Genomic DNA, 144,179 nt, shown 5'->3' with positions numbered 1-144,179 from the left:
GAAGAAGCAATGATCAAATGCTATTGAGATGTTTAAATACCAGCGAAGCCAGAAGCATCATTGAAGAAGTACACAGTGGAATATGTGAAATGCCATAAATGCCAGATATATGCAGATAAGATTCATGTACCCCCATCTCCTTTACATGTAATGACAACACCCTGGCCATTTTCTATGTGGGGAATAGACGTCATTGGGGAAATCACACCAAAAGCATCGAATGGACATTGTTTCATCCTTGTGGCAATTGATTATTTTACCAAGTGGGTTGAAGCTACTTCGTATGCCAATATTAAGAGGTCCACAGTCTGAAAATTCATAAAGAAAGAAATAATTTACCGGTATGGCCTACCAGAAAGGATCATTACAGATAATGCTCTAAACCTGAACAACAAGATGATGACTGAACTTTGTGCACAATTTAAGATCAAACATGCAAACTCAGTGGCATATCGTCCAAAGATGAATGGGGCAGTTGAAGCAGCAAATAAGAACATCAAGAGAATCATTACAAAGACCACTGAAACTTACAAAGATTGGCACAAGAAGTTACCTTTTGCTTTATATGCATACCGAACTATTGTTCGAACATCTACTGGGGCAACCCCTTTTTCTTTAGTCTACGGGAAGGAAGCAGTCTTACCAATTGAAGTTGAGATTCCATCGCTTCGAATTTTGAGAGAAACAAAATTGAATGAATCTGAATGGATCCAAGCTAGATTTGATCAATTGAACCTTATTGAGGAGAAAAGATTGAAAGCTATTTGCCATGGACAGATGTATCAGAAACGGATGATGAAGTCTCATGACAAGAAAGTACATCCAAGAGAATTCCAAGAGGGTGATCTAGTACTAAAAAAGATCTTGCCTATACGTAAAGATTTCCGTGGGAAATGGATGCCTAATTGGGAAGGGCCATACGTTGTAAAAAAGGCCTTTTCCGGAGGAGCGTTGATCTTGGCAGAAATGGATGGAAAATTCTGAGAAATCCAATAAACTCGGATTCTGTCAAGAAATATTATGCTTGAAAAAAAATTAAAAAAAAAAGGAAAAAAAAAGAAAAAAAAGAGAAGAAGAAGAAGAAAAAAGAAAAAAGAAAAAAAAGAAAAAAGGGGGGTCAAGATGAAAACCCACAAAAGGGCATCATGTAACCAAAGGAAGGATTTGAGTTGAAAACCTGAAAGGGCGGCTCAAATGCATGTTGATATTAGGCATCTGGCAATTGAACCCTCTTAAGATTTTGATAGTTTGGGAGGAACTTCACATCTACAAGCATTCTGACAACGTTTGAGATCTTTCAGACAAAAGCTTACATTAGTACTCTAAATTATATAAATTTGATTAATTTAGAAATACTTATGCTAATAATTTGTTGAGTCATTTGAATTTTTATCATTCCTATGCTTGCCATAACTTTGAATACAATTCTATCTATTTATTAATAATTTCTAAGTTTATTTTCTCTAAATTCAATTTATTTGAGATTCAATTTATTTTCGAAAATTCAACTTATTCTTTTATTTGGTAAATGGATTAACATAATAAGTTAAAGATTTATGAATATCACTTTATGTTAATACTTTTAAAGGCATGGAATACAAAGTAAGTCTTATCAACGTTTGCAATCATTGTTAAAAAGAAAACAAATTATTACCATCATAGAGTTATTTGGAAGCGGAACAAGAAGAAATCTGTTCTCAATTGGTAGATTATGAATATAGCCCCTTTTCAGTGTAGCAGCATGAAAATGCTTCGAATCTACAAATTATGGCTCTACATCGAATAAGTACTGTGATATTCCAGTCCAAACATTAACTGGAGCAAGTGCCACGTTATCATACTAGAAATAAGAAGACCTAATAGCATCTTCTGGAAGTGTTCTTTGAGTTATCTGATCTGGTTCGGTAGGAACCCCAGAACCAATCATTAGAATTGAAAGATGAATTGCATGATCGTCTTCATTAAGAAGCTTCTTTTCAAGCTTCCTCTGCTTCTTCTTTTTTAAGAAAATCATAGCCCAAGTTTCACCTTTTCTTGTAATTGGGATCATTGTATGGCTTCCTATCTTTTACCAGAAGAAGTGTGTCAGCAGCCTTAGCCATTTGAGAAGCACATATAAAATCTGTCAACTCTGTAATTGATTAATCAGGATTATATCTCTATGACTATTAAAGACATAGCATTTGAGTATCCCATTTTTGTCAAGTTAACAGTTTACTCTCCTCATCAGAATCAGAATTCAGGATTTTCTCGGTATCAAAAGAACTATCAATATCTGTGAAATCATATTGAGAGATCACTTCATAATTAGATGAGTAGTTATCAAAATCAACATGTTACATGAGTGCAAACTTTTCAAGAGCCTGTGCCATTGAGTTTTGTTCTCAAGGGGTTTTGTGACATTATATCTACATCTACATTTTTCAAAGATGATAGATTCTCCGATTTGAAGAAGAAAGATTTATTGGATTTCTACACAACTGAAAAAAAATACTAAGTTCACCAATTTGAAATCAAATAAAAATAAACATAACATTCATGCATCATATTTAGGCATTTGCAAAAATAGGTGCATTTTCATTTATTTTATCCATGTTGAATTTTGACAGGAATTTCAAAGATTTTAGCAAAGATTGAAATCCATCACTCAATGGATCAACAGTGCCAGTTAGAGTTCATAATGAGAAGAACACATCTGAAGAAGGAAGAAGAAGTTCATAATGAGAAGAACTTGTTCAACTTTTTGTTTGAATTCATCATTCGATGGATCATCATTTCAAAAGAAAGTTCATAATGAGAAGAACTTATCTGAAGAAGGAAGAAGAAGTTCATAATGAGAAGAGCTTGTTCAACCTTTTGTTTCAATTCATCATTTGATGGATCAACATTGCCAGGTAGAGTTCATAATGAGAAGAACTCGTCATATGAAGAAGAAGAAATTCATAATGAGAAGAATTTGTTCAACCTTTTGCTCAAATCCATCACTTGATGGGTCAGCTTTTCCAGAGAAAGTTCATAATGAGAAGAACTCATCTGAAGAAGGAAGAAGAAGTTCATAATGAGAAGAATTTGTTCAACCTTTTGTTTGAATTCATCATTTGATGGATCATCATTGCCAGGTAGAGTTCATAATGAGAAGAACTCGTCTGAAGAAGGAAGAAGAAATTCATAATGAGAAGAATTTGTTCAACTTTTTGTTTGAATTCATCATTCGATGGATCAACTTTTCCAGAAAGTTCATAATGAGAAGAACTTATCTGAAGAGGAAGAAGAAGTTCATAATGAGAAAATTTTGTTCAACCTTTTTCATGACTCTATCATAGAAGGAGATAGATCAGCATCAACTTTTCCAGAGAAAGTTCATAATGAGAAGAACTCATCTGAAGAAAGAAGAAGAAGTTCATAATGAGAAGAGCTTGTTCGACCTTTTGCATGACTCTATCACAGAAGGAGATATATCATCGTCAGCATTTCAGAAGGAGTTCACAATGAGAAGAACTCATCTGAAGAAGAAGAAGTTCACAATGAGAAGAGCTTGTTCAACCTTTACTAGATTACATCACAGAAGGAGATAAATTGTCATCCCCAGTGGAAAAGTTCATAATTAGAAGAACTAATCCCAAAGAAGAAATTATTCAACATTGCCATCATAATCAAGTGAAGTCAAATGGATAAAAAAAAATTTATTATCTTTTCGTCTTTGCCATATTCTTGTTAACACAAGAATGAGTAAAGAGGGGCAGCTGAAGATACTATTTTTTTTTACCCATTTTTTTTATTTTTTAATGTTATTATTATTTTTTATTTATTTATTTATTTATTTATTATTATTATTATTATTATTATTATTATTACAAACAGGCTAAAATCGGGGCCCAATTACAGTTCCAAGCCCAACTCGGATACATCAGGCCCAACATTGACCCAAACATGGTGGCCCAGATCCAGATGGCCTAGCTAAACCCTAAAACCATATTAGGGTTTCCATCTCAGTACCCTAGCCGCCTCAGCTCAGATCCAACGGCCCACACGCATTCAGCACAAACCCTAGGGTGATGATACCCTAGGGACCACGCGGCGTCGTTTCTACTTCCAGTCGCTCCGCCGCTGCCATGATGCCCCGTCAAAGTTTCCAGAAGATCCATTACAGCCGCACACGTCGCTTGTTTTTATGAGTCACCACCATAGGTTTGGTGACTCACTGGCCTTCACTATTGTGATCGGTCCGAGGCACATCTCGTCGAGGCTATAAAAGCCTCGACCCACCTACAAAGGAAGAGACATAGAGGAAGCAACAAAAGAAACTAAAAAAAAGAGAGAAGAAAGGAAACTTACCCTTGGAGCCTCGATCATCACCGGAAGCCAAACATTGCCGAAGAATAGAAAATACCAAAGGTATTTTCTTAGATTTACTCCGATTAGGAGTTTTTTAGGGTAAACTAAAGCCAGATTTGGCCTTAGGAAGAGAAGGCCTTTATTTTCATGTAAAACGAAACTTTCCGGCCACCAGAGACGGTGGCCGGCGGCGGGGATGGCGGTGGTATACGGCTGCCTGCTGATGACCGGCTTCCCTCCGGTGAGGGAAGCTAGAGAGAAGCCAGAGAGAATTTTTCTCTCTCGGCTTTTAGAGAGAAAGAAGGAAAGAAGAAATGAAAAAATGGCCTTAAGGCCGTGTAATATTGGGGCTTAAATACCCCTACCCGAACGACGCCGTTTTGGGGAGGGGTCTGTCTGTAATTAATTAAAAGTTAAACCCCGTACGCAGTCCAGTATCTTTGTAATTTTTCATTATAGTCACTGAAATCAAATTATGAACTTTTTAATTTGATCTCTTAATGTTATTTCTTTATAATTTAGTCACTGACATAAATATTTTAGACAAATAACGATTTAGTCCTTTAATTCTAATTAAAGTTATTTTAATCCCGAGCATGTTTTAATTTATTTTAATTTGACATTCGAATTTAATATAATTTTATTTTAGTCCATAAATAAATAAATGAGTAAAATAACATGTTTAATCCCTGTAATTTTAAATAATTAATTATGAATTAGGTATTTAATGCTATTAGTTTATAATTTAATCACTAATTTAATTTTTTTTACAAGTTATATATATAGTTTTAATTTTATTGTTAGTTATATGTTAATGTTTACTTTTAATTATTATTACTATTATTATTATTATCATTTAACCATAAATATATATTTATATAATAAATAATATGTATTTTATTTATTTAAAATCTTAGTTAATTATTTTTAACTTATTTTAATCCTATTTTAATATTTATTTATTTTCCAATATTAAGAAAGGGCAGTCTTAAAATAACTGGATGTCCATTTTCTGATATTAAAAAAATAAATAAATATCTTATTTTATAAATTATATATTAATTATTTTAATTATTTATTTATTTTTTTAATATCAAAGAAAAGAGCTGTCTTAAGGCACCTAGAAGTCATTTTCTGATATTTTTAAATAAATAAATATTTTATTTATAAAATATATATAAATTAATATATATTTTTCATAATTATAATTTTAAAATAATAGGATTATAAATTAAATATATTTTGAATTTTTAATTTCTAATAATAGAGACAATTTATAATTAAAAAGTACCAATTTTGGGCGTTGTAGGGGTGCTAATCCTTCCCTAAACGTAACCGACCACGAATCCCTTTTTATTATTAAAAAGAACAAATTTTTGGTTAAAACGCAGGTCAGTTTATCTTTTAATCGATGTTTTCTTAAAAACTCTTTTAAAGGATGATTTTTAGGTATTCGACCTACCTGACCCAAAAGGTCGATGGCGACTCCCAAATTATTTAAAAAAAAATATTTATTCACATCATTTTTCCCGCCAAATAAATATTTCGTGCCCGAACGAAAACCGGTTACGACAGTTTTGTTTTGTTTTCTTTGTGTTCGAATCCTCCCCTCCTCCTTTTGAATCCTTGGTTGCATGTTTATATCTATGATTTTTTTGTCTTTGGTGATGATTTAATTTGGTTGTGGTGTGATGGTTACCATTTTTTTTATCTGTTCTCTTGTCAGTGGGCTGAAACGGCAGCGTCATTGAGTGTCAAAAGGTGGTGGCGGTAGCTGATAGGGACTAGGGTTAACTAGGTTAGATTAGGTTATGAGTTTTTGAGCTGTTTGTTTTTTGTTTGAGCCCGCTAAAATAATAATAATAATAATAATAAAATAAACCAAACAAAAACAATAAAAATATATACACGCTAGATATTGACGTTACACCTTAGGATACTTATGGCAATAGAGAACATTTTAGGGATGTTTAAGTACAACATTTTGACAATCTAGTAGAATGATCTTTTTTTTTTTTTAATTTTAACAAGTATTTTTACATTATGAAAATTATTATATATATATATATATATTTCAAAATATATTTTAAAAAATATAATGTTATCTTACATATTTTATAATATTTATTGTCAACAAATTGTTTTTATACTCAAAATTCTAATAATATTTTTTCTAAGACATTTATTCAAATAAAATAATTATAAATCATTTAAAAATACTAACATTTTAAAATCTTTAAAATTTGTCGTCTACATGCACCCTTATACCATGCTATTGTATTTCAAGCAATGTGAATAAGATAAATGATGCTTACTTGGACATTACTAGTGGATTACTTTTCATTTGTCTTTGAAAGTTCGTGGATTATAATTCAAAAAAGAAGAAAAAAAGTTTATGGATTATAAAACTATGAAAATAATCTTTTTAATAAAATGATTTGTTGTTATTGGTGTTTCAAGAAGGGCCCTCAGGGATCATTTACATATTATTGGTAATGTTATTGGTTCTTCTTCTTGGCTGGTTGGGGGAGATTTCAACATTATTTCCAAAGTTGAGGAGAGCTCTGATTTTGAAGTCATGGGAGTCAATTGCACTCCTGATATGAAGGAGTTCCAGGATTGTTTAGAGGGGCTTGACCTTATAGACCATCTTTTTCTTGGGCCTTTATTCACTTGGTCTAACAAACAAGAGGATGCCTTCTTAGCCCGTAAATTGGATAGGATTTTGGTTAATGATCAATAGCTTTTGGATTTTCCAGAATCTTTTATGGAATTCAAGGCCCAGAGTGTTTCTGATCATTGCCTTGGACTTCTGTGGACTCACAAGGGAACCTTAGCCAAGAAACCACGTCCTTTCAAGTTTTTTAATTGCTGGATTGGGCATGATCAATTTTTAAATACGGTCAGGGCTTATTGGCAGAATCATTGTAATGGATCTGCCATGAGTTGTTTGTTCAACAAGATGAGAAGACTCAAGCCTCTTCTCAAGGAGTTCAATCTGAAATATTTCTCTGATATTTCTGGTAGGGTCAGGACCAAGAGGGTTGAATTGGAGCGTATGCAAATTCATAACCTGGCCCATACGAACCAGAGAAGCTTTGAAGAAGAAAGAAGAATTCATGTTGATTTAGTTGACTTGGAGATTGTTGAATCTTATTTTTTTCAGACAGAAAGCCAAAGTACATTGGCTGAAGGAAGGTGATTTGAACACTAAGTTCTTTCACCAAAGGGTTTAATTTAACAAGAAAAGGAATACGATCAGAATTATTAAAGACGAGGCTGGGCAGAGCTATGACTCCTTCGAAGGAATGGCCACTGAATTAGTGGATTATTTCACTAATCTCATAGGCACTCCTGATCCATTAGTTAAAGGTTGTTATGTTGATAACTTGAAAAATCTGTTGAACTATTCTCTCCCTGTGGATGCTGCTACTTATTAAGGAGGTGAGTGATGATGAGATCAAAGAGGCCTTGTTTAGACAAGGGAAAGACAAAAGCCCATGCCCTGATGGGTTCACTTCTGGCTTCTTCAAAGCTGCCTGGGATATTGTAGGCAGTGATTTCATTGCTGCTATAAGGTATTTCTTCCAAACATCTTGTTTGTTGTCTACTTTTAATGTTACTGCCTTAGTTCTGTTCCCCAAGTCCCTAAATGCATGTTTGGCTAAGGAATTTAGACCTATTTCTTTATGTTCATTGGTATACAAAACCATCACTAGAATACTTGTTAATAGGCCCACTCATTATTTTCCTGGTATGATTTCTCATAACCAATCTGCCTTTGTCAAAAGAAGGAATATTATTGATAATACCCTTTTAGCTCAAGAGGTAGTGAAATGATACTCTAGGAATAGCCTTTCTCCTAGATATGCAATCAAGATTGACTTGCAGAAGGCTTTCGACTCTGTTATTTGGTCTTTCTTGCTTTCTGTTCTTGAGGCCATGGGGCTACCCTCTGTGTTCTATAATTGGATCAAAGTTTGTATTACTACCCTTATGTTCTCAGTTTGTTTGAATGGTAGCTTGGTGGGTTTTTTAAGGGGGCAAGGGGTATTAGACAAGGGGACCCTTTATCCCCTTATATTTTTGTCATTGTGATGAACGTTATTTCCTCTCTTTTGAATGCTGCTGCCAAACAAAGAATCTTCAGATTTCATCCAAAATGTAAGAGACTCTCACTTAGCCATCTTTGCTTTGCGGATGACTTACTAGTGTTTTTTCATGGCTCCCTTGAATCTGTTTTGGGTGTTCTGAGCACCTTGGAGAAATTTTATGATTTATCTGGTCTTAAGTTGAATGCAATGAAGACCGAGCTTTATGCTTATGGCTTAAATGATAGCACTCTTAATCAGATTCACTTAATTACTGGATTTAGGGTGGCATATCTTTCAGTTAGATATCTCAGGGTTCCCTTGGTCACTCGTAAGCTCACTAGCAAGGATTGCGCTGCTCTTTTGGAGAGAATCAAAGGGAAGCTTAGTCAATGGTCCTCTAAGATGCTTAGTTTTGGTGGAAGATTACAACTCGTTAAGTATGTCCTCTTTAGTATCTTTAACTATTTGGAGCAGGCAACTCGTTCTTCCTAAGGGGATCATTAAGGACATAGAGAGAATCTGCATGTGTTTTTTCTGGAAAGGCTGTGACTCCCCTGCTAGAAGAGCATGTGTGGGGTGGAGTCAGATTTGTTCACTGAAATCAGAAGGGGGTTTAGGACTAAGGGACCTAACCATTTGGAATAAAACCTGGTGCTTACTGCTTATTAAAAATATTCTGGCTAACAATGGCTCTCTTTGGATTGCATGGTTGTGTGAGTACTGTTTTAAAAATGTGAATTTCTAGGATGTTAACTGTAAAAGCCACTTCAGTTGGATTGTGAAGAAGCTGCTGGGGCTAAGAGAAGAGACAATGAGGTTGTTTTCTCCTGGTACTCCCTGGTGCCACATTACAGGCAGCTGAATTTGGGACAACATCAGAGTCTGCAGGGAGAAGGTTAATTGGAACATAATTGTTTGGTTCCATGGTCATATCCCCAAGTTATCCCTTATCTCGTGGATGGTACTTCTCAACAGGCTACCTACTAAGGTTAGGTTGGCCAGATTTGGTTTGATTGCGGATACTGATTGTGTTTTATGTGGATCGGATCTAGAATCTCGTGACCATCTATTCACAGGTTGTTTCTTTGCTAAGGAAGTCTAGAGGACTATCTTAGCTTCATGTGGGGTTCGTCATGACGTGCAAAGTTGGGATGACTACCTTAGTTGGTTGGTTGTTAACCTGAAAGGTAAATCCCTCAGAGTGCAAATTCTCAAGCTGGCTTGGATTGGTTTCTTATACTACATTTGGGAGGAGCGTAACCATAGGTGTTTTAGAGGACATGCTCGTTCAGTTGACATAGTTGTATATAGGATTAAAGAGGCTGTAAAAATCAAGCTGTATAGGAATTGTATACATAGGATTGATGAGGCCAATAGGTTTTTGTTTACTAATTGGGGGCTGATCTAGTATGTTGATTGTTCTTTGTAGCAGCTATGCTGCTTTTCTTTTGGATGAATATAAATTACTTATAAAAAAAATGAATCGTTGTTAAATTTAATAATGAGAAGAAATACGTGTGAATAAAAATTTATTATCAAATAGTTTAAAGTTTTTCAATAAATATAACATTATATCTATCGGACTAAGAAAGAAAACTAAACAAAAAAAAAGTACGGAAGGCAGGAAAAAAAAGAAAATTAATTTAAAAATGGGTACAAAAATGTAGAAAAAAAAAGGAAAGAAAATAATAACTTAATGTACATTTGCAGTAGATTGACATTTTCTGATTCTGGAAAATGCTGATGAACTTCATGGCGAAAATACTGGGATTTTACAACCTCGCAACTCACAGCACAACAGCCAAAATTATAAACATGAGAATAAAAACATCAAATCAATTTTGATTCAGTTTCAGCTTTCAAGTAACAGTAAGGATTTTGGAGATGACCATACTTGTATCATCAATGTTATTTGTTCATCTGAGCGGATGCAAGCAAGCCTTCTTACTTCAATCGACTCTTCGATCTCTTCATGATTTCCTTCGACTGGCTTCGTATCATTGTCCTCCTAAGTTTGTCTTGTTGCAGCTTGTGTTTTGTCTGTCTCCATCGGGTCATTTCCATTGGGTGCATTGCCCTTGGCATCCGGTTCTCTTCGTAGACTGAAGAATTTATCTTCAAGCAAGTCAGGGTGTTGGACAGATCATTGGTCGGAACCGTTTTCTGTGAAGTTTTACCTTCACCGTTATCTTCTAGCTTGTTTGTCATATTGCCTTTTGATAATGGATAGATGGGCGAGAATGGCTTATGAGCCAGTGGCGGATCTACTTCATTAGCATTTGCAGCATTCGATGAGTGCTTTCCAAAGGGAGTGTCGGCAGTTTCCAGGCATCTGTTAACTGCAAATAGAGAAAGTGTAAGGCTTTCATACCTTTTTGCTCGCCCAGCAAGGATCAAAGGTGCTTTAGTAGTTGGTGCACATATACAAACATATCAATATATATATATATATATATATATATAACACAAGTTATTAATGTTATAATTTTTCAACACAGTATGCAACTTTCTTGAGCAGCTACAGAGTTAAACTGAGAAATGAATCTATAAATCAGATTTGGGTAGAGAAAATTCTTCTGGTGTCAGGGAAAGCTAAGATTGTGAGTAATCTTAAACACGGATACAACATGAATACATGGATTGACAAGTCTAACCGAGAAGTTCTTGATTGTAACAAGCATGGACAGAGAACTTACAGGCTGGGAAAGCTGGAATAGCATCATCCTGCTGATGATTTAAACGGTCGTCTTGAAACATAAGCTCAACTTTCTTACTAGAACGTATTTGAAGAGTCCTTGGGGAATTAACTGAATCAAGTTTAAGCATTGATCCTCCCAAGGCGGATCTTTTAAAGCTAGACGTCTTGGAATACTTTTTTGCACTATGTGGCTTTGATAGGCTTAGTTTTGAATGACGAAATAACCCTGGCTCCACTATTTTCTGTCCCTGAAGTTTCTTCTGGTCTTGAACAAAAAACGACCATGAAGATGAATTTCAACAAGGAAATTGCCACGTAATTACATACAGCCTAGTTTCATAAATTGGTGAAACAATATTAACATATGCACTGTGATCGGGAAATGAGTTATCTTACCCGCAACTTATTGCGTTGTTTCTCTTTCTCCTCTCGTAAAGTCGCGTAATTTTCGAGCATAGAAAGGAGAGGAACCTGGATATTGTAGAATTGGTCAGTTTGATGGACCTTGCAATTTGAGTATTGTTTTCGTGTCACACTTTCGTTTCATATTTATATAAATTTTGATGTGTAAATAATTTATGTCATATAGATTTTGATATATGTAGTTGAATCGGGCTTATATTTCTTTACTGCCGTCTAATATAGTTAGTTATACAGTTAGATATCAAAAGTGTTGGCAAATATGGAACATGAATATTAAAGGGAGGTTAGTTATTAGAGCACGTACACCATCATACAGAAATTCAGTCTCTCTCTCCTCTTCCCAAGCCATGGTCTTTGTAGTCAATGCCTCAGTCATTCCTGAATTAATTGATATAGAATAGTTTCAGCGCGTGTTAACTAATTCTACTCAAAACAGGTAGAAAAAATAAATTCAATGGAAGAAATCTCAAAATTTGGGCAACTTGATGTGAAATGGTAACTACAAATCTATGTTTAGTTGTGTGACCATGTACCTGGAAGTTTATTAACCAAGACACGAGCTTTCTCAGCACGCTTGAGTGAAATATGAGTTCCTATTCCAAAATTATATCGGTTTTCATCCTGTCAAATAACGTACAATGAAGCAAGGTTGCCATCCTAGAGCCAAAAGAAAAAAAATCTGAAGAGAATAAAAAAATGCTCACCCTGTTATATTCCTCAAGCCAACACTCCTCCTCACATGCCGCCAACCATTTACTGACCCTTTCAAGTATTTCTTTTCTGCTAAAAGCTTCCTCTTTAACCTTAGCAATACAAAGTTCAATTTGTTCTAGATCGGTTGCAGCATCAACAACTCCTGAAGATATAAAGTAAGAATGACACTGACTAGGAAAAGGGGAGATAAAGTTTGGCATAACAAATGGCCTGCTGAAAATGATTTATCATCAGCACGTACCAGGCTCTATAGCTTCAATGACATCTTCTAATTCAGTGTCCGGAACCAGGTGTGTCTTCCTACAGAGATCCTTTAGCTCTGATATCTTCTTGAGGACAAGCTCTTTCATTTTGCTCGACTTTAACTCTTCCAACCGAGAAACTTCTGCATCAACCTGGACAATATAGCATATTTATTTCTCTGTTAATCAAGAATAAAGAACTTACCTACCTTTAGAAGTTTATAGAACCAAGAGAAGATCAGCTAAACTGTCCCCTTTAAATATGTACCGCTTACATTGTTGATAAAATCCTCAGAGAGAGTGTTGGTTTTAGTAATTTCATCTTCTGAAGCAGCTATGTTACGTGTAACATTCTGAAATTTCTGTTGCTCCTCAATCGGCGTATCCATCAGATGCCACAACTCCAACATCGTAGTTGCAAGATCTTGCAGCTGTAAAGTATCAAAGAATCACTATTATAATCAGAGAAAAAGGAGAGGCTAATGATTTTGCAGTATGCAAAATACTAAAAAATTCATTTTTACCCTTTCCATCCTCTGTATCTTAACTACCCGCAACCTATTTATTGTTGCACCTAACAACTCAATTGTATTATTGCTAATACTCTTCAATCCTTCAAATTCACCTAAACTAGGATGGACCTCGGTAACTACGAGCTTGAAATCCATACCCATCACTGAGCAGAGGGAGTTCAACATGTTAAGAAGGTCCTTAACTTGCTTCAGACGATTACTCTGCACAATAGAGATGAGTCAGAAAGCAAAAGATAAGTCTTCATGAGGTGGAAACAATAAAGAATTGAAAACTTAAGAAATCTGACCTTCTCTTTCTGAAGTTCATGGAGCTGTCTGTGCAATTCTTCAAGCTTCAACAAGGACAAGTCAGTTTCATCTACAAGTATTTCTGAGGAAATTAATTCCATGGATCCACTTAACTCATTTCTTATCATTTGTATTTGGTCCAGGACGTCTATGAAATGATTTATTCTTTCTATTTTCCTTTTCTTCATCTCCTCCGCCTGCGGAAGAATTTTCCCGAGCTTTTCCTTCAAGTTTCCAGCTTTTAGATCTGACTGAAAATGTTTGGACCATAAGTAAGTAGCTCAATCTAATAGGAATCATTTCATTCAGAATTTATTGTTCTTTCATTCCTGACCTGCCTAACATGCACTGGCCTCTCCCCCATTGCTGAACAGATGGCAGCGAGTTCGGCTTCATTATCAGCAATTGTCTGCCTCATATTAGCTTCAGAGAGCTTTGCGTGATCTACCTTTCTTCTGTATACTTCCACATACTCTCGTTCAAGCTCAAGCAGCATTTCATCTCTGTCAGCATCTGTCTCCCCGATTTCATCCCAGATGATCTAATGTTGTTTTTCAAGGAACCATGAAATTGTAAATATTAGATTAGTGTTAAATTTTTTGAATATAAACAGGGAAGAGGAATATTTGAACTGGGAATTATCTTGCCAACTGCCAAGAGACAAAAATAAAAGATTTAAGGTATCTTCCGTGTGGAATGTTCCACAATACCTGAAGTTCTCCTAGAAGGGTTTTATAAGTTGTTTCTAATTGAGCAAGTGGATCAATTCGCGGAGTAGACATGTTAATTATTCATTAATTCCTGACAAAACCAATATCTTCATATGAGAAACCATCCCAAATTATACACCTAGAGCAGGCTAGGAGAATAAAAGAAAAACTCAAATTTCGGATGGCATAAAATGTGTAAAAGGTGGCCGTTTAGATGAATTTTAGCAGGAAGAATGAGAAGCAAGAACAATGAAATGCAAAAGCAAAAAGTTAAAGACACAAAGTATATTAAGCTTGCATTGGGACATGAAAATGACTAATTATTTTTCTCCCAACTCTAAATTCCTAACATGAGGTAACCTTCTTCTGGAGCATTATAAGCTGCATCCAAATTTGATATAGTGGTTGTCTTAAGACATTTATTTTGTTTACTAATTTTTTTTTGAATAGTTTGGGGGATTACAAGGTAATATATATTCAAAATCTTTCTTAGTCATTGACTACACACCTTGCAGATGCAGCTGCAGTTGCAGTTGCTCGAACTTGAGACCTTTAGAGAGAAAAACACTATTTTTACCATTGACATTAATTTTGCTTACTATCTTATATATAATGCATACAGCATTCTGGATTGCCATAGTTTTCTAACTTAAACTAAAATGAAAGTTAAACCAAGAATTGATTATAGATGATATCATCGGATGAAAATGCAAGGAAAAGAGGAAAAACTGACATTTGATCCATGACCACGAGATAACCTAATTCCAAGCTCTGAAAAACATGATTTCATTCTAATATTTCAAGTTATCCATCACCAAAAATGATTCAAGATTAGCAGTAACAATATAATAACAAAGTTTACAAGAATTAGCCTCAGTTTTCACGAAAAATGAAACAGGGGATATAAACACTAAGGTTTGGTCTTTTTTATTTTCTTCTTTCGTTTTTCAAACTTAGTCGTCAGCCAATATGGTAAGAAATCAATTCCAACCTCCAAAGTGTTAACTTAAATTTTCACATGAAGATTAATGAACCAATTTTAACGACCTTGTTCACCTCTCTATACACTAAATCTTGATTATATGTAAAAATTTAAATTACTGATCACCAATTAATTGGCATGGACAGTTACATAATCATAAGAAAAAATAAGGATTCGCCATTTTCACAAAAATTGAAAAACAGGAGATAAAAGATTTTAAGCTCTCGTCTAGAGTTTTTCTCTACATTTTCTCGTGAGCCAAACATAAAATGAAAATGACGGGAAAAAGTGCAGAGTTGAAGACAAACCTGAAGAAAAAGAGATTGAGAGGAACAGTTTTTCCTCTCAGAAGATTTGTGTTTGTTTCATAGAAAGAGAAAAAAAAATTGACTTAAAGAAGAAAATGAAAGGTTTACCCAAAAAGACGCGCGAATTGAGGTTTGAGGTCAATGAGTGCGTTGGCGTTTATGGGATAAAACCGTTGGATAGCGCTAGTTTGTTACTAAAGTTTTCAGGGTAAACTAATCATTTAGTCACTCAACTATTTTCACGATTTAACTTTAGTCACTTAATTTTTTTCTAAATCATACTTAAACATTACATTTTAATCATCTACCGCAAAAAAAAAAAAATTCTGCAGTAATATTTTATTTTTAATTTTTTTTAATAATGACATAAAATTATCTAATGGCGGCACTTCAATATCAATGTTAAATTTTTTAACGGCATGTGATGTTACTAGAATAGAACCAAAAAATAACGTTAAATATGATTTTGAATAAAAAATAATTTAGTTATCGAAACAGGACTATGGGAACAGAGGTGACTATATACGTAGTTTACCCACATTTATATAACAAACAGGTTCTCGTAATTTCATGGGATGATTAGTAAGTTTAAATAGTTTAAAATTCTTTTTGATTTTTTTTGACAATGTTGGGCGGTATGAAATCCATGAGAAAATTAAAATCATTTAACTCGAACATTTATTTACGAGATAATATTTAGAAAACATATGTCATAAAACAATTCCAAAATTATTGCACTTTGAAAAATAATAAAAAATGAAATTTCCAATTATCTTTTATATATTTAAACCAAAAATATAATATCGATTCTTTCTTCAGGACACACTTGGAACCGTTATGCTAATTGCAATATCACAATGGTAGGCTTCACAACTCTCGTACCAAGTTTTATGAACACTAATTTGGCCATTATGTTCATACTAGCTCCAAGATTACATAGAGTTCTCTCCACATAATTGTCAACTATCGAGCATGGAATAATGAAGCTGCCAGAGTCCTTCAACTTAGGTGGTAAACTGCTCAATACAACCAACCACTCTGTTGTTATGGCAATGATTTTATACTGTGAATTTGATCAATGACCTCTAGAAATGAGACATTGGTGTACAAGTGGTTTAGAATATCTTTTTTTTGAACTGAAGGTCTTGATTCTACTTTTTTAATCTTTGAGGAAATAGTGGTGGGGTCTAGTTTCTTTTTTTTGTTGTGGGTGTATCTTTTGTTGTAGAAATGCATTGCCTACTATCATTAGACTCATTCGTTAAACCCACCTACTTGTTATTCATTGGAGATAAATCCTCTTATAATTCAAAATTTTCAACCACAATCTCAGGGGTGGTATCATTGAGTGTCTTTGCCCCAAACTTGTCTTCTCGATAAATCTGGGTGCCATTTTTTAGAGTGATTGTACTACAATGCTTGCTGTCTTGAGCTTTCATAACTTCAGTATCACTTGGTAAACTCTCTTGAGGTCGAATGTGTAATGCTTGGGCGATTTGTCCTATTTTGGTCTCCAAGGCTCTCAATGAAGAAATATGACTTTGTAACAGTGCTCCTTCGCTCTTAATAGATGAAGCATGGTCTTGAAATAAAGCATTCATTGTCGTCATGAAATCTTGGAATGTATCTTCTAAAGAGTTTGAATTTGATGAAGCTATTAAGCCCTTGTTGTTTTGCCATGGAAAGTTATGTTGAAAACCTAGGGTTCAGTTGGCTCCTTGATTTCCCCATGAAAAATTAAGATTTTGACGTCATCCTAGGTAGTAAGTGTTCAAATATGGATTGTTGTTGCTCCTATTGTAATTTCCCGCGTAGTTGATAAACTCATGATTCTCGAGGCATTCACTCATTTGATGAGTTTCATTACAAAGAATACAACAGGAACTTGTAACATTCAGTTTTTTCACTTCAATGGGACGTCGAATATTCATCAACATCATAGTAATAACTAATAATTGAGCTAAGAAAAAAATCCTTACCGTCAAGCTTAAGTGTCTCATGAGTCTTCCTTTCTGTTTCTAGTCTAGAATAAGGGAATTAATAATCGTTGTTCGGTATCCTATCAAGGATATCAAATCCTTCTCCACGTGACATGTCCAACAATGTACCATTTGCTGAGACATCCAACATCATCATCATTGGAGCATTTACGCTATTGTAGAACATAACAACTTGTGTTTAATCATGAAATTCATGGTTTGTGCACTTGTATAAGAGACCTTTGTATCTATTCCAACACTCATACATCATGTTGGGTGGATTATATAGAAGCAAAAAGCTTTTGCGTAAGTCTATCCATGATTCCATCAAACCAGATGGTAATCCACTTGGCCACGCTCTTGCTCAATCTCGCAAAAAGTATGAAAATATTTTACGCCTCAAAGTATCCTCATGAACATATTGTATTTGAAAAGAGTCGCACACTTCTAAGAATGCATGGATGTGATGCCTAGCATCCTTATGAGGCACACCACCAAACTGTCCAATGGAGTTCAACATGTTGAACATCACCAATTTGAGCTTGAAGTGGGCTGTATGAATCTCTTGAGTTATAATCTTGGGGTTGAGATCCTCTAAGATATGAGCTAAATGATCTATAATGGGTCGTGGTCGCCCTATAACCATATCACTTCCATGACACCTAATTTTTATTCAACTCGAAGCCCAAAATATTTGGATATTACATGAGACCACCGAAGTGGCTAACCCAAAATTTTCTTTAAAAAAATATTAAATTCACATATAAAAACCATTCATAGTAATTGTAAATTTAAAACGTATTAGTAAAATAAAAATAACAGGGGCTCCCAAAATAATTTCTCAAAATATACCAAGTTTATACAAAGAGTTACAAATCAAATTAAATAAAGGGTTTATGAAGTACATGCCCCTAAAATAACCGAGACGTACTTTTCAACTGGTTGATATCTAGATCTCTACGACCTGAAAATAAGCTTCCAAACCGAAACCTACTGACATGCAAACGGAAACAAATTCTGAATGCTAAGCTACGAGCTTAGTTCCACACAAATAACGCTACTACACTACATGCATCAATTTGATGTAAAAGATAACAAGTTCTATCATAAGGCAATGTATTACAACGAGCATGAGGCATAATAGGTATTAAACAACACATGTATGAGTATGCCATCACACACACACACATATATATCATGGTCTTGTCATTAAATAACGGAAGTGCCATAGCACTGATACTAAAGTGCCTCAATACTAACTCGGAAGTGTGGTTGCACTAATACTAAAGTGCCTTATTACTATATGAGAGAACCTAGATATCCCCAACTACATTTACTCGATAAACGTACATGCATTCAGACAGTTTGGGTGTCCTTGGTATTTCTCGAACATCAAACTAGGCTACTAGTGGTTCTCACTTGTATTCTTATTCAAGAGGTCTCAATCATTCTCAGGTTTCCCATTAGGGTACTCGAAACAAACTTGGGTTTTCTACCCAATTTGGGACGATGGTACCGATACATCGATACAACACTGAGTATCGATACCAAAAATAGCTTCGAAGTTCCCAAAAATCATCCTGGAATCGATACTCACTCTAGAGTATCGATACTCACATCCTGGGTATCGATAGTCCCATGAGTATCGATGCCAATCTGGCTACTAGAATCATAATTAAAATCCTAGTATTGTTACCCACCTTGGAGTATCAATACTCCATGCCCAATATCAATACTGCAAGAACGAGTGTCATTACTCGGGACCCAAGCCCATTTTTGTTTAAGCCACCTAAAGAACAATATCATTATTGTTCCTCGAGTACCAATACCTCTACCCAGAAATGCCCTGTTTGAGCACAAAAGTGTTCCCCAAAGTCCCCTTACAAGTCTCTCTAAGACTCCTAAACATTTATTGAGCTTTATGGGAGTTCAAGGTAACATTATAGGTCATTTTAAAGTAAGATAAACATCAAATATTACATTCTCATGAAAATCACCATAACCCATGTTTTGTACCCATAAACAAAACAAGCAAGAAAATCACAACCTAATGATGTATATGCAATATATGTTAGATAGAAATGTGTTACCTAAACACTAGTCGAGGAAAGGGATCACAAAAATCACTCAATCACTAACTTCTCTTTGTCTTACTTTTTGAGCTTTCACCAACTTCTCTCACTAATAAAAAGTAGATAAGAGGATTAATATTGTGTTTAAAGACTCTAATTGAGTAAAAACGTGATTCTAAACATTTAAGGGTGAATTTGGGACATTTTTAATCCTTAAACCAAAACCTCTATAAAACCACCATTTTGGCCACCGTGTCCAAACTATGAGATTTTGAGCTAGAGACGAAGCTCTAAGGAAGGATATTGTAATTCTTACCTTAATAAATTTAAACTAGACTTGTTAAGCAATCACGTTTTCACCTTTCACACCCAAGATGAAGAGAAAAGAGGACAAATGAGAGAAGGTAGAAGACAAAGAGTGGAGAAAATGAGAAAGTAAAGTTTTCAGCTTTTACCCAACATTGACATCACCCAAAACATAATGATTTTCAACCTTTTAAAACTTAAGGGTTTGATTTCCACTTTGATCATTCTTCTTTTGGTTCTAGTTAAAAAAACTATTTTACCAACATTTGGGCTTTATCCAAACCCAAATTCAACTCTCATTTAACCCAAACATTTAAATTAAGCTTATATAAGTATTCTAAGCCCAATTATCATACCCGAAACTACTAACCCAATTTTCAGGGTGTTACAACTCTCCCCTCCTAAAAGAATTTCATCCTCAAAATTTACCTGGTCTGAATAAGTGCGAGTACTGCAATCTCATAGCTTGTTCGGTCTCCCACGTTGCTTCCTCAATGCCATGATTCCTCCATCAAACCTTAATCAATGAAATCCTCTTTTTTTGCAGTTTTTAACCTCCCGAGCCAAGATCCTCAGTTTCTATTCAATATAGGACTTTTCTTGACTTACTTTAATTTGTTCTAGTGGAATAACATGAGACGAACCAGAGCAATATCTTCAGGGCATAGATACATGGAATAAATTGTGTATACATCATTTCTCAAGTGGTAGGCCACATGACGAATTATCTCGAGAATTTCATAGCATCCGATAAAACGCGGGTCAATTTTTCTTTTTGTCTAAAACGAATAACCTTCCTCCAAGGCGACACCTTATGAAACACCTTTTCGCCCATGGTGAAATCTGTCTTTCCTCTTTAAATTAACATAAGACCTCTATCTTTAAAATGTTTCCTTCAATAACCTTGAATAAAATAGACATTTTTTCTCTACTTCACGGATCAAATTCGGTCCAACAAGTTTCCTCTCACTAAGTTTCATCCAACACATGGGAGTCCGGCATTTCCACCCATACAACGCCTCATAGGGAGCCATCTAAATACTAGTCTGTTGATTGTTGTCATAGGAAAATTTGACTAAGGGAAGATGATCCTCCCAATTACCCATGAAATCAATTAAGCAACACCGCAACATATTCTCAAGAATCTGAATCACCCTCTTAGACTGACAATCCACTTATTGATGGAAGATGATATTGAAATGCGATTGAGTCCCCAAAACTTCATGCAACACCCTCCAAAACCTTGAAGTGAACCTTAAATCTCTATTTAAAATGATTAATGAAGGTACCCATTAAGTCTTATAATATCTTTGATGTAAAATTGTGCTAATCTTTCTAAAGTGAAATCCATTCGTACATGCAGAAAATAGGTAGTCTTGGTGCCGATCTACTACCACCCAAACTGCACCATGCCTTTTTTGCGTAATAAGTAACCCGGTCACTTAGTTCACAGACACTCTATCCCATTTCCATTACGATATTTGAATCGACTATAACAAACACGATGATACATGATGTTTTACCTTCACTTGCTGACACACTATACACTTAGATACAAATTCAGAGATCTCACTCTTCATGCCCGGCCACCAATACAACTGTCAAAGCTCTCAGTACATCTTTTCACCTTCTTGATATATGAAGAGTGGGCTATAATGGGCCTCACCAAGTATCCTTACCCTCAAGTCCTCATTATCCAACATACATAATAGGTTTTAAAAGTACAACACACCTCTCTCTCTCAGCTCAAACTCTGGAAACTCGCCTTGGTGTACTCTCTCCATTCTATCATTCATACATTCATAGGTCCCTTTCAACTCTTTCACTTCCATCATTAATTCTGGCTCAACTTGTAATTTCGTTACCAGTCCCCCATCCGAAGTCATACTCATCCTGGAAAACAATGCCTGAAGGTATGTCATCGATGTACGACTCAAAGCATCAACCACCACGTTAGCTTTACACGGGTGATATTCTATGATACAGTCGTAATCCTTTAATAACTCCACCCAACGACGCTGCCTAAGGTTCAACTCCTTCTAGGTTGTCATCACCATTTTTTATAATAAGATAAAAATAATACAAGTTTTGAGAAATGATAGGTTTTGAAATCAATTTGATTTGGAGTCACCATCGACCTTTGGGTTAGGTAGGTCGAATACCTAAAAATTTCTTCTAATTTTTTTAAGAAAAATCATTTTAATACCATAATTAGTCTGCATCAACTAAAGATTCATTTTAAGGGTTTGGGATTCGGCTACGTGTGGGGAAGGATTAACACCCCCACAACCTCTAAAATTGGTACATGATTGCTTATATGTTGTCATAGTGGTGGAACTTGTATATTTGAGTCAAAATTTAAAATATGATCATTTTTATCGAACATTGACCAATTTATTTATTTGTTAAAACCTCGTATAAACATGAATTTAATATAAGAGAAATAAATCAAACAACATAAAAAAATATTGTCATTATTTAAACAAAATAATGATTTCATTTTTATTATTTAATTTTTTTTATCAAAGAACACTCGATTATTTTAAAATTCGTTTTTCATTCGAATGTCATACTAAATCGTGCTACTTCTAACAAGTTGCACTTTTCACGCCCATTCTACAAAAGGTGTTCTTGAAAATTCATACGAGTGCAAAATAAGTTTAGCAATGATTATTATCGTATCTTAATGGTATTCTACCATTTTAAAGAACAATATGTGGTGTTATACTATACATATAATAGTACGAGGGCCAAATAAAATAAAATAAGAAAATGGGGATAATTTCATAAAAGTTAAGAAATCTAAATTAAAGGTCAGATCTACATTGGTGAAAAATTGTGAGGGTTGTCTTGCATTAAAACCATTAATAATCTGGGAGACTTAAAAATGAAAATTAATAAATAACAGAAATTGAAAACATCCAAAGGGGATTAAAATAAAATAATAAAAAGTATAGGGATTAATCATGCCAATAAAGTAAATTGCATGTAATGAAAATGGTATAAACTCATAAACAACATGTAAGAATAAATTAAATAAAACAGAATAAGAAGCTCAATTTAAAAACAAGCAAAAAAGTAAATGCTGAAATTTAAAAGACTAAAATATAAATACTGAAAAATAAAAAGGTAGAATAATAAAAACAAAAATTAAAATAATAGAATGCAAATAACAAGAAAATAAGGTTAAGAAACTAATAATTTAGTTTTTAACCGTAATAAAGCGGGTCAACCCCGGGAGGGTCACCGCAAGGTCGTTCAATTGTTCGAATACGAAAAATAAAAGTTAGTTATTATTTGCATAAAAACACAACAATAAAATAAAATAAAAGTTAGTAGTCAGAGGTTAGTAGTGTCGGAAATAAAAATAAAATAAAAGTCAAGAGTTAGCGGTTAGTAGTGTTAGCATTTTAACCCGGACGGTAATAATTCGGATTGTACCCCGAGGAGGGTTACCACGAGGTTGTACGATGATTCGAGTACAAGAAATTAGAAGTTATTAGTTAGAAGTTAGAAAAGTCAGTAGTTAAAATAATATTAAAAGGGTTGGGATCATAATAATGTGAGTCATATCCCAGATCGGGTCACCACAAGATCGAATCGAACATTAATGAAAATAAATCAAGCATGCAGTAAATGACTAAACCAAAAACTAAGAAAGCATAGCATCAAATTCGAAATATATGAAAAATACGAAAGCAATGACCATTTTATAAAAACATGCCTAAACTTTGAGGACTTATACGTGATTTGACCCTAGTCTTATCCTAAACCTCTAATAAAAACAAAGTGTAAAATAGCAATACTAGGACCTTGACTTCGCAACAAAATGAAATAAGTGCATGGCATGTAACTAATATGGAAATAAAAGGATCAAGATGGATGACTTAAGAGTAATTATCCCAAAATATTTTTATTTAGGTTGGTACTTTGCCCTTCACACCGCTCAACAATACGGAGGCCTATTCTTTTCCTTATTTGTTTATTCTCCCAATCTTCACTCATTCTTCCTCACTCATGCGGCACTGCATGTTACCAAGGCCGAAATAGACTCGGCCACCACACGTTGTGGTGGCCCTCCTCCACTCGTGCCACAATTAAAACCTCACCTAGGCTCGACCGAAACCATCGAAAATCACCACCAAAACTCAAAAAAAGAAGAGACCCTCATGAAGCTTTTAATGTTTCAGGTAAAAACAAATGACTCCCCTTTTTCATTTATTTTTCGAACACATGAAATTGTGAAAGCATAGCTCCAATTTCTTTTTAAAAAGTACCTTCCAATTTTTTTTTATTTTTATTTTTTATTGCTTTCAATGTTTTAGAGTGGGAGAGCTCTATTTACATGTCTTTCATTGAGGGTCTTATAGAACCCTTTTTTTATTAAAGAGAAAGGGAAAAAAATAAAATACAAAAGCTTCATTTACTGCTCTGACATCCTTTATGTTTTGTTGTTTTCTCCACATTGGGCTGACGGGGCGTATGGCCATCTGACGAGGAGAGCTCGAGCGTGCATGGGTCGTATTTAAGGCCCCGAATTTTGTCTCAGCTTGGCCAAAAATGGAGTCCGCTCAAAGACGGTGCTACTGGAAGGCAAAGAAACTTCCCTAGCAGTGGTGCGCAACTTGAGTCTCGGGCTCGGTATAATAGGATTAGAGGAAACCCTAGTCTGATTGTGAATCTGGGCCATAGATCGTATACAGGTCTAATGATGGGATAAGACGGCTAAATGTATTAAGCGGGAAACCCTAATTTGCTTATGGGTTTTCACACGTGGTCCTGACTGTTTTGGGTTATGAATTTGGGTTATGGGCTATGTACATGGACATTACATATAAATGTATTTTACTTGATGATTTCTTTTCATTCAATGATGATGATGATGATGATTAAAAGGGTCGGGTAAAAATATGGTGATTACAACTGTCTCTCTTTTTTTATTGCTGTGAAACGAGAATAGTGCAAAGACATAAAGCACAAATTTTTATTCGACTGGACTGTCAATAAATCTCGAGTTCCAAATTCTTCCTATAAAGGGCAGCTGTTGAGATTGAATAAGCTCTTCTATATGAACTTCTCTTCCCATCTTGGACGAGTTATTCTCAATATGAACTCTTTCATTAGAAATGTTGATATGGTGATCCACCTCCTTTTGTGATGGAATCGAGCAAAATGGTGATGCTGATCAAACTCCTTGTGTGATGGAATCGAACAAAATGGTGATGCAGATCAAACTCCTTGTGTGATGAAATCAAGCAAAATAATGATGTTGATCCAACTCCTTATGTGATAGAATCGAGTAAAATGGTGATGTTGATCCAACTCCCTATGTGATGGAATCCAATAGGCTTATAAACGAACATGAACGAGGGTATATTCATGTTCATTCGTTTAAGTTTAACTGAACCAATGAGCGAACAAGAACATAAACAAACAAAAAATTTCTTGTTTGTGTTCGTTCGTTAAGGAATGTAGCATGTTCGTGTTCGTTCATGTTCGTTTATTTAAATGATGAATGAAAATAGATTTTTTTCTTTCCTAACAATTTTGAATTATATTTTGTTTAATTGTTTTGGAATTTTTTATTTGTATTTAAAATTAATTAAATTTTAAAATATTTATGGGTATCATATTAAAATTTATTGGGATTTAATATTTTAAATGGCTCTAGAGAGATTGGGCTAAACATAAATAAACACACATAAACAAACATAAATGAACGAACATATTACCAAACGTTCATGAACGACCGAGCCCTTTGCTCTTGTTTGTTTATTTAACTAAGCGAACATAAAATCTTGTTCATGTTCGTTCGTTTAATAAATAAACGAACATAAACGAATTTCCCGCTGAATGGTTCACGAATGGTTTGCTGAATGTTCGGTTCGTTTAGAGACCCAAAACCAAGCAAAGGTTGAACAAATTCTTTTCATTATGAACTCTCATTGAAAATATGGAGCCATCTTTTTCTGTGATGGATTTGAACAAAAGGTTGAACAAGTTCTTCTCATTATGAACTCCTTGTTCCTCCTTAGACTAGTTCTTCTCATTACAAACCCTTCTCTTTGGAAATGATGGTCGAACTTCTTCTATGATGGACGAATCAAGGGTGAACAAGTTCTTCTCATCAGGAACTTTTTCTCCCTCATCGGACGAGTTATTCTCATTATGAAACCTTTTATTAGAAATGCTAATCCATCTTCTTTTGTGATGGAATCAAGCAGATTGAACAAGTTCTTCTCATTATGAACATCTTCATTGGAAATGTTAATCCACCTCCTTCTGTGATAGACAAACTAAAGGTGAACAAATTCTTCTCATTATGAACCTCTTCTCTAGGAAATACTAATCCACCTCTTTCTGTGATGAAATCGAGCAAAGATTGAACAAGTTATTCTCATTAGGAAATGTTTCTCTCTCATCGTAGGAGTTCTTCTCATTATGAATTCTTTCATTAGAAATGTTGATCCACATTCTTCTGTGATGGATGAACCAAGGTTGAACAAGTTCTTCTCATTATGAACTTTTTCTCCCTCATTGGACGAGTTCTTATTATTATGAACATTTCTATTGGAAATGTTTGGTTTATCTTCTCTTTGAAGAATTTTAAAATTGTACAATATTATCATATGTCATTGATATGTGTAGACACTCATTTTCACCCGAATTTGAGTTTTTTATTTATTTTTTATTATAGGCATATATACGATAATATAGTATAATTTTTGAAAGTGTTTTTGAAAAATATAACATATAGTTTTCAAAAAACGGTTTCCAAAAATATATATATAATATAGTTTTTTTAAAACGTTTTTGAAAACTTATATACAATATATAAGTTTTAAAACATTTTGAAAATTATATAACATATATTTTTGAAATCATTTTGAAAATATAATGTATAGTTTAAAAAAAACATTTTTGAAAAATTTATATAATATATAGTTTTAAAAATATTTTGGAAAACTTATATAATATTTTTAAAATCATTTTTGAAAACTATATGGTATATAGTTTTGAAAACGTTTTTAAATATAATATATAGTTTAAAAAATATTTTTTTTGAGAGATATATATTATATAGTCTATATTATTATTAGTGTTATTATTATTATTATTATTATTTCTTTTCATTTTATTCATTTAATTTCATTTATTCTGTTTTGTGGTCCAGGTCCAAGATTGGGTCTAAGAGAAGTCCACTGTTCGGGTCCAATATGTTTGGGGCCTGAACCAGCCCAAACACTACAAATCAGGGTTTACACATCCAAGCAACAGGCGCCGCATGGGGAGTTACCCAATCAAAGAGGAGAACCGGCCGGCCGGGAAAACCGGGACTGCACCATCCCGGGATTCCCGGCCACGTGAAGCAATGATATGCCCGAAAGGTACGGGAACGACCCCGTCATCACCGGAAATAGCCCGTGGAGGGCGGAACAGATAGCATCAGTGGTGGGTATAAATACCCACCAAGCCACGGTACTCAGAAGGGAACACCATCATCGAGAACCATTGAAGACAGTAAACGGAAAAAACCATCACAGTAATCCGAGGGCTCAAACCCACCGTACCATCAACCACAGAACAGAGATAACCCATCGAGAACACCACACACAGAGCCATCACAAATCGACCATCGAGAATCACAGAACCGAGAGAACATCGGCCACAGGGAACCAAGAACTCATAACATCACAAAGACCATTAACACAAAAACCATCGAAATACCAACAACCGAGAACCCACAAAAACAGTAAACAAATCGACCAACAACAAAGGTCGAACACAACCAAATACACAAAACCGTAGTACCAACCAAAGGCCTCGGAGAAGCTATCGGAAAACCAGAGGGCGTCGGTTTTAAGGTAAAAGACCCGAACTTTAGGCGTAGATTACGCCGTTTGGGGTCCCTTTAGGGGAAACGGGCTTCGGATCGGGGTTTAGAGTGACAAGGCGAGTGTTTCGGGCTAAGTGGTTTTTTCGGCCACCGCCGGCGGTGGCCGGCATGGTGGCCGGTGCGACGGAAGGGCCACGGAGCGGTGGCCGGATCTTGGACGGCAGATAGGCTCTAGAGAGAAGCCAGAGAGAAAGCTTTTCTCTCTTTAGTAGAGAGAAAGTGAGAAAGGAAAGAATGAGAGGGCTGGGCGTTATCTCCCTCTCATATTGGTCTTTTATACAGCTGGTGAAACGACGTAGTTTCAATTGGGGGTATTTGCATATTTTACATGCGGGTAAACTACAACCGCGGTCCCTGTAAGCTGTATCTTCTTCATTTTGGCCATTGAATTTAATGTTTTAATTTGGATTTCGGATTTATTATTTTTTTCATTTTGGTCCCTTTTATTTATTTATTTATTTATTTATTTAATTATTTATTCATTTACCTATATATACGTATATACTTTTCGGTTAATTTCTTTTTTTCGTTTTACAATAATTAATGTTTTATTTCATTTTTTTACTTCAATTTCACTTTAGTTTGTTTTATCGTATTTTCATCATCATTTTATCTCTATTTAGTTATTTTATTATTATTATTATTATTTTATTTTTTTTATTTTTTTTATTTTTTTATTTTTTTATTTTTAGTTATAATATTATCTTGGTATCTTATTTATTTACTCACTATTATTATTAGTATTTAATTTTTAACTTTCGCAAATAAAGGTAACCGACAAATTAATTGGTACCGAAAGGGCGGTTCAAGGGTGCTAATCCTTCATTGACCGTAACCGACTCCCGAATCCAACACATCTTTGGTACGACGCAGATCAGGTAAGAAATAAGATATCCGATCTACCAAATATCGCTTTAAAATGATCGGTGGCGACTCTAACCCAATTCAATTCAAGTCAAAGCCTAATTCCGGGGCCCAACCGAAAGACGGTTACGACAGCTTGGCGACTCCGCTGGGGACAGGTAAGTGAGTCAGGCCGAAATTAATTTTCGGTTGTCTTTTTTAGCGAAAGTTATAAATTTAAATTTAAATTTAAATTTATTTTTTTATTCTAATTATTTATCTTTGATTATTTTTTAAATAAATAGTTGTACTGACGTTTTTTAATGATTTCAGATTTTTTTAAAATTGTCATCTCTAAGCTCTAAACCCGAGCTCCGAACCCATTTTAAGTGGGGGTGAAAGTGACGCATTTGTGTGAATTTATTCACCGCATATGGCTAGCAAGTAGCTTTCGGGATTCATATACCTTACGTCTTCGTGTGAATTTATTCACCGCACAGACATAAGGGAATGTGTCCTCTCAAGTTTAATTTAGTCCATGCAAGCTTGTAATGGGCTTAGGACTAAGGGTCTGGCAAGCCCAAGGGGGAACCGGCAAGGAGAACTCGAGTACCTTTTTAGAACCTAAACCGGGAGAGTGCAGGGAATTAGAGCCCACCCCAAAACCTCATTCCAAACCCTAGGCTGTTTTGTTTCTTGCTCTATTTTCTGTTCAAAGTATGCGAACTAGACAAATATGCGGTTAGGATTTGTTTGAAATTAGCATACGGGATAGAAATCATGTCCGGGTAGGAATGCTAAGCATGTTTGGGTAGATATCATGTGGGGTAGGATTTTTCATTTTTATTATTGTTTTGTTTTACTTCCCTAACTTTTTTTTCATTTTTTCCTTTCATTTTTGTTCTTTTGCATTTTTCATCATTTGCATCATCTAAAAGAGGTGTTGATCCACCAAAAATGTGTTTGTTAAACATGAATAATCTGCATTAATGGGCAAAGGGGTTGTAATACAAGAGATGAAAATGCAGAGGACAGTCTACAAGGAGACTATGTGTCACATTTAATCCAGAAGACGTGGTGCCCACAATTGAAGAGTATATCACTATACTGCATTATAAAGGACTCAATGAACCGGGTCTACATCAAGCACAATGAAAGTCTATCTTTGAAGAACTGACTGGCAGAGGTTGTTGGGGCAAGATGAAGGTTACTGATCTTGGGAGTCCTTTCAAAGATAACAATGGCAAAATGATAGCTGGAATTGGAGACCATTGCTGACGAATTCAAACAAATGACTTCACGTAGTTCCTATCAATTGGGGGCTCCAATAACGTATTCGTTGGGAACAATTCAACAAAAGATAAATTCCAGAGATGCAGTCATTCGAGACTTCTTAGGCCAGTACAAAAAAGCAACTCGACATTTTGTACTGTTCACCCAGAGAAGCCAGAGCGGTTCGACAGGTTATTCAATCGGTGACAGACGAAGGCAGAAGACTAGTCGACATATCAGAAGCTGTCAATATTTTTTTTTTGTCTCTTAAAAGATAAAACACTTTTGTCCCCAATAAGGATTATTTATAATAACAGACACATTTTTCGAATCAATGCCTCGAACATTTCATGCATCATGCATTCTTGCATATTTCGCATAGTTTTCCTTTTTTTTCACTGCATTCACATGAAATAATAAGATATTTTCATAATAAAAGGGTACAAACACTGGGCATACCTCCACAAGCTTCGGACACGTGTCATCCTCATTCAAACCAAAAAGAAGATGGAAGCCAGAATTACTCAGATCGAAGAGAACATGTTGAAGCTCCAGAGAGAGTTAGAAGAAAATATAAATCAGAGTAGCCAGAGTACCCTAGATGCAATCACGAAAGGCCAAGAGTCCTTGATCGATCAGATCGTTGCCAAGTTAGTTGGCTTACGTCAGACAAGTGTGCATGGGGAAGGCTCATCGGAAGGGGTAACCATGCCACCTACCCCGCAAATGGTTGTCTCACCCAGAATCTTACCAGGACTTCAAGATAATTCGGATAGTTATCGCATTCCGAAATTTGAAGAAGAGGTCAAAACAGCGAGGGTAGAAATTACCATTAACCCAGGAGGTAGAACGGGTGGAAAGCCTCCCCTGAAGAAGAAAGAAAGAGAGATCATCAACATTTCAAAGTCGTTTCCAGTCGTACCCTTTTGTAGGCAAAAACCAAGGAAGGAAAAAGAACATTTTGATCCCATTCCCATGAAATACAAGGAGCTCTACAAACAACTGTTTGACGCACATGTGGTGTCACCCTATCCCGAGACACCTCTAAAGCCCCCATACCCCAGGTGGTATGACAAAAATATGCATTGTGAATATCATGGCAGTGTTCTGGGGCATGCTATCGAAAATTTCCTCCCCTTTAAGAGGGTTATCCAAAGGATGCGCAACAGGGGTTGGATTCATTTTAATAATTCAGAATCACTCTATGTTGCACAGAACCCCCAACCAAATCATGAAGAGAATAAGGAAAGTGCAGTTACCGAGGAAAAAGGTAAAAAGGCCAAAACCAGAGTTTTCGAAGTGAAGTTACCTCTTGCTTGGGTATGGAGGCAAATGATAAATGAGGGGTTTCTTGCACCACATCTTAGCACATCAGATTCCAAAAGTGACAGTTATTGTTGTTATCACAATGAAGATGGACATGATGTACAAGAATGTGCCGAATTTAGAGCCTTGATCCAACTAATGATGGACAGGAAAGAGCTGGAATTTTACGATGAAAGCAATGACACTCCTAAAGCAGAAAGAGTCATGGCAAGTGGGGCATCCTGATGAGGCCTTATTCAATTTTGAGACATCTTGTTTGAATTTGTTTTTGATTTGTTTTTGATTTTTTTTCCTGTTTGGGACTTGTTTTTGAACTTTCTTTGGACATTTGCAAACTTGCAATTCTTTGAATATCATCTGAATTAAGAAACTCTGTAAATGGTTCAAAGTTGCAGATCTTTGACGAAGTAACATGATTTAAAAACAAGGACTTTGACCTTACCCAGAATATACACTCAAACACTGTACCCTGCTCTCGCAATTAACCAATACAACCTTTTCTTTTCATAAGGCGTGGACAACAGGGGGCATCATTTATATATGACAATTACTATACCTTTTTGTTTAAGACGTTCAATGATGATCATTATCTTTACAGATGAAATAGTCAAGTAAGTGAATCTAGTTTAGGTTAGTTGCTTGAAAATTGAACGTTAAAGATGAGATTTCTTGACTTTCAAAAACACCTAGACTATAACAGGTTCTTCTTGGCAATCTTAAGAAATTAAATTCGTAAAACTGAGCTATTCCGCTAAGGCAATTGGTTATAGAGGAAACTCGAAAGCCCTGGTTTTATGAATACATTGCGTTCAAACCATGACATTGCTCGGACACTTGGCAACTCGGTGTTTGCTCCACTGCTATTGTCAGGCTGAAGACTTTGTGATGAGATGAACCCTTCAATTAAACCTGATAAAAGTGATTATAATATTAAGTTATCCCTCTAAAGCAATTGGTTGAACGCCCTGGCTTTATGGATTCAGCTAGCCAGATCACGACAAATTAAATCAAATTTATCTAAGCAAGAAATTTTCGGTAATGATGGACTAAGGGAGTTAAGGAACACCTGTTATAGTCAATTTCACACGAGCACTCAAGAATTTCATTTTTAGACCGATATTTTTTTGCACTGCCTTCGTTAGAGGAGCTTGCAAAGCTTGAACAAATGGAAGATTTCAGAGGACCGAAATAAAAGGTTTAGTAATTGATTATGTTAGTTGCATCATTTTGTCCGCGCCTAATTAAAATGCCAAAGCATGGTTCGATATTTCAAAAAATGAAATCTTTGGTTACCAAAACCTTATAAATGAGGCCAACCTAAAGCCAACCCATCCATTTGAACATTTGTCAAAGAGCTGTAACTCTGAAAGCGTTAAAAGAGCTATTGATTCCTTTGATATTCTTTGAACTCACGTTTATAATATTGATTCAATTGCGAATAATATTTTACAACATTTTTATCATTTTCTCTCCTGAAACAAGAAAAAGGAGAAAAACATTTTCGAACAGAACAATCTCAGATATGAAATGTCTGTAAAGCCCAAGCTCGAGAAGCAAATGGGGCACGATCGATTCCATGGACCAGATTGGCAGACAAAGCACCAAGAGATAAAACATAATTCATTCATGTTGCATGCATCTTAGACATACCTAGGTGCATCACATTCATCATTTTAGCATACATGATTTTTTGTAGCTTTTAGAGTCAAGTTTCGACTTCAGGATGAAGGATACTCGATTCACAAGCGCATCTAAAGAACGATGGTGATCGCTTAACTCAGTGGTGACCGACTTAACATATCTACAGATCTTAAAGTCAACTTCAGATGAGTTCGAGAACCAGTTCAGAACAAATCTAGTTCGGCTCAACTCAACAACGAATAACTTATTTCAAGTTAATGTCTTCAAGCCATATTTCAATTCCACGAAGGAAGATATCCGGCTGACAGAATTCATCAGTGGGCTTTCCCGTAAAAGGGGAGTCATTCAAAGATCGTCTCATTTGGTTTAGACTCACTCAGAGGAGCCACATTGACGCCAGACAGAATAGTGATTATCCTGTAGGCTAGCTCCGACAGACGATTCACAAGAGAAAATTCACCCCAAAAACCAGAGAAAAGTCTCTAGGGTTTAATAAAATATTATAAAATCAAAACTATCCAAAAAGCAGTCCACAAGCCGGACTGTTATAGCAAAAAAATCGTCTTTATTCGAATTTTGCCAAAAATAGCAAAATCCCGAAAATCACTCTAAATTGAAATTCGAAATAAAATAAGCAATCTCCCAAAAATCCGGCCTAAATCGGATTTAAATTGACTTCCTAATTAACAATCGAAATATTACCATAAATAGTAAAAAATAACTAAATCTAGTGATTCGGAGGGGAAAATGATAGAATTTGAGGTTGAAAAAAAGGCCACATGTAGCTCAATGTGGAGAGCGTGCGCGTCGAAAAGAGCTTTCTGGATTGGGGTCTTATGCGCGATTCTGACACCTGTAGCCAAAGTTATGGCCAAAAGACTGAATTATACTCAAAACGACCCCAATGAGGAACATGTCACAATCAATTCCCGCCTTTGCGCTGATCTGCCAACTCATGGTATCTCAGCGCCATCAACGTGCAATCTGACAGCTCAACATCATCTGTCTCGGATCCCCCTACATCAGTCACCCCGGGTTGGAAAGAACTCATCCTCGAGTTCAGAGTAGTGTCATCAGGATCCACAAAACAATGACTCAGGTGCTTCACATTAAAGACATCAGAAGTCTTCAAGTGACTGGGAAGTCGCAACCTGTAAGCATTATCATTGATCTTCTGCACGACCTCACAAGGTCCAATCTTCCGATCCTTAAGCTTATTATACTCACCAACAGGAAAACGATCACGAGTTAATACAGCCCAAACAAAATCACCAACATCAAAAAGTACCTGACGACGATGATTGTCGACCCGAGTCTTGTACTTGGTATTGCTCTCATGAATGGTCTGTTTCACCTGCTCATGGATACCCCGAAGATACTTTGCCATCTCATCTGCTTTAGGACTGAAACGTCCTATACGTGGAATAGGGGCTAAGTCCAACACCCCGGATGGGTTCTGACCATAGACAATCTCAAATGGGCTTAAACCTGTGGTTCTGTTTTTTGATTTGCTGTAGGCAAATTCTGCCTGAGGCAATGCCAAATCCCACTGCTTTGGCTTCGTTCCTGCCAAACACCTTAAAAGGTTTCCCAAACTTCGGTTCACCACCTCAGTCTGGCCATCCGTCTGGGGGTGGTAGGCGCTACTGAAATTCAACTGCGTTCCCAGTTTCCCCCACAGGCTCTTCCAGAAATGACTGATGAACTTAGTATCACGATCTGAAGTGATGGATCGAGGAACACCATGTAAACGCACAATCTCCTTGAAATAGAGATGGGCAATCCGGTCAGCATCCATAGTCTTTCTGCAAGCTACAAAATGAGCCATCTTGGAAAACCTGTCAACCACAACAAAGATAGAATCAGAGGCCCTTTGGGTGCGGGGTAAGCCTAGTACAAAATCCATGCTGACATCGAACCAAGGAGCTTCAGGAACAGGTAAGGGAGTGTACAATCCCGCATTGGTGAGAACTCCCTTAGACCGCTGGCACACATAACAACGGTCCACATAATGGGCCACATCACTAGTCAACTTGGGCCAATAAAATTCAGAAGAGATAAGGGCCAATGTCTTATCTCGGCCAAAGTGTCCCTCATTATGGAGTTCACTTATAATTTGCTGCCTCAATGAACAATCTGGAATGCACAATTGTAATCCACGAAACAGATACCCATTATGCAAAACAAAATCATGGCGGTGACCCTCAGTTACCTTCTGAAATATCCTTCCAAAGGAAGGATCAGCTGCATACATATCTGTGAACATCTCAAATCCTGCAACTTTAGTACTCATGGTGGTGAGAAGTAAGGTACGACGGCTCAGGGCATCTGCGACGCGGTTCAAACTCCCTGCTTGGTGCCTCAGCGTAAAAGTGAATTCTTGCAAGTATGCTACCCACTTGGCATGACGTCTACTCAGCTTGTGTTGGCCATTGATGTACTTCAAGGCCTCATGATCGGTAAATAGAATAAACTCCTTCTGTACTAGGTAGTGACGCCAATGCTTCAGGGACTGAACTATGGCATAGAACTCCATATCATAAGTGGAATAATTTTTCTTTGATCCCGATAGCTTCTCACTGAAAAAAGCAACCGGACGACCTGCCTAACTCAGAACACCACCAATGCCAACGCCAGATGCATCACAATTTACCTCGAACACTTTGTCAAAATCTGGAAGTGCCAAAACTGGAGCCTTGGTCATCTTCTGCTTGACCAGTTGAAAACTGGCCTCTGCCTCCTCAGACCACTGGAAATCATGCCCCTTGAGGCACTCTGTGATAGGGGCGATCAGAGTACTGAAATTTCTAATGAATCGACGGTAAAAAGACGCCAAGCCATGGAAACTTCGGATGTCATGTAAGGTTCTTGGTCTGGGCCACTCCAAGACTGCATCTATCTTTGACTGATCTGCATGAACACCATCAATAGACACAACAAAACCAAGAAAAGTCACAGAAGTAGTAAAGAAAGAACACTTCTTTTGATTGACAAACAAGCACTCCGTTTTCAGCATCTCAAAAACAGCACGGAGGTGATCGAAGTGTGAAGTCCATGTTGGACTATAAACGAGGATATCATCGAAGTAAACTACAACAAATTTCCCCATAAAAGGCTGCAAAACCTAATGCATAAATCTCATGAATGTACTGGACGCATTGGATAACCCAAAAGGCATGACCATCCACTCATACAACCCTTGTGGCGTTTTAAACGCCGTCTTCCACTCATCTCCAGGCCTTATTCTGATTTGGTGGTAACCGCTCTTAAGGTCAATTTTTGAGAAGATCTTAGAACCAGATAGTTGATCCAACATATCATCTAGACGGGGAATTGGAAACCGGTACTTCACTGTAATTCTGTTGATCGCTCGACTGTCAACACACATACGCCAAGAACCATCTTTCTTTGGCACTAACAGAGCAGGGACTGCACATGGGCTCATACTCTCTCGGATATAGCCCCTCTCCAACAACTCTTCCGCCTGTCGCTGCAACTCTTCGGCCTCCTTGGGACTGAGGCGATATGCTGGTCGATTTGGCAAACTTGACCCAGGAACAAGGTCAATTTGATGCTGAATATCCCTCATAGGTGGTAGTCCAGGAGGAAGATCCTCTGGCATCAAGTTAGAGAATTCTGCTAGCAGCCGCTGCACCTCTACTGGTAAATCTGTATCCACGTCTACTGCATTGTTCTCGCAAGGTAGCAAGGCATAGACCACGCTGCCATGCTCAATCTCATCTAAAAACCTGGACATAGAAAGCATATTAGTATTATGGGTTACTGGGGTAGGAGTAAGTCCTTCCCGCCGGGGTGCCAACACAACCTTTTTTCCCTTGATACTAAGGGAATATGTATTCTTCCGTCCATCATGAATGACACTGCGATCATACTGCAAAGGTCGACCCAACAATATATGACACGCATCCATAGACACAACATCACACCAGGTATTATCAAAATATTTTCTACCAATTGAAAAAGACACGAGGCATCGCCTATCAACTGTTACCTCACTGTCTTTATTTAGCCATGACAACTTGTATGGCTTAGGATGACGGTCCGTCTTCAACTGCAATTTCTGGACAACCTCCTCGGACACTACATTCTCACAACTGCCGCTGTCAATGATCATTTTGCAGACTTTATCTGCAACTGTGCAAGTCGTGTGGAAAATATTGGTTCTCAACCAATCGTCCCCTGAATCGCCCTTGGGGGTAAGTAGACTCTTGCGAACGACCAGAGTCTCATGACCATCTCCATACAGCACATCATCAGTCTCATCATCGTCATACATGGGTTCGCCAATCTCCTCAGTCTCGTCTTCCACGTTTTCCTCAATCAACAAATTTTTGCCCTTTTGACTAGCAGGCTTCCTGCAATCAGTCGCCCTATGCCCTTGTTCACCACAACGAAAACATCTAATAGTAGGGTTAGAATTACCCTGCGGTGGCTGCTGAGCAGGACGGGACTCTTGAGGGCGAACTGGTCGACTGTTGTGATCGCTCCTGATCACTGGTCTCCTATTCTGCTGTTTTTCAACAGCAAGTGCACGCTGGTATGCTTCCGAAACACTCCACAATGAATGAAGGCTGAGGACATCTTGCAAGGGCTGGCGTAAACCCCCTAGATATCGCGCCACCATCTGCTCCTCCGTCTCAGATAAATCGTTCCGGGCGACCAATTGGTAAAACTCCTCCGTGTAATCATCGACTGATCGCGCGCCCTACCTCAACGCATGAAGTCGCTGAAATAAGGTTTGCGTGTAGCCGAAGGGAAGGAAGTGGCCCTTCATCTTCTTTTTCATCTTCTCCCAATCAGTGATCTTGGCTTTGCCCTGTCTTTCTCGTGAACGTCGTAATTGTTCCCACCACGCAGATGCTTTGCCCTTGAGTTTGATGGCGATCAGTTTCACTTTCACACGATCGGGGACTTCCTTATATTCAAAAATACGCTCCACTTCATTAATCCAATCCACGAATCCCTCGACCTGTAATGTACCAGAAAACTCAGGAAGATCGACCCGAAAACTGAGGTCTCCATGACGCTCTTCCCGACCACGGTGTTCCCGGAATCCTACGCCCCAGAATCCTGCGCGATTGTGATATGGGTTTTCGAAAGTGGAATTGGTATCGTGATCAGAGGCCTCACGATCCTCTAAATCTTGCGCCGCCAGGCGCTGGGTTAATTCTGCGACTTGCCTCTGCAAATCCGCAATCATCACATCCTGAACGCTGCGATCACGGCGTTGGGCTTCCTCATTCGGAACCTACTCACGACGACCACGACCACGACCTCCAGCCATTGAAGCTGGTGAAATTTCCCAAGAAGATGTTGAAGCTCTGATACCAACTGACGCCAGACAGAATAGTGATTATCCTGTAGGCTAGCTCCGACAGACGATTCACAAGAGAAAATTCACCCCAAAAACCAGAGAAAAGTCTCTAGGGTTTAATAAAATATTATAAAATCAAAACTATCCAAAAAGCAGTCCACAAGCCGGACTGTTATAGCAAAAAAATCGTCTTTATTCGAATTTTGCCAAAAATAGCAAAATCCCGAAAATCACTCTAAATTGAAATTCGAAATAAAATAAGCAATCTCCCAAAAATCCGGCCTAAATCGGATTTAAATTGATTTCCTAATTAACAATCGAAATATTACCATAAATAGTAAAAAATAACTAAATCTAGTGATTCAGAGGGGAAAATGACAGAATTTGAGGTTGAAAAAAGGCCACATGTAACTCAATGTGGAGAGCGTGCGCGTCGAAAAGAGCTTTCCGGATTGGGGTCTTATGCGCGATTCTGACACCTGTAGCCAAAGTTATGGCCAAAAGACTGAAACATACTCAAAACGACCCCAATGAGGAACATGTCACAATCAATTCCCGCCTTTGCGTTGATCTGCCAACTCATGGTATCTCAGCGCCATCAACGTGCAATCTGACAGCTCAGCATCATCTGTCTTGGATCCCCCTACATCACACATGAAGAACTACGACCGGCTTAGACCTGTGAAGAGAAGCCATTTTTTTTAAAGATAACATTTGCAATATAGCTCAAGACAAGAAGGGCTATTTGCCAACCAAAGACCTTCGAGTTCGACTACGCTCAGCTCCAAGGCATATCATTTGCAGCATAGCTTAAGTCGAGAAGGGCTATCTGCCAAAGACCCACGAGTTCGATTACACTCTTCTTCGAGGGCACATCATTTACAGCATAACTCAAGGCTAGAAGGGTTATCTGTCACCAAAGACCTTCGAGTTCGATTACACTCAGCTTCGAGGGTACATCATTTGCAGCATAACTTAAATCGAGAAGGGTTATATGCCAACTAAAGACCTTCGAGTTCGACCACGCCCAGCTCCAAGGCACATCATTTGCAGCATAGCTTAAGTCGAGAAGGGCTATCTGCCAAAGACCCTCGAGTTCGATTACACTTAGCTTAGAGGGCACATCATTTACAGCATAACTCAAGGCTAGAAGGGTTATCTGTCACCAAAGACCTTTGAGTTCGACTACGCTCAGCTCCAAGGTATATCATTTGCAGCATAACTTAAATCGAGAAGGGTTATCTGCCAACCAAAGACCTTCGAGTTCGACCACGCTCAGCTCCAAGGCACATCATTTACAACATAGCTTAAGTCGAGAAGGGCTATCTGCCAAAGACCCCCGAGTTCGATTACACTCAGCTTCGAGGGCACGTCATTTACAGCATAACTCAAGGCTAGAAGGGTTATCTGTCACCAAAGACCTTCGAGTTCGACTACGCTCAGCTCCAAGGTATATCATTTGCAGTATAACTTAAGTCGAGAAGGGTTATCTGCCAACAAAAGACCTTTGAGTTCGACTACGCTCAGCTCAACGGCACATCATTTGCAGCATAGCTTAAGTCGAGAAGGGCTATCTGCCAAAAGACCCCTGAGTTCGATTACACTCAGCTTCGAGGGAACATTATTTGCGGCATAACTTAAGTTGAGAAGGGTTATCCGCCAACCAAAGACCTTTGAGTTCGACTACGCTCAGCTCCAAGGCATATCATTTGCAATATAGTTTAAGTCAAGAAGGGTTATCTGCCAAAAGACCCCTGAGTTCGATTACACTCAGCTTCGAGGGCACATCATTTACGGCATAACTTAAGTCGAGAAGGGTTATTCTCCAACCAAAGACCTTTGAGTTCGACTACGCTCAGCTCCAAGACATATCATTTGCAGTATAGTTTAAGTCAAGAAGGGTTATCTGCCAACCGAAGACCTCCGAGTTCAATTACATGCACCTCAGAGGTAAACCAAATTTACAGCATAGCTCAAGGCAAGAAGAGCTATCTGTCAATAAATTATTGAGTTCGATTCCATTCAGCTTGATGACACCTCAATCACACTACTATCCGGCTGCAATCGAGGTTTTTTTAAGTCAAGAAGAAGACCTATATTAACCGTGCCTTAGTGACAATAAATTGTTTCCCGGCAGCGTAGCTTAGGTCGAGAAAAGCTATCTATCAACGAAGACTTTTCGAGTTTGATTTTATTCAGCTCGAGGGCTTGTCAACCAGATGGTGGAGTCAAAGAAATATTTTCCAGCCGAATTTTTAACCAAGGTCTTTAAACTGAGGAGAATACCGAGGTTGACTACAATTGGGCAACAAGAAGTCGCATTCCGATTCAATTCCATATCATTTCAAGATTGACTCGACTTCGCGACGGAGGGGTCATCCGCAGCTCAATTCGACAGGGAGTTATTCTTCAACTCTACCGAGCGAAAATTTGTGTCTTTTTATCTTTGTTCTATTTTTCGTTCCACGAAAAAGGACAAAGAGGGGCAGCTGTAGACACTCATTTTCACCTGAATTTGAGTTTTTTTTTATTATAGGCATATATACGATAATATAGTATAATTTTTGAAAGTGTTTTTGAAAAATATAACATATAGTTTTCAAAAAACGGTTTCCAAAAATATATATATAATATAGTTTTTTTAAAACGTTTTTGAAAACTTATATACAATATATAAGTTTTAAAACATTTTGAAAATTATATAACATATATTTTTGAAATCATTTTGAAAATATAATGTATAGTTTAAAAAAAACATTTTTGAAAAATTTATATAATATATAGTTTTAAAAATATTTTGGAAAACTTATATAATATTTTTAAAATCATTTTTGAAAACTATATGGTATATAGTTTTGAAAACGTTTTTAAATATAATATATAGTTTAAAAAATATTTTTTTGAGATATATATATTATATAGTCTATATTATTATTAGTATTATTATTATTATTATTTCTTTTCATTTTATTCATTTAATTTCATTTATTCTGTTTTTTGGTCCAGGTCCAGGATTGGGTCTAAGAGAAGTCCACTGTTCGGGTCCAATATGTTTGGGGCCTGAATCAGCCCAAACCCTACAAATCAGGGTTTATACATCCAAGCAACAGGCGCCGCATTGGGAGTTACCCAGTCAAAGAGGAGAATCGGCCGGCCGGGAAAACCGGGACTGCACCATCTCGGGATTCCCGGCCACGTGAAGCAATGATAGGCCCGAAAGGTACGGGAACGACCCCGTCATCACCGGAAATAGCCCGTGGAGGGCGGAACAGATAGCATCAGTGGTGGGTATAAATACCCACCAAGCCACGATACTCAGAAGGGAACACCATCATCGAGAACCATTGAAGACAGTAAACGGAAAAAACCATCACAGTAAGCCGAGGGCTCAAACCCATCGTACCATCAACCACAGAATAGAGATAACCCATCGAGAACACCACACACAGAGCCATCACAAACCGACCATCGAGAATCACAAAACCGAGAGAACATCGGCCACGGGGAACCAAGAACTCATAACATCACAAAGACCATCAACACAAAAACCACCAAAATACCAACAACCGAGAACCCACAAAAATAGTAAACAAATCGACCAACAACAAAGGTCGAACACAACCAAATACACAAAACTGAAGTACCAACCAAAGGCCTCGGAGAAGCTATCAGAAAACCAGAGGGCGTCAGTTTTAAGGTAAAAGACCCGAACTTTAGGCGTAGATCTACGCCGTTTGGGGTCCCTTTAGGGGAAACGGGCTTCGGATCGGGGTTTAGAGTGACAAGGCGAGTGTTTCGGGCTAAGTGGTTTTTTCGGCCACCGCCGGCGGTGGCCGGTGCGATGAAAGGGCCACGGAGCGGTGGCCGGATCTTGGACGGTAGTTAGGCTCTAGAGAGAAGCCAGAGAGAAAGCTTTTCTCTCTTTAGTAGAGAGAAAGTGAGAAAGGAAAGAATGAGAGGGCTGGGCGTTATCTCCCTCTCATATTGGTCTTTTATACAGCTGGTGAAATGACGTAGTTTCAATTGGGGGTATTTGCGTATTTTACATGCGGGTAAACTACAACCGCGGTCCCTGTAAGCTATATCTTCTTCATTTTGGCCATTGAATTTAATGTTTTAATTTGGATTTCGGATTTATTATTTTTTTCATTTTGGTCCCTTTTATTTATTTATTTATTTATTTAATTATTTATTCATTTACCTATATATACGTATATACTTTTCGGTTAATTTATTTTTTTCGTTTTACAGTAATTAATGTTTTATTTCATTTTTTACTTCAATTTCACTTTAGTTTGTTTTATCGTATTTTCATCATCATTTTATCTCTATTTAGTTATTTTATTATTATTATTATTTTTTTATTTTTTATTATTTTTTATTATTTTATTTTTAGTTACAATATTATATTGGTATCTTATTTATTTACTCACTATTATTATTAGTATTATTATTTTCTTTTTTTTGGATGTATTTAATTTTCATTTTTTGTTATTATTATTTTTAACATTTTCGTTTTTTTTAGATTTCCAAGCAATCGAAGGTAAACAATTCGAATCGAATACTTTTAAATTTAAATTTAAATTTTTAACTTTCGCAAATAAAGGCAACCGACAAATTAATTGGTACCGAAAGGGCGGTTCAAGGGTGCTAATCCTTCATTGACCGTAACCGACTCCCGAATCCAACACATCTTTGGTACGACGCAGATCAGGTAAGAAATAAGGTATCCGATCTACCAAATATCGCTTTAAAATGATCGGTGGCGACTCTAACCCAATTCAATTCAAGTCGAAGCCCAATTCCGGGGCCCAACCGAAAGACGGTTACGACAATATGTATCTAAAGTACCCCAATGGTAATGGCCCGAAGGTCCTTAATTCTACTGAGATCCACTTTTTAAATGGTAAAAATGTGGACTGAATCTTTGTTACAATCATCTTCTTTTGCACGAAGTCGTGAAATGAGATCTTTCTTGACCTTTTGAATCCCCGTCAAAACATTCATGCCTTTATAAATGAATGGATGTGTATGCTCTTATTTTGCAAATGTCTAAATATGTGTGCATGATGTCATTTTAGTTTTGCGAGTTCTTTTGTCTCGTGAATCTTTGTTCCACTCTATTTTTTGGGACTTTATATTTACCGAGTCTTCATATTTTCTTGTGTCTTCCTCTTGTCCCTGTCTTGAATTCTTATTGCAGTCAAGCATATGGCCTTATTAACCTTCTCTGAATTGTTTTATCATAGTTGTGTATTTAGGGATCTTCTACCAACTGAAGCATGGATGGTTTCATTTTTCCAAGGTAAAATCTTCATGTCTTCATCTTTTGCCCCTGACATTCCAAGTGGTGAGGATCAAATTTAGTGTCTTATTGATTTGAATCTTACTATCTCAACATGATCGAGATTTTTGGATACACCCTAATATGGGAAATTCATGGCTCATCATGCCAAAATAGTTTGGCTTTGAATGGTCTGACTTGCGTACCACTTATCAACAATCACATGCTATCAAATTGGGCCAATATAAGTATTATCGAGTGTTTTTCATTTCTTATTATTCTTATATAATAGTTTAAAGGCTTCCCTTTTATAAGGTCTCATAATCAGATGGATAATAAAGAAGTGATCAATTCTTCAAACATCAATACTTTGAATCCTTGTTATGAAATGAGATACTAGAAAATATCAAAGTGAGTCATTCCCTTATTATTAAGGAGATCGTCTGCTTCTTGATCGATTGTTGACGCTGGCAACATCACACAAAAAAGTGAAAAAATCCATTTTTTGAATCTCTTGATCTTTCCTTTTTTATTTCTTCCAAAATCGGAGAATATCTTCATTGCTTTTGCATCGCTTATTTTCCTTTCTTTGGTTTTTTTTGTTCTCTCACTCCTTTTTTTGAGGCAGAGCAAGCCTCATCAACTTTAAGGACCACATTCGTTCTTGAGAGATTATCCTGTTTGAAAATATATTTTTCTTTCTTTTGTTTTAGAATTCAAAGAATGAAAGAATTCTATAAAAAAAATGGTGTCCTATAATTCAGGCTCACAATGGAAACAAATCACAAAACACGAGTTTACTGAATATCAAAAGAATCAACTACTCTTTAAATTTTCAAAGTTATATGTCTTTGACAAGTGTCAAGATTAATGGGTTGGTTTTGAGTTGATTTTCTATTTTTCTAAGGTTTCAATCATCGATAGATTACTACTTTCGCAGTCCGTGTGAACCTTGTGACATGTCTTTCTTTCTTGGCTTGTCATTTAAATCAGATTCTGACAAAATGTTTCAACTAGCATATTCAGTTGCTAGACCTTTCATAGCACTCCTATTTCAATTATCTAAAATCTTCCATTTGTTCAAGCTTCGTAAACCCCTTTAACAGAGACAGTACAAAAATATCGGTCTAAAAACAACATTCATGAGTGCTTATGTGTAATTGACTATAATAGGTTTTCCTCAACTCCCTTAGTCCATATTCAGTGAAACTCCTTATTTATTAAATTTAATTTAATTTGCCTTTTTTGGCTAGCTGAAGGAATTTATCCATAAACTCAGGGCTTTTAACCAATTATTTTAGAGGAACATCTCAACTTTATTGTATATATACATATATATTATTTGCCTTTATTTGGCTAGCTAAAGGAATCTATCCATAAAGCCAGGGCTTTTAACGTCTTGGGTATACATATTCAATTTCTTAAGCTCTTTGAGAATAACCTATTATAGTCTAGGTGTCGTTGGAAGTATAAAAAGTTCATTTTTAGAGTTCAATTCTCAAGCAACTGGCCTAAACTAAATTCATCTACTCCACTATTCCATCTGTGACGATTATAATCATCAATAAACATCCTCAATAGAAGTACGATCTAATCAACATTGTAACATTATACACAAGATATGCTCATTTTGTCTGCAAGATAAGGGTATGGTTTTCTGGTATATCTTCTGGAGTAAGAATAAAGGGTTCTTGTTTGAAAAAGGTTCAATCTTTCCACTCCATCAAAGATATATAACTTCAATTATTTAAAGAGTTTTTAATCCAATTAATATTTAGAGAATTTCAATATGGAACTTTTCTTATTGTTCATAACATCATAAGGTAACATTTTATTTAATATGTTCGATTATCAAGTGACTTATAAACTTTTAAAAAATAAGTAAAAACAAGGTCAAACAAGATGAAATGATTTTTCATGCAAGTGCAAAAAAGCTTCATGGTGGACGCAATGACATTTTCTTTACTCGCATCAGAATGCCGCATCGCTCTTCGAATGTCATGCCCTAGAATCGATCAAATTTTGAACCTTATGCCTCAATGGCCCACAATTCTAGGTAGTGTACCATGAGCTTCCTAAGTGGTAGCTACAAATTACATTAATATCACAGTCTTCATGAAATGAGGGTTCCTTTGGCTTGGATTACACTGTAGTCACCAGGTTAATCTTGACTAGTGTTGGGAACAATTCTTTGTATGCCTTTGGAATTAGGTCAATATAAGTGTTCTTTCAATTCACCTTATGTTATATGGTCCCATGATTAGCTGAATAAGATCCCAGTGTTCTCTCGATTTACCTTATGTTATCTGGTCCCATGATTAGCTGAATAAGATCCCACTGTATTGACCTTAACTAATTCCTTGACACTAGCACTGCCCCTTATCTTACTATTCTTGAAAGCTCTTTTGACCATTTCTCTACATATAACAATGTTAGAGAAAATCTTCGTGGCTACTCTTATCATGTGATAGATATATGGGGACTTTAAGGTGTTGATGAACATGATAGTAAACTCCCTTTCAGTTAATGGTGGATGAGCTTGGTATGCATCATCTTTCCATCGTTGTGCATACTATCGGAAGCTCCAGTTATACTTCATCTCCATATTTTGTAGCGTTGTATGATCATGGGCCATATCAGTCACGTATTTTTATTTTCCTAAGAAGGCCTAAGGTAAATATTTCCAAGAATTTATTTAAGTATGATTTAGTTGTTTATACCACTTAGAAGTGGGTCCAATCATACTGTCTTGAAACAGTGGATCAACAACTTCTCATTCTCCACATGACCAGTTATTCTCCTACAAAACATGGTGATGTGGGACGAATGACAAGTGGTCCCATCATACTTCACAATGTTAGGAGCTTTAAACTTTGGTTAAAGGACCAGGTCGAGGATCAAACTTAGCTCTATGGCATCGAACCCATAAAAAGACTCAATCATCTATCTAGATTTTATCTTCTCATCTAAAATTTTCAATTGTTAGGCTTGATCATTCTTGGATCTTTCCTTCTCAGAAATTTTATTTAATTCGGGGACCTTATTGTCAGTGTGAAGAACACTACGTTTCACTCTAAACACATTAGGGTAATTAATTTTGATAGAAGTCCTAGCCGGATGTTGAGGAGAGTTCTTAGCAGCAAAGAAAACTCGGGACCAGATTCCTAATGCACCGGGGTGGTCACAAGAATATGAATAAGTGTAAAACCTAGGGGATGCGTAGGGCCTTCTACAAGACTATTTCCAGCAATCACATACATCATGAGCATTTCTTTCATCTTGTCCAATAAATCTAGTTAAGAACTAGCAATATCAACTTCAATTTTGGTCTATCGACCTCTCACCTCTTCTTGTAATTCCTTCTATTGTTTTCTCAACTTTTTCTAGCATGTCTTTCATTTCCTTAGTCATATTTTCTTGTACTATATGGGTGTAAAATTTTCTTGATAATAGTAGGGGTTAGGACCACTGCGATAAAAAATCTTTCCTTATTATTCAGTGTTTTAATAATTGAATGAATGTTATAATGCTTCAATAAATTTAAGTACATATAGATGTAAACACAAAGATGCAGAGATGTGAATGTACAATCAAAATACAAATGCAAATGCAAATGGAGTTGATCCCAATGATGAACATCAAGGAAAATGTTTCATTGAAGATCAAAGTTTTTACTTTACAAAGTAGTCCATTTTACAGACATGCCTTTGCTTGGGAAATTGGTCTAAAGTACGCTAATGTTTCGGCTGGGATTTCATCTTGAGAAACCCGATCTCTCAAGTTCTATATGATCCTTGGACTTATATAGAGTTATTCAAAAAATGATCTATCTTAGATGATGCCCTTGAGATGCCATCTAATCTTGGATGTCATGTTATAAATCGACTTTGATGCTTGATTCTCCAAGCGAGCTCCCTCCTTGTTCTCTTTGAGCTTCTCCTAGCCATCGGTGCATGTCTGTGTATGCGTTTACTTGATTGAATACTTATTTTTCCCTTTCAAACATTTCACTTAGATATTCAATTTTGGATCGATATCTTTGTATTATGTAATGATAATGTGATGCAAAAAGGTGAAAATGACCTAAAGTAAGAAATAAGTTAGCACAAATAAGATAATTGATGAGGAATAAAATGCTATTTAGAGGTAAATATAACACCTACCCGATCATGATATTTACCCAACATGTTTTTATTAGATAAAAAACCTACCCGAGCATGTTTTCTACCTACAAATTTTATGTCAATCAATCCTAACCGCATGGTATCTAGTTCACATGCTTTCATTCAGAAAGAAATTTATTCTATGAATTTAAAGCAAAGTGTAAAGTTTTAGAATCGTTCCTCCTTTTTCAACACCTATTTCGGTACCTATTGACAGATAGAGGTTCGGTATGGCTCTACCTAGAGTGACTAGTCTATGGTTCACTACATGCATGGTTTCAGCTCTATGGAAGAAGGGTACTCAAATTGCCCTTGATGTTGGTGCCCCCTTGGGCTGTCAAACCCTCGATCCTCACCCATTACAAGATTCATATGGAACTAGTTTATTTTGATGAGATCCAATTCCCTATGCCCATAAGAGGAAATAAATTCCCACAGAGGTACAAGGTTTATATCTCAGAGGTTAGTGGCTATATCTCATACAAGGAATAAATTCACCATGAAAGCATAGCGTTCACCCTTACTTAATCAGGATAGAGCTCGGGTATGGAGCTTATGTCATGTGATGCACTAAAGTGTGTGAGGAGGAACATATAAACCTTTAACCAAACACAAAACAAAGATAAATACTTTCGAAAAGGAAAATTCAATGAAGCTGCAACCATTAGTTTAAAAGTCAGTACAATTATTTACATAAAAATGAATAATAAATTAATCAATGTGCAATTAAAAATATTATAATCTAATTTAAGTCAACGTATAAACGATTAATGGCCTAACTCTCTAACCAATCCCCAAGGGAATCGCTAAGTTGTTCTCACCATTTTTTATAACAGGATAAAATAGTACGAATTTCGAGAAATGATGGGTTTCGAAATCGATTTGAATTAGAGTCTCCATCGACCTTTGTGTTAGGTAGGTCGAATACCTAAAAATATCTTTTAAAACAATTTTAAGAAAAATCATTTTAAAGATAAAAATTAATCTGCATTAACCAAAGATTCGTTTTTAAGGGCTCGGGGGTCGGTTACATGTGGGGAAGGATTAACACCCCACAGCGCCCAAAATTGGTGCATGGTCGCTTATATGTTGTCGTAGTGGTGGAACTTGTAGATTTGAGTCAAATTTTAAAATGTGATCCTTTTATCGAACATTGACTAATTTATTTATTTGTTAAAACCTTATATTAAACATGAATGGAATATAAGAGAAATTAATCAAACAACATACATAAAACATCAAACAAAATAATGATTTCATTTTTATTACTTCAATTTTTATCAAACCACACTCGATTATTTTCAAGTTTGATTTTCGTTCAAATGTCATATTGAATCGTGTTACTTCTAACAAGTTACACTTTTCACGCCCATTCTACAAAAGGCATTCTTAAAAATTCGTAAAAGTGCAAAATAATCTTAGCGATGACTATTACCGAATCTTAATGCTTTTCTACCATTTTAAAGAACAATAGATGGTGTTATACTATACATATAATAGTACAAGGGCCAAAATAAAATAAAATAAAAAATATGGGCCAAATTCATAAAAGTTAAAAAATATAAATTAAAGGTCAAATCTACATTGGTGAGAAATTATGTGGGTTGTCTTGCATTAAAACCATTAATAATTTGGGAGACTTAAAATGAAAATTAATAAATAACAGAAATTGAAATCAACATCCAAAGGGTATTAAAATAAAATAATAAAAAGTATTTGGACTAATCATGCCAATAAAGTAAATCGCATGTAATGAAAATGACATAAACTCATAAATAATATGTAAGACTAAAATGAAATAAAACAGAATATGAAGCTCAATTTAAAAATAAGGAAAAAAGAAAATGATGGAATTTTTTTATCTTACTATCTAAACATGATCGAGTTTTTTGGATACACCTTAATGTGGGACATTCATGGCTCATCATGCCAAATAGTTTGGCTTCGAATGTTCTGACTTGCGTACCACTTATCAGCAATCACATGCTTTAAATTTGGTTCAATATAAGTATTATCGAGTATTTTTCCTTTCTTATTATTCTTATATAATAATTTAAAGGCTTCCCTTTTATGAGGTCTCATAGTCAGATAGACAATTAAGAAGTGATCAATTCTTCAAACAGAAATACCTTGAACCCTTGTTATAAATTGAGATACTAGAAAAATATCAAAGTAAGTCATGCCCTTCTTATTAAGGAGATCGTGTTCTTCTTGATCGATTGTTGATGCTGACAACATCACACAAAAAGTGAGAAAATCCATTCTTGAATCTCTTGATCTTTCCTTCTTTATTTCTTCCAAAATCGGAGAATGTATTCTTTGTTTTTGCATTGCTTATTTTCCTTTCTTTGGCTTTTTTTGTTGTCTCACTCCTTTATTTGAGGCAGAGCATGCCTCATCAACTTTAGGGGCCTCATTAACTTTAAGGACCTCTTTCGTTCTTGATATATTATCCTGTTTGAAAATGTTTTTTCTTTCTTTCTTTTGTTTTAGAATTCAAAAGAATGAAAGAATTCTATAAAAAAAACGGTGTCCCATAATTCAGGCTCACAATGGAAACAAATCACAAAACATGAGTTTACTGAATATCAAAAGAATCAACTACTCTTTAAATTTTCAAAGTTATATGTCTTTGACAAGTGTCAAGATTGATGGATTGGTTTTAGGTTGACTTTCTATTTTTTTAAGGTTTCAATAATCGATAGATTACTCATTTCGCAGTCCGTGTGAACCTTATGACATGTCTTTCTTTCTTGGCTTGGCCTTTAAATCAGATTTGGACAAAATGTTGCAACTAGCATATTCAATTGCTAGACCTTTCAGAGAACTCCTATTTCAATTATTTAAAATTTTCCATTTGTTCAATCTTCATAAACCCCTTTAACAGAGACATTACAAAAATATCGGTCTAAAAACAACATTCATGAGTGTTTGTGTGAAATTGACTATAAAAGGTTTTCCTCAACTCCCTTAGTCCATATTCACTAAAACTCCTTATTTATTAAATTTAATGTAATTTGACGTTTTTGGCAAGCTAAAGGAATCTATCCATGAAGTCAGGGTTTTTAACCAATTATTTTAGAGGAATAGCTTAGATACATATATATTATTTGCCTTTATTTGGCTATCTAAAGGAATCTATCCATAAATCCAGGGCTTTTAACATCTTGGGTATACAGATTCAATTTCTTAAGCTCATTGAGAATAACCTATTATAGTCTAGGTGTCATTGGAAGTATGAAAAGTTCATTTTTAGAGTTTAATTCTCAAGTAACTGGTCTAAACTAAATATTTAGAGAATTTCAATATTGAACTTTTCTAATTGTTCATAACCTCATAAGGTAACATTTTATTTAATATGTTCGATTGTCAAGTGACTTATAAACTTTAAAAAAATAAGGAAAAACAAGTTCAAACAAGATGAAATGATTTTTCATGCAAGTGCAACAAAGCTTCATGGTGGATGCAATGACTTTTTCTTTACTCGCATCATAATGCCACATCGCTCTTCGAAGGTCATGCCCTAGAATTGATCAAAAATTGAACCTTATGCCTCAATGGCCCACAATTCTCGGTAGTGTACCCTGAGCTTCCTATATGGTTCATGTCTCTTAGATTGCACTAGAGTTATCAGGTTAATCTCGACTAGTATTGGGAACAATTCTTCGTATGCCTTTGGAATTAGGTCGATATAAGTGTTCTCTCGATTCACCTTATGTTACATGGTCCTACGATTATCTGAATAAGATCTCACTGTATTGACCTTAACTATTTCCTTGACGCCAACACTGCCCCTTATCTTACCATTCTTGATAGCTCTTTTGACCATTTCTCTACATATGACGATGTTAGAGAAAATATTTATGGCTACTCTTATCATGTGATAAATATATGGGGACTTTAATATATTACTGAGCATGATGGTAAACTCGCTTTTAGTTAGTGGTGGATGTGTTTGGTATGTATCTGTTTTTCATTGTTGTGCATACTATCGGAAGCTCCCGTTATACTTCATCTCCATATTTTGTAGTGTTGTATGATCATGGGCCATATCAGTCACGATTTTTTTTTGTCATAAGAAGTCCTGAGCTAAATATTTACAAGAATTGATTTGAGTATGATTTAGTTGTTTATACCACTTAGAAGCGGGTCCAATCATACTGTCTTGAAAGTAGTGGATCAACAGATCCTCATTCTCCACATGACCATCTATTTTCCTACAAAACATGGTGATGTGGGACGAATGTCAAGTGGTACCATCATACTTCTCAATGTCAGGAGCTTTAAACTTTGGCAAAAGGACCAGGTCGGGGATAAAACTTAGCTCTATGGCATCGAACCTATAAAAAGACTCAGTCATCTGTCTAGATTTTATCTTCTCATCTAAAATTTTCAATCATTGGGCTTGATCATTCTTGGCTCTTTCATTCACAGACATTTCATTCAGCTCAGGGACCTTATTATCAGCGTGAAGAACACTATATTTCACTCCAAACACATTAGGGAAATTAATTTGGATATAAGACCTAGCCTGATGTTGAGGTGGGTTCTCAGCAGCAAAGAAAATTCGGGACTAGATTCCTGATGCACCGGGGTGTTCACTAGAATATGAATAAGTGTAAAACCTAGGGGATGCGTAGGGCCTTCTACAAGACTATTTCTAGCAATCACATTCATCATGCACATTTCTTCTATCTTGTCCAATAAATCTAGTTAAGATCTAGCAATATCAGCCTCAATTTTAGTCAACCGACCTCTCACTTCTTCTTGTAATTCATTCTATTGTTTTCTCAAATTTCTCTATTTTGTCTTTCATTTCCTTACTCATCTTTTCCTGTACTATATGGGTATAAAGTGTTCTTGATAATAGTAGGTACATATATATGTAAAAAAAAAGATGCAGAGCTGTGAATGCACATGCAAAATACAAATGAAAATGCAAATGGTGTTGATCCCAACGATGAACATCATGGAAAATGTTTCATTGAAGATAAAAGTTTTTACTTTACAAAGTAGTCCATTTTATAGACATGGTTTTGCTTGGTCTAAAGTACGCTAATGTTTCGGATTGGATTTCATCAAGTGCTCTATGATCATTGGGCTTATGTAGAGTTATTCAAATTATGGCCTATCTCGGATGATGCCCTTGCGATGCCCTCTAATCTTGGATGTCGTGTTATAAATCGACTCTGATGCTTGATTCTCCAAGCGAGCTCCCTCGTTGTTCTCTTTGAGCTTCTCCTAGCCATCGGTGCATGTATGTGTATGCGACTAATTGATTGAATACTTCTTTCTCCCTTTGAAACATTTCCACTTAGATACTCAATTTTGTATTATGTAATGATAATGTGATGCATAAAGGAGAAAATGACATAAAACAAGAAATGAGTTGGCATAAATAAGATAATTGATGAGGAATAAAATGCTATTTAGAGGTGAATATAGCACCTACCCCATCATGATATTTACCCAACATGTTTTTATTAGATAACAAACCTACACGGGCATGTTTTCTACCTACACATTTTATTTCAATCAATCCTAACTGCATGGTATCTAGTTCACATGCTTTCATTAAAAAAGAAATTTATTATATGAATTTAAAGCAAAGTGTAAAGTTTTAGAATTGTTATTCCTTTGTCAACACCTATTTTGGTACCTATTGACGGATAGAGGTTCGGTATTGCTCTACCTAGAGTGGCCAGTCTATGGTTCACTATATGCATGGTTTTGACTCTATGGAAGAAGGGTACTCAAATTGTCCTTGATGCTGGTGCCCTTTTGGGCTATCAAACCCTCGATTCTCACCCATTATAAGCTTAAGATGGAATGAGTTTATTTTAAGGAGATCCAATTCCCTATACCCATATGAGTAAATAAATTCCCATAGAGGTACAAGGTGTATATCTCAGAGGTTAGTGACTATAGATCATACAAGGAATAAATTCACCACGAAAGCATAGCGTTCACCCTTACTTAATCAGGACAGAGATAGGGTATGGAGCTTATGTAATGTGATGCAAGAACATATAAACCTTTAACCAAACACAAAACAAAGATAAATACTTTCAGAAAGGAAAATTCAATGAAGCTGCAACTATTAGTTCAAACATCAGTACAACTATTTACATAAAAATGAATAATAAATTAATCAATGTTCAATTAAAAAAATTATAATCTAATTTTAGACTCGAATCCATAATTTTCACCACTAAGACAACGCATAAACGATTAATAGCCTAACTCTTTAACCAATCCCCAATGGAGTCGCCAAGTTGTCGTCACCATTTTTTATAACAAGATAAAAATAGTAAGAATTTCGAGAAATGATGGGTTTCGAAATCGATTTGATTTAGAGTCTCCATCGACCTTAGGGTTAGGTAAGTCAAATACCTAACAATATCATTTAAAACAATTTTAAGAAAAACCATTTTAAAGATAAAAATCAGTCTGCATTAACCAAAGATTTGTTTTTAAGGGCTCGGGAGTCGGTTACGTGTGGGGGAAGGATTAGTACCCTCACAACGCCCAAAATTGGTACATAATCGCTTATATGTTGTCGTAGTGGCGGAACTTGTAGATTCGAGTCAAAATTTAAAATGTGATCCTTTTATCGAATGTTGAATAATTTATTTATTTGTTAAAACCTCATATTAAACATGAATGGAATATAAGAGAAATAAATCAAACAACATACATCAAACATCATACAAAAAATATTTTTGTTATTTAAACAAAATAATGATTTCTTTTTTATTATTTCATTTTTTATCAAACCACACTCTATTATTTTCAAGTTTAATTTTTGTTCAAATGTCGTATTGAATCGTGCTACTTCTAACAAGTTACACTTTTCATGCCCATTCTACAAAAGACATTCTTGAAATTTCATAAGAGTGCAAAATAAGCTTAGTGATAACTATTACTGAATCTTAATGGTATTCTACCATTTTAAAGAACAATAGATGGTGTTATACTATACATATAATAATACGAGGGTCAAAATAAAATAAAATAAGAAAACATGGGCCAAACTCATAAAAGTTAAAAATATAAATTAAAGGTCAGATCTACACTGGTGAGAAATTATGTGGGTTGTCTTGCATTAAAACCATTAATAATTTGGGAGACATAAAAATGAAAATTAATAAATAACAAAAATTGAAATCAACACCCAAAGGGTATTAAAATAAAATAATAAAAAGTATTCGGACTAATCATGCCAATAAAGTAAATCGCATGTAATGAAAATGACATAAACTCATAAATAACATGTAAGACTAAAATGAAATAAAACAGAATATGAAGCTCAATTTAAAAATAAGGAAAAAAAAGAAAATGTGGAATTTAAAAGGACTGAAATATAAATATTGAAAAATAAAAGGGTAGAACAATAAAAACTAAAAATTAAAATATTAGGATGCAAATAACAAGAAAATATGGTTAAGAAATTAATAATTTAATTTTTAACCCGAACCGTAATAAGGTGGGTCACTACAATGTCATTCAATGGTTCGAATGCGAGAAATAAAAGTTAGCAGTTATTGGCATAAAAACATAGCAATAAAATTAAATAAAAGTGAGTAGTCAGAGGTTAGTAGTGTTAGAAATAAAAATAAAATAAAAGTCGGGAGTTAGCGATTAGTATTGTTAGCATTTTAACTCGGACCTTAATAACACGGATCATATCCCAGGACGGGTCACCATGAGGTCGTACGATGATTTGAGTACAAGAAATTAGAAGTTAGTAGTTAGAAGTTAGAAAAGTTAATAATTAGAATAATATTAAAAGGATCCATATCATAATAATGTGGGTCGTATCTCGGATCAGATCACCACAAGATCGAATCAAACATTAATGAAAATAAATCAAGCATGCAGTAAATGACTAAAACAAAAACTATGAAAATCAAAGCATCAAATTCGAAATATATGAAAAACATGAAAATAGTGACCATTTTATAAAAAAAAGCCTAAATTTGGATGACTTATACGTTATTTTACCCTAGACTTATCATCCTAAACCACTAATAAAAAAAAGTATAAAATAGCAATATTAGGACCTTGACTTGCAACAAGATGAAATAAGTGCATGGCATGTGACTAGTATGGAAATAAAAGGATGAAGTTGGATGACTAAGAATAATTATCCCAAAAAAATTATATTTAGGTTAATACTTTGCCCTTCACACCGCTCAACAACACGGAGACCTATTCTTTTCCTATTTTTTGTTTATTCTCCCAATCTTCACTCTTTCTTCCTCACTCATACGGCGCTGCATGTTACCAAGGCCGAAATAGACACTCGTGCTGGTCACACACAATTAAAACCTCACCTAGGCTCGACCGAAAACATCGAAAATCACCTCCAAAACTCAAAAAAAGAAGAGACCCTCATGAAGCTTTTAATGTTTCAGGTAAAAACAAATGATTCCCCCTTTTTCATTTATTTTTCGAACACATGAAATAGTGAAAGCATAGCTCCTGTTGAAAAAAAAAACGAAAATTTCTTTTTAAAAAGAACTTTTTCATTTAAAAAGTAGCGCAGCTCGAGTCTCGAGCTTGATACAATAGGGTTTGGGGAAACCCTTGTCTGATGGTGAATCTGGGCCGTAATCATATCCAGATCTAACAGTGTGAGATGAGATGGCTAAATGTATTAAGTGGGAAACCCTTATTTGCTTATGGGATTTCACACGTGGTCCTGGCTGGTTTGGGTTATGAGCTATGTACATGGACATTACATATAATTTATTTTACTTGATGATTTCTTTTTAATTTATTTATAATAATAATAATAATAATATTTAAAACAGTCAGGTAAAAATATGGTGATTACACGGGTCAACAAGTACTTAAGGCTCTTGTGGTTTGTGAAAATATAACAATTTTACTCGAAGAGGTAATGCCTCCAAATCTTCAAGACAAAGATGACTGCAGCTAGTTCCAAAATGTTGGTGGGATAATTACGCTCATGAGGTTTTAGCTATCGTGAAGCACACGCCACTACTTTCTCATGTTGCATCAGAACATATCCCAATATGTTCAACGAGACATCACTAAACACAATGTAATCTTTACAAGACTCAGGTTGGGTCAAAAAGGGTGACTAAATCAGGATCTCTTTTAATTTCTCAAAGTTGTGCTGACATTTCTCAATCCATATGAAAGGCTCATCTTTTTAAAGGAGTTTAGTCATAGGAGCGGCGACCAATGGAGAACCCTTTGACAAAATGGTGATAGTATTCGACAAGCCCAAGGAAACTACATACCTCAGATATATTTCCCAGTGGTTCCCACTCTACTACCGCCTGAATCTTTTGCGGCTCTACTTGAATACCCTCAGTTAATACTACATGGCCTAAGAAAGATACCTCGATTAGCTAGAACAACATGGAGATGATGATTATGATCATCTTGTGACTGAGAATAAGCCAACATATTGTCAATGAACACCACTTAAAACTGATCCAAGTACGGATGATTGACACGGTTCATAAGGTCCATAAAGGATGTCGATGCATTGGTGATTCTGAAAAGAACTCGTGGTGACCGTACGTAGACCTGAACATCATCTTGGCTACATTGCTCTCCTTAACCTTTAACTGATAGTATCCCAACCTCATGTTCTGTCTTGGAGAACACCCTCGCACCTCTTAGTTGGTCAAACAAATCATCAATCCTCAAAAGTGGATATCAGTTCTTAATTATTAGTTCTTTCAGTTTCTAGTAATCAATACATAGTCTCATCGACCTGTCTTTCTTCTTTAGGAACAACACCAGTGCTCCTCATGGGGATATGCTTGGACAAATAAACCCTCGATCTAGCAGTTCCCGAATCTAAGAGTTTGATTGTTTTAATTCGATCAGTGCCATGAGATAAGGGGTAATAGACACTAGAGACGATCCTGGCAAGACTTCGATACCAAATTCTAACTTGCGATCTAGCGGTAACCCCAACAATTCTTCTGGGAACACCTTGGGAAAGTTTCTCACGATGCAAATGTCTTTAAACATATGGTTTGGAATGATAGTGTCTATCACATAGGTTATGAACGCTTTGTCACCTCGACTGATCAATCTCTGAGAATTTAAGGCTAAGATAATCCTAGACGTGCTACAGAACTCTTCACTAGCTATTACAACCTTGGTACCATCTTCACACTTAAGCTTGATTTCCCTAGCCTTACATTTTAAACTCACTTCATGCTTTGTCAATCAATCCATCCCTATGATCAAATCAAACTCCCGAAAATGCAACACCATAAGGTCGACAGAAAAGACTTGATCTTGAACTTCAATTGGACATCTACAGTGGACTTTGTCTACAAGAGAATCTAATCCTAGAGGATTCGAGACTCTAACCTTATCCTTAAGGTATTTGACCTAAATACCTAAATCTTGGACAAGTTCACAACACAAATATGAATGATTAGAACCAAGATCAATTAAAGTAGTAACTGGTGTACCATAAATAGTAAAGATACCTAAGACAATGTTAGTTGATTCACACTCCTCTTGGGATCTAACGGCGTACTGCCTGGAGGAAACCCTTACCTCAGATCCGACCACAAATCTAGTGGTGCCCCTACTCTATTGTCCTGATACTAAACTACCACCTCTCTAAATGAATCCTCAACCCCTCTGAGCTGTCTGAACTAATCTCTGAGTAGTTGGAGAGGTTGCGCTGCCTGCATCGGGACAGTCTCAGACATAGTGCTCTAGTGAACCAAAATTAAAGCATACATTAAAAAAATTGGTAACAATCTCTAGTATGCCACTTGTCGTAATGCCTACACTGAGGAGGTTACGACCCCCCTACACCAACTCATGTACTCGCCACCAAGGCAAAAGTCATAGGTCTCCTACAATGCTATAACTACTTTCGACGTCCTAAACTTTGTCTCATCCGCCAAGACTGTGATGGTGAGGACCTTCTCACTCCTCAAGAGTCCCTAGCCCTTTTGGCCGAAGATTTATATGGTCTAGTAGAATTTGGTGCTCTCCGATTCTAGCCTTCTGAACTACCCATCAGTTGAATCCTCATTAATTACACCCTCTCAATCACCTTAGCATGGTGAGTAAACTCTACAAATATCCTAGGGGATTGATAGCTAGATGGGTAAGGATATCAATGTTGATCCCTTCTTTAAACCTTTGACAACAAAGGTCTTCAGTCGCCACCAACTCATGTATATAACGGCTCCGGCGGAAGAAGTCGCGTCCATACTCCATCAAAAATCGATCACCCTAGACCAAGTGAGTGAATTGGTCCCTCAAGTCATTAGTGTACGCCTCACCAATATAATTATGTTTGAACTTCTTTAAAAAGTACTTCTAAGTCGGTTTCACAGGCTCCAAAGCTAGCTCGACTGTCTCTCACCAGTCGATGGCATAACCTTTTAGCAACGTGGTGATGCACTCAAGCTTACCCTCCGGGGTAAGTTGCAATTGCCTCAAAGTGTGAAGGGCCTCACGAAGCCACTGATCAGAGGCAATGGGATCATCATCACCAGTACCATAAAATTCGTAGTTTTGTAGTATCTGAGTTACTCTATGAGTGATTCCTGAGTTCTACGGGTGATGGAACATGAAGGGTAGATGCGTCGTGTGCTCTCAGAATGACTCTAATAATGTGCTTAAGTGCAGTTGCGAGGTCCTTGAAGAAGGTAGCCTCATCTATCCATGCATCCTCCGCAATAACCATATCCTTAGAGTACGAAATGAACTCATCGCTAGTATCTCCGGTAAGTGAGACGTGACTTTCGTTGTGACCCTATTAACTATTTGTTAATTTGTCAGCCATGCCCTATAGAATTCAAAGAATGTAGTTATTATTTCCTTTCCAAATAATCAAGTACTGTAACACTCGAAGTGCATGTAACTCATTGACTCTTATTAACTCTAACCAACGGGTCCTAAGAACAACTAAACCTGACGCTCTAATACCACTAAATGTAACACATAATTCTGATTCGAACCGAAGCCCAAACGATTTGGATATTACATGGGACCATCAAAGTGGCTAACCCAAAATTTCTTTAAAAACATATTAAATTCATATATTAAAATTATTCATTGTAGTTGTAAATTTAAAACATATTAGCAAAATAAAAATAATGGAGAACTCTCAAAATATACCAAGTTTATACAAAGAGTTATGAATCAAATTAAACAAAAGGTATATGGAGTACATTCCAACTAAAATAATCGAGATGTGCTATGTGACTTGCTGGTATATGGATCTCAACGACCTGACGATAAGCTCCTGGATAGAAACCTACTAACCTGGGAACGAAAATAATTCCAAATATTTAGAGATTAGTAGCACATAGATAACTCTAGTAAACTATATGCATCCATTAGATGAAAAACCTAACAAGTTCTATCACAAGGCAACGTATTATAACAAGCATGAGGCCTAATAAGTATTAAACAACACAAGTATGAGTATGAAATCACACACACACACACATAAATATATATATCATGGTCTTTCCATTGAATAACAAAAAGTTTCATAACATTGATCCTAAAGTGCCTCAACATTGGCTTGGAAGTCCTTAACTACATTTACTCGGTAAATGTTCATGCATTCAAATAGTTCTGGTGTCCTTGGTATTTCTTGAATGTCAAGCAAGGCTAGTTGGTACAATTTTACTTATGTCGTTCTTATTATGCCAAGAGTTATTAGTGGTTCTAACTTGTATTCTTATTCAAGAGGTCTCAACCGCTCTCAGGTTTCTAATTTGGGTACTAGAAACAAACTTGTGTTTTCTACACAATATGGGCTGCTGGTTCCAATATTGGGCTTGACAATTTCGATATTGAACTTACTATATCGATACTACCCTGAGTATCAATAACAAAAATAACTTCAAAGTTCCCAATATCAATACTCACTCCAAAGCATCAATACTCACAGTCTTGTTTATCGATGCTCCCATGAGTACCGATACCAATTTGGCTATCGTAATCAAAAATGAAATCCTAGTATCAATACCCACCCTGGAGTATCGATACTCCCAACTTAGTTGATGAAAGGGCTCACAAAAATCACCCAAGCACTAACTTCTTTTTGTTCTTACTTTTTGAGCTTTCACCAACTTCCCTCACTAATTAAAAGCAAGTAAGAGGATTACTAATACATTTAAAGACTCTAATTGAGTAGAAACATAATTCTAAACATTTAAGAAAAAATTTGGGATATTTCTAGGCCTTAAACCAAAACCTCTATAACCCCCCCCCCCATTTTGGCCACCATGTCCAAGCCTTGAGATTTTTGAGTTAGAAATGAAGCTCTAAGGAATAAGATTGTAATTCTTACCATAATAAATTTGAACTAGACTTGTTGGGCAATCAAGTTTTCACCTTTGACACCCAAGATGAAGATAAATGAAGATAAATGAGGATAAATTAGAGAAGGAATAATAAAAAGGGTGGAAAAATGAGAAAGCAAAATTTGCAGCTTATACCCCACGTTGGCATCATTGAAAACTTAATGATTCATCCTTTCAAAACTTGAGGAGTTTATTGCCACTTTGATCCTTCTTATTTTGGTTCTAATTAAAAAACCCCATTTTACCAACATTTGGGCTTTATCCAAGCCCAAATTCAACTCTCAGTTAACTCAAACATTTAATTATGCTTATCTAAGTATTCTAAGCCCAACCATCATACCTGAAACTACTAACCCGATTTTTGGGTTGTTACAACTACGAATTACTCCATAATTAGGATCTTCATGATCCTCGACTTGATTTTGAATTTCGTACATGGTTCTTTGAGCACGTCTTCTTTGACGAAATAATCTTTCAATTTCAAGTTCAAAAGGTAATAATGGTTTTTCGGATCTTCCTCGGGTCATGCAACAACACAAAACCTGAAAAGATAAATAAAAATAACAAATAAATATCTACAAAAATAAGTAAAAAAATGATGCAAAAACTAAACTTAAAATCACAAATTTCCAAACACAACAACAATGCCAAAAATTTGTTGTGTGTGTAAGTGTAATGCGTAGATTGTACAAGTATACACATCGATCAAGTAATAAAGTGATGAGTCAAATCATCTCTACATGGATTAGAGGAAAATTAAGAAAAGTAAATACACTCAAAATATAGATAAAAGTATTGTGACTAAAGTTTTATGAACAAGGTGTAATAAATGTTGTGATAAAATTAATGAGAACTAGGGTTCACAAGATAAGAAAACGAAACCTCACACGCGTTGACGTCTACAGAGGAATAAAAGACAAGGTTTACTATGTAATTTTATGCTTTTCCTTTAAGAGATGTCTAACAACTTCCATTAATACACTGCTCGATGGAGTTTACTACTATGTCTCTTCATTATTCCTAGTAAGAGTCTGATAATAAAATGCTATAGTTATACATTCTTACATCAACTTTAGCAAGTTATTATCACTTAAACTCTACTCTTTTAAGTAGTTGAAATTTTTTCCTTTTTCCTAAGACGAGTTAAGGTTAAACTTCTCAACTCAAACCCATCGTTTATGTAAAACAATGAAGAAGAAAATATTAAAGTGAAAATTGCTTAGACATTCATTCAAACAAAAACATCATTATCCATAGTAAATCCAAGCCAAGCTAAATTAGTTCATGGCTAGGCAAGAAACATCCCTAGTTAAACATTCGAACATTATTCCAAAAGAAATGGTAAACAACACAAGATAAAAACAAGGGGTAAGAAGAACTTTTGAGCTGTCATGAGTTGATTCAAGCCTTGCAAGCTTCTTCCGAAAGTTGGCATGATATCCCTTGAAGCACCCAACAATAAAGGTCGTCCCCACGAAGAAGAAGAAGAGAAGAAACGAGTGACAAGCCACCTTTCTCTTTTCTTTATATAGTGGGGACTCTTAGGGTTTTGTACCCTCGATTCTTTATTGTGTGCCCTAGGGAAATATTCCCTTTATGTGTAATGACTACAGCGAGTAGGGGATCATGTGTTCTTTTCTCCAAGTATTTCTCTTTTCTTTTAACTCCTAGAAATGCTAGCAGCAATGCCATGACAATATACCACTTCGCATTCTTCCTTGTCAACATGCACAAAAAACCACCAAACAACTATCTTTCCCTCATCAATGCATCATTTAATGAATAATTAAAGTCCACAAGCAAACTCTACCAATGCATGATTAACGCAACTAAATGAGTTTGAAACCAAACAATAACCCAAGTAAAAAAATATATGAAATATACGTTTTTACAGGTTAACAAAACTACCCTTTTTGTATCCATCATAAGGGTTCATATATTTACTTTTAATGTTGTTGTTAAGCGTAAAATCATGATGGCTACTAATAAACTAGTAGAATAAATATGAGATTACATCTTATATTACACTATGTATAATATTAAAATACGAATTGTTTGTACCCTCTTAAGGAAACATAAATCAAACACTATAATCTTTTTTTAATAGGAAATATAATTTAGATAGCACAAAATCAAATAAATAGTATGATTGTAATCCTACAAAGCATATTGATTTTTATTTGGTACAACATTACGGGGAGTTTTGCGATGAGACATGTTAAAATACAATTAAGAAAAAGTAAGAACATGCGAAACCTAAAATATTATCAAAAAATTTATATTTTCGTTAGACGCAACTTAAAATATAATATTTTTTATAATTTTTTTATTATAATCTAAAATATTATATATTTTTATAACATTTTAAATTGACTGATGAAAATAATATTTTTTTGCAGCCAAATAATTGTAATTGTAACGGAGCCATTTTTTTCCTATAAAAAGGACATCAGTTCAATTTTGCTTTGTTGGCTTTTCTCCCATTCCATGCTTCTTTCATTCATCTGCGGTATTGTCGCCGTTCCCTTCGATACAACGAAGCAAATTTGGATTGTACCAACTAACAACCCCTTCCCTCTCCTTACAAAATTATGGTGTCACCCATTCAATTGATTAATACATTTCTTTCTTTTCTTTCCTTTTCCTTGCTTCCTAGTTTGCTCTTACTCTACACAGAGGAGGAGAAAAGGCCAAATCCAATGGATTTTTGAAAGTTTGACAGCTTTCTCTCTCAATTCTGGGAACAAGTTCGATCGATAGAGAGAGAGAGAGGGTGGTTTCGCAATTTCAGGACGATTTCTTCTTTGTTAGTTACTTGGGAAACAAACAAATCAACTAGAGATTATGTAAGAAAAGATTCTACGGATAAAAATGAAAAGAAATGTTTGAATTGTGGGTATTTTTTTTTCATTAATTGTGGGTTTCTTAAATTCGGCGGGTTTGCAGAGAAGATTTGGGTGAAACACAGGCACAAAGAAAAAACAAAGGAATGGTTGTTGAAATCGCTCCAGAGGAGCAATTTTATTCCATCGAAGAATCGATTGAGGTTGGACAATTTTTTGATATCGAGTACGAGTTCGATGCACCTCAATGCTTTGATTTCAGTTGCCCAGAAACTGATTGGGAGGCTAAAGAAGCCGAACTTTGGTTTGAATCAGCTGGAAGCTATCCGTCTTCGCGTAAGCCTTTTCCTGTGTTTTTTTTATGATCGAATCATTACACTAATAGCTACTAGCAACCGCTATACCGTTAAATAACGATAATGGTGCCGTCTGAAATGGTTGTTGCATGATCACTACATCCACAATTACCACAATAACATCTATTATGCAACTGAAAACGTGACCGCAACGGCAATTTAAATTACTGATCACAACCTTTTTATTGGTAACACTTCTGATAATCTTATAATATTTTTAAATTTTCAGCTTTGGTAATAAAGTTGAAATGGAGATATGAATGTGACGTAAATGAGGTTGGAGAACATGACAATGGCTCAACAGAATGTGATGAATATAATGGAGGTATATTCTTGTCTTCATGAAATTGTTTTCCTGTGTTTTGTTTAACTAGGATGGTAGTTTATAATCGGTGCTATTCTTTGCAACTTTTGTTTGATTTGGCAGAGTCAATTTGTAGAGATTATTAATATGGTTTCTTTTTGAAGAAGAATTCTTTATTAATAATCTGCAAAAAAAAAATCAATGATAAAAAAGAGATCTAGGGCCCTAGAAATGCAATGTACTAATGTTGTTCCATATCTGTGGATCAGAAACATGTGATAGGTGCTGCGAAGGTAATCTAGGGCCCAAAACTGATTCTCTGGTCAAGGCATCTCTATCTAGTAGTTCAACATTGATGAAACCTACAGCAAGTTACTTGGCGAAGCAAAATCAATCTCGAATGGTTCTTTCCAATCAATTTCAGAAAAGGTGTTACTCTATTATTATTGGATACCATTATATGCTCTGACATTGGTAGTTAGAATTCTGGTTTAATAAAAATCTTTGCCTCAAATTCAAGGTTTAATTCTCTATTTGGAGTCATGATAAATTTAAAGGTTTTAACCTGTTGGTTCCTTTACTGCACAGCCTACAAAAGCCTGCTGACAGATTCAATAAGAGTCTTTCCTGCAATGAAGATGATGCTACCAAAAGACAAAAGCTGGAAGAAGGTTACTTATTCAAGGTGCTTTCACTTATGTTTCTCTGATATAAGATTGGACCTTGTTTACATGTATTGTGGTTCAAATGGTCTCTGTGCTTATGGAACCAGACCAATTATTATGATTCACTTGTGAGAATGTCCGAGTTTACCTGCTATAATTTTCCATAGTGATGTTGAAAATGAAAATAATCTGATGATCTTATGAAAGCAATATACACTTCGAATATGTTATGGCCAAGAGTATATTGTAACCCAAGCTATAATTGGTCTGATGATATTGTTATCCCCCTCCTTAGTTGTATGTATCATGGCATATAGCTGTGTTTCTGCTTTGGTCTTTGTTAGTTTTACATGTTACTTCACTGTTGTTTTTTGGTTTTATTTGAAATTACTTATATAGCTGAAATTCATTTGCTAACCATTGGATTTTGGTATGAGAGGATGTTCAATAATTTTATTTTTTGAAAAGCAGGCTGCCCATCTAAAGCATCAATCTAAGTTTGTGCTCAAGAAACTACAAACAGTAAGTTGTAGAATTAAGAAAGTGTTTTTTTTTTCTACTAATGTCAATTGTATTTTTCTTTTGTTGCCAACTACTGGGGTTAATTTAAACATGCCATCACCATGTGTATGTGTTTGCAGGGACAATAAATCTGTAAAAACGATAAACATTATCAGTTTTCTGAAAAATCTGACTTTGTTGTCCAGGTCCAATCCCTTGATAGTGTTCATATTAAACCTAAAGTCACAATTCCAAGAGAACCAGAGCTAAAAACAGCAATAAGGGCTCAGAGACATAGGTACATTTGATTTCCCATCATTCACCCCAAGATTTTATTTTTTTTACTTTGCTTAAAAGCTGATAACCAAATGGTGACAATTTCAGGTCTAAAGATAAGGCAGAGTCAGATGGAAATGCAAAATCAAATGTTCCTTTGTTTAAAGCACTCCCCTTAAACAGAAAAGTTAGTACTTTTAGGTCTAAAAACTAAATTTTACTTGAATTTTTCTGGAACATAATTATGCAGAGAAGTTTATGGTATCTTTGATGTTGAATGTGTAGTCTCAATATTTTCTTTGGACTTGATAGATTCTTGCTGCACCTTCATTGCCCCTTCCCAAGAAAAGCCTGCCTCAGCCACCAGAGTTTCAGGTATTTGATAGCCACAGGAACTTATTATTTTGTCTCCGCTTTCATGAGAAATCCAGCATGACCCTTGTCTGGATAATTTTGTCACATAGAATATACTTTGTTTATTTTCCTTAGGTGTTTCATCTAAGGACATCCGAGAGAGCCAAGCAGCATGCATATAATACGGTGTGTTATTTATAATTTTATTTATATACTGATCTCGTATTTATTCTTAAGTATTCTCTAAAGTTTGAACCCTATTTGGGTTCTACATGTCAGTAGTTTTTTCAGTTGTTGGAACTTAAGAGTTAATAATATCCTCTTTGCAGGCAATGAAAGTAGCTATGTATGTGTCAACTTCAAGAAATGAAAACACAAGCCTCAGAAAGTAATATTACTTTGGCTTTTAGCTTCACTCAGTTTTTTCCTTTTTCATTCCTTCCATCTCTTGATGTTCTTTTCCTATTCCTTTGTTTTCATAGCTTCAAGTCTATCAATTCATTAAAGGAGGAGAAACATGAAGCTGTTAACAAATCCAAAGCTTGTTCTCCTAATAAGAAGGTTGTTCAGATATACCTATTCTTCCTTGTTCTACAGATATTATTAAAAATAATTATTGAATATAGAACCATTTTGTTGGCTTTTCAGGTAACTTCTAGTAAAGGTGTCCTTCAGAATATGAACAAAAAAACAGCCACAACGAGGCTTCCAGATGAACCATCAAAGGAACTATTAAATAAGGTATTAAACTTACTTTTTCCAATATATATTCAGTAACAAACTTTATCCTGAAATGAACCATCTAATTTTTTTTGGAATATCCACGCCTTATACATCCTTAATAGAATTTCTCAATCTGCTCTTGATCTGGGTTTGATAATATTTTGCTGCTTGCTTGCATGTATATCCAGCTCTCAGTGTCTTCTGAAATGTCTGAAGAAAAAATGGCTATTTCTGAAGTTGGTTCCCTCAATTTTTTTTTTTTTTTTCGGAACCTAAAGCATGTCTATGAATTGTATTCTTATTAAGTTCTTCCACTTGTTGAATTAAGGGATTGAAAGAGAATGACCCAGGTACTCTGCTTCTGCAGCATCAGGTACATTGAATGACGATTATATGCACCCACTAGATCACAGAATTAAAGTAATTTGACACATCTTCCTCCTGATCATTGCATTAACATTGAATATAAAATGTGGAATTTGTAGATCGTTGAAGTGGTCAAAGAACATTTCCAAAAGAAGGGAAAATTGCAATACCAGTGTAGAAGAGAAGAGAATATCGGAAATGGGCGACAAGATAACATTAGCAGGTATAGCCTGTTTTACCCTGTTGGATTTGAGATCTCCCTACTTTTTTCAGTAACTTCGATCTATTGATTTTCTTCTCTTTTTTTGCTATAACATATTGGCCTCAACGGCTTTTGCTACTTTTATCCGAGATTAATGGCTGTGCTAGTTAAATTTATGCCGGTGTTTCTAGTTTAGCTTGATGGATCAAGAATTAAAAACAAACTAGCCTGTTGGCAAAAACAGTTCTGTTTTTAGTTTTAGAATTCTCGTACAGCTAAAGATTTTCACGTCAAACAGGTCAGATATCTGGATTCTAGGCTCTGCGGTATCTTGAAGAATGATGACTATTTTTTATCATCGGAAATTCAAGAATTAAATCCATATAAACATTTGATGTCTGACTTAGCCCAAGACATTCTAATCTGATCAGGCTGCTATTTTTTGGCTTCTGCAAATGAAGCGCTTGCAACTTTCTGTCTTAGGCAGATAGGTTATATAAACTCAGAAGTACTTATCGTACAAACCAAAACTACCTCGTATAGAAGCACCTTTGTACTTACCGTACAAACCAAAACTACCTCTGAGCACCTTTCTTATGGTTTTGGGGAAGGGTTGAGTGTTTAAAGTGAACAAGATAGTCTTTAATTAGGCCATTAGCCCAGGTTTTCTGATTTATGGTTGAAACCAAATCATCTTTCTGTTCATCACTCCTTAACATATCTATTCCAGCTAATATTTACATTGCATATCTTTGAATATATATATGTGTGTGTGTGTGTTAGGACATAGGATCCACTTACTCGGTGTAAAACTTTTTTTAGTTTTACACATTTATAGAATCGTTCGATGAATGAAAATAGACGGTTGACATTAACTCTTTTTTTTAATGAATATCTTCTCATGTCCTACTGTTAATATATTCATTTTCTTTTTTTGGATTTTTTTTTGTGACAGGAGATTGAGATTGCATGTAGTCTGAAATCCCTATGTAGTTCTGGTCGCCACCTTCATCTGGAGCTTCAAGCGGGCAAAACAGTAAGCAAGTTTTTGTTGGCAACAGTGTATACTTATATATAAATAATTGAATTGTATTTATTCATTGAAAGAAAAGAAAAGAAAAGAAAGCTTTTGAAAGAAATAGCAATGTACAGCAGACGTGAGATTTTTTGTTAGCCTTTGTCACGAAAAAATGCATAAAATGTATATCATGAAAGCTGTATATAAATAATTGAATTGTATTTATTCCTCCACTCTTTCCGGAAACATCTTTACTAGCCATGCTATAGAATAGCTAACAAGTTGAGCTAAATTTAAATGATTAAATGTTTAGGGTAAATTATGCGTTTAATGCATAAACTATCAGTTTTGATCCGTTTTAGTATCTAAACTTTCAATTTTATTATTAAAGCAAATCATACAATAACTCTGTTAATGAGAAAACAATTGAGTGATTAAAAAAATTATGGTATAAAATTCAGTGATTAAATTGAAAAAATTGAAAGTATAATAAGTGAAATAAGAGAGAATAATGTTCAGTTATCAAACATGTAATTTATCTAAATTATGCCTTAATAATAATTCTAATCAAAATAATAAATATATAAAGCATAAAATATGCAAATACAGAGGAAGAAAGTTTTTATTAATGTTGGAATATATGAAAGGGGAAGATGGTGAGGAAGAAGAATTGAAAAGAAGAGGGGTTAAACTGATAGAATATTAATGGGGGAATAAAGGAAAGGGGAAGATGGTAGATGAAGAGGAGGAGGGAGAATAATAGAAAAGAAGAAGGGTTAAATTCATAAAATGTTAAAATATTGAGAGCTAAAATTTTAAAATTAAGGTCAAAGTGTAAAAATTGAGGGTTAAATTTATTATTATATTAATTTCATTATTTTTCACTTCATCTCTTGTTATTTTTTAATATAAAATAACCAACTTGTTATTTTTAAATCAGTTGATCATTTTTTTTTTCTATAAACAGAGGATTATACCAAAAAAACTATCCTGTGACTATTTGGATTTTTATTCATATTACGTATCTTTCTAAGCATGCAAACTAGAAATAATACGATTAAACTTTATTTTTATTTAAACTAAAGCGTGCGAACTAAAAAGAAAACATATAGAGTATATTTCGATTCAAACCGAAGTATGACAGGTATAACACATGTTTAGATAAGGATGTAGTAAACCATGTTCAGGTAGATATCATGTGCATAGGCACTTTGAAGAGTTACAAGCAACAAGTTGAGGGAGTTGAAGCCATTGTTCGTACTAACAATGCACAATGGACCAGTCTAATTTGGTACCACAACAGGACGATCCCATACCAAAAGAACATCATGAATGACGTTTTTGCCCAAATACAAGGTGTTGCTAAGCATTTTCGAGAAATGACCGTCAAAAGAGTCGTCATAAGGCTAAACATTGACTCATAACCGAGTAAAGAATGAAGATCGTGACGCTATCTAAAGAGGCACAAGTTAAGATTACATATAATCGTGTTGGTATCGATTCTCGGCATTCTTGTTCTTTACACGTAATCAACATTCTAGACCAAGTGACCTATAACAGCCAACAAGTTTTCTATATCAAATAAATTAAAAAATATTTTTCTTTTATGTAAAAATTAAAATTAGCTGACCCTATTCTCATATGTAATGGGATAAGGAGAGGTAGGATAGTAGGCTGCCCCCAACGCCAGGTTGAGAGCAGCTTCCGTGGGAGACCTCCGGCAGTCAAAATTATGAATTGCCCACCGTGGGACTCGATCCCACGACCACAAAGTTAAGAGTCTTGCGCTCTTACCAAATGAGCTGGACGGGCAATTCTTTTTATGTAAAAATTGACATGCATAATCTATATGAATTGAACAAAAAATTCAATGATTAAAAATACTATTTGGACAAATAGTTACAAGAGTGTAAAACTACACTAATTTTATACTAGTGCGTGTAGATCCCTTCTCCCTGTGTGTATATATATAAAAGTTTAACACATTCTAAAAGAAAATTTGCAAAAGAAAATAGATATCATACTCCAAGAAATTTCTCAAACCGATGCACAAAGTGTTGAACCCTTTGGGAACTCTTTGAATTTCAGGTGGTTGACACGAACTATCCGATTTCACAATTTGAATACCATGTCCAAGCGACACCATGTTCATATAAAAAAAATTAACCACTGTGAACAGTCTCAATAGTTTTAGTTGCAAGATGAGTGCAAAAAGAACATTTCCAGCACATACCAATGCATATCCTAGATTACAGTTGCTGTAAGCAAACGGATAGAGCCTTCAAAACTAGAAAGAAAAAAAAAGGAAAAGAAAAAGATAAGAAACCTCTTTAAGATGACAGGAACTTAATCCTCCTCGTGCTTATGACCTAAGGCACTGGATCCGCGTCGTGCAGTCCCTTCTTGCATGTTGGAATGGTCATAAACTCATCAAATTCCTTTACATATATATCGCAGCACTTTCACTGCAAAGAGATAAGATTGAATGACGGATGGTAAGACTAGAAAAGGATAGCTTGTATCAAATTGCAACATTTAATCATAAGAAGGGATTATATAGCATACCCCTCTCACTCGATCATGGAAAACAGCAGGTCCTAGATGGTAACCACATGCAGTCGCATGGTTATCAATTTCTTTGAAAACTTTACCACATCCTTTATTTTTGCATGCCTGAGGCTGTTTTATATCAACTCTCTTCTCGGGTGGAGAAGACTCCTTGACATCTGCACTGCTGTTTGCGGGTGCAACCGGGCTGGAGTTCTGTGCTTTGGGCTGTGAACCTACAAGTTAGACAACTTAAGCTCTATATATGATAGTATAGCAACATATTAGAACAAGATCACCAGTTTTATCTACTATTAAGAAATAACTGATGATTACAAATTCTAAGATGCACATAATATTCAAATATTACACTTGGCACTTGCAAAATATTAACCTTGAAAACTTAGGTTGAAGTTCCTAAACGGTACAATCTAATTTATATAATATAACTGAGTAATTTCATCATCATATGGTGAAAACAAGTAAAATTGATAACAATATTAATGGAAAACCATCTAAATGTTGAGTTGTCTCAATTGTTAGATTCCAACTCATGCTTCGTCAGAACTTAGAAATCCATGTCATTATGTAGATGGTTTTTCCATTAACATGGAAATCAATTTTACTTGTTTGCACCAACACCAAATCTACAAGGATTACAGTATTCAGTAGGCTCTGCACGCGATGAAAGACTGTCCCAAGTCGAAGCCGATTCTTCTTTTATCGGGCCTCCCTCATGAGATTGTGGATTGGGAAGGGGATTCTTGCCTCGAATGGATGAGTTGTGTACAGTCCAAGTTGAACCGAGAAGGGTTTGATTTGTTCCTCACACTATTATGGAATATTTGGAATCTTTGGAACAAATGGATTCATGATGTAGAGCTTCAAGCGGACAGAGACGTAATTTTTAAAGCTTAGAACCTTCTTGGAGAGTTCAAACACGTCTCCAAACCGTTCGGTTGTCCTAGTAGACAGACTCCTCCCCGCAGACTTCGCAAGTGGAGTAAGCCGGAGCAGGGAATGATAAAGATCAATGTGGACGGTGTGTATAGTAAGGAGTCTAATATGGTCGCGGTGGGCATTGTGGCCCGTGACTCGCACCGCATGGTCCTTGGGGGAATGGCTAAGAAGATTGACCAGCCCTTTACGGTCGAATCCACCGAAGCTACTGCGTTTACTCATGGTATTCGATTAGCAACTGAGAATGGGTGGAGTAATGTGACTATCGAGGGTGACACAATCACGGTTGTATACAGGTTGTCCAATCAGACTACGAAATTGACCAAGACATTTTTACAGTTGGATTGTTGCTCAATGAGGCTCGATCTCTTCTAGTCGACTCCCCCTCTTTCAAAGTACACTATGTCTGTAGGGAAGCGAATAGAGTAGCTCACACTCTAGCTCAATAGGCCTTATCGAATCACAATCCAGTCTGATTTTTCTTGGATGAACCTGATTGTATTAAACAACTTGTAATTGATGTTGTTATTGGAATATAAGATTTATTTCCTTCAAAAAAAAAAAAAAATCATATCCAGGTTTCCGAATACTTCAACTTCTAAGATGCATACAATATTCTGGATATTATTGCTTGCAAAATGTAAAGCTTAAAACAGATCATGACCCAGTAATGTTTTTGCTTTACTTGGAAACCAGCCACTAAAAGCCATGCCAATTTCTCAAGATAAATGGCATGCCGCAGATAATGATGATATACTGGATTTATTTTTTGTTTTTCCTTTTTCTGGATGGTAGATGCACTTAAAATTTCATTTAACCCACTAAAAGTAGTTCCTTTATGTTCGTTTATCATTTAAATGAACAAACATGAATGAACACAAACAAGTTACATTTCTTAACGAACGAAACACGAACAAGAAATTTTTTATTCGTTTATGTTCGTGTTCGTTCATTTATTCGGTTAAAGTTAAACCAGTGTTTTGAAAACTGGATCGGATCGGTCGGTTCAACCGGGAACCGTTGCCTAGTCCGGTTCAATCTACACCGGTTGAACCTCTACTAGTGAACCGGCCGGAACCGCTAAATTGTTCGAACCGGACCAGCTGAAAACCGGGACAAACCGCCAATTTTATTTTTTTTAAATTAAACCAAACGACATTATTTGTTAAACGAGCCAAGTCGAACTCGAATATTGCTGAGCTCAACTCGAACTTGAAAACTTTAAAAGTAAGCTCAACTCGACTCAAACTAATAAGCTAAAAATTATCAAGTTCAACTCGAACTCGAAATATAATTTTGAAACTTGAACTCGAAAAGGCTTGAACTCAAAAAAAATTTAGAAGCTCGATTGAAGCCTAAAATTCGAGCTTGATTGAAGTGAAAGAATAGTTCACTCAATGCTCACCAAAAGGCTCCATGATTTTGAACGTCAAATTACCTCTATTATTTATAAAAGTTAGTTGGGATGTTTTTCTATGTTTCTTAGCCATGTGAGATTGTTTTGTTCTCATATTTTTACTCTTTAGACTTCTGGGATGCTCTTCTATGTTTCTTAGCCATGTGAAATTATTTTTTAAAAAAAAAATTAAACCAAACAATATCATTTTGTTACAATTTTTTTAGTCTCAAATTTATTTTTTAATTATAGTTATATAATTATATTTATTATTTAATATGTTTTACCTTAAATATTATGTTATAGTTAATTTGAATCATTTTGTTTCACTTGATTTTATGGTTTTTAACTTATATATATGTTATGACTTGTTTTGAATATGACTTGTGATATAAAAATTTATTTTTTATTAAATAATTTTGGTATTTTTATTTAATTTTTTAAATAATTATGACGTCGTCCGGTTCTTCTGACCGGTCGGACCGGTTCAACCGGTTAAACCAGTGAACCGATAGCATGACCGTTTGGCTAACCGGTCCGGTTCTGAAAACCATGATTTAAACGAACGAACATAAATATATCCCGTTCGTGTTCGTTCGGTTCGTTTACAGGCCCACACCCTATAACTGAATATTATTTTGTAACTTTTAATAGTTACATAACTCAATAAAGAAAAACACTATAATTAGGGACCATTAGCATACTTTATCCTATCTTTTTTTTATAATTTGTTTTAATCCCTAGAATTTTGTAATTCTCATCCTTCTTAAAATTTTAAAATTCCATCCACTAACAAAAAGTCTTGCGTATGTCTTTGTCTCAGGTCACACATGACAATCCTTGGCTCTCAAATCCTGCCATTGGCGGATAAACTACGGCATGTTTTGTCGATCGCAAGAGATTCTTGGATAAATAAGCGGAAATTTACATGCCGAGCTTCAAGAGTGTGATACACCACTTTTGTTTGCCATCTTCAGGGACATTGTTTTGAAAACCGGATTAGATCGGTGATTCAACCGGTTTAACCAAGAATCATTACCTAGTTCGATTCAATCTAGACCGATTGAACCGCTACTAGTGAACCTGTCAGAACCGTTAAACCGTTCAAATCGAACCGGCTGAAAACCGGAAAAAACCTCCAATTTTGTTTTTTTTTATAAAAAAATTAAACCAAACGACATCGTTTGTTAAACGAGTCAAGTCGAACTCGAGTATTGCTAAGCTCGACTCGAACTTGAAAAATTTAAAAGTAAACTCAACTCGATTCAAACTCACGAGCTAAAAATTATGAAGTTTAACTCAAACTGGAAATATAATATTGAAACTTGAACTCGAAAAGGCTTGAACTCAAAAAAAAATTAGAAGCTCGATTGAAGCTTAAAATTCGAGCTTGATTGAAGTAAAAGAATAGTTCACTCAATGCTTACCAAAAGGCTCAATGATTTTGAATGCCAAATTACCTTTATTATTTATAGAAGTTAGTTGAGATGATCTTCTATGTTTCTTAGCCATGTGGGATTGTTTTTAAAAAAAATTAAACCAAACAATATCATTTTGTTATGATTTTTTTAGCCCCAAATTTATTTTTTAATTATAGTTATATAATTATATTTATTATTTAATATGTTTTACCTTAAATATTATGTTTTAGTTAATTTGAATCATTTTGTTTCACTTGATTTTATGGTTTTTAACTTATATATGTTATGACTTTCTTTGAATATGAATTGTGATATAAAAAATTATTTTTTATTAAATATTTTTGGTATTTTTATTTAATTTTTTAAATAATTATGACGTCGTCCGGTTCTTCCGACCGGTCGGAGCGATTCGACCGGTTGAACCAGTAAACCGGTAGCATGATTGATTCGCTAACCGGTCCGATTATGAAAATCATGTTCAGGGAAGGCACTGATAAGTGAAGTGGCGAAAGGGTTAAAGCTTCATGCAAATGATGTCGAAGCTGCTCTGATGACACTGCATAGGTTCGGGAATCAGTCATCGGCTTCATGGTGGTAGGAACTGGCTTACATGGAAGGCAAGGAGAGGGTGAAGAAAGATGATAAAGTTTGGGTTCATGGATTGGGTACTGGGCTCAAGTGCTGTAACTTGATTTTGGAGTGTTTAAGAACAACAGCTGGGGAGTCTAAAAGCAACCCATGGAATGATTGTATTCATCTTTATCCTGTCCAGGCCATTGATCAAAATTCGATTATGTGTTAATTAACGATTTCCAAGAGATATTTTTCTCTTAAAATGAAACGTTAAGATCAAAATGTTTCAAAAAAAAAACTAAAATAGCTATTTTAACGAGCGTTAAGAGATATTTGTTTAGAAAGGTCCCTTTCAAATGTCCCACAACTTAACAATGAGTAAGCTAAACTTAGTGACACATGGTATGAGAACATAATGATGCTTGTTTATTAATAAGGGTACGACGGTGCTTGTTTGTTAATATGAGCACAATGGTTCTTGTTTGTTACTAAGGGAACATCGATGCTGGTTTGTTAATCAATGCATAATGGTGTTCGCTAGTGGCATAAAACATGAGTTTGATATATTTATCATATGATGTTGTTTTATTGAGTTATCTGATTATTAAAAGTTATAAAATAAGTATTTGATTATTTATATGTTTTAAGCTTGTCATTTTCTATTAAAAAATGATCGTCGTCTTAGTTGGACACTAACATATTGACTGAAAAATGATAAAATCTGATCTAAAATCGTTGAGCTAGTGCTTGAAATACTATGTCGTTGAGTCATTCTTTGAATGCAACAAACAATGTTATTAGATATCATTAAAATATAATTTTATCATATCCCAGTTAGCAAGTTAATATTTAACTCAAACGGTCATAATTTTTTAATGGAAAATAATGAGTTTAAAATATATTAATAGTCGGTTGATAATTTTGTAGCTTTTAATATTTGGGGAACTCAACAAAATAAAGTTGTATAGTTGGTGGATTATTTTGTAACTTTTAATAGTTGAAAGACTCAACAAAGCAATTCCATATAGTCGTGGGACTTTTTATATACTTTACCCGAAAATAATTACAGTTTAAAGTTTTAAAGGATAAATTATGCGTTTAGTACATAAACTATCAGTTTTAGTTAATTTTAGTACTTAATCTTTCAATACTTTTAAAACCTTATCCAAAGTTTAGTTTTTGTTTCATCAGTTTTTGTTTTATTTTAGTACATTGTTCAAAATTCAACGTTAAATTTTAAAAATTTGAAAGTTTCGGTACTAAAAATGACCAAAATTGATAATATAGGTACTAGTGATATTAAACTTTTTACGGTAAGATACTAAAATGAAATGAAAATTAAACTAAACGTTAAATATGATTTTAAAAAAAATTAAAAATAAAAGTATTAAAACATATAAAACTAATAGTTTAGGTATATGGATTGGGCAAGCAATTGTGTAGGTTCCAAAACCATTTAAGCTACTAGAAAGTCGGCACTAAGCTTGTCAACTTTGAATGGGCTAAAACACTAATATTATATTTCCAAGAGGATTTTCCGGGGAACTTCTGCTGTGCGGATCCTTAAAGACGGCTAAAAAACGGCGTGACCTGTTAAATAAGTGACCGGTTAAAATTTAGACCGGTTATGTTATATCATTTAACCGGAAATATTATCAGGTACAATAACATATTAGGTAGCACTTATATAATGTAATAGGTAGCGCTTATATAATAAAATAGGCATTTAACCAGAAATATTATCAAGTACAATAACATATTAGGTAGCGCTTATATAATGTAATAGGTAGCGCTTATATTGACCTATTTTCTAACTAAACTGGTTTATTTATACCGACAACATTGCAAATTTACCTATTACATTATAATTATCGGTTTCAATATTTTTTAGATCGATACAATTTTAAATGTATCGACACTTTATGCATGCACCTCGTTGAGCATTCATTCTGGAAAAAAGTATCGACACAAACTTAAAAAGTGTCGATACATTATGTAGAACTATTTTCTCATAAAACCGGTATATTTCTATCGGGTACATTGTAAATTTACCTATTACATTGTAATTATCGGTTTCGATGTTTTTTGGATCGATGCAATTTTAAATGTATCGACACTTTATGCGTGCACCCGTTTGACATTCATTCTGGACAAAATGTATCGACACAAGTTTCACAAGTGTCGATACATTATGTAGACCTATTTTTTCATAAAACCGATAAATGTCTACCGGTTACATTGTAAATTTATGTATTACATTATAATTATGGGTTTCGATGTTTTTGGGATCGATACTTTTTATAAATGTATCAACACTTTATGCGTGCACCATTTTGGGCATTCATTCTGGACAACAAGTATCGATACAAGTTCCACAAGTGTCGATACATTATGTAGACCTATATTCTCTTAAAATCGGTAAATTTATACCAGTTATATTGTAAATTTACCTATTACATTATAATTATGGGTATCGACACATATTTAGGTAGTTATTGTACATACCTAAATATGTCCTGCGAATTTAATGTTGTACCCACCCTTCAACTACCACTACCAATACCACATCCTATTGAAAGCACGCCTGAAACATGTTGTTCAATGAACCTTTACTTACATCTCCATCAACTCCGGGAATACTGGACTTGCACAACAAATTTTTTTCCATGGATCATACTGATGCAGACAATGTTAAGCCAACCAAGGAATGCATTGAAGTACATAATGTTGATGAATATGACAGATTGGTTGTTCAGCTCTTCTCTTCACGTGATCAAGCTTGGTACTTTTACAATGGATTCGCACGGGAACATGGGTTTAGTGCACGTAAGGGAACAACACGGCTTGACGTGGAAGGGAATGTGAAGGCACAAAATTTTTGTTGTTCCAAAGAAGGGTTTTGAGTATCAAAAGTCAATACTGTTGATCGTCAACGTGCTTATACGCTAGTCACAAGAATAGGATGCAAGGCTAGAGTCGTAGTTATAGAAACAAATACAAACGATCACTGGGTTATAAGTAAGTCTTATCAGAAACATAATCATGCATTGTGCACAACTGGTATGACACCATTTATACGTTCTAATAGAGCTGTAAGTAAGGCTGATATCGATGAGGCAACAACATTGAAAGAGGTCGGTGTTGGCACGTCACAAGTAATGAATTTTTTAACGCAGCAGGCAGGGGGCTATGATAATGTTGGATTTACACATAAAGACCTCTACAATGCACTTCAAAGAGGTAAAGCAAAGGAAATCGTCGATGGGGATGTGAATGCGCTTATTGCTTACTTTGATTATAAGAAACATGATGATCCCAGGTTTTTAATGACATACTCGGTAGACGAATTAGGGGCATTGCATAATCTTATTTGGTCGGATTCTACATCGAGATCAGATTACACATGTTTCGGTGATGTAATTATGTTCGACACAACGTACAAAGATAATTTGTATGGTCGACTAATTATGCCTATTTTCGGTGTCAATCATCACCATATCATAATTGTGTTTGCCACTGCCATAATCGCTGACGAGACGTCCCAATCTTTCGAGTGGGTGCTACAGAATGTTTTAGAAGCCATGATGAATAAATCGCCTATTTCAGTTGTCACCGATGGGGATAGGGCAATGCAGAGGGCTATCAAATATGTTATCTCTCATGCTAAGCACAAATTATGTTCTTGGCATCTTTCTCGCAATGCACAAGCTAACATTGGTGACCCAAAATTTACAGCAGCATTCTCAAAATGCATGGCTTCCTGGTGGACAACCGTGGAATTTGATATTCAATGGCGTTCGGTTGTTTCAGAATTCAACATCGAAAAACATCCATGGGTGATTGAGAAGGGAAATACTCAACACCTATGGGCACAAGCATATCTAATCGATCATTCCTTTGCCAATATTCGCTCAACACAAAGGTACGAGTCTATGAATGCTTCACTCGCGATTGCACTGAAACACAATAAGACATATTTAGATGTTGTTCGTGCAATTGAAGATGGAATTAGTAGAATGCATATGAACGAGTTGAAAGTGGATTACTTAAGTTCCCAAACGAAGCCCTTCCATATCACAAAACTGGTCGACCTTGAAAGCCATGCTACTGAGATTTATACAAGCGAATCTTTTCGTGTGTTCCAAGATGAACTTCAACGGGAGACATTGTACCAGATTCAGGAAGTGATTCAGTCCTTATCAGATGAATGTCAAAATTATATTTTGACAAAGTACAAAGAAAAAAATAGGACAATTGAAATTAGTTTTGATTCTCGTACGAAAACCCTAAATTGCTCCTGCAAAAAATTCGAGACCGTCAGACTTCCGTGTCGCCATCAACTTCACATTTTGAAGCACTTGGATTACACATATTTGCCTGGGAATTTGATTCAAAGTAGGTGGACTAAGGATGAAAAGGCTTTTGCACCCAGTTATGTTGACTTGAATGTGCCTCCAGAAGTAATGCAAATGGCAATGTTCGCTGCTCTACGTGCAACGTCAAGTAGGTTATGCTACATTGCATCAAAGGCAGATGCGTCTTTCAAAACTGCAATAGATGAGATGAAAAGACTAACAGAAGAATTTGAAACTCGTTTGGTTTGAATTATTCAATCAACCAGAGCAATGTAGTAAACAACGTTCGCGACCCTCAACGAAAACAACGCAAGCGAAAAGAAGTACCGAAGAACAAGGTCGAGAAGACAATTAGGTGATGTGGGTTCTGTAACGGTGAGGGACATAACAAAATAACATGTCCTCAAGTCAAGTTCAGTTTGAATACAAGCACACAGCCTACATCAATTGATTTTTTCGAAGACGGAATGGAATGGCCATTCAGTCCCGCACGTGATGACAACGATCTCCATATATCGTAAGTATCAACATGACTCCTATTGTGTATAAGAAACATGTACAACAACCTATTGCTAACTTTTCTCATCTCATACAACCTATTACACTCACATACAAAATTATAAATCGTATACAAAATTATGAATCGTATACAAAATTTCCCCTACATTAATAAAATTTCCTCTCTTTGTCTATTTTGATTGTTGCTTACGAGACCGTTTAATATTCCATCCGCATTGTCACATAAATGCCAAACAATCTATAGACTAGAGTCTATCGCAATCATGGCCAGAATCAGTTCTGTAACTGGGATTATCTAGGTTAATCATGTTGACTGCATAGCCAATAAAACCTGGGGGTCCAAATGGTAAGCTAGGAATTGGTAAGGTAAGTTTTCTTTGAGGGTTTAGGGTTTAGATCCCTCCAACGTAAGGAGTGCATGATTAAACATTACATATAATAGTTGTATTCAGTTGTTGAGGAATTGTTCTTAATTTTATATAAGGATAGTTGTAATGATATACGTTCACGTTTCGAGACCAATTAGTTAGATGCATGCAATACCCTATATCCTCGAGGCAGAGCACAAGAAATCTGACACTTACAGATTTACCAAGAGCGATAGCTTTTGCTCTGAATGAAGACCGAACCTAGAATCAACTTTGCAATTATGCCTATCATGTTGAAGAGAACCTACTGAATGATAGGATTTGCACACAACTGCAAACATTGTAAATTTACCTATTACATTATAATTATGGGTTTCGATGTTTTTGGGATCGATACGTTTTATAAATGCATCGACACTTTATGCGTGCACCCCTTTGGGCATTCATTCTAGACAAAAAGTATCGACACAAGTTCCACAAGTGTCGATATATTATGTAGACCTGTTTTCTCATAAACCGGTAAATTTCTACTGGTTACATTGTAAATTTACCTATTACATTATAATTATAGGTTTCGATGTTTTTGGGATCGATACTTTTTATAAATATATCGACACTTTATGCGTGCACCCCTTTTGGGAATTCATTCTGGACAAAAAGTATCAACACAAGTTCCACAAGTGTTGATACATTATGTAGACCTATTTTCTCATAAATCTCTAAATTTATATCGGTTACATTATAAATTTACCTATTATATTATAATTATAGGTTTTGATGTTTTTGAGATCGATACGTTTTATAAATGTATCGACACTTTATGCATGCACCCCTTTGGGCATTCATTCTGGACAAAAAGTATCGACACAAGTTCCATAAGTGTCGATACATTATGTAGACCTATTTTCTCATAAATCGATAAATTTATACCGGTTAGATTGTAAATTTACCTATTACATTATAATTATGGGTTTCGATGTTTTTGGGATCGATACTTTTTATAAATGTATCAACACTTTATGCGTGCACTCCTTTTGGGCGTTCATTTTGGACAAAAAGTATCGACACAAGTTCCACAAGTGTCGATACATTATGTAGACCTATTCTCTCATAAAACCGGTATATTTATACCGGTTACATTGAAAAAGTACCGGTTACATTGAAAAATTACCTATTTCATTATAATTATGAGTTTCGATGTTTTTGGGATCGATATTTTTTATAAATGTATCGACACTTTATGTGTGCCTATTCTCTCATTAAACCGGTATATTTTACCTATTACATTATAATAATTGGCTTCGATTTTTTTAGGATCGATACTTATAATAAATGTATCGGCAAACTTTACGTTTGGGAACCATACTGGACAAAATGTTGGAAACAAATCTTTGTGTTTATTAATTTTGTCATTAAAAAGTCTATTTTTGCCACCTACATTGTAAATTTACCTTTTACTTTAAAGTTATTAAATTTTGTAGTTATTGTACATACCTCAATATGGAATGGCCATTCAGTCCCGCACATGATGACAATTATGTTAGTGACATTTGAAATAATGCAAAAAACGATCTCCATATATAGTAAGTATCAACATGACTAATACTGTGTATAAGAAACATGAACAACAACCTACTGTTAACTTTTCTCATCTCATACATAAGTACATTCACATACAAAATTATAAATCGTATACAAAATTATAAACCTATATACAAAATTATAAACCTATATACAAAATTAACCCTACATTTACATCATCGTTTCCTTTTGTTATTCTTGTGTCTCATGGCAGCTTTTGTGATCTCCTCTCTTAGTTTATTTTGATTGTGGCTTACGAGATCGTTTAATATTCGCGATCGATCCCAATGCCCAACAACCTATATTCATATTGTCAGTATGTTAAGTATTGTAAACTACAACATTCAATCTACGACTTTAACAATTTAACCGCAAACTAATTTTTAATTCCACTTACAAAATCACCAGTTTCCCTTCTAGAACCGATCGATTCCATCCACATCATCACATAAATTCCGCAATAATATATGTTACAAAATTTGAATACCACACATGTCAATTATGAAACCTGCATAAATTAAACTTTCTATTTATGATAACATCTCCTACCCATTCAATTGTTCATTAATCTTATGCTCCACAAATTCGAAATTTTTCAAGGGGACCTTTCCTAGAGAGCCACATGCTTCTATCCAATTGTGTTTCTTATTATAACTATCTAATATTTTCATCTGCATTAAAAAATATGAAGTTATGATCCAAACAAATTATGCATTATAATTTACATAATTTCCTTTCATACATACCAATCTCTTAGCATCATTCACTCTATGTTTAGCTGCTTCAGATGTAAACATACTATCATATACCGTTACAACACGTTTTACCATATCCAACACCAACATATACCAATGTGAATTGGCATAGTTTATTGTGATCATGATTTACAACAAATTTCATACCCAATTTGAAAAAAATCAACATTATATATCCGAAAACATCATTTGTAATTCGTATGGCGTCTTACCTTCTCACAGTCGGTGAATTTCACATAGTTATCCAATATAGGACCCCAAAAGCTCGCAATTCCCTCAACAGTTACTTTGCTTTTGGTATCCAACTCCTGTTGCTGCAATTACGCGACAATCATGATTAATTTACCATCTATAACACTACTTTTCAACATTTATTAATTTCACTCACCGTTAAGTGATATGGAAGGTAGCCAATCCTCCGGTGTGACTTTTTCGAATCGTAGCATACTGTCCAGGCGAGCAAATCAATAACCTAACAAAATTAATTACCCAATCAGAACATATTCAATAGGTTTTAACATTTTGTACTTTCTACTTACCACACCGCCAACCTATTCCATAGGCTTCAACGTTGCAACGTCATTGATTTCCCATTGAGATTACAGAATATCTGTATGAATCATTAGAATTAATATCTTGTCATTAAATATTTAAATATCACTCACAAAGTAATATATTTCACTTATTCCGATTCTAACCCACTATTCCATAAATAATCACACATTGCAGCTTCGAGGTCATCAATTCCGCTTGGAATATCCACTTTTTCAACATACAATTTTGCATACAAATTTTTGTCACAACAACATGATAAAAATCAAATTAAGTTTTCTTTTTATTCAAATTACATTCTGTTTCTTCTTCTGGGGTACAGGACATTCCGAATCCAAATCTACATATATAACACTCTCCGGTATATAGATCACATCGACATCATTCCTCCTCATTTCCTCCATCTTCTCTTCTTCCTCCATCTTTTCTTCTTCATATTTTTTCAGTTCATCGTATTTTTGCTCTACATAGCTCTTCATCTCTTTTATTTCACCCTTCATTTTTCCCCTTCATCCAAGTTTTTCTCAACCACGCCCTTCACCCCCGTAAGTTCACTCCTCAATTCCACAACCTCCTTGACCACTCCATCAATTTTACCACCCGTCACCATCTTAAGTTCACCCCTTAACAACTCAACTTCTTCCACTACTCCATCTATTTTTTCCTTCCACTTTCCCCTTATGCCTCTCATGCCTCTCAAGTGTCTTTTCGAATCTTGATTGTCTTTGCAGAATATAAAAGAGGATTTTTTTATATCAGCCAATTCAGACATCAAAATGTCGAATTTACTTTGTTTTCCATCACCGTCATCCCCCTGACCGTCATCCACCTCTACAATCATCTCTTCTTCCTTCTCCACTGCCTCCTCTACCTCATTGCCAATAACCTTCAAAATTAAATTACAATATTAAGACATTGATTATATTCTTAATATTTTTTAATTACATTTATTACCCTTTGTCGTTTCCTCGGTATATCCGACTTCAACTTCGCCATCACTCTAACCATCTCTTCCTTCCCCCATGCACGGATGCGTGCCACTCCAGTTCTTTCATAAGCTGGCAAACTATCACAGCCCGACCAAAAATCAAACAGTGCAACCTGCATTTATAATAAAATTTATCATTTTATATAATAACTATACTATCATTTTATATAAAAAACAAAAATGTTCTTCAACTCAGTTACCTCTAAGATTGCTATGCACCCTTTGAGGTATCTCTGGCTGCCCTTTTGAAAGGTGATTATTGATTCAATCAATCTCGAATGGACATATTCAGCCTAAATGAATTCACCCTTCAAGCCTTCATCACAAATGAGCTTCATATTGTCCTTGTTTGTTTACGTATCACCCGTTGGACAAAGAAAGATCCCGACAAGGTACAATAGAACTCGGGCCTTCAGGTCACCCCCCCGTAAGATCCACTTTTGATATCCTCTTCAACTTCAACATATTTCTCCTTTTGCTTCAAACCATATTTGGAGGCAAGTGCTTTCCAGTTCTTACTCTTACAGACTTCTACAACACTTTTGCCTTCGTTTCGTACCCCTAAGACGACTGCAGCACATGGGACCCCCATAGGAAATGAATAATCACCATATTTACCAATACATTATTGTACATTAAATTGCTCCATCAAGGATCGACACAATTCCTTCCGAATAGGTCGATCATTTACTCCTACAAACGATCCAAACCCCATTTCTACCAACACATTCAACTGATCATTCTCCTTAAGGTGTTCAATTAATGAATTCACCCTTTTTATGTTGCACCTTGTAGACACTTCCTACATTTTTTTAATAATATATAATGTTATTGTTCTTATATATTTTGTATCAATGTATTTACAAGTTTAATGAATAGCTTCTTTTCATGTGCTTTCCTCCATTATTTGTACTCTTCACTATCCTTCTTTGACTGTGCGATTAAAGGTTCCTTCTCAGCATCACTCATCAAATTCCATTTCTCCAACACATCATCTCTCACCTAAAATTAAGCATAAATGTTTCTTAATCATTAACGCTAAATAATACTCAATGTCAAATTCATTTTACATACCGAACCGATGTGTTTGCCACATTCCTTCATCTTTTGGCATTCGGTCATACTGTCAACATTTAAAATTTGTAATCAATTTAAGGTTATTAAATACTTTAATCCAATTACCATTTCAACAATAATAAGAAAAAGACATTGATACTTACTAGAAGTACATATATCCACCCTTTGGTTGCTTTCGACCCTCAACCTCAATTTCAAAGTCATCTTCGCCACCAACAATTCCAATATCCTTTGACTTCATTTTTTCTTCATATATTAGTTTACGTAAATCAAATCAAATAATGGTTACATACACTTTATTCAATATACAAATATCGATAATTACTCTTGTAGTAAAACGGTTTCTATAAAAAGAATTTGAATGGCTACTACAACAAGTGTCGGCACATTTATACAACTTACAATATCATTTTCTACCTATAATATTATAAACAGGTATCCATATTTATTTTCTACCTATAATATTATATAATCGGTCCCAAATCTTTTTTAGCTTCGATTCTTAATCCCCAAACCAACCCTAAAAACCCTAATCCCTATTTCCTTCAAACAAATGGGAAAACTCAATACTCCAAGTATCGATACATTTATAAAACCTATAATATCATTTTCTACCTATAATATTTAATAAAAGTATCGATATTTTTATTTTACCTAGAATATCACTTTATACCTGTAATCGGTCCCAATTGCTTCTTTACTTAGAAAACTCTAAACAACACATAAAAACCCTATTTTTGATTACTGTAATATTAAAAAACTAGGGTTTCGACAACGTACTTTTCGATTCAACTGCAGCAACAAACAAACAAACTTTGCTTTAGAAACGTCTTCTGAAATGTAGCAACAAACAAACAAAAGCTTTAGAAACGCCTTCGATGAAAAACTCGTCCGTCCGTGTTCTGAAATGCCCTTTATATTTTCACCGGATATGTTATTTATATTTAATCGACACAATAACCCAAATGTCGATACATTTTTTTAATTATCGACACTTTATAGGCGCTATTACTGCTTGTCTTTTAAATTCCAAAAGTGTCGATACTTATAATAAAGTATTGACACTTTTAACATATCCGGTGACTCTTTACCGGTTTTGTCATTTTGAGACCGGTTTTATCATATTTTTACATGTTATATTGTTAAGTGTCGATTCATTTTTTTAATGTCTTGACATTTTATAGGTGCTATTACTGCTTGTCTTTTAAAGTCCAAAAGTGTGTCGATACTTATAATAAAGTATTTTGAGACCGGTTTTGTCATTTTGAGACCGGTTTTATCATATTTTTACCGGTTGCATTGTTAAGTGTCGATACATTTTTTAAAGTATCGACACTTTATAGACGCTATTACTGCTTGTCTTTTAAATTCCAAAAGTGTCGACACTTATAATAAAGTATTGACACTTTCAACATATCCGGTATATCTTTACATGTTATATTGTTAAGTGTCGATACATTTTTTTTAAAGTATTGACACTTTATAGGCTTGTCTTTTAAATTCCAAATGTGTCTATACTTATAATAAAGTATCGACACTCTCAACATATCCGGTAGCGCTTTACCGGTTTGGTCATTTTGAGACCGGTTTTGTCATATTTTTACATGTTATATTGATATGGATCGATACATTTTTTATTTATATCGACACAAACCGACAAGCTAGGTTTGCCATTTTCCAAATTTTTTAATATTTCTTCATGATTTCCACCTACAACATTATTATTACTCAACATTTCCGATAGCGCTAAACCAATTTTTTTAAATATCTTTTAATGTATCCGGTCACACCGTATATTAGTCCGCCTTTCCTGAGACAACTCCAATTTTCTGGACGTCACTCTCTATACAATCTTTGAATTTTATACTATCCATAGTGCTAGGTAGCTGGTGAGCTGCTGCTCAATCTTTTGTTTTTGTAGTTATTTTCAATTTTCAATTTGATAAATATATATTTTTTAAATTTTTATTAATAATAAAAAAATCAAATTTTAAAAAGTTTAACCCTAAAAATCAATAAAAAATAGTTTTAGTGAGAATGAAAGTAATTATTTATATATATATATATATATATATATTGACATTAGCTTAAGCTATTTTTTATATGTTCCATTGCCCATTGGACATGTTAATTGTGATCGGAATTCGAAAAATTGATTTCATTTGTTTGAATTAAATTTAAATTTGACCTAATTTAATCATGAAAAGTTAATAACTTAAACATGTTCAACCAAAAGTTTGACTTAAATTAATCTGAATTCGAAATTGATTCGACACGAGATTAACCCAAACATAGTGTAAAATGAATAAATAAGTAGGTAGAAATTAAATATAAGAAACCTCAAATCTTCTAGTGAGTGGTCTGGCCATTATACTATTGGTATAACGGCTTAACTTTTGTCCTTTATTCAACAACCAAATCCATGGGAAACTGAAGAATGAAGAAAAAAACGGCTCTCTCTAAGAGATGTTGTAAAACACGTTGTCAATTGTTAGCCCTCAATTCAAAGTCTGAACACAAACAAAATATTTGACTTGATGAAAATCCCTTGTCCATACACCACAACCAGAAAGTAATTTTCATCATTCTTGTTTCATGCAAAATAGTAAAATCAAGAGAAATGAAAAGATGTTCATAATCATTCTGTTTTGGCTTTATTATTAAAATACATAATTTTTTTTTGTAGATACCTGTTTTCTCCTGGTTATAATTAATATTTAATATTATTATTATTATTATTATTTAATATTACTATTATTACTATTAATATTTATTATTATTTTTTATTGCAAGTTTTTGGTACATGCCCAAAATAGGAAGCCCGAATCCAGGTTTGGCCCAGGAGAGAGATAGGGTTTTCACTCTTTGGAAACATTGCCGCCACATTTCAGCCGTTGGATCATATATGATCCAACGGTCCAAATTAACCATATGATTAGGGTTTCCAAAACTCTTAATCAGCCGCCGCCGCCAATACATCACATCCATTGGATCCGATTAGCGATCCAATGACCCAACTTTACCAAGGACATTAGACCGTTCAGATTCGCGCGTGCTTCTCCAACTACCCCACGCGCCCGTGTGTCTATTCCACTCACCTGTGATTCATCCGTTCCTGAGGTCTGCCATCGCCACTGAATTTTTTTTTGGTCACCGAAAGAAGACAAAATGCATCGGGGTTAAAATTTTTACCCCCTGTGTTGTTGCCGTCATCGTCGGATTTCACCCCTCGGCCAGAGCACTCGAAGAAAAAAAAGGAAAACAAGCAAAACAAGTCAACCATCAACACATGTAACAAAAAGAGAAAAAAAGGAGACTTCAAATGAAAATAAAAAGATAACAACAACAATCAACAGAGGGGAGAGCATCAGGGGCAACAAAAAAGAGACAAATTTTTTCAAAAACTAAAAAGAGAGATCCATAGATTTTCGAAGAGAGAAACCTGAAGAAGAAACGGGGAGAACCTTACCATCTTTTGTCGTCTGTTGGAGGGTCAAACGTCACCGAAAGTTCGAGTTCGTCGAAGGTACATCCTTAGATCTAGGACTATCCGCTCGATTTTAGGCTTAGGGGTGTTCGGATCTAGTTTTAGGTGAGGGAAATGATGGTTTTGGGGTAAGTTCTCGAGCTCCAATCGTCGTGGGAGTTGGTGGAGTGCTCCGGTGAGTGGTGGCCGAAGGTTGTCAACCTCCCCCAGTGAGGAAAAGAAGAGAGAAGGCAGAGAGTTCTCTCTTTAGAGAGAGGGAGTTTTAGTGAAATGAGAGAACTTTGCTATTTTAGGCCGAATTTTGGGCATATATTTCATGGTCTGAACAACGTCATTTTGGGGAAGGGATTTCTGCGTTTTGGGCACTTGGGTAAACCCATCCCCGGGTCCTTCTAGATTTGAAACCTTCTGATTTAGTCACTACATGAAATTGCACTTCTTTTCACTTCGAGCATTTTATTTTACCCGTATTCTGTTTTAGTCCCTTTCTACTTGCTTTTTGTGTGTGCTTATTTTAATTTAAATACCTTATTTTAATAATTTCCATTTTAGTCGTTAATGTTGATGATGGTTTAATTACGATTCCAGTGCCTAATTTGTGTAATATTTTTTTATGGCAATGATTTTTTTTGTTTTACAGTTTAATCCTTAAAGTTACGATCTTTTCACTTTGGCTATTCACACACATATTCAATTAATTTCCTATTACTTGCGTTTAAGTTTCCCATATTTATGGTATTTTGTATAAGTCCTCGTTGGTTTCTCTTTATCAAAAATGTGTATTGTATTAGGATAACATGTTGTACGAGGAATTTATGGAAGCATACCTTAACTAACAAGGAGTTTGTTTCGTTCGTACAAAACAATATATATCTTCTTTTTTACAGCTCAGTGACTCTTTTTTATTTATTTAATGTATGTAATTCATTAAAAATTAGGGCAATATTATCGTGTATGGAGAATCCATAGAAATGCCCCTTAAATGAAAAGGAATGTATTTTCGAGAATTATTCGTACAGAGTAATACCCCTTGTAATATATATATATATATAAAGAAGGATCTTAATTTAAATGTATATTCAAATTTGCCAATTTCAATATTCAGATTACATATAATCACTTAGGTACCGATTTCGGGTGTTGTGGCGGTTCTAATCCTTCCCCACGCGTAATCTACTCCCGAACCCTTTTCAAAACTAGTTTTTGGTTAAACGCATATCACTTTTTATCTTTTAAAATTATTTTTTCTTAAAATTATTTTAAAATATATTTTTTAGGTATTCGACCTACCTAATCCAAAAGTCGATGGCGACTCCAAAGTTGTTTATTTATGCATTTATTTTAAAACCCACCTTTTCCAAAATTAAGTTGGATCTCTCCCCACCATAGCCCTAAAAAGCTTAAGGGATATTAAAGAGTCAGGTCGTAATCGACTATACATTATCTTTTTAGTTTAAAATGGTAAATATGAATGATATTTAAATTTTGATCCTTATGTTTCATTTGCATAACATTGCATCATACATCGTTTATTTATTATTTGTACTAACTTGTGATTTATGTGTTTATGATTTCTGACCTTGTTTTAGTCTGATTGTTTTTTTATCGAGACAAAGGATTGTGACTTTCCCCCACTCGCTCTGTAACCATTTGAGTATTTAGAGCCTTCTAACTTTGCTCTGTCCCGTTAGGTAGGGGTGAACGTTACACTTACGTGAGAAAAATTATTTTACTTTATATGGGATTTAGCAAGTAACCTCTGGGGTGCATATGCCTCGTGTTTACGAGCAAAACATTGAGTTTCCTCTCATGGACATGGGGAAATGCATCCCCTCGAATTTAGCTCGACCCGTTTAAGCCTATAATGGGTGAGAATCAAGGGTCTGGCTTGCCTAATGGGGCACCAACAAAGGGCAATTCGAGGACCCTATTAGTAGTACCGTCACTCTGCCCATTTTGTGCTAAAATTCTGTCTATGGTTCTTCAAAAGTCACAAAGGGGAAACTCACTCTACCTTTCCTCAGATTTATTTAGTTATTTTTATTTTCGAATAAGAATGTGAACTAGATGGAATGAGGTTAGGATTTTTATGTTAAATAAAGTATGGGGGTAGAAAGCATGTTTGGGTAGGATTTATTATACCATGTACGGGTAGTCAATCTGTGAGGGTAGGTTGTATTTGATGCTTATACTACTTATTATCTTGTTGTTTATCTTATTTGTACTAACCCATTTTGTTATGTGTTTATTTTATTTTCTTGCATTTGCATCTTCATGTCATCTAAAGGTGTTAATTCGTAAGTGATTGACTAAATAAGATGATTGATCATAATGGCACAATAAATTCTTAGCCATGTAGCCAAAATCAGGTGATCCAAAGATGTTCTAATGATCCATGAAGAAAGACATCCGATGAATGAAGAAATTTAAAGTTGACTAAATACTTTCTCTGAAGGCGCAAAGGCCAAGATGTTTCCTCAAGAGATATATGCAGTCATATGAAGGACGAAAAACCCTTCACGAAGACATGAAGACCACTTCTCATTGGAAGTTAAAATGAAGATCTCAAGATTCAACCATAAATAATTTAAGGATATCAAGCGTCATCAAATGTGAAAAAGTACACTGACATTTTTGGGGTGTAATATTAGATTCCATGAAGAATACGACTCAAGGAACTAAAGAAATAAAGAATCGCAATTTTATTTTGACTACTTGATGTAATGAAACCTTGTTATCTAAATGAAGGTTGTTCTATAGTGGTCACTTATGGAATTAACACCTTTTACATTTGCATTTGCAAAACTTTAATTTAAGCATTTTTACATACATCAATCATGAAAATGTGAGAGCAACTTGTGATGGATACAGTGACAGAAGTTTTGAAAGCAAAATGAAGTTACCCGGGGCGTGTCTATAAAAAGATCGAAACGATGAATGAGATATTAACATGTGTTAGTAAGATCGAGAGTATCCAGGAACAACTCGTAAAAATATAACAAGAAATGATTGATGAAGTAAAGAAGTTCCAAGTTTAATCCAGAGAACAAATGACCAAGTTGATAAGCATGATGGTTACAGTAATATATGGAGAGAAATCGTTAAAGGACTCTATTAAGCAAGAAAAGATAAAGACTTTTAGTGAAAATCTAAATGTTGGTTGTGCAGCTGATAACTCCGTAAAAAGACTTAAATTCTAGTCTTTTCACTTAAATTATTGCTCGTATAAACAAGTATACACTTCATTTTTAGTTGCATTTAGTTACATATAGGTTGTGGTGGATAAGTTTTGCCTAGGCAAGATTTATTTGGCTTAACTGATGCTGCTGAGGAGAAGGGGTTATTTGAGTTGTGTTTGTGCAGAAATTCTACAGAGGAAGAACATTTCAGTCATGACAATGAAAAGTTGCAAAGGCCAATGGAGCAGATGAGAACGTGAGGAGCAGATTTATCTCGTCGGGGCAAGATTTATCTGAAGAAGTCTGAATTAAATATGGCGAAACCGCCTATGTCACATGCCAGCTGGATGACCTGCTTCACGTGAAAGCAAGCCTTGAATATCGTGACAGTCGTCAGTCGCCTTTCCTTTTTAAGTTTGGGAAATTAATAATGGCTAATTAAGGAAACTCCAAAAGCATGCAAAGCCCTAGGAGATTCTCCTTATAATTACAAGTCATAGCCGCAAAAAAAAAAAGAAGGCAAGGAAGAAGAAAGAACATCTTTACCTTAGGCGTGAGCAAGCAACTGCAGTGATTTCCCTCTGTCTACCCCCAGTCTTCCTTGGTGTCCTCCATAGCCAGAAAATAGCAGAGCAGTGATCAGGCCTCGAGAGAGGGTGATCACCAAGGCATGCGTGGTGCTGATCAGGATTACCGCGACAGAGCCCCCGATTTTGGGAGTCGTTCTTCCTTTGTTATTAAACTCTTATTTTATTTGGGGTTGTATTAAACGATTTAATCTTGGATGATCTTTGATAACACCATGAATGCTTTACTTGGTGTTAAAGTTTGTTTTGCCTGAACAATATTTTATGTTTATGAATGATGAATTATGTTTTCTTATGACTGTTTTCCTCATAGTTTCAATATTTTGCCTTAACACTGTAAGAGCATCGAGAGATCGCCTGGGGTTTCGGTAAAACATGTATGGGCATTGTAAGAGCATCGAGAGATAGCCTTTTGTCTAGAAAGTGATTCTTAAATTCGAGAGAATTAAGAGAGATCAACATGAGCAAAGGAATGAATCCGGGATGGTGAAGTTCTAACTTGTCTACCTTAGAGATAATTAGTGAGTTTCAACAACTAAAAGTGATAAAGGCTAGAGTAGGTTAAGATAACGTCTATAGTTAACGCCGAGAGGTATTGTCATAGCAACCATCTAAGAATACAGTAATCCTGTCGGGAAGTTTAGTTAGTCATAATAATTCATTCTGGGCTTAAAATAATTGTTGTCGAGACAATGGTTTAACATCAGTGCTCTGTGACACGTCTGTGAGGTTGTTAGCATTATATTTAATCCAATACTTGTTTTATTTAATTTTTTTTATCTTTTTGTATATTTTCTTTTTCTCGACCACACTTGTATGAAATCATTGAATCATTATTCTTATCTCCTTAATATTAGTTGTTAGCTTTAATACTTAGTAGGATTAATTTGTGGCATTAGTTCTAGTTGTGGTGAAAAGATATTTCTAATCCAATCCCTGTGGAGACGATACTCACTCACTACTATATTACTTGCATCGATTGTGTATACTTGCACAGATTAGCTTGCCTTAGCATATACATTCACAAGCGATCAAGTTTTTGGTGCCACTGCCGGGGATTGGCAACTGGCGAAATTTCTAACCATAACAAGTTCTTTGTGTCACTTTATAATTATTTAGTCTAACGTATTTTATTATTTTCTTTTATAGGTTTTATTATTGCATGACCTTGAGATCTGCTGGTAAGCCTTTGGAACCATTCGACCCCGAAGTTGAGCAATCGTTCAGACAAAGGTTGCGTGCCCAAAGAACCAGAGAATAATTGAATCAATTGCAAAATAACATGGGAGATTTAGGAGATCAAGTTGCAAGACCAAGAGCGATACGAGATCATTTGAACCCAATTCTCGATGACCTCAATCCAATCATAGTGACACCTAAGATATAAGCCACTCATTTTGAACTCAAACTGGTGATGTTTAATATGTTGAACTCTATCGGCCAATTTGGTGGTACACCCAATAAAGACACTAGACATCATGTGCGTTCTTTCCTTGAAGTATTTGATTCATTTAAACAACAAGGAGTACATGAAGATGTGCTCAAACTAAAGATTTTTCCTTACTCCTTACGTGATAGAGCAAGAGCTTGGCTCAGCAGAGTTCCTTCCGGATCAATGGAGTCATGGGAAGATTTATGCAAGAGTTTTCTACTCCGATATAATCCGCCCAATATGAATACACAACTTCGGAATGACATTACGAGCTTTCGCCAAGGCGATGATGAATTAATGTACGAATGTTGGGATAGGTATAAAAGTTTACTTCGCAAATTAGTTAATCATGGATTTCATGATTGGACACAAGTGGTGATGTTTTACAATTGAGTCAACGCACCAACTCGAATAATGTTAGATGCCTTAGCAAATGGCACCCTACTAGACAAATCACCCAAGGAAGCTTTTGACATCCTCGACAAGATAACAAATAATGTCTGTCAATTTCCAAGTACAATATTGGGAATCGGCAGAAAAACCTCTAGAGCATATGAATTAGAAAGCAAAGATTCGGTAGCAGCCCAACTTTCTGCCATAACCAATATGTTGAAAAATTTGCAACGTCCTAATGAGGTGAGAGAAGTCAAGGCGACCAATAATGTGTGCATATTCTGTCAAGGCAACCATCATGAGAGTGAATGTCCTGAAAACCATTAGTCAACTAATTTTGTGGGAAACTATAATCGGAACAACAATAATCCCTATTCGAACACGTACAACCCTGGTTGGCGACAACACCCAAATTGTTCGTGGAATAATCAAGGGAACAACAACACTCAAGCCATAAATTACAGGCCACAACAAAATAATTCTAACCATCAGCATATTCAGATTCAACATCAGTAGCCCTGGCAGAACAACAAAGGTATAGCTTCTTCCTCTAACACTCATTCCAATACTAACTCCTTGGAATTATCCTTGCAAGAATTCATGGCCTCGAAAAAAGATTTCATGGCGTCTACAAAAACCTTGATGCATGAACATTCTGTAATAATAAAAAAATCAAGGAAATTTGTTACAAAGCCATGCAATACTTTTGCAAAGCCATAGGTCATCTCTGTAACATCCCAAACTATGGGTTAGTGACCAAATTGTTGTTAGTAATTATTAAAGGAATTAAAGGGTAAAATGGTCATTTGATCATTTAAGGAATTAAAAAAATGTGATAGTGGGGATATATATATATTTTACACGTGGGAAATGAGGGAAACAATGTTTCCAGAATTCTCTTCTCCTCCTTTCTTCTTTGTGCGTGAAGCTCCAGCTCAAAGGTGAGTTTCTTAATTAGTTGGTTATTTGTTGAATTAAAAGTTGGGTTATGATTCTTAGGTGATACTTAAGCTTAAGGAAAGCTTAAGTTATCTTAAAATCAAAAGATAAATGAGCTAGGGAATATTAAAGATTTGGAGTTCTTGACTGAATTTCCAGAATAGAGTTGATAAGTTGAACTTGAAGCTAAATTTAACTTGTCATCAGCTTAATTAAGAAGTATTAAGTGTTAGAATTGGATTTGAAACATGTGGAAAATAGGGTATGATTCTTGAAATTCCTAAAGAGGAGAGGATATTAAGGTTAAAGATGAGATAAATGAATATTAATGAGTTTAAGTATGTATATGAAAGCTAGGAATATGAAAGGGGTTGAAATAGGAAGGATTTAATCCAAAAATAATGAATTTTCGGGTTCAAAAAGAGGTTCTGGGAAGAGTGCATCGATGCACATTCATAGTGCATCGATGCATCAAGGTTAAAACCCAGAAATCGTTTGAAGGTGTATCGATGCACAGGAAGTGCATTGATGCACTCTTTTAAAATAAATACATCGAATGCAATTCGTGCATCGATGCATAAGTAGTGCATCGATGCATCCCAGTAATAATACAATATCGAATGCATTTTATGCACCGATACATCAGTAGTGCATCGATGCATACCTTCATTAAAAGATGAAATTACCTTTTCTCTTAGACTAAAGAGTGAACCATTATAGTATATTAGTTATAATACTAATATAGATCTATGTATGATGATGTAGATATAGAACGCGATCCCGTTCCGGATCAATTGAAGGATTATAATCGAATCAAAGCAAATCTAAGGTGAGTTCACATTCTCTAGTATATGAGGTTCAAGGGAAAATAAGACTTGTGATAAGTCTATTTCCAATAGTGAAAAACATGAATTCATAGAAGTATGTATTTGTTATGATTTATATGTGTGCATGAGTATATGTGTTATTGATATGAATATGGTAAGTAAAAGGGATTAATGGTGATGATAAGAATAATAATAAGGATAATGAAATGATAGGTATATGTGAATATAGGTATTGATGTGTTTTGTATGTATTGTAAGATGATATGTTTATGTGATAACATGATAAGATGACAATGATTTACATGTCATATGAACACATGAGAAATGTTATGAGCCATATGAAAGAGAAAGTATATATGATACATGAGGGTGAATCCTATGTTTATATGAATATGAACTCATATGAGAATTGACATGAACTACGTGATTACATGTATATGTGAATGAAACCATGAGCTTATATGAATATATGATATGGTTACATGAATATATAAAAGGATATAAAAGATAATGCCCATGTTATGTTTCATGAGAGCTAGGGGTATAGTTGGCATGCCAAGAGTCGAGGGTCTATGTGGTCATTCGGGACATATATGTATTCTTTGGAACATGTGTGAAGTCTGGTGAGACACATACTTGATCCTTGGCATATGTATATGATTCTTAAGGAATGATATATGGTTCTTCGGGACATATATGTATTCTTTGGAACATGTGTGAAGTCTGGTGAGGCACATACTTGATCCTTGGAATATGTATATGATTTTTTAAGGAATGATATGTGGTCCTTCGGGACATATATGTATTCTTTGGAACATGTGTGAAGTCTGGTGAGACACATACTTGATCCCTAGTATATGTATATGATTCTTAAGGAATGATATGTGGTCCTTATGGACATTATTATATGGCACTACGGTGCAATTCTACGCGACACTCCGGTGGAATTATATGTGGCACTTCGGTGCAATTATATGAGCTGTGGTGACAGCATTAGTGCACAACCTCTATGTACTCGCATATCTTTAGTTCTCACATGTGTATCATGGGCTATTAAATAGATAATATTAATAACGTGATATGATAATATGTTTGTTTCCTTGTGGAATTTCATGTGTGATATTGATTGTACAAATGGTAACTTATAAGACCATATGATGAAAGGAATCAATGATAGTGATAAAATAAGAAAGAAATGAAGATGATAATATAGTTGCTTGGGTGTACGTGTTTGATGATAGTATATATATATATGGTTTACATGACATGATATGTATATGTGCAATTGGTTATGATATATGTTATATGATATGGACATAAGAGATCATAGGAACATGAGATAAGAGATATGAATGATAATGACATATATGTATGCATATATTTGTTACATGTAAAAGTATGAGTGGTATGAAATGATAGTAGTAATTGTTGAGGTATGATTATTAGTTACCGTTTACCTTATATGTCTCACTAAGTCTTTGACTTAGCGTGTAAGTGATTTACACGTAGGTTTCGAGAAGAGTAAAGAGCAATGTGGAGCAAGACAAGTCAGTTCTCCTTACTAAAGGTCAGATCAGAAAAGATGTGAATAATATATATTTTAGTATATAAAGTTCTAGTTGGCATGTTTTCAAAAGAATATATTGTTTAAGCTATGAGCAGTTTTATAAATGTTTCGAATAGTTATATGTAAATAAATAAGTGAAATATACATGCTCTGATTGGTTTTGTAATAATGAAAATGTTTTTTATGTAAATTAGTCATTTATATGTTATAAAAGTTTTAAATTACTCACTATTTTATACAAGTACATGTTTTAAAAAGGTCAATGAGACACCTCAGATTCGTATCCGGGTCGGATACGAGTTGGGGTGTTACATTTAATGGTATCAGAGCTACGGTTTAGTCGATTCTCGGCATAAACCGAAGACTAGAAGTGTTTTAAAAAGTGTACATGCCAACTCAAAGTGAAAAATTCTGATATGATAGTGTAAGGAGTATGCTGTCTTGCTAATAAAAATAGATTATTATGTGATAATAGAAGTATGATAATAAGAACTTCGAAAGAAGTGAAAGGTAATATACCTGAAGGTAATAACATTCACCTGCCCTGGCCAGGCAGGGAGAAGAGCGAACACCTTAGGAAGTGCATGTATAAAATTTGGAAAATTATTCTTCATGTTGAAGAACGTTCTGATGTGTTTTCAATTTATACTTCTTTAACTCATGTAATGAATGTATCAAATTAGTTGATAAAGTTGTGAGCACCCAAGTTCAAGGGTGGATTTGAGGAAGGTTCTATTGTTATAGACCTTTGGTTGAATGATATGATAGAAGGTTTTCATTTCTTCAAAGTGGAGATGTTGAATTGAGTAGTTTTGTTACTACTTTGGTAAGTTAGAGTATGGTGGACAATTGTCACCATAAGAACGTTAAAATATTAAATGATGTGATTAGAATTGTATAAGAGTTCAAGAATAAGTGCATTGATGATCAGTTTATAAGACAGATGAAACTGGAATACACGAGCTTGAAACAAGGGAATTACACCTTGTATGAGTATGATTATAAGTTTATTAAGCTAAGCAGAATTGCTGCTGAGTTAATTCTGACAGAAAATGATACATGTGAATTTGTTATCGTTTCAAGAAATGGTTAATTGTGTTAGAGCTTTAAAGAGAAAAAGCTCAGAACGAAAAGTTTGGAGAAATAAATTCTCAGATGATTAAGAGAATTAGTGCTTCATAGAATTTTAGCACCTTCAAAGAAAGATAGAGATTCTGGTTCAATTTTAAACCAGACATGAATTAGTTGTATTCTCCGTCAGAGAATCAAATCAGATGAGAGTTCGACAGACTCCAACAGTAGGTTTGATCTTGAAAGATTAAACAAAGAGTTAATTGAGGATAAGTCAGGGTTAAAGACAACCCTTGTGAATTGGGTTAAAAGCTCTTTCAGAAGTTATGTAAATCGAAGCAGAAAAAGTATTTTAAATGGATTAGATGAGTATTGAAATCTGGTGATTTTTTTTGAAACAAGTGGAGAAAACATAAGTATAAGAATGGTAAAGAATAAGGTTTTGTGCAAGTAAAGTTGACTATCAAAGTAATGAAAATGTGATAAGGAGTGATAGTTAAGGATAAATATATGTGATATAAAAGAGCATGGGAGTATGAAGAACATGATATGGTTTAGTTATGTATAAGACAATGCGGATTATAAATGGATAAAGATCAAGGAATGGATTAAGTGTTTTGCTAGAAATTAAATAATGTGAATGATAAGAAGTATTTTAAATGTATCAAGTGAGGTAGATACTATTTTTTTATTTAAGATGGAAAGAGTTAGCGTTGGCTAACAAGATTATGGGACGGAATGTATTGAAATTACAAGATTTCAAGATATGGTAGGTTATGATAACCAAATATGAAGTGAATCTGGATACAATTGTATACTGTGATTATAATAAAGTGATAGAGTGAAGGAAGTGAGGATTCAAATGTTTGATTAAAACTAAGGATTGATAAGAAGAGTTTAAGTATGGGTACATCAATGATCAGTTTATAAATAAAGGAAGTTAGAATGTTAAGTTTGAATAATGGAAGTGACATGGTGTATGAGATTGAATGTTTATTTGATTAGTTGATTAACTATTGTTGAAATAATTCCGACTGCAAAGAATGTATATGAATGGTTCGATGAAGGTTTATGTTTTAGATTGGAAGAATCGATGTTGACTAACAGAGTTATAAGATAGTAGTGTATTAAAGTTAAAGGATTAGAAGATGATTTCAGGGTAAGCTAATTATGTATGGTGTGGATTGAGATATGGTTATGTATTTTAATCATTGAAATGAAAGGATGAAGTTTAAAGAATCAGATGTGATAAAGGTTATGTTGAGATATAGATTATAAGTTTAACCAGAAGTAAGAAAGGTATGTCAAGTAATATGAGAATTTGTTTAGTTATGCAAAGTGTATGTTTAATCAGTTATGATGAAGATTTAAGGTTATGTTTCTTGGTCAAGTGGATTTAGTCAGAGAAATGAATAAAGATTTATATGTATTAAGGAAGTTTTGGAGTCAGTCAAGTAAGGATGAAATAAAAGTTTGGTGATTCTTGAAAGACAATTGAAGATTGACAAGGAATTTGATTGATTTATGAGTTTGAGTAATAAGAATTAATGTTATTGTCTATCTGATAAGTGACATGATAGGAGATATAAAGTAAAAAGGTAGTCGAATAATTGAAAAGATAAGAACCAAGTTATTAAAGATGATACAAAAGATTAAGTTCAGAAAGCAGCATGAGAACGTTAGAAGATATGTTCTTCTCAGGATGTGCAGTGAAAATTCGAGGACGAATTTTTAAAAGGAGGGGAGATTTGTAACATCCCAAACAATGGGTTAGTGACCAAATTGTAAAGTTTCAGAATTTAGTGACTAAAGTAGAAGAATGGATTAGTTCAGTGATTTATTTGGAAGTATTTCCTAAAAGTTGTTAGTAATTATTAAAGGAACTAAAGGGTAAAATGGTCATTTGATCATTTAAGGAATTAAAAAAATGTGATAGTGGGGATATATATATATTTTACACGTGGGAAATGAGGGAAACAATGTTTCCAGAATTCTCTTCTCCTTCTTTCTTCTTTGTGCGTGAAGCTCCAGCTCAAAGGTAAGTTTCTTAATTAGTTGGTTATTTGTTGAATTAAAAGTTGGGTTATGATTCTTAGGTGATACTTAAGCTTAAGGAAAGCTTAAGTTATCTTAAAATCAAAAGATAAATGAGTTAGGGAAGATTAAAGATTTGGAGTTCTTGAGTGAATTTCTAGAATGGAGTTGATAAGTTGAACTTGAAGCTAAATTTGACTTGTCATTAGCTTAATTAAGAAGTATTAAGTGTTAGAATTGGATTTGAAACATGCGGAAAATAGGGTATGATTCTTGAAATTCCTAAAGAGGAGAGGATATTAAGGTTAAAGATGAGATAAATGAATATTAATGAGTTTAAGTATGTATATGAAAGTTAGGAATATGAAAGGGTTGAAATAGGAAGGATTTAATCAAAAAATAATGAATTTTTGCGTTCAAAAAGAGGTTCTGGGCAAATTGCATCGATGCACATTCATAGTGCATCGATGCATCAAGGTTAAAACCCATAAATCGTTTGAAGGTGTATAGATGCACAGGAAGTGCATCGATGCACAGGAACTGCATCGATACACTCTTTTAAAATAAATACATCGAATACAATTCGTGCATTGATGCATAAGTAGTGCATCGATGCATCCCAGTAATAATACAATATCGAATGCATTTTATGCACCGATGCATCAGTAGTGCATCGATGCATACCTTCATTAAAAGATGAAATTGCCTTTTCTCTTAGTCTAAAGAGTGAACCATTAGAGTATATTAGTTATAATACTAATATAGATCTATGTATGATGATGTAGATATAGAACGTGATCCCGTTCCGGATCAATTGAAGGATTATAATCGAATCAAAGCAAAGCTAAGGTGAGTGCACATTCTCTAGTATATGAGGTTCAAGGGAAAATAAGACTTGTGATAAGTCTATTTCCAATAGTGAAAAACATGAATTCATAGAAGTATGTATTTGTTATGATTTATATGTGTGCATGAGTATATGTGTTATTGATATGAATATGGTAAGTAAAAGGGATTAATGGTGATGATAAGAATAATAATAAGGATAATGAAATGATAGGTATATGTGAATATAGGTATTGATGTGTTTTGTATGTATTGTAAGATGATATGTTTATGTGATAACATGATAAGATGATAATGATTTACATGTCATATGAACACATGAGAAATGTTATGAGCCATATGAAAGAAAAGTATATGTGATACATGAGGGTGAATCCTATGTTTATATGAATATGAACTCATATGAGAATTGACATGAACTACGTGATTACATGTATATGTGAATGAAACCATGAGCTTATATGAATATATGATATGGTTACATGAATATGTAAAAGGATATAAAAGATAATGCCCATGTTATGTTTCATGAGAGCTAGGGGTATAATTGGCATGCCAAGAGTCGAGGGTCTATATGGTCCTTCGGGACATATATGTATTCTTTGGAACATGTGTGAAGTCTGGTGAGACACATACTTGATCTTTGGCATATGTATATGATTCTTAAGGAATGATATATGGTCCTTCGGGACATATATGTATTCTTTGGAACATGTGTGAAGTCTGGTGAGACACATACTTGATCCTTGGCATATGTATATGATTCTTAAGGAATGATATGTGGTCCTTCAGGACATATATGTATTCTTTGGAACATGTGTGAAGTCTGGTGAGACACATACTTGATCCCTAGTATATGTATATGATTCTTAAGGAATGATATGTGGTCCTTATGGACATTATTATATGGCACTACGGTGCAATTCTACGCGGCACTCCGGTGCAATTATATGTGGCACTTCGGTGCAATTATATGAGCTGTGGTGACAACATTAGTGCACAACCTCTATGTACTCGCATATCTTTAGTTCTCACATGTGTATCATGGGCTATTAAATAGATAATATTAATAACGTGATATGATAATATGTTTGTTTCCTTGTGGAATTTCATGTGTGATATTGATTGTACAAATGGTAACTTATAAGACCATATGATGAAAGGAATCAATGATAGTGATAAAATAAGAAAGAAATGAAGATGATAAAATAGTTGCTTGGGTGTACGTGTTTTATGATAGTATATATATATATATGGTTTAAATGACATGATATGTATATGTGCAATTGGTTATGATATATGTTATATGATATGGACATAAGAGATCATAGGAACATGAGATAAGAGATATGAATGATAATGACATATATGTATGCATATATTTGTTACATGTAAAAGTATGAGTGGTATGAAATGATAGTAGTAATTGTTGAGGTATAATTATTAGTTACCGTTTACCTTATATGTTTATATGTCTCACTAAGTCTTTGACTTAGCGTGTAAGTGATTTACACGTAGGTTTCGAGAAGAGTAAAGAGCAATGTGGAGCAAGACAGGTCAGTTCTCCTTACTAAAGGTCAGATCAGAAAAGATGTGAATAATATGTATTTTAGTATATAAAGTTCTAGTTGGCATGTTTTCAAAAGAATATATTGTTTAAGCTATGAGCAGTTTTATAAATGTTTCGAATAGTTATATGTAAATAAATAAGTGAAATATACATTCTCTGATTGGTTTTGTAATAATGAAAATGTCTTTTATGTAAATTAGTCATTTATATGTTATAAAAGTTTTAAATTACTCACTATTTTATACAAGTACATGTTTTAAAAAGGTTAATGTGACACCTCGGATTCGTATCCGAGTCGGATACGGGTTGAGGTGTTACAATCTCTTAGAGCATTGAAGAATCAAGTGGGACAGATTGCCACGGTATTACATTCTCACCCACACGAAAATCTCCCTAGTGATACAGAAGTCACTAAGCATCATGGGAAGGAGCAATGCAATGTACTTACGCTAAGGAGTGGAAAACAAGTTGATCAAGATAACAAGTTTGGGGGAGAACAGCTGAACAATTCTCACCAAGGCGTAACACAACCGGATGAGGAATCTGATAATGCTGAACAAGAGAAAGCGCATGAAGAGAAGGAAAGAAGTGAAGGCTCATAAAAGCATCAACCAGATAACAAAATATTCATGGTCAAGGCCAGCGATTTCCCTGCACAATCAGTAGTCGATGTAAGACCTCCACAACCGTTCCCTCAACGGTTGAAGAAACATGATGATGACATCCAGTTCAAGAAATTTGTCGATGTTCTAGACCAGTTGTGTATCAATGTGCCCCTACTCGAAGCCATCGAGCAAATGCCTTCTTATGCCGAGTATCTGAAGGAAATTGTTACAAAGAAAATGAAGGTAGAACGTGTCGCCATGGCAACATAAATCTGCTCGACAGTTAGCAAACTCCCACCAAAGCAAAAAGACCCTGGCAGCTTTGTAATACCATCTTTCATTGCTAATGATCTCATTGGACGAGCTCTCATTGACTTGGGATCAACTGTAAACTTGATACCAAAATCGATATTCATGAAACTAGACGGGTATCACGCCCATCCCACCTCGTTCATTCTACAGTTGGTTGATCGGTCTTATGTACGACCCAAGGAAAGAATTGAAGACATCATAGTAAAGGTAGATAAATTCGTATTTCCAGTGGATTTTCTCATTCTGGATTGCGAAGCTGATGAAAACGCACCAATCATTCTAGGACGCCCATTCTTAGCCACAGACAGAATCCTAATAGACTGTGAAAAGGGAGAATTCACCATGAGAGTTGGCGAGCAAAGTGTCACGATCAATGTATTCAACTCTATGAAATACGCAGATGATTAAGAGGAATGCCAATGCATTAATAAGATTGAAAAAAAGGCAATCCAAGGACGAGATGAATCCCTAAGGCTTGATGTGTACAACAATTTGTACCATGAACCCACAACCGAAATACATGAAGCAGAAAACTTTGGCCCTGACAAAATATTTTCAGAAGACGATTCTGAAAATCATGTCCACGACAACAAAAATCCGCACACTGAACATCCTGAAAGCGATACCAAGGCAAGATGCGAAGGAAAGACAAAAGACCAATTGAGATTTCTTTATAGGTCAGGTATGAAATTCAAACCTTTAGATTATGATGAAGTTAAATCTCAAGAGTCATCTTTACAATATGCACCGAAATTGGAGCTTAAGACTTTACCATCACATTTTAAATATGCTTACCTAGGAGTTGATGAAACTTTACCAGTGATAATCTCTGCCAACATAACCTCTGAACAGGAAAAGAGTTTGTTGAATGTTTTGTCACAACACAGAAAAGCTATAGGGTGGACGTTGGCAGACTTGAAAGGAATCAGTCCAACCATATGCATGCACAAAATCAATCTTGAAGATAGCCACAACACCTCGGTAGAACCCCAAAGATGGCTCAACCCAATCATGAAGAAGGTAGTCATGAAAAAAATAATAAAATGGCTGGATATGGGAGTGATTTATCCTATATCCGATAGTTCATGGGTTAGCCCAGTCTAATGAGTGCCAAAGAAAGATGGGGTAACCGTGGTTAAAAGCGAGTATGATGAGTTACTCACCACGAGAACAGTCACGGGCTGGCGCATATGCATGGATTATAGGAAGCTCAACAAAGCCAAAAAGAAGGATCATTTTCCCCTCCCTTTCATCGATCAAATGTTGGATAGATTAGCGGGACATGCATTTTATTGCTTCTTCGATGGATACTCGGGGTATAACCAAATTGCCATAATACCCGAAGACCAAGAGAAAACAACGTTCATATGCCCGTATGGTACCTATGCATTTAGGCAAATGTCGTTTGGACTGTGTAACGCTCCAGCTATATTCCAATGATTCATGATGGCAATCTTTTTAGATATGGTGGAAGAGTGCATGGAAATATTTATGGAGGACTTCTCCGTTTCGGGTGATGACATTGACCGATGCTTCCGCAACTTATCCAAGGTGTTGAAACATTGTGAAGAAGCCAACCTAGTACTGAATTGGGAAAAATGTCATTTTATGGTAACTGAAGGAATAGTGTTGGGACACAATTTCATGCCATGACATCGAAGTTAACAAAGCCAAGGTGGATGCAATTGCAAATCTTCCCCCACCTACTAATGTGCGAGGTGTACGCAGTTTCCTTGGATATGCAGGATTCTATAGGCAATTCATGAAAGACTTTTCTCAAATCTCTAAACCCTTATGTCTTTTGCTTCAACAAAATCATCCATTTGAGTTTACTCATGATTGTTTGAATGCCTTCACAAATTTGAAGAAAAAGCTTTCAGCAGCGCCAATAGTTATCCCACCAGACTGGAACGAATCATTTAAGCTTATATATGACACTAGTAACTATGCAGTCAAAGCAGTGCTAGGGCAACGAAAAAGTAAAATTTTTCATGTTATCTACTATGTAGGCCGAACACTTAATGATGCTCAAGTGAACTATACCACCACTGAAAAGGAACTCTTAGCAGTAGTATTTGCATTCGATAAGTTTAGGCCATATCTAATAGGCACTAAGGTAATTGTGCACACATGTCACTCAGCTATTAAATATATGATTAATAAAAAGGTTGCAAAGCCTAGACTAATTCGGTGGATATTATTATTACAAGAATTTGATTTAGAAATCGAGGATAGAAAAGGTATAGAAAATCAAGTGGCGGACCATTTGTCTAGGCTAGATAACAAACCTGATTGTCCTGACATCACAGATATTAAAGAGGATTTCCCTGATGAGAAAATATTATTTGTCACGACTGCACCGTGGTATGTTGACATCGTTAATTTTCTTGTTAGTGGTATTGTTCCTCTTGATTTATCTAGCCAGGGCAAACGAAAATTTCGACATGATGTTCGACATTACTACTAGGACGAACCATTTCTATTCAAGCAGTGCAGAGACCAAATAATTCGAAGGTACATTCCAAAAGAAGAGCAGCAAGATATCCTACTCCAATGCCACTCGTCACCATATAGAGGGCATTTTGGTGGGATGAGAACAACAACAAAAGTGCTTCAGTCGAGATTTTATTGGCTAACACTGTTCAAAGATGCGCATAAATTCTACAAGTCATGTGATAGATGTCAACGTACAGGAAACATCTCGAAACGACATGAGATGCCATGGCAAAACATTCTGGAGATCGAACTTTTCGACGTATGGGGCATAGATTTCATGGGACCTTTTCCAACATCATTCGGAAATATGTACATTCTCTTGGTAGTGAATTACGTATCAAAATGGGTTGAATCCATTGCAACACCTAAGAAAAATTCCAAGACGGTGTTGAAGTTTTTGTACAAAAATATATTCACCCGCTTTGGAACACCACGAGCTCTCATTAGCGATGAAGGGACACATTTTGATAATAAATTGATTATCAAGGCATTGAAAAGATATGGAGTACGACATAGAATTTCTATGGCGTATCACCCTCAGATGAATGGATAAGCCGAAGTATCTAACCAAGAAATCAAACAGATCCTCGAAAAAGTGGTCAACCCAAGTCGAAAAGATTAGTCACCGAAGCTAGATGAAACACTATGGGCTTATCGCACAACATTCAAGACACTGCTGGGAATGTCCCCGTTCAAGCTAGTTTATGGAAAGGAATGTCATCTACCGGTTAAACTCGAACACAAAGCATATTGGGCCATCAAAAAGATAAACATGGATGCTCAGCTTTGTGGAGAAAGAAGACTATTGGAACTGAACGAGATGGATGAATTTAGAGCATATGCATACGAGAATGCCCGCCTTTACAAGGAGAAAACAAAACGATGGCATGACAGAAAAATATTGCCGAGGCAATTTTATTCTGGACAACAAGTACTACTCTACAATTCACGCCTTAAGTTAATCCCAGGCAAGCTAAAATCACGATAGTCAGGACCATTCATCGTACACCAAGTCCATGACAATGGATCAATTGAAATTTAGAACCAAAACGATGGTTCCATCTTCAAAGTGAACGGGAAGAGACTCAAGGAGTACAAAGGAGCCCCAATCATGCGAGACAAACCAGCATCGTTGGCATATGATGCCCAAGAGTTTGCTTTTCGTAATTGAGCAAATATTAGTTTCCTAGGCAACGAAAATCTGAATTATGTACATAAATAAGTTAAGTTATTTTATGCTTTAATCCATTTTATTTTATTATTTTCTTCTTTCATATTGTAGGCGAGCAAGGAACACGTGGCAACATGGGGAGTTGAAGCATGCATGAAGAAAAAAGAAGAAGCCCTAGGGTACATGATTTGGCGGCAGAATAAAGAGGGAAAGAAATCCTTTCTTCCCCTTTATGTCTTATCAAATATTTCTCATTTAATGAGAAATCTTTTCCCCACCGTGTAAGGACCAAAATGCCCCGAAACCACCCATCACTTTCCAAGAAAGATTACCCACTCTTCTTCTTCTTCATCGTGTTTCCTTCTTTCTTTACAAACCAGAAAATTTCTTTTCTTTCTCTCAAAATACCTCCCCATCGCCACCACTAAAATCAACCAAGAAAAATGGTGAGATCGAGACCAGCCCCAGCCCCGAGACAGAGTTTCGAACGTTTCCAAACAGCTGAATGAGAGGCACGCTTCAAAACCATTTAGCAACGCCAAATCTATTTGGAAGATGGATTCGTTTTTCCAGCCGAGGCAGAAGAGTAGTTTGGCCCTGAGGTGATGGGCATCATAAAGAAGCATAACTGGGAGAAGTTTACTCGTAATCCTAACGCCGTAGCACCATCAATGGTGAGGGAGTTCTATGCCTAACTCGCGGACACGTCCAACCACACGGTATATGTTCGAGGAAATCTCATTCGCTTTTTCCCTTCTGCACTTAACAAATACTTTAAGTTGGGGAAAGTGGATAACCAACACATGAGATTTGCGGTCGAGGTAGATCAATAAACGAACAGTGGGGTTATACAGGATTTATGTTTTGGGTGGACCAAGTTTGAAGGGAATATCCCCAGAAGAAATCGAGTAGATCATCGAGCCCTCAAACCATACGTAAAATTGTGGAACCATTTTCTTAAAGGCAAGTTGATGCCAATGTCCCACAACATCAATGTCCTCGTCAAGTGGCTGGTGTTGTTGCACTCGATCATATACGGTAGAATGATCGATGTGGGTGAAATCATCTTTGAGCATATCCATGACTCTCCTAAGAAGAACCATGGTAACCTACTGTTCCCAAACCTTATAATTGCGATGTACAGAAAGAAAAAGGTTCCTGAGTAACCATTCGAAGACTTCATCAAACCCAAGGAGGGTATTACAAAGAAAAAGGTCCCCGAGTTGATGAGTTTCAATGATGATGACCCAAAAGAGGGTCTAGAACGAGGAGAAAAATCGATTGTCGTGACTAGAATGGCCGCTGTGGTCATGCACACGCGTGAAAAGATCAGGCGCCTGGAGGACCACATGAAAATTTACTTTGAATATGCCAAGGCAAGGGATATGCAACTCAATGCCTTCATCAAGGAGTTTCTCCCAACCACAATGATTAGACTGCCAACCTTCCCCAGTGTCATCCTCAACTACTATGCGGGCGGCAGCACATTCCATGCCTCGACATCTTATGTATCTCCACAAGTTCCACCAGAGGTGCCCACCGATGTGCCACCATTGGTAACCTATGTCACACCCGTACCAGAAGAAAGCCACAACGACACCGAGGAGTTCCTTAGTTCCTCATCCTTCTCCACCACCGAAAGCATTAATGATACTCCACCCCACTTCTTCATTGATGAAGATTTCACGCCAGCACCGAAGCAGCCTGAGCAGGATCCTATTCCATCCCCAGTTCGATCAACACCACTAGCCCCAACAGCAACTCCTAGTCTACCACCAGTTCCAGTACAACCGACTCCCGCGATCGAGCAGTCCACTCCAGCCCAAGCTTCGACCAGCAAGAAGAGATATAAGAGAATAGTGGGACGTATACTTCAACCGTCTCCTTCTCAGCCAGAAGCAGTAGACTCAGGATCCGAGAGCCCTTCCCCTGTCAAACGCCGCCGCACGAGGGCGTCCAGTCAAGCCATACCACCACAGTAAGTTTTTGTAGTTTTCATTTTTTTTCGTATTTGCATATAACAACATTTAGTGTAGTTTTCATGTATTGAGGACAATGTATCCCTCAAGTTTGGGGGAGGTGTTATCCATTCTGCCATACTTTGTTAAATAGTAATTGATGTTAATTGGTTGAAAATTTTTGTTGTCATGACATAAGTAGGTTAGGATTATTGTTAGGAATAAATTAGGGATGCCCAATGATAAATGCAAAATTTTATTGCCTAGGCCAGAATTATTGTAAAGACTGTCTGAAGAAGAGAACCAACCCTAGGCTTGATCATTTGAAACTTATAAACACGATTATAGGTTATCTTTTCTCTAGGTAATCTGTAAATTTTTTAAGAAAGAACTTTCTAATTGTCGAGACTTCAAAAATATTCTAAGGGTAAGGTAAAAACTCTCTAATGTTTAAAAACTTGAAAACTAGAAAAATACAAAGGGACACTCCTTTGTGCAAAGGCATGAATAATAAAAACTTCAAAAAAAATTAAGAGTATCCAAGGTATATGAGTGAATGAAAGTAGTCACAGGATGACTCTGCCTGACCAGCTTGGGGGTAGAAGGTATGCTCCCTTTCACCTAGAGTGTGGAACGGTAGTTGTGATGAGCTGACTCCCCTATATAAAAAAAGTGTGAATAAAGAGAATAAAAGTTGATAAATAACTAGGAGTATAAACTAAGCCTGATGAATAATTTGTTGCCTTGACAACCTAGAAGTGCTTACTTTAAGTTTTTTAATTACCTCTATGCATAAACTAGTTATAATCACGCACACACAATAGCAAAGGATCCTGACTAGGGAAGGGACTTGACTAATGTGACTGTCGAACATGTTGAGGCAACATATTTTTGCCGAGGGCTGAAATCTCAAACCTGATGATGTTCTTGATACTGTTTTGCCATGACAATTTTGATTTTCTTCTAGATATTATCCATTTCTTGAGGACAAGCAATAGCTTAAGTTTGGGGGTGTGATAACTCCGTAAAAAGACTTAAATTCCAGTCTTTTCACTTCAGTTATTGCTCGTCTAAACAAAGTATGCACTGCATTTTTAGTTGCATTTAGTTGCATATAGGTTGTGGTGGATAAGTTTTGCCTAGGCAAGATTATTTGGCTTAACTGATGATGCTGAGGAGAAAGGGTTGTTTGTGTTGTGTTTGTGCAGGAATTCTACAGAGGAAGAACATTTCAGTCGTGACAATGAAAAGTTGCAAAGGCCAATGGAGCAGATGAGAACGTGAGGAGCAGATTTATCTCGCCAAGGCAAGATTTATCTAAAGAAGTCTGAAGCAAATGTGGCGAAACCGCCTATGTCACATTCCAGCTAGATGACCTGCTTCACGTGCAAGCAAGCCTTGAATATCCTGTCAGCCGTCAGCCGCCTTTCCTTTTTAAGTTTGGGAAATTAATAACGGCTAATTAAGGAAACTCCAAAAACAGGCAAAGCCCTAGGAGATTCTCCCTATAATTATCAGCCGTAGCCGCAAAAAAAAAAAAGAGGAGGCAAGGAAGAAGAAAGAAGAGCTTTACCTTAGGCGTGAGCAAGCAACTGCGGTGTTTTCCCTCCATCTATCCCCTAGTCTTCCTTGGTGTCCTCCATAGCCAGACGATAGCAGAGCAGTGATCAGGCCTCGAGAGAGGGTGATCACCAAGGTAGGCGTGGTGCTGATTAGGATTGTCGCGACAGAGCCCCCGATTTTGGGAGTCATTCTTCCTTTATTCTTAAAATTTTATTTTATTTAGGGTTGTATTAAACGGTTTAATCTTGGATGATCTTTGATACCACCATGAATGCTTTACTTGGTGTTAAAGTTTGTTTGCCTGAATAATATTTTATGTTTATGAATGATGAATTATGTTTTCTTATGACTGTTTTGCTCATAGTTTAAATATTTTGCCTTAACACTGCAAGAGAATCGAGAGATCGTCTGGGGTTTTGGTAAAACATGTCTGGGCATTGTAAGAGCATCGAGAGATAACCTTTTATCTAGAAAGTGATTCTTCATTTTGAGAGAATTAAGAGAGATCAACGTGAGCAAAGGAATGAATCCGGGATGGTGAAGTTCTAACTTGTCTACCTTAGAGATAAGGAGTGAGTTTCAACGACTAAAAGGGATAAAGGCTAGAGTAGGTTAAGACAACGTCTATAGTTAACGTCGAGAGGTATTGCCATAGCAACCATCTTAGAATACCTAGTAATCCTGTCGGGCAGTTTAGTGAGTCATAATAATTCATTATCGGCTTAAAATAATTGTTGTCGAGACAATGGTTTAGCATCAGTGCTCTGTGACACGTCTGAATATGTGAGGTTGTTTGCATTATATTTAATCCAATACTTATTTTGTTTTGTTTTATCTGTCTGCATATTTTGTTTGTCTCGGCCACACGTGTCTGAAATCATTTAATCATTATTCTTAGCTCCTTAATATTAGTTTTAGCTTTAATACTTAGTAGGATTAATTTGTGGCATTAGTTCTAGTTGTGGTAAAAAGATATTTCTAATCCAATCCCTGTGGAGACGATACTCACTCACTATTATATTACTTGCATCGATTGTGTATACTTGCACAGATTAGCTTGCCTTAGCATATACATTCACAAGTGATCAACAGGCAATATGATGACAACATATGATAAATAACCTTTTGGAGAGTATTGTAATCCAAGTCAATCCCAACAATCGGGTATGATTCCAAAAATTATGACAGAGATCATGCTGAGAAAATCAAAAATTGATGTTGAAACTTCTAACACGAAAGTTGAGTCTCACTCAAAGAAGAAAGGCATAGAGGAAGTTCAAATGTCAGTAAAGAAGGCTAAAAATAACAATAAAAAAAAGAAGAGGAAACATCTCGTTCCGATTCCAGGTTAATATTCAGACTTGTTACCCTTTCTCTTCGAAAGTAGCCTTCTAACACCTATTCCTCCAAGGTCTAATACTTATTTGCGTCCAGATTAGAAAGGTGCCAAAAATTCATGTAGCTATTGTTCTGGATATTTTAGACACTCTACAGAAAGTTGTGCGGTTATGAGATTAAAGGTTCAAAACCTCATCACGAAAGGGTTGTTATGCTTTGAAGATGGAAAATCTAAGCTCCGCAGAAGCTCAAAACTTATCGTTAAGGGGAGATCTGCAAGCCAGTCTCTCCTACAAGACGTTAGTCAAAAGCTGAACTTTCAAAATGAATATCTCAATGATCATTCACTAGGTCTTCAAGATGATCACAATGGTGGCAAAGAGAAAATGAAGTCAAAGGAGTTTCTACTCAATTTTCCTTCATTTTCGTACAACAAATTATATCCCAAGTTTCTCGAAGCTCATTGATTACTACACGTCTGGCTAAGCCTCTGTTACCCTCTTATCCGAGTTGGTATAATGAGAAAGTTTCTTATGAATATCACGCAGGAGCCTGAGGACACTCCATCGAGATTTGTGGTAACTTCAAACGATAAGTTCAATATCTTTTGGCTTATGGAGTTATAGAGGTGGATGTTAACAATCAGTCTGTTTCAGTTAAACAGTTGGGAGTCAACCCCCAAAATAGAGTTGATGGGGTTAGAGTTCTAAACCTTTGACAAAGTGACAAGACTGAACCTGTATAAAATGAGAACCCTTGACCTTACCCCAGAAGATACACCAGAATACCATACACTTCTTTTGCAGGGATCAAGTTAGTCTTCTACTCGCATAAAGAGACAATTAAAGGCTTGGCATTCATGTATGTATAGGAGTAGATAAAATGGGGCATATTACATACGAGGTTGCAAAGCTGATTGGGTTCTACTTCTATTAATGACGTTCAATGATGATTTTAATCTATTTAGATGGAATAAACGAGTAGATGAATTTAGTTTAGGTCAGTTGTTTGGGAATTAAACTCTAAAGATGAGATTTCCTGACCTTTAACAATACCCATACTATAACAGGTTCTCCTCGAATAGCTTAAGAAATTGAATTAACATACCCATGAATGTAATTATAATATGTATACAATAAAGCTTGAGTTGTTACTCTAAAGAAATTGGTTAAATTCCCCAGCTTTATGAATAGATTAAACTAGCCCGATAAAGGCGATTATAATATATATATACAATAAAGCTAAATTCAGCTAGCCAAACAATGGAAAATTAAATCAAATTTACTAAATAAGGGGTTTCAATAAAATTGACTAAGAGGGTCGAGGAACACCTATTATAGTCGACCTCACACAAGCACTCAGGAATTTTATAGTTAGATTGATATTTTCAACAGTGCCTCTACTAAAGGAGTTTGCAAAACTTGAACAAATGAGAGATTTCAGAGAACTGAAACGGAAGCGTTCCAAAAAGTCTAGTAATTTAGTGTGCTAGTTGCTTTATTTTTGTATGCATCCACTTAATATATCAAACAGAGAAAGAGGGGCATGCCACAAGGTTCACATGGGCATATAAACAAATAAGGATTTCTCGATGGCTGAAACCTTAGAAAATAGGAAGCCACCCTGAAGTTAATCCACCAGTCCTGACACTTGTCAAATGAGTATAACTGTGAAAATTTAAAGAACAATTTATTCTTTTGATATTATGTGAGCTCATGTTTATGATTTGCTTCAATTGGGATCCTGAATTAAGGGGCAATACTTTACAAAATTCTTTCATTCTTTGATTTCTAAAATAAAAAAAAGGATAAAAACATTTTCAAATAGGACAATCTCAAGTGAACAAGGTCCTTGAAGCTGGTGAGGCTCATTTTTCCTCTATTGGAGAAATAATAAACGATGCCAGAATAATGAAGCATTCCACAATCCAAAGCAAATAGTCTGAGAGATCAGAAGGACTGAGGGATAGAACTTGTAATACTTCCTTGTGACTTTGACAGTAACCCGTCAAGAAGCAGATGATCACCTTATTCGAAAGGGGCATATATCCCAGCTCATAGAAAAAAATGCAAGACATTTTTGTTAGCATAATTAATCTCTTCTTAAGTGTCCATGGTATCATTAAGAGAAGCGTTCAAGATATTCGATAACATTTTCATTTAGTGATGTAAGAGTGAGACCAGTCAAGGATAAAATTTTGGCACTCAAATAGGGATAAGTCATGAAAGTACCCACATTAGGGCTTGGCCAAAAACCCAAGTCATGTTGAAATAAGAAGGTTCAGACCAAAAAGACATTGAGAATGAGCCTCACAACTTAGAGCGTCAAGGAGAGACCATGAATTTGAGAAGAGCTGACCTTATAGACCAAACCAGTCGAGCATTAATTAACTGTAGAGTATTGGAAAAGCAACTCTGATAGCGCAATTGAGCCAAAGACAGAAAGGGGCATCAAGTTCATATTTTTGACCTCAACAATAATCCGAGAAATGAAACATCTCTGTGATACTTTAATACAGATAAGAGGCAAAGAAGACACAAAGATGTAAGATGATTAGACGGCTCTTCAAAAATGCAAGCTTGAGATTATAAGTTGCTACATTGATATCTGAGTAAACCCTAGAGAAGAGTGACCAATGGAAGAAGACTGAGTTCTCCACTCTGGAGTCAAAGGAAAATTGAATCAACATTTATGCATTCATGAGAACATCATTTGCAAAAAAATAAAATGCATTACATTGATACATTTAATTGCATTCGCATTTTACACAAAAGCGCACGATTTTTACAGATCTTCCAATGAAAAGAAAAGATTTACGATGTCAAAATCCTAGCAAGTGAAAGCTAGAATTCAAACCTTAATTGCAGAAATCATGTTTAAAGGGGAAAACCTGAAGAACAGGGGGCACAGTCCATAGAAGAAGCGTTACATTGAAGTGGGGCATGTTACCCGACCATCAAGTTTTTTTGAAAATGGGAAAGCGATTTCCAAAGTTTCTCATTTAAATCTTTTTTTGAAAAATGAAATTTTTAAAAAGTAAGAAAGTGATATCCAAAGTTTCTTACCTAGTAAACTATTTCTAAAATTGGTAAGTCCTTCGGGCCATCAGTAAGTCTTCCGAGCATGATGATTAAATCCTTCGGGTCATCTATCAGTCTTTCGAGCAATATGATAAGTCATTCGGGCCATCCATAAGACCTCCGGTATGATGTTTTCACATGATTTTAAAAAAATGAGAAAGCGATTTCCAAATTTTCTCATTTAATGCTTTGAGAAAATGAAATTTTTGAAAAGTAAGAAAGTGATTTCCAAAGTTTCTTACCCATTAAACTATTTCCAAAATTGGTAAGTCCTTCAGGCCATCAGTAAGTCTTTCGAGCGTGATGATTAAATCCTTCGAGGCATATGTCAGTCTTTCGAGCAAGATGATAAGTCCTTTGGGTCATCTATAAGACCTTCGGGTAGGATGATTTCACATGATTTTTTAAAAAAAAGAGAAAATGATTTCCAAAGTTTCTCATTTAATTTTTTTCATAAAATGAAATTTTTGAAAAATAAGAAAGTAATTTCCAAAGTTTCTTACCTAGTAAACTATTTCTAAAATTGGTAAATCCTTCGGGCCATCAGTAAGTCTTTCAAGCATGGTGATTAAATCCTTCGGGTCATCTGTCAGTCTTTGGAGCAAGATGATAAGTCATTCGGGCCATCCATAAGACCTTTGGTTAGGATGCTTTCACATGTTTTGAAAATGAGAAAGCGATTTCCAAAGTTTCTCATTTGAATCTTTTCTGAAAATGAAATTTTTGAAAAGTAAGGAAGTGGTTTCCAAAGTTTCTTACCTAGTAAACTATTTCTAAAATTGGTAAGTCCTTCGGGCCATCAGTAAGTTATTCGAGCATGATGATTAAATCCTTAGAGTCATCTATCAGTCTTTCGAGCAAGATGATAAGTCTTTCGGGCCATCAATAAGACCTTCGGGTAGGATGTTTTCACATGATTTTCAAAAAAAATGAGAAAGTGATTTCCAAAGTTTTTATTTAATGTTTTCAGAAAATGAAATTTTTCAAAAGTAAGAAAGCGATTTCCAAAGTTTCTTACCCAGTAAACTATTTCTAAAACTGGTAAGTCCTTCGAACCATCAGTAGTTCTTTCGAGCATGATAATTAAATCCTTCGGGTAATCTGTCAGTCTTTCGAGCAAGATGATAAGTCCTTTGAGCCATCTATAAGCCCTTCAGGTAGGATGTTTTCACATGATTTTCAAAAAATGAGAAAGTTATTTCCAAATTTTCTCATTTAATGTTTTCAGAAAAATGAAATTTTTGAAAAGTAAGAAATCGATTTCCAAAGTTTCTTACCCAGTAAACTATTTCCAAAATTAATAAGTCCTTCGGGCCATCGATAAGTCTTTTGAGCATGATGATTAAATCCTTCGGGTCATATGTCAGTCTTTCAAGCAAGATGATAAGTCATTCGAGCCATCTATAAGACCTTTGGGCAGGATGTTTCACATGATTTTCAAAAAATAAGAAAGCGATTTCCAAAGTTTCTTATTTAATATTTTCATAAGTTGAAATCTTTCAAAAGTAAGAAAACGATTTCCAAAGTTTCTTACCTAGTAAACTATTTCCAAAATTAGTAAGTCCTTCGAGCCATCGGTGACTCTTTCGAGCATGATGATTAAATCTTTCGGGTTATCTGTCTGCCTCATTTGAGGCGTCATCGAGACGGAACAAGAAAAAAAGTGTAGTCTTTTATCTTTTCCCTATTCTTGTTAACACAAGTATGGCAAAGTGGGACAACTGTAGATAATCATTTTATTCGGGTTATCATTAATATTTATTATTATTATTATTATTATTTAATATTACTATTATTACTATTAATATTTATTATTACAAGTTTTTGGTACAAGCCCAAAATAGGGAGCCGGTATCCAGGTTTGGCCCAGGAGAGAGCTAGGGTTTTCACCATTTGGATACATTGCAACCGCATTTTAGCTGTTGGATCAGATTTGATCCAACAGTCCATATTAACCCTATGATTAGCGTTTCCAAAACTCTTCATCAGCCGCCGCTGCCAATGCATCACATCAGTTGGATCCGATCAGCGATCCAACGACCCAGTTTTACAAAGGACATCAAGTTGTTCAGATTCGCGGGTGCATCACACACGTGCCTCTCCAATTACCCCACGTGCTTGTGTGTCTAATCCATTCTTCCATGACTCACCGATTCCCGAGGTATGGCATCGCCATCGAATATTACACTGGTCACCGAAATAAGACAAAAGGGGTTAAAATTTTTACCCCTTGTGTTGCTGCCTTCACTGCCAGATTTCACTCTTCAGCCATAGCACTCGAAGAAAAAAGAGGAAAACAAGAAAAACAAGTCAACCATCAACACATGCAACAAAAAGAGAAAAAAAATGAGACTTTGAACGAAAAATATAAAGATAACAACATCAATCAACAGAGGGGAGAGCATCAGGGGGAACAACAAAGAGATGGTTTTTTTTCAAAAACTAAAAAGAGAGATCCAGAGATTTTCGAAGAGAGAAACATGAAGAAGAAATAGGGAGAATCTTACCGTTTGTTGGAGGGTTAAACTTCACCGGAAGTATGTGTTCATCGAAGGTACATCCTTAGATCTGGAACGATCCGTTCGTTTTTAATCTTAGGGGTGTTCAGATCTAGGTTTAGGTGAGAGAAATGATGGTTTTGGGGTAAGTTCTTGAACTCTGACCGCCGTGGGCGGCGGCGGACTGCTCTGGTGAGCAGTGGCCGAAGGCTTCCAGCCTCCCCCCGACGAGAAAAAGAAGAGAGAATACATAGAGTTCTCTCTTTAGAGAGGGAGTTTTAGTGAAATGAGAGAAATTTTCTATTTAGGCCGGATTTTGGGCATATATTTTCTGGCCTGGACGACGTTGATTAGGGGAGGGGATTTCTGCGTTTTGGGCGAGTATGCAAACCCATCCCCGGGTCCTTCTAGATTTGTAACCTTCCGATTTAGTCACTACATGAAGTTACAATTCTTTTCACTTCGAGAATTTTATTTTACCCTTATTATGTTTTAGTCCCTTTCTACTTGCTATTTTATTTTTGTGCTTATTTTAATTTAAATACCTTATTTTAATAATTTCTGTTTTAGTCATGAATGTTGATGACGGTTTAATTATGATTCCAGTGCCTAATTTGTGTGATATTTTTGTTTATGGTCATGATTTTCGTTGGTTTTACAATTTAATCCTTAAAGCTACGATCTTTTCACTCCGTCTATTCACACACATATTCGATTAATTTCTTATTACTTGATTTTAAGTTTCCCATATTTATGGTATTTTGTTTAAGTCCACGTTGGTTTCTTTTTATCGGAAATGTGTATTGTATTGGGATAACATGTTGTACGAGGAATTTATGGAAGCATACCTTAACTAACAAGGAGTTCATTTCGTAGAATTGTTCGTACAAAACAATATATATCTTCTTCTTTTTTATATCTCAATGACTCCTTTTTATTTATTTAATGTATGTAATTCATTAAAAATTAGGGTAATATTATCTCATATGGAGAATCCATGGAAATACCCTTAACTGACTAGGAAGGTATTTTCGAGAATTATCCGTACAGAGTAATACCCCTTGTAATATATATATAAAGACGAATATTAATCTAAATGTATATTCAAATTTTATAATTTTAATATTCAGATGATGTAAAATCGCTTAGGTACTGATTTCGGGCGCTGTGGCAGTGGTAATCCTTCCCCACTCTTAATCGACTCTCAAACCCTTTTCAAAACAAGTTTATAGTTAAACACATATCACTTTTTATCTTTTAAATTTATTTTTCTTAAAATTATTTTAAAAGATATTTTTTAGTTATTTGACCTACTTAACCAGAAGGTCGATGGTGACTCCAAATTTGTTTATTTATGCATTTATTTTTAAACCCATTGATAACTCTGTAAAAAGACTACTTTTAAAGCCTTTTTCACTTAAGTTATTGTTTGTTTAAGGGCACATATAGGTCATTTTAGATGTATGTAGCTGCATATAATTGCATTTGTGGTGGTTGTGTTATTTTATTTTATTTTATTTTATTAAGGTGCTATATGAAGAGGAAGGTATGGTTTTTAGTGATGTGTAGGAAATAGCAATCAAAAGGGCTCTTTGGGAAGTAATGTCGTGGCATCACATGTTGCTGAAGCAGATTGAAATACCTTGGCATTTTTTGTGCAAAAAACGACAAAAAGATATTTCTGTATGAGGAGAGCTGGCTCTGCACGTGAAATGATGATTGTAACTGCATGATAGGGGACCATTGCCACCTGGAGGATAAGGTTCACGAACAAGGTATGAGGGGTATTTTGCACCCAACAACCTCATCATTACCCCTAGATATTTTTATTATATATTACACCTCACAAGAGAGAGTGTGTGGAAGAAAGGAGAGGTTCCCAAACCAGAAAATTATCATCTTATCCACTGTTTTTCTTCCTCCATTTTTCTTAGTGTTCCTCCATTGGTGAAGCTCAAGGGAGTGGCGAGCTAGGCATCTAAGAGGAGCTAGCGAGCTAAGGCGGTTCGTGGTGGCTGAGGGGAGATCCGATAGCACCCGTCGAAGGCTTTTTCCTTCATCCCTTTGTTGTTTTCTTTCATTTATTTTAGTGGGTTGTTTGGAAAGAATGTTTTTCATGTTTTATTTCATGGAATATTCGAACCTCACCATGAACTAACCTTATTTGGTTGGGTTGTTTTATGGATGTTTAAAATTTATTTTAATGGTATATTTATGTTTATCTTGGGTATTTGCTTACTCTGCTTATGAATGCATCATCATCTAGGCTTGTAAGAGGCATAAGAGTGTCCATTTCTTAGATGAAGGTTAGGTGTTCGAGAGAAACCTAAGCTAAAAATACTTGTAGTATTCGAGAGAAACACAAGACAAGATCCTCATAAGCAATGGGCTATAGTGTTTTCAAAGGGCTTTGAACCGGCCTAGGAATACTATATCCTAATCCCTTAGTACTCGAGAGAGACTAGGATAGGATTTCAACGACTAAAAAGGGTATTTTTATCAATAGTGTAGGCTGTCACATCGTAGAGTGAGAGCATATGCCATGACATTCTATTCTGTTAGGTTCCTTTGACTAGAGATAGTGGGAACACTTTCGGCAAATCCTGTCAAGCAAGTGAAGTTAGATAGATTAAATCTGCTAGAGATATAAGTTTTAGCATCATTAAATCATTCTCCATCACTCATTCCCGAAGTAGTTTCCTGTGTGAGGATTATCAAGTTATTTTATTTATTTGTTATCTTCACCATTTTCCTTTGTCATGACATTTCCTTTTGTTACTCATACGCATTTCATTTGCCTCGGCATAATCATTTATGAATACCATTAGCTATACTTAATTACTTTAGAATAGTGCATAAACTTTACTCAATATCCTTCCAATCCATGTGGTGACGATACTCACTCATCACTTTATTACTTTTGCGATTGTGTATACTTGCACATTATTTGTGTATAATTTTATAGTACTCACAATACGTAACAATTTTTTGGCGCCGTTGCCGGGGATTGGCAATTGACGATGTTGAGTTTAGTTGTTGCACCGTTTTATTTCTTTTCTTTGTACATAGTTACTTGTTTTTGTGTTTACCTTTTTCAGGTGTTACGTTGTTGCATGAACCGTAAAAAACCCAAATAACTATTATTTCATATTGAACCTGACGCTTATATTGTTCAAAATCATGTGAAGAATCCTGCAATTCTAAATGCCATGACAATTTCAAATGTTGGGAATGCTTCTCGACCACGAACTATTAGAGATCACTTAGCTCACAACTTGGATGACCGAAAACCTGCTATTATAGCTCCCAAGATTCAGGCAACCCACTTCGAGCTCAAATCGGTTATGTTCGACATGTTGAACTTGATTGGAAAGTTTTGTGGTGCTCCTCATGAGGATGCAAGACAACATGTTCGGTCATTTTTTGAGGTTTGTGACTCATTTTGACAAGAAGGTGTGCATGAAGATGAGTTGAATTGAAGTTATTTCCATATTCTTTGAAAGATCACGCTAGGGCATGGCTCAATGGACTACCTTCCGGATCGATAAGGTCTAGGGTTGAATTGTGCAAAAAAAACTACGGCATAATCCACTCAATATAAACAACCATCTTAGGAATGTCATAGCATCTTTTCACCAAGCTGATGATGAGTCAATGTATGAGTGTTGGACCACTACAAAGAATTGCTTCGCAAATATACCAACCATGGATTCCACGACTGGACTCAAGTCATGATGTTCTACAATGGAGCCAATGCACCCACAAGGATGATGCTAGATGTCTTGACGAATGGTACTTTGCTTGACAAATCACCTAAAGAGGCTTTTGAGATTTTTGATCAAATTACTAACCATGATTACCAATTTCCCTCTTCAAGGTTTGAAACTAGAATGAAGGCATCTGGGACATTCAACTTAGAAGCTGAAGATTCAGTGTCGGCCTAACTCTCTACCATCACCAATATGTTGAAGGATTTGCAACATTCTAATTAGATGAAACAAGTAAAGGTTGCTAGCTTGACATGTCTGTTATGTCATGGTAATCACCATGAATGTGAATGCCTAAACAATCAAAAATCCATCAACTATGTGGGAAGCTTCAATGGATGGAGTCAGCATCCCAATTTCTCATGGGAAAATCAAGGAGCTCGTAATGTCTGTCATCTCGCTCAGTATCAGTATATGGATGAGGCCCCGACCTTTCAAACGAATATGCCATGGCATAATAAGGGGACAACATCTTCACTTACTATAAGTTCTCTAGAGGCCACTATGCAAGACTTTATGGAAACTACAAAGGTTCTATTACAAGATCACGACACATCTATTAAGAGTCAAGAAGAATTATTACAAAGTCAAGGGGCATGGTTGCAAAGTCATAATTTGTCCTTGAGAGCTTTGGAAATGAAAGTGGGTCAAATTGACATGGCATTACAAGAATACCAACCAGACAGATTGCCTAGTGATACTGAGTCACTAAGGATAAAGGCAGTGAGCAATTTAGTATATTCACTTTAGACATACAACTTTGGAAACACTCGAAGAACCTAACTATGAGATTATGCATGAATAATCTCATTTGCAAGAAGACACACATTTGTTGGAGAACAAAGTTGAAGGTTCAAAGAGTAAACCCAATGATGGCATGCAAAATAATGCCACGGCAAAAGAAAAAACCCCACTAGCAGAAGTTGATGACCAAAGGGAAGCTATAGAATTATGCCACGATAATATTTTAGGCACTGGTGAGTACTTGGAGCTTGATGAAGAAGTCAAAGATGAGCTTAAGGATATTTCAAAGGAGACGGGTCAGTCTAGTTTACTCATAGCTAGACCAGGTATAAAATCTGAACATTTGGATTTCATTGAATTTACTCATCCTAAACTCCGATTAGCTACCCATTTTTCTAGGCTAGAAATTGTGAAAGAACTACATATTAAAATAGAGAAAAAATTCACTGATGAGAAATTATTATTTGCCACTACATTGTCGTGGTATGATGCCCTTATCAATTTTCTCGTTAGTGGTGTTTTACTTCCATACTTGAATAGTCAGGGAAAGAACAAGTTGATGCAGGCTGATAACCCCTACTTCTTCAAAGACTTTACTGCCCAAGCAATTAAAAAATGCCACGGCAACAAGGAGGGAAAAGAGATCCTATTTCACTACCAATTAGCTTTATGTGCAGAACACTCAAGATGAGAGAGGACTACTGCAAATTTCCTACAAATCGGGTTCTATCGACTTACACTGAAGGTGACGTTGTTATATGTATGGAGCATTTTGGTCTATACTGGTGCTCCAATCGAACGCGACAAAAATGTCATAACAATTCATGATGTTTTGGAGTTTGCATCCCTCCAACCCTCTTTAATTTATGTTTTAGAAGTTTTGTTTTTTTTCGTGGGTGTTTGTTTGTTTGTTTATTTTTCTTTGTTGTATTTCTTTATTTTTATTTTTAATATTATTTCTTTTTAGGACGAAGGGTGTTTTGGAGGATGAATATGATGAAATCTCATGAGGGAACTTCACAGGCTGCTGCAAACCAATATGCCACGACAAATCTAGATGCAATCGAGGCTCTAACAAGACGTAGTCGTGGCTCATGTTCATAAGGAGATGCTCTTACATTTGGCTTCTAGAGTGTGGGATGGTAGGTGTGATGAGCTGACTCCCTTCATAGCAGCATAAAAAGAAAAAAAGTGAAAAAGAGAGAAAAAACGTGTAGTAAGTGAAAAGGGAGTATAAATGTGCTTAATGAATGAGTTAATGCCGTGACTAGGGAACTCAATTAGAAAATGCATAAATTCATTAAGTATAGATTAGATACAATCACGCACACACAACACCATAAAGAATCTTGACCTAGGGGAAAGTACTTGAATTCTTGATATGTCTATCATGTTGAAGCTAATTTTTCTGAGGGTTGAAATTCAATTTTTGTCTTGTTGTCCTATTGATGAAAATTGACATGACATTTTGATTGTGTTAATTGTTATCCATTGCTTAAAACAAGCAATAGCTTAAGTTTGGGGGTGTGATAACTCCATAAAAAGACTACTTTTAAGGCCTTTTTCACTTAAGTTATTGTTTGTTTAAGGGTACATATAGGTCGTTTTAGATGTATGTAGCTGTATATAATTGCATTTATGGTGGTTGTGTTATTTTATTTTATTAAGGTGCTATATGAAGAGGAAGGTATGGTTTTTAGTAATGTACAGGAAATAGCAACAAAAAGGTCTCTTTGGGAAGTAATGCCGTGGCATCACACGTTGCTGAAGCAGATTAAAATGCTAGCTCTACACGTGAAATGATGGTTGTAACTGCATGATAGGGGACCACTGCTACCTGGAGGAAAAGGTTCACGCAAAAGGTATGACTCTACGGGTATGAGGGGTATTTTGCACCCAACAACCTCATCATTACCCCTAGATATTTTTATTATATATTACACCTCACAAGAGAGAGTGTGTGGAAGAAAGGAGGGGTTCCCAAACCAAAACATTATCATCTTCTCTGCCGTTTTTCTTCCTCTATTTTTCTTGGTGTTTCTCCATTGGTGAAGCTCAAGCAAGTCGCGAGCTAGGCGCCTGAGAGGAGCTAGGGAGCTAAGGCAGTTCGTGGTGGCCGAGGGGAGCTCCAATAGCGCGCGTCGAAGGCTTTTTCCTCCATCCCTTTGTTGTTTTCTTTCATTTATTTTAGTGGGTTGTTTGGAACAAATGGTTTTCATGTTTTATTTCATGGAATATTCGAACCCTACCATGAACTAACCTTATTTAGTAGGGTTGTTTTATGGATGTTTAAACTTTATTTTAATGGTATAGTTATGTTTACCTTGGGTATTTGCTTGCTTTGCTTATGAATGCTTCATCATCTAGGCTTGTAAGAGGCATGAGAGTGTCCATTTCTTAGATGAAGGTTAGGTGTTCGAGAGAAACCTAAGCTAAAAATACTTGTAGTATTTGAGAGAAACACAAGACAAGATCCTCATAAGCAATGGGCTATAGTGTTTTCAAAGGGCTTTGAACCATCCTAGGAATACTATATCCTAATCCCTTAGTACTCGAGAGAGACTAAGATAGGATTTCAACGACTAAAAAGGGTATTTTTATCAATAGTGTAGGCTGCCACATCGTTGAGTGAGAGAAGATGTCACGACATTCTATTCTGTTAGGTTCCTTTGACTAGAGATAGTAGGAACACTTTTGACAAACCCTGTCGAGAAAGTGAAGTTAGATAGATTATATGCTAGAGAGATAAGTTTTAACATCCTTAAATCATTCCCCATCACTCATTCCCGAAGTAGTTTCCCGTGTGAGGATTATCAAGTTATTTCATTTATTTGTTATCTTCACCATTTTCCTTTGCCATGACATTTCCTTTTGTTACTCATACACATTTCATTTTCCTTGGCATAATCATTTGTGAATACCATTAGCAATACTTCATTACTTTAGAATAGTGCATAAACTTTACTCAATATCCTTCCAATCCCTGTGGAGACGATACTCACTCATCACTTTATTACTTTTTCGATTGTGTATACTTGTACATTATTTGCATATAATTTTATAGTACTCACAATACGCAACACCCACATTTTCCAAAATTAAGTTGGATCGCTCCCCGCTATAGCCCTAAAAAGCTTAAGGGTTGTTCCGATAATCTTATTTCTAACCCATCATATTCATACATGGTATTGATACTATCTTTAAATTTTAGTAGAAAAAATAAGCTTAAAGTCCAATTAATAATCCTCACTATCGATATTCACATTAGATATTATACTAAAACCAACTTCGATGTTTCTCGACATTGATATCGCACTCTCAGTATTAATATTGAAAATATAATATTAATATCATACGAACATGATATTGATATCACCCTAATAAAAACCTAGATTTTTTTCTCTTTTATCAATACTTAAATCTAAAATTGTCATATTTTTTTGAAGATTACATCCAAACTATTTTCAAATATTTTTTTAACCCCTAAGGTGATTATTAAAGCTTATGAGAGCCTTAAGGGATCGTAATACATTATTTTCATGCATTTCTATTATCCAAATCTTTCATATCAATCCATAAGCACAGAAATCACCAAAACATATTTTAACTTCCAATACAAGAAAACAAGCTAATGTAAATGATATACATGTAGTAGAGAAGAGTTAATGTGTTACCTTAGTTTTCAAGCAATTCCCTTAAGTTCGCGTAGAATTAATTGCTCCTTATTCTTGTTCTTGGAGAACTCACCAACTCTAAAAGCAACATTAGTTATTGAGTTAAGATGTGATATCATGGAATGTCATGTTAGCAACGTGAACTGGCACGCTAGTATTGTAACGGTCAACAACGAAAATCATTGGTTAAAAGGTCACATTGTGTTTTTTTTAAGTTGAAGGGTCACATTGAAAGAAAAAATAATACGATGGCAACATTGATTTTTTTCCTCAAAAGTACAGGGACCTCTAATATCTTTTTGTCTAAATAATTCAAACATAAAATTTAAAAAACTAAATTAAATAATCTAATGATAAAACTTAAAATTTAAAAAGAATTAAAAGAAATTTAATCAAATTTAACATATTTGAGATTAAAAGAAATAATTTGAACAATAATTTAAAATTCCCGGGCAAAATTATTTTGAAAATTAGAGATTTAAAATATTTAGATGATTGGGAATTGATAATATATAAATATAGCTTTTATCCGATCGTCAGGTACCTGACAAGTGGGATATTGTGGCCCGTGACCCGACGTGTGAACTCATGAAAATTAGGTGGAAAAGTATTCGACCCTAAAGAAATAAAAATAAATATATCTGATTATTTTGATCTAAATCGATGAATCAAGCCTACCAAATAATTTTAAACCCCTAATCATAACACATGAAAAGAAATAAATATATCTAGAAAATTAGCAAAACTCATTCAAAGCATACAGACACTGTATCTTTATTACTCCTAATATCTTTTCTCTTTTATCATTTGGATGATATTGGTTGAGATATTATTTAAGGGGGGGGAAACCTTGTAATTGTACACGTGTGTATGTAAAATTAGAAATACCCTTTTTAAGATTTGGGGATTATTGGAATCTATTCAGTAATTTTAGTAGTTAAAAAGAGTGGTATTTTCTCTTGATGTTCTGGGTTCGAGCAGATACGCCTGTAGAATACGTGTGTTATTAATGATTAAAAAAATTATGAACAAGTATTACTTTATAATCATCTCATATAACTTTTTAGTGGAGGAGAAAAGGGTTTGTTGGCTTATGGTACAAACTTGGAGCTTAATTTAATAGAGTAATATGTGCATCATTCAACTAATATATAATTATGTGGTGTATCGGTAAATATGAGTGGATATTCAATTGATTCGAACTAAATTTTATTTAAAAAGTTTTGGATCAAATCAATTTTATGAAATTTAATTCAAGTTTAATTAAGTCGAATTTTTGTTCAAATTTAATTAAAAATCTTTAAATATTATGGACTTTCTCAAACCATACAAGACATATATAGTTATTCATAATATTTTACATATTACATATTATTTAACAAATTAAATTTCATTTAAAATTATAAATATATATTATAAATTTTATTTTTTTTCAAATAAGATGTTTTAGGATAAAATATTAATGAGAGTATAAAGGAGTCAAGAAAAGAATTGATGAGAATAAATGATATGTAAAAAAATTATAGTAAAAAGTCTAAATTGAATAAAATACAAAGTTAGGAGACTAAATTTAAAATGGAATAAATTTATTATTAAAAATCATAATTGAAGTTATGTGTCAAATTTGATCAAAAATAGATTTAAAATGAAGAAACTAGAGATAGGGACAGATATGAGTATTCAGCCGGTTCAAGTTGAATTAAGTTAAAAGTTGTTAAAATAGTCGAAAAGTAGTATGTTATCATTCAAATTTTATTTAAATATAATTGAATGTATACATTTCAAGTCAAATCGATTTAATTTTCGATTTGAAGGAAGTTTTGTTTACCCCTACTAATAAATTATATTGTTTTTAATTTAGGTTTAGATTAAGTTGTGTTTTCGGGACAATCTCTTTCCCTTCACTTATATAAAAATGTATTTGAGAAAAAAATTGTGGTTTTTCAGGGTAAACTACGTATTTATTAATTAAATTATCAGTTTTGGTTTGTTTTAGTACTTAAACTTTTAATTTTTTAAGATCATACTTAACATTTAGTTTTTGTTTCATTTTAGTAACAGCCGTTAAAAACTTAACGCGTTTAGAACCCAAAAAACTTTTAATTTTTTTTTTTTTTAAAAACTTAAAGTTAAATTTGGAATGGAAGCACTAAAAAAAATAAAACTAAATTTTAGGTGTGATTTTAAAAAAACTAAATTTTAGATGTGATTTTAAAAAAACTAAAAGTTTAAATATTAAAATGGACTAAAACTAATAGTTTATATACTAAATTTGTAATTTATCTTCTTTTTTTTTACCATTAACAATGAGTATACACCCGTGCTTAAACCCATAATTTTTAGAACGAACAATATTTTCTTTAATCACTATGGTTTGATGGCTTAATTATCAGGTAAAACTTAAAATACAGTACTCAATCTTGACTATATCTATAAAATGGGAATAGAGATATCAGTTCATATCTCTCATGATCTTACATATCAAACACCTGATGGAGCATTATAGCGAATCTTGACATCTTTGGCCCCATCTCAAGATCTTGCACCCTAACAAACGTATCCATTGCTTTCTCCTTCACTCTTGTTTCCAGAAAATCCTCTGATCTCCAATTAATCAATACTTCCCTTCAATCTTGAAAGCAGTATGGATGAGAATTTCTTCCAGTTTTCCTCCATTTCCGATCCTCAAAACATAATCCCACAGGACGAAAGTTTGGATTTTGTTCCCATGGGAGGCAGCAGTAGTAATAGAGGCCGGCAAAGAAGATTGATGGAGAGTGAAAAGAGAGAAAATAGTAATGATGAGAAGAAGACGATGCATAGGGATATTGAGAGGCAAAGAAGGCAAGAAATGTCCACCCTTTATGCTTCTCTCCAAACCCTTCTCCCTCTTGAGTACATCAAGGTAACCCAGTTCGAATAATTGAAGAAAACTGCTCTCTTGGTGTTGCAATTTGCATATACTTATGATCTAGGGTTACTTTTCATGGTGCTTTCAGGGAAAGCGTTCGATATCGGATCATATGAACGGAGCAATAAGCTACATAAAGGACCAGCAGAAGAGGATCGATGAACTGATTGCAAAGCGAGACCAGTTAAAGAAAGAATTGGTCGAATCAAGCGGTTTTCGCCAAGGGACGACGAGTTCTGACGAGGCTTTCCCGAGCAGTGTGGTGGTTCGCCGATCTTTGGAAGACAGTGTTGAAGTCGTGGTCAGCACCGGTGTTGTTGCTCAAGATTTGACCCTCTCCAGGGTGCTGCAACTACTGCTGGAGGAAGGGCTTGATGTTGTCAACAGTATCTCTACCAAGATTGATGGAGGACTGATTCACACCATAAAACTTGAGGTTTGATTGTTCATTGATTACTACTAGGTTAAATAGGGGTTTTTGCATGCTAATTTACCAAGTGCAAATCCTTTATTTGGCTGTTGCAGGTTAGTGATCTGAGAGGCGTTGATGTGCCTTATCTGGAGCAGAAACTGAATGAAGAAATTTCATCCTTCACTAAAACTACCTAGCCAATAGATTGATCTTTTTCTCTACTTAGTATGATCCATATATGATATATATATTTATCTACACGTTTCCATATCATCTGCGAGGGTGTTTTTTGCTTTCAGATTAAAGAAATCTTGTTCTACATTTGTATTGCACATTTATTTTTCCTGTTATCACATGTGTCAGTGGAGCTTAATGTGGTGTTCTTATTATCATAAAGATCTTCCCTTTCTTAAAAGATAAGTGGCTTGATAAACTAGGCACACATTACTTGTCTTCCATGCATTTCATGTTCATGTCAAGTAGATTAGAACATAATCTGTTGGTGTTTCATGTAGCTGATTGACAGAAGAATAACTTCAAATATTTAAGAATTTGAGTTGTTTGAATAGAGTTCCACATGATATACAAATCCATTTCTGATATAGTTACATGAGTTATGTCAAAGTTTTGGGAAAAGAGTTATGTTCTGCTGGTGAAAATCTTTAAATAGTTTATACACTAAGATATTGCATCAAATGCAAACCTTTGTCCCCTAAAAGATTTGTTTTATAGGATGTTTAGTACGCTTCAATATATGCTTAAAGACCTTTCATCAATCTATTCATTTTCTTCGCATTTATTGTTCAGCTTAGCCCTTATTGATAGCTTTCTTTGCTGATTAACTTTGACTTACATTCATAGCCTGTGCCTCATTAGCTAATTAATCCCTTGTGCTATTTCTATATGAGATTACTAGCTAAGGAAAAATAAGCTCAAGTACCCATTTTAGAGAAGCATATTCTTTTAATAGTTTGGGGTGATCATGACAACGTACACACACGCACAAACGCAACAACTTATTGAACTTAGGACTTTTAGAGAGAACAACACTCGTTTTAACCAGCGAGACCATCTAATGATCGAGATAATGAATAGCATATGCTGCAATGCATCTCAATTATTTTATTATCATCTTTCCTTTTCCCCCTTTTAATTCGAATATACTCTTACGATAATAGATATAGTTGAATGCAATAATAAGACATGTTCTATTCTTAAGGAGATAAATCAATTTTAAACTTTAGGGATCACATTATTAGAAGAGACAACTAATGGTTCTGAACATATACTATAAAATATACGTAAAATAAAATCAAAATAAGCATAGGATGAACAATGCTTGCATATGGAATCATGCTACTATAATATTCATGACTAAAAAAAGGGTCCAATTCTTGTTGAGGATCTTTTAGTGTGTGCTAGTCTAATTTGTTTTGGATTTAATTGTGCTAGCATATTTAAAATTTTCAATAACAATAATGATAAATTCAATTAATAAAATAAGATTTACAATATATTTTAAGAGATTACGCAATTACCTTAATTATATAGAATCACACTAATTAAGTATCTCAATTATTAAAAGTTACAAAATGGTCCTCTGACTATAGAGTGTTGCTTTATCGAGTCCCTCGAGTATTAAAAGTTACAAAATGGTCATCCAAATATTCATTAAGTTCCAAAATCGTCGTTTTTCGTTAAAAATTAAATGTCATCTAAGTTGAACATTAACATGATGTTTGAGATATAATAGTCGCTTGAATTCTAGGATCCGATTTAATCATATCACAATTAATATATTCACGTTCAGTTAAGACTACCATCAATTTATTTAATAGAAAATGATGAGTTTGGAACATAATGAATAGTCGAGTGATCATTTTGTAACTTTTAATAGTCGATGGACACAACAAAGTAACACTCTATAGTTGAAGGAATAACTTTTAATAGTTGAGGGACTTACTAAAGCATCATCTTATAGTCATGGAACTATTTCTATACATTTTTTTCTAACGAAGCAACTAATTTTATTCAAAATAGGAAATATCCTAAATTACAATAAAGATTTACGATCTCAATCGTAAATTAAGCATAAAATTAGGAAAGTTTCCTATAATCATTGAAACAAAACTAGCAACATGAGATCACATAAGGACCATACAAAGAAATATTAAAATCTAACAAAAAAAACTTGAACAAATATATATACAAATAGATCTGATCGCATTAGTAAACGAACCACAAAAGGGGATCAAGCTATTGGAAGACCACCGACAAATCGTAAATCATACTCGAGCGACGTGAAGAGTTATCCACGAATGCAAATCGGGTATCTAACTCCAATCCGAGGGTTCAAAAGTAGGGAAAATCAACAAAATATCAGATAAGCACCGTCTTGATCAGTCGTGACGATGTCAAATCAATCCTTAGAAAAAGATAAATGAAAAAAACGTCCAAACAATAAAAAAAACAACTCAAATGGTAGAAGAAAATATGTCATAAAGGCAAATGAAAACGTGTTATATAGGCAGACTTATTGAAAATAAAAAAAATAAAAGAAAATAGAAATATGATATTAAAAATTAATAATAAAAAATACCGACGGTTGACAAACAATATTAAAATTAGTGCCGTCGGTCAACAAAGATGACTATTTTTATACTTTACCCAATTACATATTAATTTAATTGATATTATTGTTACTACAATGACTTCAAGATTAATGGTTCAAACGAACTAAAATATAGATAACGGATAATTTTTTAAATCATATTAAAAGAAAAGATCATGCTTTTTGATATTTTGTACGATAAAACTGAAACAAAGTCATATCTTAATCCATTAAGTGGTTGAAGTGTTTTTTTCATTTAAGCTACAGATTCCATTTTGGGTGGGAATTAAAATATAAAATTTTAAGTTTATAATAAATAATTTTTACTATTTTTTCATTAAACTAAGATGATTATAAAATAGTATATGTTCTAAATACTTTTAATTATTTGACAATAAACACTCACTCGTCATGATACAGTTGTTGATTATCAAACTTTTGACTTCTAGGAACAACAATGTTCCTTTAACCACTAAAAGACATTGATTCGTGAAAATTTTTACTATTTAAAATGGTAAATATATATATAGATATATATATATATATAGATATATAGATATATATATATATATAGATAGATATATATATATATATATATATATATATATATATATATATATATGTATGTATATGTATAAGTATAATTTTATTAGCAGTTAAGACTGAAGAGTCTCTTTATATATATATATATATATATATATATATATATATATATATATATATATATATATATATATATATATGAATATGTATAATTTTATTAGCAGTTAAGACTGAAGAGCCTCTTTTGAAATGAAACTTATTTACTAATTTTACATCACTTTCACACATGGTTTTCTGAACCGGACCGGTTAGTGAACCGGTCATGCTACCGGTTCACTGGTTCAATCGGTTTGATCGGTCGAAATAATCGGACGACGTCATAATTATTTAAAAAATTAAATAAAAATACCAAAAATATTTAATAAAAAATAATTTTTTATATCACAAATCATAACATATATAAGTTAAAAACCATAAAATCAAGTGAAACAAAATGATTCAAATTAACTACAACATAATATTTAAGGTAAAACATATTAAATAATAAATATAATTATATAACTATAATTAAAAAATAAATTTGGGGCTAAAAAAATCATAACAAAATGATATTTGTTTAGTTTAATTTTTTTTTAAAAACAATCTCACATGGCTAAGAAATATAGAAGAGCATCCCAAAAGTCTAAAGAGTAAAAATATGAGAACAAAACAATCACACATGACTAAGAAACATAGAAGAGCATCACAACTAACTTCTATAAATAATAGAGGTAATTTGACATTCAAAATCATAGAGTCTTTTGGTGAGCATTGAGTGAATTATTCTTTCACTTCAATCAAGCTCGAATTTTAGGCTTCAATCGAGCTTCTAAATTTTTTTTTAGTTCAAGCCTTTTTGAGTTCAAGTTTCAATATTATATTTCGAGTTTGAGTTGAACTTGATAATTTTTAGCTCGTTAGTTTGAGTCGAGTTGAGCTTACTTTTAAAATTTTCAAGTTCGAGTCGAGCTCAGCAATACTCGAGTTTGACTTAACTCGTTTAACAAACTACGCCTTTTGGTTTAATTTTTTTTTTAAAAAAATAAAATTTCTGATTTTTTCGGTTTTCAGCCGGTCCGGTTTGAATGGTTTAACGGTTCTTACCGGTTTATTAGTAATGGTTCAACCGGTGTAGATTGAACCGGACTATACAACGATTTCCGGTTGAACCGGCCAATCCGATCCGATTTTCAACTTTCACACAGTGTGAAACCTTGAAACAAAGCAGGAAAAAAAACCCTTTGATGATTATATTACACACACAAATCACGTGGCAAAATGATTCTTTTTCCTTCACTTAACAGACTACAGCTAAATGACAAAGAAATGAATTTGAAGCTATTTTCTAGAATCTGCCGCCATCCATGAAACGTGCAAATCTTTATCTTATTATTTCTATACCAAAAGCTGTATCATGCTTGTACAAACTATACCCTTTTTTATTTGGGTTTGGTCACCAAAGACCGGCAGATCCGCTCGTACGTATTTATTTTAAAATTCAAAATTTTCGTTGGTTATTAATATTATTGATGATGTCTTTAAAATTTTAAAGTAGACTATACATTTAGTACATAAATTATTAATTTTGGATTGTTTTAGTATATAATTATAATTTTTTTCAAAATCATATTTAACATTTAGTTTTTATTTCATTTTAGTACTTCTTCATTAAAATCTTAACGCGTTTTTACCTAAACTATCAGTTTTGATCCATTTTAGTATCTAAACTTTCAATCTTTTCAAAGCTTAATATAAATTTTGCAGAGTACTAAAATGAAACAAAACTAAATTTTTGAAAGACGAGATACTAAAATGAAACAAAAACTAAAATTTAGGTATGATTTTGAATAAATTAAAAGTTTAAGTACTAAAATGAATTAAAAATAATAGTTTGGATACTAAACACGTAATTTATCTAAAATTTATTTATGTTCGCTTTATTTAAAAATTATATATATATATATATAGAACATGAGCGGTAAATCTTGAGGCAGAAGTTGTGACCCTAGCCCTTAGAATTAGGGATGAGCATGAGACTCGATCAAGTTAGATTTTTTAAAAAGAATTAGGGTTCTGATTGAGTTAGATCAGATTTTTAAATGTGATGTTCGGGTCTGGTCGGATTCGGGTTTGGAGTGAAAGATACCCGACCCGGTATAAACTAATTTTACCTTATATATTTATGAATAATTACAATAATATCCCATCTATATATTATGTTTTTCAATTAAATCGTAACTTTTATTTAATAAAAATAATATTTTTATTATTATTTAATGTCGGATCGGGTGAAGGATGTAAAATTTTTAGATAGATTTGACCCAAACCCGACCCATGCCCATCCCTACTTAGAATACACATATACAATGGCAAAAGCTACAAATTAGGAAAAGTTAGGGGAAGTGCATGCATCCAGACCTAAACTCCGTGTTTGGCACCACCTTTAAAACTACAACAAATAAATAAAGAACTGAAAGGTCTGTTATTGCCTACTTCCCCAATGGGGATCCCTAAGCCACGGCTATGCAAAACATATCCTATTATAAGATTTAGGCCCTAAACCACAGTTTATAAGATGACAGGATCCCGGATTTTTTTAGTAATTGGGCGTGCCTAGAGCATTAAAGGACCCCACTAAAATAATAACGGGTAAACTAGACTTTTAGTATCAAAGCTATCAGTTTTAGTTCGTTTTAGTATCTAAACTTTTATTTTTTTTTCAAAATCACACCTAACATTTAGTTTTCATTTCATTTTAGTACCCCACCGTTAAAAACATTAATGTATTTAGTACCTAAACTATCAATTTTGATATGTTTTAGTATCTAAACTTTCAATTCTTTTCAAAACTTAACGTTAAATTTTGAACGAGGGTATTAGAAAAACAAAAATCAAAGTTTTTAAAGGCGGGTACTCAAATGAAATAAAAACTAAATTTTTTGTATGATTTAAAAAAAAAATAAAAGTCTAGGTACTAAAAAGATCAAAACTGATAGTTTAGGTTGTAATTTACCCATTATTATTTTAATGGTGGCTTTTGAGATATAATTATAATGCAAGAGATTGTCATCCGCGGTTTCAATAATTAAAAATGAAAAAAAAAATCAATTTCTTTATATTATACAATGATAAGCACTACTTATTATAGAATACTGAGTATAAAAGTATGCAAACAGCTACGCTAATCTTTTGAACTTTACTTTTTTAAGAATATTTCTGAACCGTACAACATATTATGCGGTATTCGTATCCTTGTTTAGATATTTGTCTTGATGATAATCCTTCATGTTCCTCCGGCATTATCGATATATAGATTTTTCTACTAGTGAGATACTTGATCAATAATATCAAGAATTCGAATCGTAATGTTTACGAACAAAACAAATTAGGTTGAAAACATCGACCCATAATAAATTTATGTAAAATCTAATCCAAAATAATTAATCAAAAATTCGTTGTTAAACTAAAAATATGTATATAATTATCTTTTCTTGAATTATTATTTGGTGTTAAAGATGATTTTTTTAGCAACCGATAACGATAATGATATGACATATGAAATTTAATACTTTTCTTGAAAAATATGAGATTTAATATTAAATCAACATTTGTTTTAGGTCGAAAAATCATAGATAATATTATTTTAGCACAGGAGGCAATTCATTCTATATTCAAAAAACCAGACAAAAAATGATGAATAACTATCAAAGTGGATCTTGAAAAAACGTACGATCATCTAGAATGCGATTTTATTGAAGACACCCTTATTGAAGTGTATTTACCAGAAATATTAATTTCTTACATCATGATTTGTGTCAGATCGATGATTACTGTCGTAACCGGTTTTCGTCCGGATACAAATTTTCTTCTTGGCGAAAAAACATGTGAATAAATGTTTTTTAATGAAATGTTTTGGAGTCGCCATCGACCTTTTTGGATTAGGTAGGTCGAATACCTAAAAATCATCTTTTAAAAGAGTTTTTAAGAAAACATCATTTAAAAGATAAATTAATCTGCGTATAATCAAAATTTCATTCTTTTTAGTGATAAAAAGGGATTCGTGGTTGGTTACGTTTGAGAAGAAGTAGCACCCCACAACGCCCAAAATTGGTACACGTCGATTATAAATTGTCTCTAGTAGTGAAAATATAAGAATTTGAATATAAATTTAAATTACGATTCTATTATTCCAGATTCAATCATAGAAAATTCTAAGGAAAAATATAAACTATTCCAATATTTATTGAAGAGAAAATAATCCCTAAAATGTTTTAGGACGAATATTTCTCTTTCCGACTGAAATAATAAGAATATGATAATTTCTCCCAAGAAATAATATTGAAATAACTTGATTCGACTAAATAGGCATATTTGATTTTTCATGTTTTATAAATAGGGTATTTATTTGTTTAAAATATCAGAATATGACATCTAGTTATTTTAAGACAACCCTTTTTTAATAACTAGAAATAAATAAATATTATCCTTTTATTAAATTATATTCATGTGACTAAAATGAAATAAATAAAAATAAAGTGCAATAAAAATAAAATAAAGTTTCAATTAACAATGACCAAAATAAAAATATATGATTAAATTACAAAATATATAAATTAATAGCCCTTGTAACACCCCCAACCCATACCCGACCCGGATTCGAGTCCGAGGTGTCACATTGACTTTTCAAAACATTTACTTGTATAAAATAGTGAGTAATTTAAAACTTTTATACATGTAACTGATTCAAAAGATTCCCAGAACTATTCAAACCTTAAATATTTTTGCAAAACCGATCAGAGCATATACAATTCAAAACATTAATTACATGCCAACTATTTTCAATGTACAAAATACATTTAATTCAAAACATCTTTTCTGATCTGATCTTCGATAAGAAGTAACTGACCTGTCTTCCTCCACTTTGCTCTTTACTCTTCTCACTTCTGTAACCTACGTGTGAAACAATCACACGCTAAATCTATGACTTAGTGAGACAAATAAACATATAATATAAACTATAGCTTGTAATCATGCATGAACAATTACTGCTATCACTCATACCCTTATACATGTAACAAATCCCTATAACTTCAATGCAATATATAATTACATGTAAGAACATATACACACATATATACTCATTACCCATCATTTCCATCATTAGCCTTATTTCGTTATCAATATTATTATCGTTTATATCACTTAATACATATCCTCTTATACCTAGCCTTTTAACCAACATTTGACTCATTTAATCATACAATCCACATATCATCATATAAATCATATAATATCATTCATAGCACAAAAGCATACAAGTCACATGTACTATATGTTTGTTGTTATTTCTTTATTAGCCCATCTACACATATGAGAACTATAGATATGTGAGTCTATAGAGGTTGTGCACTAATGCTGTCACCACATCTTGTATAAATGCACCGAAGTGCCACGTAGAATTGCACCGTAGTGCCGCGTAGAAATGCACCGAAGTGCCATATAAGGTTATCCCTAAAGACCACGTAGAAAATTCCTTAAGAATCATATACATATGCCAAGGATCAAGTATGTGTCTCAAAAGACCTCACACATGTTCCAAAGAATACATATATGTCCCGAAGGACCTCGTAGACCCTCGACTCTTGGCATGCCAACTATACCCTAGCTCATGACACATAATATGGGCGTTATCATTTTTGTCATTTCACATTTTCACATAAACACGTAGTTCACTTTCACATAGAATGTAGATTATGTCACATAAGTTGAATCACATATACGTATAATCACGTAGATCACTTTCACATATCACATAGCTCATATCAACTTTTCATGTTATTTCGTATTTCTTGTCACATTGTTTATATCTTATTTTTATGTCTTATCATATATATATATATATTCACATGTTCATATAATCCATCATTTCATCACCTAAATGTGTATTCATATAATTCATCTTCCTATATATATATCATCTTTCCTATACTTGTATTCACATCATTTATATTATCCTTCTCATAATCTCATATGCCCTGATTAATAACTTATATCATATATATATATAATAACTTATATCATATCATATAGCTTATACATCCTTCTATGATATTCACCTAGATCATATCACCTCTGTCATACTTATAAACATATATCACTTCTATTATTTCATTTATATACTAATTTAATCTATTTATCTAATTCAATTCATATAGTACCTATAACTTTTTAATATGAATCCGTAGATTTCTATCGTAAAACCCATATATCATAATTTTATTTAAGTATATGTATCTTTCCCATTTAGCTCATCTTATATGTTCCTATTATCACTTATGTTCAAGTCTCCTATTTGATACACTATTCTCATATTATCATATAGGTAAATAATATCTATCTTGTTTCAATTCTCATTCAATGATATAATTCTATTTTACTATTTCACATAAATGATCATACTACTATGTACTTGCCCCACTCGCATTCTTATTGTTTCTATAACCTTTACATTTGATTACGTCATTCATATCATTTCTTCTAAACTAGCTTTTTACCATATTCTCATATTATTACCTAATGTATTCCATATCATGTATTCGCGTAGTCTTATATTCAATTTCTATATACCTCAAAAAATTTATCACATAACTTCTCTTTTATATTCATATAATTTCTTATCATATCATATAGTTTATATCATCATAACATAGCATATATTCACATCAACCATGAAATACATATACAATAACATGTCCACACATACCATAACATATAACTCAGACACTCATAACAAACACATGTTCATGTTCATACTTCATGCACAATACTATAAAAAATAGACTTGTCGCAAGTCTTATTTCCCATAAAACATCATATATAAAATAATGCGCACTCACCTGACCTCGCTAGTCAATACCGCTTTTATGATTTCCTTTCTTTCAATCGAATCTTAACTTGATAATCGTTCGAGAACTTGTTCATGTTCGATATCTACATAATCATACATTGATACATATCAGTATCCCATTCATATACTCTAATCTATCATTTCTTAGACCAAAAGAAATGTCTATTTTAATTTCCCCTTGAAGTGCATCGATACATTCTACAATGCATCGATGCACTACCCATGCATCGATGCACAAATCACCTTCGATGTTTTCATTTTAAGGGGGTGTATCGATGCACTCCTTATGCATCGGTACACATTGAATGTGCATCGATGCACATAGCCCAAAATTCATTTTTATACCCGAAAATCCACTCTTTTCAGCTTAATAACTTCATATATCACCCCCTTTCTTATTCTTAACTTACATACTCATATTCAAACTCATTTATATTCATTAATCACCTCTTTAACATCAAAATCCTATTCTCCATATATAATTCAAGAATTACACTAAATTTTCAACATGTTACAAATTAAATTCTATTGCTTCTAATTTCTTAATTAGACCCTTAACAATTCAAATTCATCCTTAGAACTTCAAAAACCTTTTTATCAAGAAAGTTCATTTATAAACTCTTAATAGAAATTCCTTTCTAATTCTCTCTTCTTGGTGTTTTAAACTTATATAAGCTTTCCTTAAGCTTATATAACCCCTAAAGACTCAAATCCAACATAAAAATTCATGAAATCAACAGCTAAATCAAACTTACCTTTGCTCTTGGCTTCCACGAGAATAAGAAGAAGAAATGAGAAGAAGAGAACTCTGGAGAAATCTCTCCCTTTCCACGTGGTTCCCTTTTCTTGTAAAGGAAGAATAAAAATCTTACTTGTCAATTGACCATTTTACCCTTTAATTCATTCCATAATTACTAAATAACCTTTATCATATATTTGCAATAAATCATTGAACTATTCAATTATCCTACTTTAATCACCAATTTCTGAAAATTTTCAATCTAGTCACTAACCCGATATTGAGGATGTTACAAATCTCCCCTCTTTTTAAGAAAATTCGTCCTCGAATTTTCACTAAACATATTAATAAAAACATATCTTCTAATGTTCTCATGTTACCTCCTTTACTTAATCTTTCATTCCTTTAGTTCTTCAACTACTTTTTTCCCTTATATATTCATCTAATGTCACTTATCATATAAACAGTAACTAGTAACTTTAATCCATTTCTTTCTTTTCTCTCCTTCCATTATGCATTTTCCTTATACCCAAATCATATTTTTCCTTTCATGTTCACAAACTCTTGTCTTATCATCTATACTCATCTCTATGTACCAATCTTTATTGCATCCTCATAACTTTGATAATCAATTTACCTATATAGAACTTCATTCTTTATCATTTCTTATACTTGTATTTTTCTTCCTTAAGGTTCCATGCAAATACTTATCTCATTTTCTACATCATAGCTATCTGATCAGAATACACAACTATATTCAGATTCACTTCATAATCAATTAACTCAACTTTATCTTTTCCTCCAATCTTATAACTCTATCACCTTTACTCTGACAACTTGTTAATAACATCTGTTCAATCTAGGGCACAAGCCCTAGTCAACCAATCATATACATCCTTTCCAATCAAAATTATCTCAAAATTATTTTATTTATCTTATCAATTTAACCTCTATTCTCATATATCCTGTAATTTCCGTTGCTCAAACTCAACATTCTCACTTCCTTTGTCTTATAATCTGATCATCGATATACTCATTCTTGAACTCTTCTTATTAATCCTCAGTTTTACTCAAACATATGAATTCTCTCCTTCTTCACTATGTCACATTATTATGATCAAAAAAAAATATACAACTGTACCCCGATCCACCTCATCTTTGGTTGTCTTATCCTGACATCATCTCAAAATATTAAATTTCTATACATTTTCCCTCAAATAATCTGGTTAGCCAATGCTAACTCTTTCCATCTAAAATGCAAACCCTTATTCTATCCACATTCTTGCTTCTACACGGTACTATTCCTTTATTTAAAACTCATAAACTCTGGCTTTATATATCTTATACGTTTGTCACTGATGCACTTATTCTTGAGCTCTTCTAGAAGTACTCACCACATCATTTGATCTTTTTAGCGTTCTTATGGTGACACTTGTTCACCATATTCTATCTTATCCACATACTAACAAAATAATCCATATCGTTTTTTTTGATTCAAAGCAATGAAGATCTTCTATCACTATTCTAATATGATTTCAACTTTCTGAAATCAACCTTTAATCTTATAAGACACTTTCTGAGGTTTCCGCTCTTCATCCTGCCTGGCCAGGGCAGGTGAATTGCTATCACTATCAGATTTGTCAGCTATCGATTTATTTTACTTTGTCAATTTCTATAATAAATTCCTAATATATCATACAAATCTTATTCTATTAGCAAGACAACATACTCCTTACACTATCAGATCAGAAATTTTCACTTTTAGTTGGTATGTACACATTTTTAAACCTCATTTAACTTCAGTTTAAGCCTAGAATTGGCTAAAAATTAGCTCTGATACAATTAAATGTAACACCCCCAACCCGTACCCGACTCGGATTCAAGTCCGAGGTGTCACATTAACTTCTCAAAATATTTACTTGTATAAAATAGTGAGTAATTTAAAACTTTTATACATGTAACTGATTCAAAAGATTCCCAGAACTATTCAGACCTTAAATGTTTTTGCAAAACCGATCAGAGCATATACAATTCAAAACATTAATTACATGACAACATTTTCAATGTACAAAATACATTTAATTCAAAACATCTTTTCTGATCTGATCTTCGGTAAGAAGTAACTGACCTGTCTTCCTCCACTTTGCTCTTTACTCTTCTCACTTCTGTAACCTACGTGTGAAACAATCACACGCTAAGTCTATGACTTAGTGAGGCAAATAAGCATATAATATAAACTATAGATTGTAATCATGCATGAACAATTACTGCTATCACTCATACCCTTATTCATGTAACAAATCCCTATAACATCTATGCAATATATCATTACATGTAAGAACATATACACACTCATATACTCATCATCCATCATTTCCATCATTAGCCTTATTTCATTATCAATATTATTATTGTTTATATCACTTAATACATATCCTCTTATACCTAGCCTTTTAACCAACATTTGACTCATTTAATCATACAATCCACATATCATCATATAAATCATATAATATCATTCATAGCACAAAAGCATACAAGTCACATGTACTATTTGTTTGTTGTTATTTCTTTATTAGCCCATCTACACATGTGAGAACTATAGATATATGAGTCTATAGAGGTTGTACAATAATGTTGTCACCATAGCTCGTATAAATGCACCGAAGTGCCACGTATAATTGCACTGTAGTGCCGCGTAGAAATGCACCGAAGTGCCATATAAGGTTGTTCCTAAGGACCACGTAGAAAATTCCTTAAGAATCATATACATATGCCAAGGATCAAGTATGTGTCTCAAAAGACCTCACACATGTTCCAAAGAATACATATATGTCCCGAAGGACCTCGTAGACCCTCGACTCTTGGCATGCTAACTATACCCTAGCTCTCATGACACATAACATGGGCGTTATCATTTATGTCATTTCACATTTTCACATAAACACGTAGTTCACTTTCACATAGAATGTAGATTATGTCACATAAGTTGAATCACATATACGTATAATCACGTAGATCACTTTCACATATCACATAGCTCATATCAACTTTTCATGTTATTTCGTATTTCTTGTCACATTGTTTATATCTTATTTTTATGTCTTATCATATATATATATATATATTCACATGTTCATATAATCCATCATTTCATCACCTAAATGTGTATTCATATAATTCATTTTCCTATATATATATCATCTTTCCTATACTTGTATTCACATCATTTATATTATCCTTCTCATAATCTCATATGCCCTGATTAATAACTTATATCATATATATATATAATAACTTATATCATATCATATAGCTTATACATCCTTCTATGATATTCACCTAGATCATATCACCTCTGTCATACTTATAAACATATATCACTTCTATTATT

The 144,179-nt window shown here is 34.7% G+C and overlaps 3 protein-coding genes and 1 pseudogene across 3 annotated transcripts; 3 read left to right on the top strand and 1 right to left on the bottom strand.

Annotated features, from left to right (window-relative positions):
- Nucleotides 1-10,281: 10,281 nt before the first annotated feature.
- LOC120208053 lies at nt 10,282-14,109 on the bottom strand (annotated as a pseudogene).
- Nucleotides 14,110-50,717: 36,608 nt separating this feature from the next.
- Nucleotides 50,718-68,549, top strand: LOC120208041 (protein TPX2-like). The gene is made up of 17 exons (XM_039207412.1): nt 50,718-50,722; nt 63,556-63,558; nt 63,797-63,964; nt 64,214-64,309; nt 64,558-64,717; nt 64,877-64,973; nt 65,425-65,475; nt 65,661-65,752; nt 65,839-65,917; nt 66,043-66,105; nt 66,220-66,270; nt 66,414-66,472; nt 66,567-66,645; nt 66,733-66,825; nt 67,136-67,180; nt 67,293-67,396; nt 68,331-68,549. Exons 5-17 carry the CDS (start codon nt 64,644-64,646, stop codon nt 68,353-68,355), a joined length of 912 nt encoding a protein of 303 aa, XP_039063343.1. The 5' UTR covers nt 50,718-50,722; nt 63,556-63,558; nt 63,797-63,964; nt 64,214-64,309; nt 64,558-64,643; the 3' UTR covers nt 68,356-68,549.
- A 6,778-nt stretch (nt 68,550-75,327) lies between these two features.
- Nucleotides 75,328-124,053, top strand: LOC120208052 (alpha carbonic anhydrase 8-like). Its single transcript, XM_039207422.1, has 4 exons — nt 75,328-75,466; nt 109,682-109,960; nt 123,027-123,275; nt 123,917-124,053. The coding sequence occupies exons 1-4, from the start codon at nt 75,328-75,330 to the stop codon at nt 124,051-124,053; spliced, it is 804 nt and encodes a 267-aa protein (XP_039063353.1).
- A 5,214-nt stretch (nt 124,054-129,267) lies between these two features.
- LOC120208045 (transcription factor bHLH120-like) lies at nt 129,268-130,149 on the top strand. Its single transcript, XM_039207414.1, has 3 exons — nt 129,268-129,528; nt 129,623-129,970; nt 130,060-130,149. The coding sequence occupies exons 1-3, from the start codon at nt 129,268-129,270 to the stop codon at nt 130,141-130,143; spliced, it is 693 nt and encodes a 230-aa protein (XP_039063345.1). The 3' UTR covers nt 130,144-130,149.
- Nucleotides 130,150-144,179: the final 14,030 nt, after the last annotated feature.

This window comes from Hibiscus syriacus, unplaced genomic scaffold (genome assembly GCF_006381635.1).
Source record: "Hibiscus syriacus cultivar Baekdansim isolate YM2019G1 unplaced genomic scaffold, ASM638163v2 tig00015905_pilon, whole genome shotgun sequence".
Classification (NCBI taxonomy): domain Eukaryota; kingdom Viridiplantae; phylum Streptophyta; class Magnoliopsida; order Malvales; family Malvaceae; genus Hibiscus; species Hibiscus syriacus.
The sequence above is the reverse complement of the archived record's forward strand: the minus strand, read 5'-3'. Positions and strand labels throughout refer to the sequence as shown.

What these genes read in the sequence shown, in the direction of transcription:
- LOC120208041 (XM_039207412.1), top strand. Translation starts at nt 64,644, where the DNA reads ATGAAACCTACAGCAAGTTACTTGGCGAAGCAAAATCAATCTCGAATG. An exon ending in CACTCCCCTTAAACAGAAAA is followed by an intron (nt 65,918 to 66,042) that starts GTTAGTACTTTT and finishes TGGACTTGATAG; the next exon opens with ATTCTTGCTGCACCTTCATT. An exon ending in CAAAGGAACTATTAAATAAG is followed by an intron (nt 66,826 to 67,135) that starts GTATTAAACTTA and finishes TGTTGAATTAAG; the next exon opens with GGATTGAAAGAGAATGACCC.
- LOC120208052 (XM_039207422.1), top strand. Translation starts at nt 75,328, where the DNA reads ATGGAAGGCAAGGAGAGGGTGAAGAAAGATGATAAAGTTTGGGTTCAT. An exon ending in CCGCCGCACGAGGGCGTCCA is followed by an intron (nt 109,961 to 123,026) that starts GTCAAGCCATAC and finishes ATTTGCAAGAAG; the next exon opens with ACACACATTTGTTGGAGAAC. An exon ending in TTTACTCATAGCTAGACCAG is followed by an intron (nt 123,276 to 123,916) that starts GTATAAAATCTG and finishes ATTTCTTTTTAG; the next exon opens with GACGAAGGGTGTTTTGGAGG.
- LOC120208045 (XM_039207414.1), top strand. Translation starts at nt 129,268, where the DNA reads ATGGATGAGAATTTCTTCCAGTTTTCCTCCATTTCCGATCCTCAAAAC. An exon ending in TCCCTCTTGAGTACATCAAG is followed by an intron (nt 129,529 to 129,622) that starts GTAACCCAGTTC and finishes TGGTGCTTTCAG; the next exon opens with GGAAAGCGTTCGATATCGGA. An exon ending in TTCACACCATAAAACTTGAG is followed by an intron (nt 129,971 to 130,059) that starts GTTTGATTGTTC and finishes TGGCTGTTGCAG; the next exon opens with GTTAGTGATCTGAGAGGCGT.